We start from the raw sequence: 121896 nt of genomic DNA, 5'->3' as shown, positions 1-121896 counted from the left end.
CTATCATGAATAAATAAATAAAATCATAAATAAATAAACAAACAAACAAACAAATAAATAATGGAATAAATCAGCATCTATGTTCACTATCACAGACTTTAGTTCCATTCAATGATGTGGCACATCCTGAAAAATTAGTCATCCACAAAAATGTTTCAAATATAGTAAAAATGTACATATGATAAAGGTAATTTATTATGCCAAATAATAAATGTAATTTATCTTGGCTGTGCTTCAGATATTTAGAATCAATAGCCTTCATCATGGGGCACCTGGGTTGCTTAGTCAGTTGAGCATTGATTTGATTTTGGCTCAGGTCATGATCTCAGGGTCATGAGATGGAGCCCCACTTTAGGCTCCATGCTCAGCAGGGAGTCTGCTTAAGATTCTCTCTCTCCCTCTGCTCCTCCCCCTGTGCTGTCTCTTACACCCTCCCTCACTATCTAAAGATAAATAAATCTTTAAAAAAAAATAGTCTTTGTCAAGGCACAAAGTAGGGAGACGTGAGCACAGCTGTCCCTAGGAATGGGCAAGGTATGTACAATCACTGATGAGGTATCCATACAGACAAAGGATTTAAAACTGCTCAGTCTTGCTACAAAAACTGAACAGAGTTAAAAGGAAATGCTGTGGCCTCCCCCTACTAATCACTACTGGATCAAGTCCACAATCTTACTTCATCATAAAGAAAATACAATTGAAAAGATCCCCAAAGGAAATCACAATTTGTGAAAATGAAACAAAGTACTTCACTATTCCCAAATTTTGGTTGTATCTCCTGGGCTAGAAGCATTTTGTAGACAAAGGAGTGTTTCACAAAATTCAAATGTCATTCAGATGAAGGGAAAGACATTTTCCACAGAGACTTAAAAATTTCAAACTTTCAAATCGTTCTTACAGCATAAACATTATGTAACAATAGTGTGGATTCTGGGGATCCTTCAGCAGCAAATGCTGATTTAAAGGGCATGGGATCTCTTTAGCTTGATCTGGATTGTTCTTACAGAGTTACACAGAAAGATTTCACTTTATCCCATAGCTTAGTTAAAATGCCTTTTTCTTTCTTTCTTTTTTTTTTTTTTTGCTCAAGAATAGTTCCAAGTTGAGTAGCATATAAATCTACATCATAATCTATCTCTTCAGCCATCTCTATGAGAGACTTGTCATCTTCCAACATTGAATAAACTCCTAGAACACTGCCCTCCTGTGATCTTGTGCAATTTATGTTCATTTCTTTTTTTTTTTTTATGTTCATTTCTATTTGTGAGATAGCTTCATGGAAAGTAAGCAATTGTAGAGAAATCTCTGCTTCACTTTTTTCACAAGGAAGTTTTACACCATCTCTCTAATGGGAACTGCCCATTCCCCCTTCTGCCTCTAAGTCCTCAATCTGATTTGGTGAGCCATGCATTATTAGATGAACATCCCAGCAGCACAAATTCTTTCACACAATTACATATTTTAATGTATCAAGAGTATTTTCACAGGATGCCATCACTGGAGAGTTTGTAACTGCCATGCAGGCAACAGAATGTTCACCCATGAATGAATCTCTCAAGACCTAAGTGAGTTTACTTGCTTGGAAAGGAGTAGGAGGTTTATTTTTACCTAAAGCTCTAATGTAGTCCTTCAGTGCTTAAAAGGCTTTTTACTAATTTCAGTACCTTCAAAGCCTCTTTTGCCTGTCTGCACTGGAAGACCAGCTCCGCTTCCATTTCCAGGAAAATGAATGAGAGACAATTTACTGTATAGTTTTCTTTTCCTTCTAAGAATGATTTGAAACACTGCATGGCTCCAAGATAAATGTGCACTGGCAGATGTTTGACTGGATGTTCTGCAACTGTTGCCTATGTCAGTGAGTTTCAGTACATCTTCAACACATTTGATCTCCTGTTCCCTTAATCCCACTGCTTGACTCTGCTGTTTTCCATCTTCTGGCACTCTTCATTTTGCTTTCCTGTTCATCAAGTCAAATACATTTCCACTATAAATTTCCAAAACAGCTGCATATACTTGAAGTTCTAACTTCTTATAGTTTGACTGCTTTGGCATTAAAAAAAAAAAATCTCAAGCTGCTAATGCATGAATTCCTTTAGAACAATTTTGGTTCTTTCCTGAGAAGTCACTTCCCATTGTTTGAGTTTTTCCACTTTCAGCAAGGAAGATAGCCATTCTCCTCTCAAATACAATTTCTACTAGTGAGCTAACTGTAATCCTGTAAACCATTTCATTTAGGAGCTGAGTCATCAAAAGCAAAATCAAAACCCAATGTTTGGTTTTCTAGGCACTTTATTGACACAAAACTAAGAGTAGGTTTATATACCATCACAATATTTGTATTAGGGATCATGATTGCATGATCTTTCATTTGAGTTTCTTTTTTTACTGAATGGTCATTTTTCTTATACAAATACATATCCTATGTTCATTAATAGGATCTTCTGTTGTCAATGGCCTACAATCCCTTTAGAGTCTCTGCATACAGAATTTTATAATTTGGGTTTGTAGCATTAACATCAGGCGCACTTAAGTTTTTTATGTTGTAGTCTTTTTTTTTTCTTTCCCTTTCTTTCTCTTCTTTTGTTTTTGTTTTGTTTTTGTAATTTTTCTACCTTTTTTACACAGCAAGAATTTCTATGTGCATTAGGTTTTGAAGATGAAGACTGTCCAGGAAGTTGACTATGTCATACACATGCAGAACCAACCACTCTGCTATCTATTGGAGGAAGGTCATTCTTAACAGAATCCAGTCTGTTGATTCTTTACAGTTTTGTTTACTTTGGCTGAGGATACTGGAGGTAGAAGTGTTTCTGGACTGGATTCAATTTCTTCATCAGGAGCAGAGTCAAGGTTGAGTGAAAAGTTGCTCTTCAGGTCAATATTTCTGTCCTTTGTATCTCCATTTTCTATCCATTCAACAGTAATTCTTTCAATATTTTCAATTAAAAATGTTACTATTGTTGATATATTTCACTAATTTGGGCTTTGAAATTGTTATCATTTCTTATCTCTCTCCATATGTTTTCTCCTTTACAATAAAAAGTACTTCCAAGCCTGGTTGGATGTCACTCTATATCCCAAACAAGTGGCATTAAACATTTTCCCCCAAAGGAACCATCTCTTGCTAGATCTCCACATAAATCCTGATATGCATGTGGCTGAAGTTGGCCATTAACAGCACCACTGAAGTGGAGTGGGGGATAGTTGTGACTGTCTACATGTGAGTAGAGCCCTCAGGGCATGTATAAATGCCAGTGCTGGGCAGTCAGGCACCAGGAGAGAGGGAGGGACCATACTCAATTCCTGAGAGCCAACTCTGGGGACACATATTCCTGTTCATGTAAGTAAATTTAAAAAGCTTCTTCATAAAATTAATGAGATATATAAATGGCCAAAGAGAGAAAATTATCCCAGACAATACCCACAAATACAGCCAGAGGACATGATGGGCAAATTCTCCAGAAGACAAAGTTGTTTTTAATAAAATGAAGTCTTCATTTTTTATTTTGGTAAATTATCAAGTTGAAAAATTTTGAACTTAATCCAGTGTAAAAAGTCAATATCATACAACTTTATCATAAAACATTGAGGAGTAAAACTGCTGAGTTGACAGATTATATTCTCAATCTTTTAAATTCATTAAATCCTAAAATTCTTTAATTTTATATTCAGTCCTCAAGCTATCCATCATAAATCTGTATACCCTGTACAAAGATGAGAAATCAAAAACTATAAAAGTACACACTCTCCCAACTCAAGATAACTACATTAATATTAAGTGTTACTGATTAAATACATTTGGGTATTTTGTTGATTTGAGATTAACAACTTAAAATGTAAGTTTTAAAACCTCAATCTGTTAATTTCTTATAAATTGTTAAATATTATGCTCTATTTTTTTTTTTACATTTTTGCCCTTCATTCACCCTTGCCCTATCAAAAGAAGGGGGAGGGAAAGGAAAATAAATGTTCTGGGAATAAAATCTGGTAAACTGCAACTGAAAACCCATAGGTTTCATTTGAACAAGATTTCACCAGTTACTTGCTACATCGTATGGGCAGGTTACTTAATTTCTGTGACTGTTAGTATTTTTTTGTTTTGTTTTGTTTTGTTTATTTAAGAAGTTGATAAATTGATATGACTATGCCTTCAGAGTTTTAGGATGGCTAAAACTAATGCATGTAAAATAAACAAGATAATGAGTACATTTGGTACTGATTCAATATTTAGCATTAATAAAATTATTTTAAAATGTTACTGCAACATACTGGTTATTTTCTGTAGTCATTAATTATAATCATGATGAGAATCAAAAGTCAAATATTAGAGCCTAGATAATATAGATGAAGCAAAATGAATAACATGGCTAAAAGTACAGTATTCTTTGTAGAACTATAGTATATATAAATATATGTCCATTTCTTGCCTAACTGGTGTCAATAATGTGAATTTGCACACGAACATAGGGATTTTAGAATTAAGGAGCTTATATTAGTAATGTAAAAAGCAAAACATCTTTTAAGTTAGGCTCAAAGTTATTTGGACAATGTATTATCACTTGTCCTAACACCTCAACCATGTTCAGCTTTTCTCTGGACTCTACTAAAGACCAGTTTCCCTGATCTAAAACCTTCTTCTCACAATATATATCAAATCTTAGTTAGGGAAGCGTAAAAAGTGATAGTAAAATTTGGAAATGTTCAAAAAACAAATGCTGAAAAAAAATTCTTTCAGCTGTAGACCTAGATGTTGTGAACGAAATAAGATCAATTTCATTTTTGATCTAACCAGATTTATGTTATTTTATGTTGAAACAATCTTCAGGTTCCTATAATTGTCATTCCCTATAGAGTTATGCTCCCGTCATGGCCAAATAAACTCTCATTGGACCAACACTCCAGCAGATAGTAACTATAAACTCATCAAAACATATGCAATTTCCTTAAGGCAGGGGAGAAAGACAGAAGCAAGCAGATATTTCATGAAAGTTGATACACAGAGGAAGGGAATGACATGGGGTCAAATTATTTATGACTCATCCAGAGAAGCCTCAAGCTTTCACTATTCAGTGTGGTTAAAATTTAACAAGAACCCTGCAGTCCTACTGACCTGAGGGAACATAGGATGGTATTCAGTGTAAATGCAGCCACTTAAAGTAACAGAAATACCACAAGGAAAGGTGAGAGGAGATCCCTAAATTTCTTGTTCAATCTCTGCCCAAATCTTTGGCTAATCTCTGAACCATCATGCATAGGGAAAACTCTAAGCAGGCTAAAAGTGAAAATGAAGTTTTATAGTTCAAGTTCAGCCAACTTATAGGTCTTTGAAAATAAATTTTAAAATATAGTCATCCCAGGGTCACAAAATCATCTGTGGTTTCTAAAAAATACCCTTGCAATGTTCAAGGAAACAGTCTAAAATTAGTTGATATCTACAGAAATAGAATGACATAATTAATTCAAAAAAGAAATAATAAATAAAAGATAACACTGTGTGACCTAGATGTTGAAATTTGCAGACAAGGATAATAAAGGAGCTATTATAACTATGTTTAAAGATATAAAGGAAAGTATAGGCATACCTTGAAGATATTGTATATTTGGTTCCAGACCATCCAATAAAGAAAATAACACAACAAAGTGAGTCAAATGATTTTTTTTTTGTTTGTTTCCCAGGGCATATAAAAGTTATGTTTATATCAGTCTATTAAGTGAACAATAGCATTATGTTTGAAAAACAATGAACATACCTTAATTAAAAACTACTTCCTGTTAGAAAAAGGTTAACCATCATCTGAGTTTTCAAAGTCATAATCATTGATCACAGATCACCATAACAAATATAATAATGAAAAAGTTTAAAATATTGTGAGAAGGGATCTCTGGGTGGTTCAGCAGTTAAGCATCTGCCTTCAGCTCAGGTTTTGATCCTGGAATCCCTGGATTGAGTCCCACATCAGGCTCCCTTCATGGAGCCTGCTTCTCCCTCTGATTGTGTCTCTGCCTCTCTCTCTGTGTGTCTCTCATAAATAGATAAATAAAATCTTAAAAAATATATATTGTGAGAATTACTATTTTAGAGACATGCAGATAGGCAAAAACATAAATATGTAAAAATAAATGAATACATACACAAAATATATGGTATGTTATATAATATATAGTTATATTACATAGTATATTAAATAATATAGATAATGAGAAATATAAATCAGAGAAGAAAATATGGAATGCCTCATATAGGATTATGATTTAAACACAATACGGAAATTCATTGAGAAATATTTGATTCATGTGGGTAAAGAAAAAAAGTATTTGAGCAAAGGAAAATCAAGTGAAAAGGTTCTAAGACAGGCACATGTTCTGTCTTTTGAGGAATAGTAAGAAAGAACCATTAGAAAAGATGAGGGCAACGTAGGAAAGTTTACAGATATGGGGGTGGGAAGATGACCTCAAGGTTTCAACCTGAACAACTGGTAGGAAGTTGACATTTGCTAAAATGAAATCTCAAAAAGAAAAAAAAAATGGGGCGAAATAGCGGAGTTTAAACTCAGAGCTGTTAAGTCTGAGATTCTTATATGTGTAAGTAGAGATTTAGAATAAGCAGATGGACATCTGAGGTTGGAATGCAAAGAAGATTCCCAGGCTAGAGAAGGAATGTGGGGGCAGCCCCGGTGGCGCAGCGGTTTGGCACCGCCTGCAGCCTGGGGTGCGATCCTGGAGACCGGGAATCGAGTCCCACATCAGGCTCCCTGCATGGAGCCTGCTTCTTTCTCCCTCTGCCTGTGTCTCTGCCTCTCTCTCTCTTTGCGTCTATGAATAAATAAATAAAATCTTTAAAAAAAAAAAAAAAGAGAAGGAATGTGGAAGTTACTTCCACAGGAGAATGAGTGATGATGAAGAGTAGAATAGGTCCAAGCAATGAGCACTGGGATTTGAAAATTAAAATGCTATCTAAATGACAATACATCTGAATACTTAAATGAAAAAGGACAAAGTCTTGCAAAACACAAATTATCAAAATTAACACGAGGAGAAACTATCTGAAAAAAATATACAAAAATGTGCATAACAATACTATTCATGTAATTCGCACACTGAAACAATCCATATGCTATTCCACATTCAGTATAGTCACTTAATGCAATATCATAAAGCAATGAAAATGAGCAAAATCATGCAAAATGCAACAGCTTATATAGATTCCACAGCCATTAGTTAAGAAGAGCACAAATTCACAACACATTACTCCATTTTAAGAGCATTCATGTGCAAGTCAAAACTAACCTATTATAGATACTAGAATATTTGTTTCCTATATGGGCTGATAAAGGTGAGGAATGCCCTACACTATGATCTTGGTTTGATTATTTGAGTATTTTTTTTTAAGTTTTATTGAGCTATTACCAGAATCTTTTTAAACTAATCATTCATCAAGCTGTACAGTTTTAATTTTGTCTACTTTTTATGCTAAACTTTAAAAACATTCTGTTTTTTAGTTATTAGAATATAAAAAAATAAATAAGCAGAACTAACCAGAAATATATCTAAAGTAGTGTATTAAAAGACTAACCCTATTTGTCATAAAAATATTTTATAAATCTACCTTTATTTAATAGGGTTTACACTAGTATGATACTGGTGCTAAGAGAAAGACAGAACATGGGTATTGAATGGAACTGTAAGTATTAATAGGTGAGATGGGAAGGTAAAATATACAATCTGAACATAGCAAAGGCCCTAAAGAGACAAATCCAGAAGCAACTGACATAATAAGTTTCACTACCTATACTTTAAAAGTGCCTGAATAAACAAATTCAAACACTATAGACACATTGGGAAAATATTTGCAAAATATAGGATAGATATCTATATTTTTACAAATCAATAAGAGTATTAACTGCCCAATAGAAAAATATTTAAATAATACAGTCCACAGCAAAATACAAATACCTTTTGAATATAAGATGCTCGTTCTAACCCATAATTAGACTGTATATTTCTTCTAGTTTTGTTTGTGATAAGAGTATATTTTACACATAATTTGAGAAAATATTAATAAAATATCTATAAAAACACAATTTTATTTTAGTAAGATTTATAACAAATCTTGCCATGCTTTGAAACGTTTTTCATTAAAATTTGCAATTCTAATGTACAATCACTGGAAGTAGCAGTCTCTATTTCACCCTATGAAAATTCAAGTCATTGCCTTCAACTTTTTAAATTGAAACCAAGAGTAAGATATTTTATATTGCAAAACCACACACATAAAGACACAGTCATTCACTAACAATATTTATGCCTACTATTTATGATGTATGTAGAAGTATTACGGCCTGTTCTATCCTATCCTATCCTATCTTATCCTGCTTTATAATTTCTAAAAGCTAGTTTCAAGGCATTAAATTGATGTCATCAGACTATGACCCACTGTTTTAAAACCACTATTCCAACAGGTGCCAAATGAGCATATATTTATTTTCAATAGATTAACATGAATTTTGCTATATAGTAAGGATAGTACTTATGACCATTTAATTTGAAAGCCTAATATAGCAAAGTACTGCTGTGATCAAGAGATCCTAACAGGAGAATCCGTTTAACACTCAAACTTTTGTGCCAATCAGTACATAATTGTTGACTTTGATTGCAGTTCTGTGATGTGAGTACTTTCTAAAAATTGTGTGCATTACTTATCTTTTTGAAAGAGATAACATTTTTAAGAATTATGCCACTCTGAGGAAAAGGGAAAAAAATTGTCGCTTCAAGTGTATGCGACTCTTGTAAGAAAGGATGATATTTTCATCATTTTAATGGCCCAAATAAGTGAACTTGTAAAACTTTTTCAGAATCCTATCATGAAAAAAAAAAAAAAAAAAGAATCCTATCATGGATTTTCACAGGGTAATCTATCAATTTAAATAAAAGGAGTATTAAGTATTATTTGCTCTCAGTTTGTAAGCAAAAGAATAGTGCCAGTTTTTCTCTTTCAAAATAACACAAAGTAAACTTTCCACTCCTCTTCCTGTCTTCAAAAGGATATAAGTAATGACTTCTCATTGTACACCTGAACATTACAATTTTCCTTATACTTTTAACAGTGTTATGCCATTTTCAAAGGTGTCATGGTTCAAAGTTTATAGCTTTTTCCTCTTTGTCATTTCTTATTTTCTGTTACTCCAAGAAATAATACGTTATTCTGAGTATAGATTGGGAATTGTCTCCCTCCCCTTTCAGCTAAAATCTAATTTCAGTCGTATATTGCCAAAATTACTATGAAAACATTAATTCATTATTGAATTAATTTATTTCATATCATTAAAAGAACAGTGGGTATAGTCTTCAATTGAGCTTAAAGATTAAAAGGAATTATGAATGAAGCTCTAACCTTTTTCATATTCAGATGAAACCGGGAAAGGTAATTTGTAAAGGCTATTGTGAGGGGAGGGGTTATTCTGGGTTTGTGAAAGTCGATTTCTGTTTTATGATTGTTGTGAAAATAAGACTCTTAAATGTTTTATAAAAACTTTTTAATTCTAATAAGGTCTTTGCTTATATTAAAATCATCATAAAAGCTAAGGCTTGGTAACAAAATGGATAGGTTTCATGAAGATACAACTTTTTGAATGTATAAAATTCTGTATTTTGTTTTTGATTATTTGCCCTATTTTTATAGATTTGAAAAATATCAAACCTATAGAAGAGTTACAGTAAAAGTCCTATTCTAATGACACTCATTTACCCTTTACTAGGAATCACCAATTGTTAACATTTGACAAATTTGTTTTTCTCTTTTGCTAAATACTCAACAGTAAATCACTGACATGCTGGTACTCACTCCTAAATATTTCATCCAGTTGCCTTTAAGATCAAGGATATGCTCTTACATAACCACAAGCTCATTTTCACACCAAGAATCCACTTGGATTCAATAATAGTATATGAAATGTAATCCACATTTAAATTCCAATTGTTTATAAAATTAGCTCCCAGTCTTATTCTAATACAAGATTCCACCAGGAATTATACATTGTGTTTGGTTGCATGTATCTTCAGTCTTTAATTCTCATGACTTTCTTGTCTTTTATAACATTGATAACTTCAGAAGAGCCCAGGCCACTTGTATAAAACGTTCCACATTCTAAATCATTTTGTTATCTCATGATCATACTTAGATTAAACATTTTAAAAACAACTTAAACCATATCACAAGGAATGTATACATTCCTTGGCATTATATGGGGAGATATAAGTTCAGTTTTTATGGTTAATTGGAATGTTAGCTGATTAATCTGGCTTGATGCTTTCCAGCTATATGAATACCTGCTTCCCAGTTGCTATTCCCACAATGGCTCAGTGTCTGTTTCTGGATACTTGCCTAAAACATTTTTTTTACATTAGTGTCTGTAAATTGATAATTTGTTAATTATATCATTTTTTCTATATTTACTTACACTCTTCAGTAAAGACAGTTACATTCTAGGCAGTTCTGTGAATGAAGACTGTCCTTGAAGTGTTAGATAAAATTTGTTTGCATCACTTAATCTTATATTCTTAATCTTATATTCTTTTATCATTTTTTAAGTCTTTGGTGATGAGCAGTAGGATCGGAAGCTGACTGCTAGCTACCTGCAATGTGATGAGATGCACAATATATCCTTTGAGCTTTCTGTTCCTCTCATCAATATCAGGGGCTGTGGGTCAGTCCCTTTCAGATTTAAACTCTGCTCCCTTGTGTGCAGCTCTCTGATCCAAACAAACGTTATGTTTTTAATTTATAGATTTATGTAACATTATTATATTTATATGTAAGTGCACATTTTTTTGGCTTCAAAGGTTGCTTTTAGTGTGTGAAATCAAATGCCAAACTTTCCAGCTTTTAAAAAAGGGAAAATGGTGGGTGGATTTTCTAAAGCCAAGGAAAAACTTGAAGCTACCATTAAAGAATTAATCTCATCACTTTTTCTAAAACATAACCAGCTATAGGCTGTTTATTTATTTATTTTTTACTTACAAAATAGAAAGATCAAGCATGAGGACTATATATCCAACTGCCATCTGATTATGTGACAATAAAATATTAATTCTAATTTTTATTTTAAAAATATTAACTTCCCAGAAAGAATTCAGCATTCTTTAAGGTTCCCAGAAAAGTTGTGAGATCCTGGAAAGTTTCTGGAATAATTATACTAGGAGTCCACAGTGAGTGGTGGCCATAATGGGACTTAAGATGAGACTTAAGAAGAAGGAATTCCAATGTCTGCAGTGGGTGGTGGCCATCAGGCAGGATTTACCTTTGAGGTACATAAACCATGGGAGGTCTTGAGGAAATAAATTAAGACAAGAAATTTAGAATGATTGACCCATGGCACATCAAAATCTAAGTAGAATAAAGTCACACTATTAAAAGCTATCAAGTCTTCCATATTATAAAGAATACTTCTCATGAAAGGACTAATAGATCTATTGTTAACGGAAGCCAAAGCCATATAATTGGTGGGCATGAATCAAACGCTTAAAAGTTGTTAGAGCAGGAGCCACCTAACCTTAGACTCTTGTGTTAGGATAAATTGATCACAGAATGGGTTAAATTGATATAGGTCACCTATCAACCTCAAGAAAATTTCCATGCAACAAAGCATACGTTAAAGCACCACAAAATCCTCAACCTTCTTAGGCATTAATTTGGCTATGAGAGACCCGAGGCCTGGCTAAAAAAACGAATGGTATTTTGTACTGTAATGTTTATAAATTTTCCTCTATTTTTGGACTTTATGTTTTTTTTTCTAATATTTGCTATAACAAACAATGCCCCTACAGATGCTTAAAATTACTTTTCAGAACAAATTATGCTATACACACTTTAAACCAGGAATGGTAATGCTATAGTTTAAATCTTCAATTCTGTTTTTTTTCATTATTTTGCTTAAAATGTTATATTATATACTATGATTTATATTTTATCAGATTATCTATGGATTGCTCCTGGATTTTTTTTAATGTATTTCAATCCCATGTTATTTGCTACATACAAATGCAAAAATGTTTTCTTTTCTTTGTAGATGCATTCTTAATCATATAAAATAACTCCTTTTCCTGTTTAATGCTTTGGATCTCAATTCTTTTTATATGATAACAAAATAATAATCTCTTCTTTCTTTTTACATTTGCCACTATATATTTTATCCTTTCCTTATTGCTATTGCTAGCCCTTTCTTTATTCCATTTTGTTTAATGAGTATTGTTTAAAATAAAAAAGTTTAACCCATATTTATTCATTTCTATTACAAGAATGCACCTACCTGATGTATGTTTTGTTTTGTTTTGTTTTTTAGAGAGAGCTCTTGAGCAGGGAAGGAGAGGCAGGTGAGGGAAAAAGAGAATGTTAAGCAGGCTCCATGCCCAGCATGTAGAGCCTGACATGAGGCTCAATCTCAGGACCCTGAGATCACGACCTGAGCTGAAATCAAGAGTCAGACACTCAACCAACTTAGCCACCCAGGTGGCCCCATATATAGCCTTTTGATAGTATATTTTAAGCTGCTGTTTCTTTCTTTTTCCTCCTCCTCCTTTCCCTTTTTTCTTTCCCTTTCTCCTGTACCTCCTCCTCCTTTTTTCTCTTCCTCCTCCTCCTTATTTCTTTTATACTTCTTCCATCTTTTATTTTTCTTTTCTTAAATTGTCCAAAATGTCATGCTCACAAGAAACTTAAAACAAACAAACAAAAAAAACCTCTTAATCATTGTTATTTACTGTGTCCAGAAATGATTTGGACTCCAAACAGAAGAAAAGTGAGAAAAAAAAATATTTTTACAACATTTAATTGCTTTCTGAATGGGTAATTGGCAGGTCCAATATTTCCATTCTGACCTGTGTTCTCTTTGTATATGATTAAATCCACTCATGTGACCTGGAGTGACGAGAAATAGTACTAAGAAAAGTCTTATGGTCTGGTTCCAGCATCCACAATGTCTCAGAAAGATATATATATATATTTTTTTCTGATATATATATATATCAGATATATGGCATTATATATGTATAATATTTATATGACATGACATATATATGTATTATATACATAATATATCATATACATTATATATTTATATTATATACATTATTATATATTATTATATACATTATATCATATACATATATGTATATATGTATATATATTATATACATTATATACATTATTATATACATTATATATATGACATGACATATATGTGTATATATATATTATATATGTATATATAAGAATGCACCAATTTTGAAGTTAAACTTGTTTGGAGATTTAGGATGCCATCAGAAGCTATCTCCTTTATTGTAAAAGTAGAGGGAGTTCAGAAAAAAAAAAGCTAAATGACATGGTAAAATTAGATATTAACAACCATTAGGCAACCATTTCTGCAACAGGTTCTTTACTTTCTCATATGCTGTATAATGAGATGATTTTGTAATCCTCCTTATAAAAGAAGAATGGAACAATCCATTTTATGCATAACAGCTACTTTCTCTACTTATTAGTACTCTATATATTTAGAAATATATTCACAATCAGGTTACTTGTAAGAATCAGCCAGTAGATTACTCAAGTACTCAATAACAAGAGCAGGAGATGAAATACATTTGTTCTCTGCCATTTAAAACAAATTTTAACTCACTGCTCACATGAAAATTGTAGTCATGTCTTCTGGGATCCAGTGCATTACTAAATGGAGCTTCATTTGCTTTGACTTTAAAAATACAGAAAATAATGAATATGTGCTCACTAGAATAAATGTCTCAAGTTCTACTACTACCTGAAGAATAATATAAAGACTATATCATTTAGATTAAGGCTAGGTGCTCCTGGGTGGCTTAGTCAGTTAAGTGTCCAACTCCTGATTTTGACTCAGGTCATGAACTCGGGGTTGTGGGATGGAGCCCTACTTCTGGCTCCACACTCAGCATGGAGTTTACGTGGGATTCTCTCTCTCTGCCTAAAATAAAATAAATTAAGGTTAGAAAATCTAATAAAGACTATTATTGACTCACAAAAGATTGTATTTGTAATATATCTGCATTGTAATAAACTTGTTGGATAAAGATAAAAAATGAAATGCAAAATTAACACCACAAAAAGGAACTGAAGCTCATTTAGAAGCTTAATTCAGAGTAATGCATTCAAAAAACTGCATTAAAATATCAGCTTTGATATTAACTGTGACACTGAATGACTTACCACTTTTTCTCACCTATGTTAAAAATAATTTTGAAGATAATGGTCCTGTTAGATGAAATAATGTGGATTGGCAAGCATGTAGTAAGTCCTCAATGACTATCATATGCAAAATTATTTTTGCTTTTAAATCAAAACAATTAGATTTCTTGAAATGGTGAGCTACTCTGGCAAATTTGAAATATTTAAATTTTCAGTTATTTTTAAAAAGATTTATTTATTTATTTGAGAGAGAGAGAGAGAGTACAGTGAGGTGAGGAGCAGAGGGAAAGGCATACTCCCTACTGAGCAAGGAACCTGATGTGGGGCTTGATCCCAGAACTCCAGGATCATGACCTGAGCCTCAGGCATATGCTTAACCACTCCAGCACCCCAATTTTCAGAAGTGTTTTGATATGAAGCATTTTAGAATATATTTATTTCATTATATTAATACTAGCTTAAGAAATTAGATATAATCATTTATTTAAACAGTTAAATGGGGCAGCCCGGTGGCTCAGTGGTTTAATGCCGCCTTCAGCCCAGGGCGTGATCCCACTTCAGGCTCCCTGCATGGAGCCTGCTTCTCCCTCTGCCTGTGTCTTTGCCTCTCTCTCTCTGTGTCTCTCATGAGTAAATACATAAAATCTTTTAAAAAAACAGTTAAGTGTTATGGTTTAAAAATGTTATTTTTAAAGATGGAATTTGATGGTTGTCATGTTTATTTTTTTTTTGCCATTTTCTATTTATTTATTTATTTATTTATTTATTTATTTATTATTTTTTTAATAATAAATTTATTTTTTATTGGTGTTCAATTCACCAACATACAGAATAACACCCAGTGCTCATCCCGTCAAGTGCCCCCCTCAGTGTCTGTCACCCATTCACCACCACCCCCCCTTCCACCACCCCTAGTTCGTTTCCCAGAGTTAGGAGTCTTTATGTTCTGTCTCCCTTTCTTAATTTCCCACACATTTCTTGTCATGTTAAAAACAAAGTATAAGAATTTAACTGTGATATACCTTATTTAAATTTTTTACCTCTTATTTTTAAGGTAACTACATTTTATCCTATATTAAATAAAATTACTTGCTGTTTTACAAGCAGTAAGTTTTGTTTACTTTTGGCATCGTGTTACACTTTAATTAAGAACATTTCCAGGGGATCACAACGCCAAAATTTTGCTAATTAAAAGAAAAAGCACAGTAAGCTGTTTTATTAGAAATGTGAGTGATACTATTAAGAGCAGATAATGATTTAGGAAAGTGAACTTAGAACAGGGTGAACTTTAGTGCAGAGTACACACACACACACACACACACACACAAACTAGTACACACCAATCAATTAAAATGGGACAGATTATCTTATAATTGCTAAATATTTTTACATAGATATGGAAGGTGAAGTTTTATTATGTTTCATATTCTAAAGCCCCACATTTCAAAACTGAAGATTGTGTTTTACCAAAAATGAGATTTATATCACATAATAGAAAGTTCAATGAATGTTTGCACATGTGCATGGGTACATGAGGTTGGAGGGGCAGAGAGAAGAATGTATGAATAAATATACACTTATAATAGTATAGGTAGAAAAAATATAATACTATAGGTAGAGAAATTACTGTGGCATTATTTTTTAAAGAAATGAACCCCCAAACCAAAAATTAGCAATGTAACAGGTTAACTAGGTTATGATAAATTTATACAAAGAATTATTATGCAGTCATTAAATACACCCAAGATATATTATTAAGAGGGGGGGAAAATATGGAATCATTTGTATTATACATTGGTATTTTTAATATTCATATAAAATGTTAGAATCCTTTCAGGATCTGAGTAAGCAGTTTTGAGGGTCACTTGGTAAGCCAGGCATGAATACTCTGCAAGAATAAGTGTTTCTATTTTAGGCTGTAGCAATTATTACAGTAGAGGCATATATAAATGCTTGATTTCTTTTTGGAGCATAACATATATAACACCATTAACAGTGGGAACTTGGAAGTAAGACTGTAATATTTATTGTTATTAGTGTTTGAATTTTTAAAACTTACTTAACTATTAGTAGATAATTTAGGTTTTTAAATAATAGACCTTATGATACAATATTTATGTGCATCACTAATTCATACGTTTTAGTCTCTCCTAGAGAGACATTTTAATATATGCTTGAAATGTACCCACCTTTTTGAAAAAGGCTAATATCAATCAAGAATGAAAAATTTCTTTCATAGCAACTTTCAAATATATAATGCAGCATTATTAGCCACTATTCTCTACATTTCACAATTCAAATCATATTTTACACCTGAAACTAATAGGAAAGTCAATTACATTTGAATAAAAATTTAAAGTCAATTACTATATTTTTCTAAAGTATCCTTTGTTACATAAATGCAAGTTAATTTCTTCTTCTTATAATTATTTCATCACAATAAAGGAGATGAATATGAGGAAATTATGTGGTTCTATAAATTCATAGCTGAAATTTTTTTGGAAATATTTTATTTATTTATTCATGAGAGACACAGAGAGAGAGAGAGGCAGAGACATAGGCAGAGGGAGAAGCAGGCTCTCTACGGGGAGTCTGATGTGGGACTTGATCCCAGAACCTGGGATCACAAACTGAGCCAAAGGCAAGTGCTCAACAACTGAGCCATAGTGGAACTTTTTTTATAGAAGTCATTATTGCCTGCATTGAATTATCTCTATCACAGAAAGCATCCCTAATCAGATTTAAAGACAGCTTGATGGTACCATGATAGGATTCAAAATACTCCCTAGCACTTAAATAATTCTGAAATAGTTGTGAAAACATGCTAACACAAAAGGATTCATTTCTAACATTTGTTGCTACATAAGTCAGTATCAGTTTAATAGGCTTTGGCATGGTGAAGCCCAGACTAACAGATTTACATCAGCTTTTTGTAAGATATTCAAAAGTGGTTTTCATTCTTACTGAAAAGAAGAGCAGAAAAAATTGTTAATACACATATATATTGTGGTATAGGACTAGACTCAAAATGCTCTAAATAAACAGAAATATCTATACCAATCAAAAACTTTCTACAATATGAACAGAAATTTAATATAGGTTAAAATGATTCCTAGAAACTCACTGAAATGCATATAGATGTATTTTTTATAGAAACACACATGTTTATAGAAACATAAATGTCATAGAATCAGTGAGGTAATAGAAACATTATGAGAAATTAAAAGCAAGGTGATATAGTAGGTGAATTTATTCATTTGCAAATTGAGCACCTGCTATGTGCAAGGCACTAGATGAAGCTACAGGCATCAGGTAGGTCTGTGAAAGGACAGATCACTGGGAACAATTGCATATCAGACTATATGCTATCAAATTCTGATACTGAATATAGATGTGTGTGTGTCTCTGTGTGTGTGCATGTGTGTAGGAAACAGGTAAATAACTATCATGGACAAGATCTCAAAATATAATTTCTTTTTCTTTAAGATTTTATTTATTTATTCATGAGAGACACAGAAAGAGAGAGGCAGAGACATAGGCAGAGAGAGAGAAGCAGGCTCCATGCAGGGAGCCCGATGTGGGACTCTATCCTAGAACTCCGGGATCATGCCCTGAGCCTAAAGCAGATGCTCAACCACTGAGCTACCCAGGCATCCCTCAAAATGTAATTTCTTAAAGTCAGAAGTCCATATCCACAATTGCAGAATTGGATTTTACCCACTGTCAATAATTGTAAAGGGTCTGAAAGTTCACCCAGCTTGCATGCTACAAGTCGGCCTGCCAGAGTTCCATGGATATTAGCAAAGGTCACAAGTTTTCTGGGTCAGAAATAAAGGACTCTGTACTCATGGCACAGCAAGCGACTTGAGCATTATGTGAATGTTGGTTCTCTTTGTCCCTCGTATCCCATGACGGTGATGAAAAGGAAGGCTCAGGTGGAGGTGCTGCACGTATAGTGGGTTTGCATTCTGGCCAAGGGGACTTGAACTTAGGAAACCCCAATATTTTAGGGAGCCACTAGTAAATCTGCTCAATCTTTGCCTCAGAGGAAAGACATTATCTTTACTATCTTGGACAGCAAACAATTCTGAATTTTGCTCCAGAGGTGGCACTATCTCTATCTTCCAGTATGGCTTGCTGTACAAATATCTATGAGAAAATAATGTAGGACAGAACCTCTTATCCTTTTCTTTGGGAGATGTGCAAAAGGTGAGAGGCCCTTGGAGAATTGTCTCTTGGATAATCTTCTGACAACATAGAAATGTTGGCCTTTTGAAAGAAGTTTTAAATTATTTCAGGATTAAAATATGATTCCATTTAAACTTCCTCAATATTAGATTTGTCTGACATTTAATGACTTAGATAATTCTTGATTATCTATAAAAGGAATTGTTTTTATTTAACTTTTGACTTTAACAAATTCATTTCTCAAGAATCTGTTGAATTGATGACCTGCTAAACAGTATACTATTAGTCTCCACTCAATAAGGATCCAATTCTTAGGTTAATTCTAATAAGTTTATCTTGAAAAAAATTTTTTTTGCAATGACACATGTAACATACAAGTATTGGATAGCTTTTGCTCCAGTTAAAGTATGAAATTATAATAAATAATAATTTGACTATAGAATTTTATTGATACTATTCCAATATTTATTCTATCAAGGGAAACAAAAAGCAGAAATGCATTCTAAAATATATGAAAATATTTAAAAGTTTAACCTTTGCCACCCTGGGTAGTGGTATATTGAAATGTGTGAATACTCAGACCATAAATGTCTACTTTTAAATATGTTTATGATTTTTTACCTGTGTTAGAAATGTGAGGTTATATTACAATATTTAAATGAAATAGAAAATCACCTAGTAAATACTGAATTTGAAAATGCTAGGATGTGATATTTCTTACTTTTTCTTTGATTTACTCTCCAGGAAAATAAACATGATAACCTTTGAAAATTAATAGCAAGCATTTGGCTCTTTTTATAAATCTTATATTCTTCTTTCTTCTTCCATCCCTTATTCTCTCATGATAACTGCTCAGATTTACATAAACTGGTTGCCAAAATATTCTTTTTTCACCTAATTAAACTTTGCATTTTCCCAGGAAAACTGGTAGAATATATTTTAGTAAAAGGAAGTTCACATCAGACAAAATAAGTTCTAAAAGTGAAGTAGTTGCTTTTTGGATAAGGGTAATTGGATGAGATCGGGGGTGGGGGGAGTCAATAAATTTCCAATGGAATATTCCAGAAAATAAGCAAGAAGAAATATATACTATGCAATTTGTGAGTATCTCCTGGTTGAATCTAGATGAACATATTTAATTTTAAGATGTTATATAAGGTTGATATTTAAAATATTGTTTATCTTTTTTTAGGGCACCTGGGTGGCTCAGTTGATTAAGGGACTGACTCTTGATTTCAGCTCAGGTCATGATCTCAAGGTTGCAAGATCTAGCTTCACACTGGGCATGGTGCCTGCTTAAGATTCTCTCTCTCCTTCTCCCTCTGTCCTTACCCCACCCCCCATGAAAAATAAAATAAAATACAGCTTTCCTTTTTATATATTTAAGGAAAATAGTACTTTATCCCTTTCTGAAAACAATGCAGATTAGTGATGGCAGTCAAACTACACAAAAGAATGACATTACAGTAAACAGTATAATCACAGACTTTGTTCCTGAAATAACCTGTCATCCATAATATTTCACTTTTTCTATAGTCTTTTTGTGTCTAACCATTATTATGCTCTTCTAGTCCTTTCCTCTACTACTTCAGACTTAGGAACCACCTGCTGGGATCTCTGGGTTTTCAATTTTGTCCACTCTAATTTCTCGACTTCATCTAAGCATTTTTAAAATGGCTCAACAACTCCTCACTTGAATTTCAATGATTTCCCCAGAAATCATTTGAGATTTCCTTAAAGAAACAGAAGAGCCTTCAAGGTCTGCTATATGGCTCTGAGATGCTGACACCATTTAAAACCATGTAGTCACAGAAAATGATAACCTTACTGTTAAACTTCTCTTTATCTGTAAGAAGGAATGGAACAGAATGACGGATTACAGGCTTTGTGTGCACATGGAATTCAAGGACAGTTTGGCTATTAAAATAGATATGTTAGGATTATCAAATCATTTAAACAATGAGCCTAAAATTTTAAGCTCTGAAAAGTAACATGGAGCCTGATGGGAGCCTCAGTCTCATCACCTCCAGATCATGACCTGAGCCAAAACCAAGAGTCCTATGCCTAACCAACTAAGCCACTCATGTGCCCCAATACTTTTTCTTAACTATAAAAATTAAAATCAGGATGCCTGGGTGGCTGAGTCATTTAAGTGTCTGACGCTTGGTTTTGGCTCAGGTCATGCTCTCATGGGTCCTGCGATATCAAGCTGCTTCCTCTGCCTACCCAACTACCCTATGTCAGCAGGAAGTCGGCTTGAAGATTCTCTCCCTCTGCACCTCCCTCTACTCTGCTGTCTCTATCTTTAAAAAAAAGTCTCTTTGTTCTCTGTGGTAAAAGCTTAGTTTATAAGGTTATCAGAGAGTAGGTTTGGAATGTAGTATGTTTCAATAGTAGAAGAAAACATAAGCATAAAGATTAACTTTCAAGGTGAAAATAGTTATATTTTGTACCTAGCCTTCATATGTAAATGGAAGAGCATGTAATACTCATAGATAACTCAAAGTAAATTTTCTTTTTCTTTCTTCTTTCTCTCTTTCTTCCTTTTTCTCTTTCTTTCTTTCTTCTTTCCTTCAGATAGCTCAAAGTAAATTTTATTTTTCTCTTTCTTCTTTCTTTTTCTCTTTCTTCCTTTTTCTCTTTCTTTCTTCTTTCCTTCTTTTGCTTTCTTGCTTTCTTTCCTACTTTATTTTCCTTCCTTCCTTCCTTCCTTCCTTCCTTCCTTCCTTCCTTCCTTCCTTCCTTCCTTCCTTCCTTCCTTCTGTTATTAAACTGAACAAGATTCTTAAAGTTTCAGAGATGGCACACAAGAATAGTTTTCTTAGAATCACCTCAATCTCACTATGGGAAGCTACATACAAACTTTCTGTATTTTAATTTATGACACCCAAATGCAAACTATTTAAAGCAATATTCTTTTTTAACTTTTCTAAAATGGTTATTTATCTTACTAGATTTAAGTATTACAAGATATGGTTTACAGGTCATTTTTTTAATTCGTATACAACAAAATGAAAGTAAATATATTAGAAAAAAGCCATTAAAAATCTAGAAGAACACATAAAAAAATAATGTTGAGGAGTAGCTGGGAGTTAGCTAAGCATACAGCTTTTGATTTCAGCTCAAGTCGTGACCTCAGTGTCATGACATCAAGCCCCATATCAGGCTCCACATTAGCATGGGGTCTGCTGGTCTCCCTCTCCTTCTGCTCCTCCCTTGATTCTCTCTCTCTTTTTCTCTCATAAATAAATAAATAAATAAATAAATAAATAAATAAATAAATATCTTTTTTTTTAAAAGGAATAATGTGGAAATACATGATGAGCAAGAAAGAGTTCCTTGACATATTTCTTCATCCAAATAATCTGAGTTTTATTTTTAGCTTCCCATATTTTATGATCTCATAATTAAAATGGATTAATATTTGTTTACTGAGCGTTTGTGATTTAGTCACTGTGTATAGTAGAAAATGAGCAGGGCAAATATCCTAACTACAAGAACTCTGTGATCAGGCAGGAACCATGAATACATATGAAGGTGTGAATAATGTACATAATAAAAAGCAGAATATCATTTGTTATATTAATTACAAGATAAAGATAAACTTAAATTACCTAATGTCAATGAGTCAGGTAACATATCTTAGTAATAGGGTGAATATAAATTAAAATAATGTCATGTTTATCAAATGCCATGAAAGTATTTGTGTTTACCATCTTAGGAACTTTTAAAACAATCATTCCAAACAATAAAAACATTATATGCCTAAATCTATTACTTGGCAAAAGTGTTAAAAGAGCCTAAATGTAGAACAATAGCAGAAATAGAATAACTCTTATAATTCAACTCAATGAAATATAATGCTGCTTTAAAAGACAGAAGTAAATATGACTTCAATTTAATTAAATAGCAATAAAACTATTTTGGAATTAAGAACGTGGAATATTATCATAAAAACATAGTTTAGCAAGAAAATAATGGAAAACAATAAACATCATTACCAATTAACTATGGGAAAGGAACTGAGGTCTGCTGGAAGGGAGATGGGTAGGGGAATTTGGTACCTGGGTGACGGGCATCATGTGATGTGTTGAGCACTGGGTTTTATATGCAAATGATAAATTATTGAACTCTACATCTGGAACTAATAATGTTCTATATGTTGGCTAATTGAATTTAAAAAATAAAATAAAATAAAATAAAATAAAATAATAAAATAAATAAAATAAAATAAAATAAAATAAAATAAAATAAAATAAAATAAAATAAAATAAATATATAACATGAGGGGTGCCTGATTGGGCACCATGACTTAAGCATCTGAGTCTTTTTTTTTTAATATTTTATTTATTTATTCATGACAGACAGAGAGAGGGAGAGAGAGGCAGAGACACAGGCAGAGGGAGAAGCAGGCTCCACACAAGGAGCCTGATGTGGGACTCAATCCCAGGACCCCGGAATCATGCCCTGAGCGAAAGGCAAATGCTCAACCACTGAGCCACTCAGGCATTGCAAGCATCTGACTCTTGATTTCAGTCCAGGTCATGATCTCAGGGTGGAGAGATCTAGCCCTACTCTGTGCTCAGCAGGAAATCTTCTTGAGATTCTCTCCCTTCCCCACCCTCTTCTCCTCCCCTCACTTGCACACACTGTCTCTCTCTCTCTAAATAAATAAATCAATAAGTCTTTAAAATAAATACATAAAATATATAACAGAATTATTTTCCTTATTATCTGAATATGTTGTTTCATTTTTCCTTTTCAGTAAATAGAAAAAAAAATTTTGGCTGTCTCCCTAATCTTTTTCTTTTATAAGATCAAAAATTCCTGAATTGCCAATTATTTGGGCAGTTGCCCTAAGAATAATAACTGGTACTTGTTTAACATACATTTGTTGATTGAGAGATTCCTTGTTGTTGAATAAATACATTCAATTTTTGGTCATAATATCTCTCAAATATATAAACTTTAGTCACTTAACTTTTTCTGTATCTGTATAGTCATACTTAATTTTTCTATATCTTTGTGTCATTGTGAATCAGCAAATCAGTATTATTCTCTCCTACATTATTACAAGGGAGAAATCTTGGAAATATACTTCCCAGAATCTCTTGTCAGTGGGATTCTGGGTTATATTATACCAATGAGAGGTACTCACATAAGATTGAAAGTCCTAGGTGAAGGAGAAGCCACTAATTTCCTGTGGCAGTGGTAGGCAACACAAAATTTGTATGAACTCCCAAGCTCCTATATGAGTGAATTACTCAATTTGGTACTGCAGAAAGAGGAACTCATTAGAACTGGTTTTGTGTAATTTCCATAGCCTCCTAATCAAAAAGAATATATTCCCCTGTCTCATGCCCTCCAAGCTCTTTTGACAATTCTCTAAGCATACCTAATTTTCTATTATGATCTTTTTCTATGAAAATACATAGGGTGTTTGGAAATAGAGTTATTTACTGTAATAATGGAATATGATTAAACTCTGGTAACAATTTATATCGACATCAATAACTGTATCTCTCTCTGTCTACCCACAATTGTATCTATACATAACTTGCTGTCCAGGAAAAGGATTTATTCAGAAATGTAAAAAACAAATGCTAGAATTGTCTTTTAACAATAATTTCTATGAAATCAAAAAGCCTAAATCGTGTGACCAAAGGTTATTCTAAAATATCTAAGTTGGCAAACTGTTAGAGTACACATATTTTTCCAGTGGCATGCAAAGAGGTATTTAGAGATACATTTTAAATAATTTCTAAAATGTTAAATTAAAAATAAAATATTAATTTTAGTGTATTTCACTCATCCTATTTATAATAAAAGAAAGAGGTAGTATATCATAAAAGTAATATTTCAATATTCATGTTATTTTCTCATTTCATTTGGAAAATTTTTATTTTTTATTTTATTTTATTTTATTTATTTATGATAGGCACACAGTGAGAGAGAGAGAGAGGCAGAGACATAGGCAGAGGGAGAAGCAGGCTCCATGCACCGGGAGCCCGATGTGGGATTCGATCCCGGGTCTCCAGGATCGCGCCCTGGACCAAAGGCAGGCGCTAAACCGCTGCGCCACCCAGGGATCCCGGAAAATTTTTAATTTATCATTATGTTTACACTTTTAAATTATGGAATCCAGGGACCCCTGGGTGGCGCAGCGGTTTGGCGCCTGCCTTTGGCCCAGGGCGCGATCCTGGAGTCCCAGGATCGAGTCCCACGTCGGGCTCTCGGCATGGAGCCTGCTTCTCCCTCCTCCTGTGTCTCTGCCTCTCTCTCTCTCTCTCTCTCTCTCTCTGTCTACCATAAATAAACAAACAAATAAATAAATAAATCTTTAAAAAAATTATGGAATCCAGTAACCGTATTCACTGCATATGAAGATACTATCTATGATTATCATTTGAAATACCATATTGATAGTTCTGGTCCCCAGGCCTTTTGATTGGAATTTGGTGTAGTCCTTGAGAAATAACAGTTTGTTGACATAAGCAAAAATTTCCAGAATAAAAATCACAAATCTCTTAAACCTCCAACAGTTTTAGGAGAATGTAAGATATTGGGATAAATATCAAATTTGCATAAAAACATACTTTTAAAAGCCTTAAAGGAGATAATTATTTTCACTTAATTATTATTAATCGTTTGTGCAGTTCTAGACAGCTAATATTTATAGTCTCCCAGATCAGACTATCACTGTGTGTCTAAGGACAAAATTACATTACACTTGAGCCCTGTAGAGAATTGGCTGCTCCTGGTTCTTTATTCTTCCTTTTACTCTTATCTATACTTTTCACTTCAACTGACTTATAATTTCTCTCCTTAAAACCCCCTTTGTGTTCCCATAGTAAATTATATAACTCAAATCATTTACCGTAATCTCTCATTGCCACAATATACTAAATGGCTTTACATTGTGAGTATCTTTTAAGGACATACATATGATGATGCCATTTCCCTATATGAACCATTCAAAAACTTACTCTTTCTTCTCAACAAGCGTCCAATCCCTTACTATGATTGATAGACCCTTTTCTGTTCAGGTACCCACTTGGCCACCAAACCATATATTTTGGTAGCCGATCCTTTCTGTTCCAGAGTTAATCATAATTTCTTCAATATGTGAAATTATCTCCAGAACAACTCCAGAATTTCACCAAATAGAGGGAAAATAGAGGAGATTGGAACTTAGCTGGGTGAGGTTCTTGGAGTTATTAAGAGGGCAGTAGCCGCCATTACTGTCTCTATTTGGCAGCCAGTTCCAATTGCAATTGCTTGGAAAAAACAGAACAGAGATTTTTCCAAAATGGTGATATTTACAGGATGTATCTGCAGAAGTGATCATTGACTACTGAGAGAAAGCACAGCTCTTCCCTCCACAAAGGAAGGACCTACTTAACAAAAATCTCTTAGTCTTCAGGCACATATGCTGCTTGTGGAAAATCTTTAAGATTGAGGTGGCTACTGGTGCTTTTGCTTTTCCATAACACCAAACACTCTTTGCCCATTTGATAATACTTATTGCGTTGTATCATAATGATTTTTCAAAGTGTATTTACATTACAGAAATAATATATGAATATTTTTGTTCTAATAGATTGAAACAATGTCTTTAAGACAACAAAATGTTTCTTCTTTAAATGTAATCTCTTGCCTCTCAATTGTCATTTATATCACTGCTAATAGAGCATTTATGTAGAGAAGTATTAGTTACTTTTCAACTCAATCTGTTTTTATGTATTTTGGGTTTGGGGCTTCTGAATAATAACTTTTGAAAAAAGATTTTTTTTCTGTAACAAGTTTGAAGACTAAGGAACAAGGGAAAGTATAGGAGACTACATCATTAAATATCTGATGCTTTAGTAAATAACTGATAAATGGCAGAGTCATTCAGAGTAGAGAACAGATAAATTTATAAAGAAATTTGTTATAGAGCCTTCTGTTGAACTAAATGTCCTTCTATATGATATATTTTAAAAGATTTTCAATTGGTTGCATTTGTATCTTTGGGGTAAATCCCCAACAGTGCAATTGCTGGGTCGTAGGGCAGGTATATTTTTAACTGTTTGAGGAACCTCCACACAGTTTTCCACAGTGGCTGCACCAGTTCACATTCCCACCAACAGTGTAAGAGGGTTCCCTTTTCTCCACATCCTCTCCAACATTTGTTGTTTCCTGCTGAGTGAAGTAAGTCAGTCGGAGAAGGACAAACATTATATGTTCTCATTCATTTGGGGAATATAAATAATAGTGAAAGGGAAAATAAGGGAAGGGAGAAGAAATGTGTGGGAAATATCAGAAAGGGAGACAGAACATAAAGACTGCTAACTCTGGGAAACGAACTAGGGGTGGTAGAAGGGGAGGAGGGCGGGGGGTGGGAGTGAATGGGTGACGGGCACTGGGTGTTATTCTGTATGTTAGTAAATTGAACACCAATAAAAAAAAAAAAAAAAAAGAAAAAAAAAGATTTTCAATTGGTTTGTCTTATACTAAATCATTAAATGTGTGTATATTTAGACCAATAGTCACTAATTTTATGACAACTTATTAGTTTGTCTTACTTTTTATAGCTGTGGAATTTTATTGATTCTGGAATTATTTAGTTCATCTTCTTCTATACCAGTATCTCAACTCTGCAGTTTTACTTGATTTGACCCAACTATTTCAGTGAGTTTGTTAGCTTCCAAAGTGTCTGTGATCTTGCAGCTGTGGTCTCCCCAAGGAACTTGGAAGACTCTCTACAAGTAGTATAGGGCTTGGCCTCCCTCAAGGATTTCCTTGGATCTTCCAAAGAGGGCTCCTCATCCTCCAGATCTCAGGATGCAAGAATGTGGCATGGCTTCTTGAATTATTCAATTGTCGATTTCTATATCTTGACACACTCTGCATGCTTTCACAACCTAATATTTCAGACTAAAGAAATATTGTAAATGTACTAAGGTTGACTCTCCATTGTACTTTTGTCCTTATAAGTATCTCTAATAAACAAGTCCAGTAGTTGCAAGATATAAGATCAACCTATAAAAATTAGTTGTATTTCAATATACAGCAATGAATAATCCAAAAATAAAACTAAGCAAATCATTCAGTTACAACAGCATAAACAAATAAAATACATAGGAATCAATTAAATGTTCACATATTGGAAGATGTAATATTGTTAAGATGGCAATACATTCCAGATTGATCTATGAATTCAACACAATCTTTAACAAAACCCAATCTAGATTTTTAGCAGAAATTGGTAAACTCATTCTAAAATTTATGTGGAAATACAAGGGACATAAATTTGCTAAAACAGTCTTGAAAAATAGGAATGAAGTTGGAATATTCATAATTCTTTAGTTTAAAACTTACTACAAAGTGTTCCAGATTGTATATGGTATAGGCATTATATTTAGAATCTAGAAATAAACCTTTACATTTATGAACAATTGATTTTTGACAAGGATGCCAAGATAATTTGATAAGAGAAAGAACAGTTTTTTTTTTTTTTTTTTTTTTTTAGTGGGTTTGGGACAACTAATTCAAAAGAATGAAGTTTGATCCCTACCTTAACCATGTACAAAAATCAACTCAAAATAGGTAGTATCTGTACCTTATTCCATTATGACCACACAGTTGTTAAACGACCGCTGGGAGGTACTGTCCTAGCATTATGAAAGCCATGACATATGAAATCTATCTGGCATATAGGACTGCACCAACCAAAGGACTCCATACTTCCTATGTTTCCTAGTTTCATTTTACTCAGGAAGGCTGGTACTCCACCAAGAGTACAAATACTGCCAAAAATTTTATAGAATTTTAGAGGAAACAGAAGTGTCTCAAACTTGAAAAGGGAGCTGGACAGAACTTTGTTGTGTGATTAAAATTATCAGCCACTTTTGTAAAGTATTAAACATCTTTTTTTTTTTTAAGATTTTATTTATTTACTTGAGAGAAAGAGAGCACAACTGGGGGAGGGCAGAGGGAAAAGGAGAAGCAGGCTCCCCACTGAGCAGAGAGCCTGAGGCAGGGCTCAATCCCAGGATGCCAGGATCATAACCTGAACTGAAGGCAGATACGTAACCAACTAATCCACTCAGATGCCCCAAGTATTAAACATCTTTAAAAAAATTTTGAGGGGATCCCTGGGTGCCGCAGCCGTTTAGTGCCTGCCTTTGGCCCAGGGCGCGATCCTGGAGACCAGGGATCAAATCCCACGTCAGGCTCCCGGTGCATGGAGCCTGCTTCTCCCTCTGCCTATGTCTCTGCCTCCCTCTCTCTCTCTCTCTCTGTGACTATCATAAATAAAAATTAAAAAAAATTACCTTAAAAAATCTTGATCAGCATTACAATACATTTTAATGATAAGAAGATCCCCTTCCAAGAAGTCATATTTTACCTATCCAACTGATAATAATATTATCATTTAAATATTTTAAAATGCAAGGGCTTTAACCAACCTTATGAGTTGTGATCTACCCTTAACCTAGCTTCCTCTAATGTTAGCGTCCTATATAACCATAGTATTTATCTGTTTTATTTTGATGGGTAATGTTAGTGGAGAATTTATGGCTTCTAAAATAATCATCCATTTCTTTAAAGGTTTTATGTTCTTATTTGAAAGAGAGAGAGAGAGTGCTTGTAGGAGCAGGGAGGAAGGGAAAAGAGAGAGGGAGAAGCAGACTCCCTGCTGAGCAGGGAGCCTGCCACAGGGCTCAGTCCCAAAACCATGGGATCATGACCTCAGCCCAAGGCAGATGCTTAACCAACTGAGCCACTCAGGTGCCCAACAGCCTTTATTTTTTCACTCAATGATTATTTATCCAATGCTTCAATAATTCCATTCACTAGATATGAAAATAGAGAGTAACCCAAAGTGAAATAAATCAGTCAGAGAAAGAAAAATACTATATGATTCCACTCATACAAGAAGTTAAGAAAAAAAACAAATTGACAAAGTACAAAGGAGACAAACCAAAAACAGACTTCTAAATATAGAGAACAAGCTGGTGGTTACCAGAGGGAGACATGAGTAAAAGTGTGGGGGGGGGGGGATGAATAAAATAGGTGAAGGGAATTAAAAGTACACTTATCATGATGAGCATTGAGTAATGTATAAAATTGTTGAATCACTATATAGTACACCTAAAACTAATATAACACTATATGTTAACTATACTGGAATTAAAAATTTAAAGAAAATAAATAAAAAATAAATGCAAATTTTTAAAAAGTTAAAAAAATACAGAGTACCCCAAAGAGGTAGTGCCAGATGCTCTTCTAGGTGCTGGGGATAGCACGATAAATAAAATAGACAAAATATCTGCAATTGTGGAGATTACCCTTTGGACTGAGAGACAAAAGGTAAGACAAATAAATTATATGGTATAACTTATTAAACTGAGGAGAATAGTCAAAATTAAAGCAGAGAAGGGAATTGGATAGTGCCTGGTAAGAGAAGTTGCAATTTTAAATAATGTGGTCAGGGGAAGATCTCTCTGATGGTGAATTTGAGCAAAAATATGGAAGAGTTTCATACTTAAGCCTTGCAAATACCCTGAAAGGCACTTTCATTTTTTTTAAATTTTTTTATTTATTTATGATAGTCACAGAGAGAGAGAGAGAGGCAGAGACACAGGCAGAGGGAGAAGCAGGCTCCATGCACCGGGAGCCCGATGTGGGATTCGATCCCGGGTCTCCAGGATCGCGCCCTGGGCCAAAGGCAGGCGCCAAACCACTGCACCACCCAGGGATCCCTGAAAGGCACTTTCAAAGAAGAAGGAGCAGCAGGAATGAAGACCCTTGTGCAAGAGCATGGGAATACAACTTAGGTGTCAGGGAGTAGTTTTACAGGAGCAAATGATTAGGGCAGGCACATTGATCAGGCTCCTACCTTTTTACCTTTGAGCCTATTGTTCCTTCTGCCTAGAACACTATTCCTCCAGATATATGCTGAAGTTTTTAATCTCTCTCAAATCTGTGCTCAAATCTCACCTTCTCTATGAGACTTACTCTAACCATCTACAGTAATACTACAGCCTGGTTGGGCCTCTCTCCACTATGAATGATCTGGCATTCTGGATCCCCCTTACTCTGATCTACTTAAAAATTAAAATTTTAATTTCTATTTTAAGTCACATTTCTCATTTATTGTGTGTTTCCTTACTTAAATGTAAGCTTATGATGGCAGGCATCACTTTTGTTTGCTTAGTGATAGATGCCAAGTATCCAAAGAATATCTACCACATGAAAATATTTGATGACTAAATAAATGACTGAATGTAGCATGAATAAATATTTGTTGAAGAAATAAGTAAATGATTGGATGGCTTTAAGCAAAGGAATGATATAATAACTTGGATGTATTGTTTAAAATAGCCTGTGGGAAAGTAACTGGGGATACAGGGAAATGAGGTATGAATGCAGGGAAGAGATATTTGTAGCTTGTATCAACCTGAGAGCTTTAGACACAGCGATGAGGTGCTTAGCATCTGCATATATTTTTGCTAATAGATTGGATGTAATTTATAAAACAAAGAGAAAATTTGAATATCATGTCAAAAATTTTAGTCGAAACATCTAGAGAGACAGCATTTCATCTGACTGAAATGAATGGGTGGAACAGATTTAGGTGGCAGATACAATTAGGAGTTCCATACTAAATGTGAGCACCAAGAGAACAAGAAATCCAAGGAAGGATTGGGCCCTGGGCACTCCAATATCCAGAAATGAGGGGATTGAGGAAAGACCAAAGGAGATTAAGTAGAAATAACCACTTAGGTAAGAGGAAAAAATCAGATATGTGTGAAATCCTGAAAACTAAGGGTAGGAGTGATCAGTTTCATCAATTGTTATTGAGGAGTCAAGTAATATGATATTTTTTAATGCATATTTAATATTGATGGAGTAACATGGAGGTATTGGTAAGCATGACAAAGCATGGGACCTCCCTCCACTCCCAACATACACACATCATCCAATTTCTTTCCTTGTGTCATATAACCACTGCTATATTGATCTCATGAATATTTCTTTCCCTCCCTTTATAAAATGGTATTGGACTTAACATCTTAAACTTTCATTGTTTGACCTTTGGCCAGTGAATTTCCACAATATTGTTACAGATTGCTTACTTTTGATTTGAAACAGTCACAACACAAATATACAGGCAATATGAATCAACAAAACTCATTTTTCTGCCTGTTTCTGAAACACCTTAGCTGTATAGCATTGATCAGAGCCTCTCTGAGTTTCAGTGTCTTTTTACACAAAATAAGGAAAATAGATTAGATATTTAGGGATTACCATTTTCTCTTAACCTGAAAGGAGATCCCTGGACATCAAGTGCCCTGTGGCTCAAGTACCGATGTGGTCATTGATTGTACAGAAGGAGTAAAGAATTCAAAAAGAGTGCATGAAACTATATGAGATAAATTTCGCCTTAAGTCAGCCATGGGCACAAGTCCCCATTTCCTTGAGCTGTCTGAAGAAGTTTACAACTCCATACAAGCATTGGAGCTTAATTTCACCATAAGAGCTCACAAATTTTATGATAGTGCATTTTGTTACTACTAAAATCTCATTAAGATCTGCAGTTACCTAATTGAAGTATAAAATGATGTGCAATGTTAATGAAATGACAATGACACTCAAATCCCATTGTGAAGATTTAGAGCAGTAACAAGTTTTGAAGATTCTAAAATTTTATACCACTATGTATGATAGGCCCTTCATTTCATCAATAAATGTTTATTATCTCAATAAAATCAACTTAAATTATTTGGGGTAACAGAACTATATTATAATATAGGTAACAGATGATAATTAACCCATATGTATTATCTTGGTATAAGTGGTTATATCAATTAAACTGATATTTTATATTTATGCATAGTCCAATTTTGTTGAAAATACTGATTTAAAGTTAATGAAATACCCTCCCAAATTTAATTTAGACCTTTTAGTAGGAAAAATGATACAAAAAGTTTTCAAACCCATCAAATTAAGGATGAATCTAACAATTTTACTATATATTTTATGCCTTTCCTCGAATTAGTTATCTCACTCTAACATATAAATGGCCCTAAATGTGCATAAATCTTAGAAAGAAATAAATCACTTTCTGTTGTTTAGCCCAGAGTGTAATAAATTTATCCACAAGAGGTCTCAAATATCTGTTGATTAATAAGTAGAACCATTCAATCCTCAGGTCAAAAAATTCTAGGCATTTTAATTTCTCTTGTTAAAACACATTTTAACTAATGACATCAGAGACTAGAGGTGACCAAGGAGGCTATAGGGATGAACTTGTCCTTACCCAGACCAATAAATGTGGAGATCTTAGTATTTGTAGACCATAATCACGAGATTCTATTTTGATTTGTAAAGTATGTAAATGAAAATCAACATACAGTGTATTTAAGAAAAAAATTCATATATTTTAACTTAATATATATTACAGAATAGCATCTTCACTGTGACTTAATTAAGCATTTTTTATACCCTAATTGACAAAAACTTCATGACAGTCTTTATTAAAACCTCTCTATCCCTAAAATTATCTCAACAATGGTATGAATATCCTTTGGTGCACTGCCTCAAAGTCTATTAAAGAGGAATATCCATTGCTCAAAGAGATAGCAGGAAACTAAAGATTGCCTTCCTATGACATTCCAGCTGAATAGACATTAACAAGTTGTCAAACTTTCTTATTTTTCTCACCTATAAAGTTGTAATTATTAATTTATTCAAATGTTAATTTTGTGAATATCACATAATGGCCATTATTCTAGACTGTGAAACAGTTGTGAAGTGATAGATATAGACAGGACAGATGAGGTACTTGGTTTTATAAAATTTCAATTCTAATGCAGGTGAAACATGAGAAACATATGTAAGAAAATACCACCTACTGATAAGTCCTATGAAAAAAGAACTTCAGATGAATTGGTAATTAAAGTCTTCTTTGAAGGCATATAAATGAAGGGAAGGCTTGAAGATTTACAGTAAAAACATCTCCAAGGGGATAGCAATTGTAGAAATCCTGAAATAGAAAGCTCTATTTTATTTGATTAACACAATGGAGGATATTTGGGACAGGTAAAATGTGGTAGAAGATGAAGAAAGAGAGATAAGAAGCACAGCATGTAGGAACTTCAAGAAAAGTGAATAGCTCAAATTTTGTTTTAAAGCTTAAAAAAAAAAAAGCAGTTAAAAGCCACTAGAAACTTTTTCAAAACAATTAATAGACACACCTTGGGATTTACAGAAAAGTTTAGTGGGAAGTAGAGTTTTTCTCAACTCCCCCTGCCACCCACACAGTTTGCCTTATTATTAACATCTTGAATTAGTGTGCTCTATTTGTTGTAATTGATGAGCAAAAATCATTACATTATTATTAACAAGTTCCATAGTTTACATTAAGGTTCACTCTCTGTGTTGTATACTCTATATATTTTGATAAATGTATAATGGCATGTATCCGCCATTACAGTGTCATACAAAATAGTTTCATATGCCTAAATATCCCTTCCTCCTGCCCAGAGGAAATTTTTTTCATGTGAAAATTATTTTAAACAATAATAATACCTATATAAACTATCTGGAAATTGTCCTATTGCATAAATAATTTGAGAAACAATTTATTCAAGAAAATCTATGAAATCTGGGTAAGAGCAGCAAATCTGTGACATTTGACTCATAACTTTGTTCACTTTACACTCAATCCTCCCATGTCCCAGGTTGTAGTTACTGAAACTACTTCCAGTTGTTCTACTGTTAAGGGAATATGACCAAGAAGAAGACAGGGGCTTTCATTTTCTTCAAATCCTAGTCCAGTGGTACAATTTTGCTCATTAGAGGCAAGCCCAAGTATTCCTGTGTTGTGAAAGCACTTTTTCACTCAGGCACCACAAAGTGGATTGGGGCTCTCCATTTTAAACATTTATGTAAGAAAAGAATTTCATAACTTTAGGGTACTGAGGTAACAATATGTTAAATAAAACACAAGGGACCAGAAAACTAGTATGTTTAGGAAGCTTCCTAAATTTAATTCAAGGAATACTATAGAATTTGGAAAACTTTGGAGTTGTTGATAATTATTCTATGTGAGTTAAAAGTGTATCTAGAGATAATATCAAAAATATTTTAAATAGTTTGAAGATATACATTAATACACACATTTATATATGTGACAAATTAAAATATTCATTTTTATTTTTTATTTTTTTACAAATGAAATCTATGTCACTACCACTACTATCAAAATATGTAATAGTCCCGTGACTCCAAAGAACTCCCTTCAGCCCTTGTGTTGCTAATCTCCTAACTAACCCTAGACCCTGGGAGACACACATCTAATTTATGTCTCTATAATTTTGAATCTTCAGAATGTCATTAAATGGAATCATATAGTTATTTATTTTCTGTGACTAAGTGACTTCTTTCACTTAGCATAATACTTTTGAGATTCAAGCATATCACTGTATGTGTCAGTAGCTTATTCCTTTTAAGGACTGAGTAGAATTCTAATGTGTGAAGTATTAAGATTTATTCATTTATCATTTGTTGAACATTTAGGTTGTTTTTGTATTGGGGCCATTATTCATATAAAGGTACTATAAACATTTACAAATCTGCTTGTGTGTGCCTGCGGTTTTCCTTTTTTCTTTTTTAGTTAAGAATCTAGGAGATATACTGTCGGGATTTGGTGAGTAAATGTCTAACTTTATACTAAATGCCATTAAATATTTTCTGAAGTAGCTGCATTATAAAATAAATTATTCATTTGTAATATCTATGAATTAATTGTACATATTATGGAATTGCTTACACAGTTAAAATAGAGAGGGAAGAACACTTAGGGTTTTAGCAGAAGAAATGCCTTAAAGAACATATCTTCCATTGCCATGGTCACCTTTCTGCAGAGAAGAAATTGTAGGTTAGATTCAGTCACTTCATTTATTCGTAAGGCTTTCCTGTAAAATAAGCAAAATGGCCACAGCAACTTCAAGCTCATTTTTTTCTTCAGCCCCTACTCCAGATTTTTTCTTTTTTTTTTAGATTTTTTTTCTATTTTAGGCATTACCACACCCAACTTATGTTTTATAGCAGACACATACACATACACACACACACATGCATGTATATCTAACCTCTTTCATTTCCCAGAAGGTAGACTCTCCTTCACAGCCTAATGCAAATATTCCAGTTCAGAATTTGAAAACAAAAAAGAAAGTAAAGACCATAGAGGTAGAAGGAGGTCCACAAGGAAAAGCCACATGAAATTTTGCTAATCTGTATAATAAAGGAGAGGAAGGGAGAAACTCTGAGAAGTATCTAAGAGAATTCGGGAAGATGAGAAAAGAGAATATTTGAAGTATTTAGCAGGGCTATGACTTAAGAGTTCCAACAATGTTTTTGGCATGTGTGAGTAAAGACTGAAATTCCTTTTAAATTACTTTCTGGCTTCTGCACTATTTCTCTGAAGGTGACGCAACTTAAAACGGAATCACTGATCACTGGTTGGTGGCTTCAGTTAGATGACAGTTGTGAAAAAGAGATTTTTGTGAATATGTATGTGTGTAGGAGGGAGAACTTATTGGTGTGATGCTGTTAAACTCATTTTTTTACTTTTTAATTCTCTTTAAAGGTACCACACATCTATTACTATGGAGGCAGCAAAGCATCAGTCTTTGAGATCAGACAAGACTCAGTTAATATCTTCAGTTCATTAACTGTGTGACATTAGACTGGTTCTTTAACTCATTTCCCTCACCTTAAAATGTATTAATAAAAGATTAACTCTCAGATCTCCTTTAGCTTTTAAATGAAATAATGCAATGACATGCTTACTAAATTTCTGGGATATAATAAAAGTAAAGCAATAATACTTATGATTGGGTGTTGATTAAGTTTATGAAAGAAAATAGGAACAACAGACCTGGAAGGCTGAGTCAGTTGAGCATCTGACTCTTGGTTTCAGCTCAGGTCATGATCCCAGGGTCACTAGATCAAACCCTGTATCAGGCACACTCAGCATAGAGTCTGCTTGAGTTTCTCTCTCTCTCTGCCCTTCCCCCCACTCATATGCTCTCTCTAAATAAATAGATAAAATCTTCTATTTATTTTTTAAAGATTTTATTTATTTATTCATGACAGATATAGCGAAAGAGAAGCAGAGACACAGGCAGAGGGAGAAGCAGGCTCCATGCAGGGAACCAGACATGGGACGCAATCCCAGGACCCCAGAATAACACCCTGAGCTGAAGGCAGACACTCAACCACTGAGCCACCCAAGCGCCCCGATAGAATATTTTAAATAAAAGAAAATAATAACACCAAAAAGAATAACACAGTGGGGGAGGCAAAAGGGTTGAAGAGGGAAAACTTCCTGAAAGATATGCTTAATGGATGTCTAAAAAATGCATTTGGAATAGGTCAATGATTGGTGGAATGCATTCACAGAAACTTTTCACAACACTATTTCTATAGTGAATGTTTAATATCTATGATGCCAAAAATATTTCAAGGGGATAACTACTTTCATGAAGTTTCTGTCTTCCACATGTCAGTTCTTTCCCATTTAAAGTATACATCTTTTGGAATTCCTGGGTGGCTCAATGGTTGAGCACCTGCCTTTGGCTCAGCGTGTGATCCCAGATCTGGGGACTGAGTCCCATATTGGCCTGCTTCTCCCTCTATGTCTCTACCTCTCTCTCTGTGTGTCTCTCATGAATAAATAAATAAATTTAAAAAAATTTTAAATAAACATCTTTCGTTCTCAAGAAATACTAATGCTTTTCATAATTTAATGAATGATTAATGTAGCTAAATATTCTTTACAATTTATGGTTAGAAGAAATATCTAAATAAAAGACCAGAATATTTTTTTATTTTAGCGTTTTTGCCAACTTTCTATATAAATTTTACCGATCCTCCTTAAAACATTTTTTCAGTATGTTTAATGTAAATTATTTATTACAAAATGATATAAATAATTAAAATGTATAATCTAGCTACTGCCTTGTTATGTTTGGCATCTTGTATGACTACATAAAAGAAAATGATTAAATAGGGCTCATGTAGGTGACTGTTTACCGCTTGGTACATATGCATTTACTTCTTTGCTTCAGATTTTTTATTAGTTATCTGACAAAAAAATAAACAAGAATCATATGTTCAGTAATAAGACTGAAATAGTATTTTGACTAATCCTTTTTCTGAAAACAACTAAAATACTGGATTACATATATTTTAACAGCTGCTTACAATATCAAATTATAGCTAAGAGAGGAAGAAATAATTGTACAAATATCTAATGTAAAGCAGGAGTCTAGGAAGTAAGGAGAGTATTAAACTTTTTTAACCTGAGAATATTTTCAGAACCTAGAAATCACTAGCTTGAGTGCTCAGTAAAAAAAAAGACAAACCAAAGGTGCTTAAATAGGAAGTACAAAGGAGTGCACTCTCTGGTCAAGGGCCATCTGACAGCCAATATGCCATAGAGCCAAATGACTGCAGGGAACATTATCTAGGTGCTAAGAAAAACAGAGAAAAAAATGCTATGAAATTATAACCCCTACTCACTCCTCATAAGAACTTGCCACCCATGTTGCCATTCCCTGGGTATTTAAAAACCTTAGTCATAAATGTAATAAAGTTTTCTAGATGAGTAATCCTGTCATTCTACACTGAAGGTATGCATGTCTATGCTAAATGAATTTCCTATTGTGTACCTAGGTGAATTTTCATAACTATTGTTATGAGGAAAGCAAAAAGTTCAATAAGCATATTTAACAAAGCATTATGGTTGGCACCAAACAATAGATATGACTAATCAACCAGACAAATATTTTAGATATTTTAAAAATAATCAAATAACCATAATATAAACATGATCACTATATTTAAAGAAATACAATATAATACAATATAATACATTAACAGGAAATTGGAAACACTGGAAATCATCAGATCTTAAAGAGAAACTAAATTAATACAACTTCTAGAAATGAAAATATAATCACATGTAGAAAATCATGGGGCAGCTCGGGTGGCTCAGCGGTTCAGCACTGCCTTCACCTCAGGTGTGATCCTGGAGACCCAGGATCAAATCCCACATCAGGCTCCCTGCATGGAGCCTGCTTCTCCCTCTGCCTGTGTCTCTGCCTCTCTCTCTGTCTCTCATGAATAAATAAATAAATAAATAAATAAATAAATAAATAAATAAATCTTAAAAAATAACAAGTATAAAATTATGAACTAAATTTAAATTTTAAAACCTTTACTTAAAGATATAAAGATCAGAAAATTCTGAAGAGAGAAAGAACTGGAGAATTGGTCAAAATAAATTATGTAGACTGCAGCACAGAGGGGCAAGGAAGCAGGAGTTTTGTGAACTAAGGACTATGGAGAAAGGAGATTAAACACCTGACATATGCCTAACAGGAATTCTGGAAAAGTAAAAGGACAAAACAGAATCTGTGAAGACACCTAGTTATATATTCATGAAAACCAGTGAATTCCAGGCAAGGATGAAAAAAATTCTACCTCTAGAAGCATGTAGTGAAACTGCAAAAAGATTAGATACAAAAAAAGAAACCTCTGAAAGTATCCAGAAGGAAAAAAGACAAAAATACCCCCAAAAGGAGTGACAATTCAACTGTCAGAATGGAAGGTAAAGCCCGGGGTCAGTGGAGCCATACCTAAATTATAACATGGTGTATCTCTACTAGCTGAGGAATTAGGTATAAATAAATTTTACCACACAATCCAAAACAATAAGCTGGTGACTCTTACAGGTTGAATTGTGTTGCTCAAAAAGAATACAACATCATTTTCACATATGGTTGTTGCGAACTTCATTAGGAAAGATGTGGTCACAGTGTAATAGAGTGGACACCAATGTGACAGGTGCCCTGATAAAATGACCATGTGAAGATACAGAGACACAGGAAATTACCAAAGCAAAGGCAGAGAATAGAGCTAATGCAACTGCAAACCAAGAAATTCCAAAGTTTGCCAGCAAATCACCAGAAACTAGGAAGAGGCAAGGGAAGATTCTCCTACAATTTTCAGAGGGAGCTTACTCCTTCTCACTCCATGATATTGGACTTCCAGTCTCCAGAGGCATGAAACAATGAATTTCTGTTGTTTTGAGCCATTTAGTTGGTGACACTTTGTAGAGCTGCCCGAGGAAACAAATATAGTAACTTAGAGAAATAAGATATTGAGTACAGCTCTATTATAAGAGATTTGTTATTATTAAATGACTGTTATTAAATGGAATTGCTGTTTCTTCACTAATGATATTAGGAAAAGCTGTTACTGTGGAGGCTACAAATGATGGTATGAATATCAGTTTAATGAGTCTCATGAATTAGTAACAGCCATATTAAACAAAAGATGACACTAATATTTCCAAAAATTAACAAAAGAATTGGATTATATTAGAATGATTTGATCAATAATTTACACTAATAACTTCTATGACTGAATTAGTAGTTTTATATATATATATATATATAACCACAAATATATATATAAAACTACTAATATATATATTAGTAAGTTATGGTGCTAAATTACTATTTACATTACTAAAACTGAGTATTTCAGTGTCATTTATTTATAAATATCTTTATGTTGTTTTTATCTTTATGTTGTTTTATCGTCTTAAAATATTTTGAATATCATTCTTTTTTTCTTTTAATAAATTTATTTTTTTATTGGTGTTCAATTTACCAACATACAGAATAACACCCAGTGCTCATCCTGTCAAGTGCCCCCCCAGTTATGTATTATGAAAATATATGTCACAACTTAAATTTAGAACAAATATTGCTTGTAGAAATGACTATAAAAAGAGAAAACATTAATAATATTATAACTATTAAAGAAATTGAGGGGCACCTGGGTGGCTCAGTTGCCTTTGGCTCAGGTCATGATCTTAGTGTGCTGGAATCTAGCCCCATATCCTGCTCCCTGCTCAGCAGGGAGTCAGCTTGCCCCTTTCCTTGCTGCGCTTCCTTCTTGTGCTCTCTCTATTTATATCAAATAAATAAAATCTTAATAAAAATACAAAGAAAGGAAGAAAGAAGAAAGAAAAGAGAGAAAGAAAGAAGAGAAAGAAAGAAAAAAGAAATTGAAGTCAATAGTCATTTGAAGAGGTTTTTTTTTTCCTTCTAGATAGTTTTAGTGATTTTTCTTTGTATCTTAACATTTTTTTGCAGTTTCACTATATGCTTCTAGGGGTAGAATTTTTTTTTTCAATCTTGCCTGAGGCTCATTGGGTTCCATGAATGTGTGATTAGGTCTTCAGTTGACAATTGAATTATATAGTCAATATTCAAGAAATTGAATAGTCATAAAGAGGGATTTTAGGGTAAATTTAACATAATTCAAATAAGAAATAATTCTAAACTTATAGAAACTTTTCTAAATAATAGAAAATTGGGGTAAAGATACTCTCAGATAAACATAAACTTGACACCAAAACCCAACAAGATCAGCATGAGAAAGGAAAATTAGATGCCGATTTCAATCTTGGAGATGTACTGGGTATAGATGGAAAATCATAGACACAGAATCATTCAGCCAAATTCAGCAATACATACAAATGATAATGTATCATGTCTAGGTTTGTTTTTTTCTCCCAGAAATTCAAGTTTGGTTGGAAAGTTAATAAGATTAATTCAACACATAAGCCAAAAAAGGAAGAAATCGCATCATTTCTCTAGAATTAGAAAAAGCATTCTATAATATTTAGTATTTATTTATTATAAAAACCTGCAGTGAAATAGGAATAGAAAGTGAGTTGCTTGGGATGCCTGGATGGCTCAGTGGTTGAGCGTCTGCCTTAGGCTCAGGGTGTGATCCCGGGGTCCCAGGATTGAGTCCCACATCGGGCTCCTTGCATGGATCCTGCTTCTCATTCTGCCTGTGTGTCTGCCTCTCTCTCTCTGTCTCTCATGAATAAATAAATTTTAAAAAAAATAAAGTGAGTTGCCTAACTTGAAAACTAAAACCCCAGAACATGATAAACACCAGAGTTAATAATGAAATACTGAAGTATTTCTCTCTCCATTTGGATGGAAGATAGAGATGCACATCTGTTCATTTGCTTTTGGGTGCTTGCAACTCTATAAAATACATTTCGCTTTTACTAGGTGAATCACTATTAGATTTTATCCTACATTCTTACCAATATCCTTTACTCTAAATCTAGTAGTGATTTTATAAGTTTCTTAAAGATTTTCTTGTTTGTTTCTTAAAGATTTTCAACACAAAAATATCTTCTGTGATAAACACAGTTTTAATTCTTCCATTCTAATCTCTATGTTTTTTATCCTCACCTTACAGCACTAGCTAATACTCCTAAACAAATTATTTAATAGAAGTGACAATATTAGGCCCTCTCTCCTTCGCAATCACAAAGGGGAAATATTCAGTATTTTACCATTATCTACAATTTTAGCTGTTTTTTGTTTGTTTTTAAAGAGGTACTTTTTTAGATTGCAGAGGTTCTTTACAACTCCTACTTTGCTGAAAAATTTTATTGTGAATGAAGTGTGAATTTTACCATATGATTTTTGTCAAATCTTTGTGATGAGCGATTGTTTTTTTTTCTCTTTAACTTTGTTAACGTGGAAAATTACATTGATTGAATTTTTGATCATTATGCAATCTTGATTTCTTGAATTCAATTCCAATGGTCATTATATATTTTTCATCCCATGTTTTGCTATATTCTACTTGCCAATATTTTGCCAAGGATTTTTTGAGACTATATTTCTAAGGAAAATTGGTCTATAAGATTCTTGCCTTGTAATGACTTAGGTTTTAATATTAAATATATTCTGGTCTATAAATATTATTAAGAAGTGCCTCTTCTCCTGCAGAGTAGACCCTATTGGCCACATGTTGAAGATTCCCCCAACATGGATGTGCTCAGCTTTATGCAAAAGGAAGTGAGACTTGAGGAAACAATGGGACATAGTAGAAATGAACAATCACAGGTTTTATAATTAGATAATTATAAAAATCATAGTACCAGTATCTACCTGTTCTCTCATCTTGGTTGATGATTCTGAAACACTCTCCAGTAGATTTTCTGCATACATGTATCCTCCTCAGTGTCTGCTTTCTGGGGAACATAATCTGTGACAGGAAACGAGCATAAGTATCTTCACGTATCTTAGAGGTTGTGGAAGAGAAGTCTAGTGGTTTCTGTTGTTTATGTGAAGAAACACAAAGGTTGTGAAGGAACAGGAGTCAGAGACATTTCAAAATCAGCGGGATAATCAATCCAGGAAAAAGACTGAAACTACTGGCAGAGCTGAACCGTTCTCAGTGGTGGAGGTGAAATTGAACACGATTCCAAGGAAGGCCATTCACCATCTTTGTAGAAACAGTTACTTCACCAGAGGCTACCAGGCAAGCAGACAGAGCCATGTGAGTCCTGGAATTCTTCCTCAACACTGACTGACTAGCCATGAAAAGAGACTTCTGTTCCTTATATCCCCTTTCAGAGCCCAAGAGCAAAGAACCCAAGATCTTAGTGGGGGCAAGGGGCATCTCTCCCAGTTCATACCACCTATTTACCAACTTATTATAAGTGGAGATGACCTGTGCTCTAGTCTCTGAGTAAAGCTCAAGATTGGAAATTTTAATAGAAAAGTCTGAGTTCTAAGTATGAAAACTATACCATTGTAGTAATCGAGAGTAACTGAAATCTTATGGAATTTGTCAAAAATGGTGTGATGAAGGATCCCAGCATGTACTGAAAAGTAGGGGCTCAACCAAGACATTATTGAGGGACAGTGTTAAGGAAATATTTTTATATTTATTTTAAAAAATCACTGGGAAGGGGTTTGTCCTTTGTGTCCTAAGAATGCTTAGTGAAAACTGGCATTTTTTCTTCCATAAACATTTCACTAGCAAAAGCATCCATATGTGGAAATCTGTGTAAGAATTTTTTTATTTACTAATTCAGTCTTTTGTTAGGTATAAAACTATTAAGACTATTCAACTTTTCCATTTATTTTTTTGTTTTCATTAATCTATGTTTTCCTTAGAGATTTTTTTCTTTCACTTAATTATTGCTGTAAGTTACGTGGTATTCTCATTTTATCCTTTCACATATAGTGATATACCAAGTTTAATTCTTAATACTGTCATTTCCTTTCTCCCTTTTTTCTCCTTCACATTTTTATAGAGTTTCTCAATTTTTTTATCTTTTCAAATAACTAACTTTCCACTGTGGTAGTTTTCTCTATGGCTGCTGTTATAGAATCAATCATTTATATTTCTTGTGTAAAAGAATATTTTTACAATGTTCACATATGACTGATGACATTTTACTTAGATCATTACAACCTATGCAAAAATTATAGATTTACTAAAGCAGATATTGCAAATTTTTAATTAAAATTCTATCTTCTGATTAAAAACATAAATAAATAAAATAAAATAAAAATAAAATTCTATCTTCTGTAACAGGTGCTAGCAAACTATAGCCTAAGGACCAAATATAGCTTGCCCCATATTTTTTTAAATAAACTTCCATTAAAACACAGCTTTGTTGGGCAGCCTGGGTGGCTCAGTGGTTTAGCACCACCTTCAGCCCAGGGCCTGATCCTGCAGACCCGGAATCGAGTCCCAGGTTGGGCTCCCTGCATGGAGCCTGCTTCTCCCTCTGCCTGTGTCTCTGCCTCTCTCTGCTTCTCTCTCTCTCTCTCTCTCTCCCTCTTGAATAAATAAATAAAATCTTAAAAAAAACACAGCCTTGTTTATATGCCATAATCGATTAATCAAATATAACTAATGAAAGAGATGCCAGAAAGCTTCTCTTGGGTTATATATCGTGTCCTTTTCTCTCTACACAATTTATTTTCATTCATGATATTCATATTGTGTCCCTGAACATACTTAAGTCTAATACTTTATTATACCATGATTAGCTATGTGCTAGGGCTAGAGTAATTAATTCACTGTATTTCTTCACATATTTCTTCACATTTTGCTTATATTTGAGTGACAATATTAGGAATCTTTTTTTTTTTTTTTTTTTGGTGTATGAAGTACCCCAAAGGTATAGAGACCAGAGGAACTGACATTTCCTGAGAAGGTAATTTGAGGCTCTGTGAAGTTGATGTTTGATGAATAGGGTTTCCCAGCTAGATAAGGAAGATGCAGGAGCAAAGGCATGGCATGAAGCAAGAGCAACAGCATGACTGCAAACATGCTAAAGCTCAGCCTACTGTATGCTTCATCTTGCTTCCTACATTGTCACAGACCATTGCATACATAATCCTTTATACCCCACATCATCCAGTTTTACTGGATACAAAATTTTACTACTCTATGTTCACCTGCCCCATCTTCTGTTTAATAAGTACTGGAACCTTCTTTTTAAAGAAAAAAAAATGCCTCATTTTATTTTAATCCATTCTGTGATTTAATTTTTTAACTCCTCTTAAAAGGCGGAAGTAAAGCTATTCAGTTACCAAGAAAATTCAAATTCCTTTCCTTGAGTGGACTACCATCCACATGCTTTTGTGCAGCAAATCTCTCATGACCTGGGAACCACTTCCAGGCATTGAAGTACTTCTGGGATCAAAAGACTCCCTGCCTCCAAAACTCCAAATGCTTCTCTCTTCTTCAGAGTACTTCTGGAATGGGTCACAGATCTACTGCTCTGAATCCCCATAGAGATAGTTAATAACTTCTGTCATTTCCAAAAATTTGATCTCAGAAAGCCCAGATTCACTTAGAACTTTAGTTTCTTGAATTCAGGGCAAAAGGTAGCATCAGCCTTGCCTCTTTCCAAAAGTAAGCAGATGCTCCTAGAGATTGACCATCCACCACAGCATAGCTACTCCTCAGCCTGGGTCAGCAATCTTGGTTTCTGAAGCACCCTACTGAATACCACCATGTCAGCCAGGGTAAGATGAAGTCCATGTTGGTGACAGTGATGGACAGCACAGCCATGGTGTGTCTCTCAGACAGCTGCAGCTGCTGCCACAGAACTATTAAGTTCCCAGTTGTTGCTTTATTGTGATTATTTTTTTCTCTTTAGTTCAGTTTCAGAAACTGACATTTTAACTATGCCTCTCATCCAAGCACATTGAATAGAATTATAATTTAAGCTATTTCTTTAAATAAAGCATTGAATAAAAAAAAACCAACAACACTTAAACATCACTTAAGGAGTCAAATCATAAGCTGGTAATTTTAAATACGATTTATGGCTATATTCGAGTTCTCATTTTTGTCCAAGAGAGAAATGGGCATCGTACGTGGCTACATGGTTTGATTGCAAAGATTAACTAATGTTTGTTATCTGTGGTAATTCATACTTTTCACAGCAGTCCTTTCCAAATCGTAATTCCAGAAAAAATTGTTATCTAATAATAAGCATATTAATTGGCATTCTGTTTAATGAATGGATTAATGGGTAGCATTATGTAGCTAAGTAAGGATAAAGGATTCTCATACTTTATCATCTATTTTTGATCACATACACTGCTATTTTGTTTATTACAGCATCTGAAAAGTCCTCAAGACTATTAATTTTGTTCAACTCAACAGTTGCTAAGCTCATGTGATCTTGGAAATCATTTTGACTTTCCAAAGTCCTTTTTGACTTCAAAAAACAAAGTTGGGAAGCTCAACTCTACTACTTTTTACTATCCACATCCCACAGAGTCTGTGGCTTTTAAGAAAAACTTCTATTTTCTCTTACCTATGAAATTTATTTTTCCTGTTTCCACAATTCTTAACTCTTGAAATTTTTCTTTTCATGCACTATTATTTTGTAAAGCACCATCTTGTTACTTATCAAAAGTAGCTTACTTGGAGCCTATAATTTTTTAAATTATATAGAATAAGATACAGTTGCTTTCAATTTTTGTGTTTAACAAATTTTAATGCAATATTTCACTGCTCTCTAGCCAATTGCTGATATATAAATAATTGTATTTGGATGAGGGACATAGCAGTTTTTGGCTTAACTCCACTTTGTGTTGTTGTTGTTTTTGGTAGATAATCTTATTTAGGTAAAAGATATGTAGTAACATTATGTTACTACACTTCTGTTCAGGCATAGTGGAATGTTCAAACTTCAAAAGCAATCTGCCTCTTTAGTAGATGCCAGATATGATTCAGTCCTGTAGCTCTTTAATTGTGTCTACTAGTGTTCACTTATAGTAGTGTTGTGTACTGCTCCTTTTCTTCTCTTTTTGGCTGGGTACAGTGTACTTTATTGATGATATATGACAAGGGAGGGCTCCCCAAGCCCTTCAATGTGTTGAGGGATAATGAGTTGGGGCAAAGACTCTTCAGCAGCTAAGGGTCTCTGTCTTCTTCTTGCTCTCGCTGTGGCTGGTAGTCCAGGGGTTTCTTTCTCCTGGCCATGCAGACAGTAAGGTTCACCACCCAGTTGCTGCAGCCAAATTCATTGTCATAACAATGACATTTCCTAATGAGCTTGACAAAGAGGTCATTGAGGGCAATGCAGCCCCAGCATCAAAGATGGGAGAGTGGGTGTCACTTTGAAGTCACATGATGCAACATGGTCCTCAGTGCAGCCCAGGATGCCTTTCAGAGGGCCCTCAGATACCTGCTTTACCATTTTCTTGATGTCATCTTATTTGGTAGCTTTCTCTGGGTGGTAGGTCAGATCCAAGACTGACACTTTGGGGGCAGAGGGAGAATACTAAAGGCATGACAGTGAGCTTCTCATTCAGCTCAGAGATGACCTTGCTTATAGTCTTGGCAGTGCCAGTAGAAGCAGGGATGATGTTCTGGACTGTCCCAGGGCCATCATGCTACACTTTCTAGAGGGGCTGTCCATGGTCTTCTAGGTGGCAGTGATGGCATGGACAGTCATCATGAGCCTCTCCAAGATGCTCAGTTGTCATGGATGACCTTGGCCAGAAGGACCAAGCAGTTGGTGGTGCAGTAGACATTGCTGACAATCTTGAAGGTATTGTCATACTTTTCATGGTTCACATACATCACAAACATGGGGGAATCAGCAAAAGGGGCAGAGATAATGACTCCCTTGGCCCCACCTTTCAAGTAAGCTCCAGCCTTCTCCATAGTGGTGAAGATTTCAGTGGATTCCACCACATACTCATTTGATATTGGCAGGATCCCACTTCTGGAGGATGGAGATGGGCTTTCCATTAATGACAGGTTTCTTGTTCTCAGCCTTGACTATGCCATGGAATTTGCTGTGGGTGGAATCATACTGGAACATGTAGACCATGTACATGAGGTCAAACAAGTGTCATTGATGGCAAAAATTTCCGCTTGGCCAGAGTTAAAACCAGCCCTGGTGACCAGGCACTGAATATGGCCAAATTCATTTACTTTTACCTTCTCCATTGTGTCTCAGGGATACAGCTAGTACTGTACCAGAAGTTGCAGTTGTCTGTCGAAGGGGGAGAAGCAGACAGCCTGGTCTTTTTCTTCTTATCTCTGTGTTTATTTTCTTTCACTTATCTTTCATAGTTATCAAAATTATGTTCACTAACTTCCACAGATTGCTTTAAACCTCTGTTGATTTTTTTTATCGTGCAAGAGTTTGTTCGCTTGTTATAATTCTACTTATTTATTTATGCTTTTATTGACTATAGTTTTGGAGTCATATCCCTGAAATCACTGTGGAGACCAATGCCATAAAGCTTTTATCCAATGTACGTGTAAAAAAAATTCATTCTTTTGCATGTGGATATCTAGTTTTCCCAACAGCATTTGTTGGAGAGATGATACTTTCCTCATTTTGTATTCTTGGCCTCCTTGTTGAAAATCAGTTGACCTGAGATGCCTGGGTGGCTCAGTGGTTTAGCGCCTGCTTTCAACGCAGGACATGATCCTGGAGAACCAGTATCGAGTCCTACATCTGGCTCCCTGCATGGACCCTGCTTCTGCCTCTGCCTGTCTCTCTGCCTCTCTCTCTCTCTCTGTGTGTGTCTCTCATGAATAAATAATTTTTAAAGTGTTTGTACAATTGCCATTTATTAAAAAGAAAAAAAAGAAAATCAGTTGACCAAATAAATGTGAGTAGATTTCTAGGCTCTCAATTCAGTTCCACTGATCTATATGTCTATATTTATGCTAGCAACATACTGTTTTACTTACTGTAGCTTTGTAATATATTCTGAAATCAAGAAATGTGATGCCTCCAGCTTTGGTCTTATTTCTCAAGATGGTTTTGAGTATTTGAGGTCTTCTGTGGTTCTGTATACATTTTAGGATCGTTTTCACTACTTCTTTCCAAAACACTAGTGGGTTTTGATAATATTGCATTGAATCTGTAGGTTGCTTTGGGTAGTATGGACATTTTAACAATATTAAATCTCCTAATCCACAAACATGGCATGTCTTTCCATTTGTTTGTGTCTTCTATAATTTCTTCCATCAGTGTTTTGTAGTTTTCAGCATACAAGTTTTTCATGTCCTTGGTGAAAACACTTGTAAATCATATACCTGATAAGGGGTTAATATCAGAAATATATAAGAAACTACTATTACTCAATAACAAAAAATTAATTTATTAACCAATTTAAAAATGGACAAAGGAACTGAATAGGCATTTCTCCAAAGAAGGCATACAAATAATCAAAAGGTATATGAAAAGATGCTCAACATCAATAATCAACAGGGAAATGGAAATAAAAACTATAATAAGACATCACCTCATACCTGTTAGGATGACTATTTTTTTTTAAAGCTAAATATAACAAGTGTCGGTGAGAAGGTGGAGAATTGAAAATGTTTCACACTGTTGATAAGAATGAAAAACGGTGTAGTAACTATGAAAAATCATATGAAGTGTTCTCAAAAAATTATACATAATACTACCATATGATCAGCAATCTCACTTCAAAGCATTCATCCAAAAGAACTGAAACTATATCTTAAAGAGATATCTGGATAACCATGTTCATTGCAGCATTATTCACTATAGCCATAATGTGGAAAAACATATTTCCATCAACAGATGAATGCATGAAGAAAATGCGGCATATATACACATATGATGGAATATTATTCAGCCTTTAAAAAGAGGAAATTCTACCATTTGTGACAACCCAGATGAACCTGGAGGACATCATGCTATGTGAAATAAGCCAATCACAGAAAGACAAATACTGTATGATTCCACTTACATGAAGCATATAAAATAGTCAAACTCAAAGTTGCAAAAAATATAATAACAGTTGCCAGGGTCTGCGGGGTGAGTGAAGTGGTCAGTTTTTATTCAATGGTATACAGTTTTAGTTTATGCATAAAATATAAGTTCTAGAGATCTGTTATATAACAGAGTGTCCATAATTAGCAATATGGTATTGTGCACTTCAAAATTTAAGAGAGTAAGTCTCACATTAAGTATTTAAAAAGAAAGATCTTGAGGGGGGGGCACACAGAAAACTTTGGAAGATGTTGGATAGATCTGTTACCTTGATTGCGGTAATGGTAGCATATATATTAACATATGTACAAAACCATAAAATTGTACACATCAAATATATGCAGTTCTTTATAAACTATACTTCAATAAGCTGTTTAAAAATGAGAAAGAGCAAAGATGCCTACGCTCACTTATCTCACTTATATTTGGCCTTACAATGAATCAGGTAAAAGAAATAATAAGCATCAAAATTGTTTTGTTTTGCAACTGATATGATTGCTTACATAGAAAATCCTAGGGAGTCTACAAAACAACTTTGTGTAGTAATACAGCACTTTTGAAATATTAGTAGATACAAAAATCAATTATAATTTTATATACTGGCAATAAAAATTGCAAAATGAAAGTTAAAACAGTTCCAATATAATAGTATCAAACCCCAAAACATTCATAAAATCCTGTACACTAAAAACAACAAAATATTACTGATAAAATTAAAGACTCAAATAAATTGTGAGATATACAAATTTTATGAATCAGAAAATTCAATTTTATTATTATTTCAATCCACCTTAAACTGATTTCTACATTCAGTGCAATCACAATCTCAATGCCAGCAGGCATATTTGCAGAAACAGTCAAACTGATCTTAAAATTTATATGGAAATTCAACGGACTTATAATATTCAAAATCATCCTGAAAAAGAAGAGGATTTACATTACTTAATTTCAAGATCTAATATAATCATGTGGAGTAACCAGAACTTTTCAGATATTCATGGTGAGTACACAATATGGTACAACCACTGTGGGAAAATGTTTCATACTTTTATATAAAACTAACTATTCACCCTTCCTAAAGCACAGAAATTCTACACCAGGATATTTACTCAAAAGAAGTAAAAACTTGTCTACTAGAAGACATGGTTTTAGGAGATTAATCACAATATTGAAAAACTAGAATTGCCCACATGGATATAACTAAGTGAATGGTTAAATAAATTATGATATATTCATGCAATGAAATTTTATTCAGCAATAAAATATAGAATATTATTGATTTATGCAATATAGGATGAATTTCAAAAGTACTATGCTGAGCAAAAAACGCTAGACACTAAAGGCTCCACACTGTATAATCCATTCATATAAATTTCCAGAGCAGATAACACTAATATATGGTAGAAAAAATCAGAATGGTGGTTGTTCCATGATGTTAGGAGTAGAGATTGACAAGAAAGAGGCAAGAGAAGATTTTCTGGGATGTGGTTTATATTGTATATCTTTTTTTAAAAGATAGTATTTATTTATTCATGAGAGGTAGAGACATAGACAGAGGGAAAAGCAGGCTCCTTACAGGGACCCCAATGTGGGACTTGATCCCAGAACCCTGGGATCATGACCAGAGCTGAAGGCAGATGCTCAACCACAGAGCCACCCAGGTGCTTCTGTATTGTACATCTTAAAAGTATTTTTTATAGGGTGCCTGGGTGGCTCAGTCAGTTAAGTGTCTTGATTGTTGATTTCAGCCCAGTTCATAATCTCAGGCTCAAGAGATCAAGCCCTGTATCTGGATCCATGCTGAGCATGGAGTCTGCTTAAGATTCTCTCTCTCTCTGCCCCAACCAAGTTGCACATTTTCTCTCTCTCTCTCTCTCTCTCTCTCTCAAAAAAAAAGTTTTTTTTTTATTACATAGGTATATGCACTTGTCAAGTGTCACCAAATTATTTAATATACTAAAATACTTTTATATACTAATTTCATTGTATGTCATTGCAAGTCAATTTTAACTCAAAGGAAAAAAACCTGTGAACAAATATTAAATTCTAGTTAATGGTACTCATGGTGAAGTTATTTAAGAAAATGTGTACTGATACCTGAACCATTTGAAATTCATTAAAAAATAAGATGGTTTGATAGATGAATAAAGGAATAATTAATGGATAGATAAATGATAAAGCAAAATAAAATAATAATGATGATAGTATTTAGGTGGTGGATATATGCTGTATATGGATGTTAACTATAAAACTTTTTTCAACGTTTCTTAATGTTATATGTTTTCATAGTAAAATGTTGCAAAAAGTATAACCTGACTTGAACAATATATTATATGCTTAACATGTTTAAAATAAAACGAGACCTACAGTTAAGTTTAAAATCCTTAGGAAGAAAATACAAGACATATTATCTATAATAATTAGAGATTTTCTAAACAATCCATAAAAGTGGAAATCATAGGAGAAAATATTAATACATTTAATTTTAAAAATGCTTGAGGCACCTGGGTGGCTCAGTCAGTTAAGCAGTTGTCTCTTGATTTCAGCTTTCTGGGTCCTGGAATCGAGCCCCATGGTGGACTACCCACTCAGCAGGGAGTCTACTTGAGGATTCTCTCTCTCCATCCCCCTTTGCCCCTTTCCCTGTTTATGTACTCCCTCTCTCTCAAATAAATCTTTAAAAAAATAAAAAAAGATAATTTGCTGAGAAAGTATTATAAAGAACGTAAAGCATCAATCTACAAAGAAGAAAATATTTAACTAATATAATAGATATTCAAAATTCATAAGTTCATAAGTAAATCAAATATCAATATGAAGAAAATACCCCAAAAGAAAAAATAGATAAAATAAGATCAATTATTTAACAGAAGAGGGAATAGAAATAGAAAATAATTCTTTTTTTTTTTAAGATTTTATTTATTTACATCAGAGAAAGAGAGAAAGTATAGGAGAGAGCGCACAAGAAGGGGGGAAGGGCACAGGGAGAGGGAGGAGTAGACTCCTTATTGAGCAAGGAGCCCAATGCGGGACTTGATTCCAGGCCCCTGGATCTTGACCTGGGCAAAAGGCAGATACTTAGCCTACTGAGCCATCCAGGCACCCTGGACAGTTCAGTTTTAAAAAGAAGTTGCAGAATACAATACATACTGTCTTGTAACATTATAATAAAGTTCAGTCAAAAAGAATTAACATTTTAAAAGTGAAGAGAAAGATACAAAGGTAGAGGCTAAGGGAGAAGCATATAGGAGGTATCTTCAGGTGTTATTAGTTTTTTACTTCTTAACTGAGTATATATATATATATATATATATATATTTTTTAAAGATTTTATTTATTTATTCATCACACACACACACACACACACACACACACACACACACACACACTCCATGCAGGGAGCCTGATGTGGGACTTGATCTTGGGTCTCCTGGATCAGGCCCTGGGCTGAAGACGGCGCTAAACCACTGAGCCACCCGGGCTGCCCCTTAATTGAGTATATTTTGTAATTGAATTTATCCTTATGCTTCATAATGTACTCAGATATCACATTTATTCTTTTGTATGAATCGTATATAACACGAATATGGCACAAACACTCCAGTGCTTATCTACCTTAGTACCTCTTTTTCTAAAATGGGGATGTTGATTATTTGAGACCTTAACTAATTCAGAGGAATACTGATTTCAACAGGAAGTAGATGTCATTAAGTCTGTTATCTAGAAATTCAGGTTTTAGAGTCAAATACACTTGAGTTTGAATATTTAAATTTAGATTTCCTAACTGTGGGACCAGAGCGAATTACTTAAGATATTTGATCCTCATTTTTCTGATTTCTTCACTGACCTCCCAAAGATGTTATTTAAGAGTTAAGTGAATAATTTCATATAAAGCACTGAGCTTTCTGATTGGCACCTAGTAGGTACTCAGTAAGTAAACATTCTATATGACCAGTATTGCAAGCAGTGTAATTATTACCTTTAATGACCACGAGATTGGGACTTTCTACTACTAGTACAAACTAGAAGAGTGACTTACATTGAATGACTTTGAAAGGCTCACAGTTTGTGATATTTTCTAGGTGGGCAAAATGTAAAAGTAAAGCAGTTTAACAAAAATGTTAATTTATTAGCAAAGGTAGCAACATATCCTCAACTGTTATTTAATCAATGTGTGATCATTAGTTCTTCTTGACATTTTCTTTCTTTCTTTCATTTTCTTTCTACTGTTATTAACCTAACTTCTTACAACTAAAGCATTTAAAAGAGCTAGGATAAAATGAAAATTAAGTACTGTAATTAATTTGTGTTTGGTTACCAATTTTTAGAAAATAATATTACATCTTATAAATTGAATGCAATATACATTATTTAACGTCCAGTTAAATACTTAAACAATTTTCATTAAATTGTCCATCAGCATTCTCCGCTTGCATTTTCTTTGTTATTTGAATTTTATACCAACAATATACTTACTTGCAAGATTGTTTTTATGGATCTTTATACTTGAAAATATTCAATATCCTATATTATGCTAATTGCATTATGTAATTAAAAAGTAGACTTACTTTTTGTTCCTACTTCCTTTTTAAAACAAATTTATTAACGTATAAGGCATAGCCTACATATTATACAATTCACCCATTTTAAGTGGAAAAATCAATAGCTTTTTAATAAATTTAAAGACCTAAGCTACCATCATTACAATACAGTTTTAAAACCTATCAACCCAAAATATCCCTTATGACCTTTTGCAATCAGTGCTCATTCCTATCTTCAGTACTGGCAACCATTAATCTACTTTTCTTTATAGGTTTTCTTACAGATTTACTTTTCTTAGACATTTCCAATAAAACAGAATCATATAATATGAAGTCTTTTGTGCCTGGGTTCTTTCACTTAGCATAATGCCTTGAGGCTTATTCTTATAGCAACTATCAGTAGTTTCTTCCTTTCTATTGTTGAAGAATATATCATTATTTGAATATTTTATATTTTATTTTTTTAATTCTCCAGGTGATAGGCATTTGGACTGTTTCCAGTTTGGCACTATTAAAAATAATGCTACTACAAACATTTGCTCACAAGTTTTTGTCAGGATATAAGTTTTATCCTTTAGGGTAGATACCCAGAAGTAGAATTGTCAGGTCATGAGTTAAATTGATAATTATATAAGAAAGAATACACAATTGTGCTGTTTTGCATTACTACCATCAATGTAATAATTATTGAAAGAGTCTAATTAAATTTTTTTTCAATCCAGTTGATTCTCCTCCATCTTTTCAATCTTGTGAATAACAAAAAATAGTAAGAATAACATTCCTCCCTTATCCCATTATTTTATATTACATTTGGAAACCCTGAAGGTTTCCTTTTTACTTCAAATACTAATTTTAGTGGCCTACAGTTTTCTTGGTTTTTTTTTATATAAGTGTTAACCCACTAGGATGTACACTCCATGTAGAACAGGTCACATGTCTGTTTGATCACTATGGTACACTTAGGCCAAAGTCTGGCACAAAGGCACTCAAGAGAGTTATTGAACATACATAAGAAAAACTCATTTGTTTAAGTGTGTTATTCTTCTCTTGTATCATGTCAGTCTTAGAATTTACCTATAGGGTATATTTCCTATGCACTCCTCAGTTAAATGCAAGGTTTAGGTAGTGAGAGATGAACTTAGCTATGGACCACTAAAGGTCAGATTTTACCATCATTTGACAAAATATGTCAAATAGCACAGGTTGTCTCTTCCCTATCAATGTTCATTCTGATTATCACCTTCTTGAAAAGTGCTGGCAAACTATTTTATTCATTTTTATAATAATATGCCTTTGAATGTGTGCTTTTTCATATAATAGTACATTTTCCCTATTTTACTGAGGCATTATATCATGTATTATCTATTTACAGCCAGTTTTAAATATATCCCTCCATTTTTGTGTATCACTAGGTATCTAAAAATTTCCTTGGCTATAGCAATCACTTCATTTAGCAGGAGAAAATAAAAGGAAGCATCATTCTATCCTTTGCTTCATTTTATCCTTTGCTTCATTTTTAGAAAATATTTTATTTATTTATTCATGAGAGACATAGAGACAGAGGCAGAGACATAGGCAGAGAGAGAAGCAGGCCCCATGCAGGGAGCCCAATGTGGGACTCAATCTCAGGACTCCAGGATCACACGGTGGGCTGAAGGCAGATGCGCTGAACCGCTAAGCTACCCAGGTGTCCCATCTAAACTTTACTTCAATAGAAGTTTTATGTACTAAACTTAGAAAAACCTAATTAAGGCATTGATAAATAAAATTTCTACCTGAACAAAGAATTTATTAATAGCATATGAAGATTGCTAGGTTACAGAGTTAGATTTCTGCTTCTTAGGTGATTGTTTTTGCTGTGCCTATACTGCCCCTCGATATAATGGCAGCTTTACTGTAGAAAAATTCAGAGACTTTTTCATGCTTCGGTGCTCGATAAGTATTAGGATATAAAATGGCCCTTTGAAACTTTGAAGCATTACATTTTAAAAGCCATCATGTTGTATAATATATTAAGAGGAATAAAATTATCCATGAAGGGGAAATGTTAAATTAGGGAACAATATCACAGATTATCCATAAATTTGGATATGCTTTACTCAGGATAAAATATATCTCTTTTTTTGTCCACATTCTGCAATATCCAAGACATGATTAAGAGTGGTACATGTATTCTGACCACATTCTGATTTTACCTGAACAACAGTATATTTTGACATCTTTTGTTATACAACAATGGTTATACTTTAGGACTAAATAAACATTTTAAACAATGCCAAAATATCAATAAAGTTTTAAAGCAAAGCCTTTTATTAATTGGCTAAATAAATTGGAGGCAAATGGAAATTTTATATGTACTTATGGTAAACATAGAGTGTGCCACATATACTTTGCACTTAAACATATGCAATAAGCCTAAATCACACTGTGAGCCCACTTAATACATGTTTTGTACTTTTTTGTTTTGTACTTTTTAGAAACGAAGTATATCAGTGGGGATGTGCATGGGGGCTATAATGTATCTACTGTACATTTGTTGCCTTAGAGGATCAGCCATTTTATTTGAGAGGGTAAGGAAGCAACAGAGAGAAGAACCTACTTCAATGTCCATATCTTCAGTCCTGCCCCAGATGATAAGTATTCATCCTGCCCGTGTTTAACTCAGGTGTGAAAAACTAACGTGCTTTAATGAAATATGAGAAGTGATACGTGTCACTTCTTGTTAGAAATTTTAAGAAACATAATCTGATTGACTATTACTCCTTTGCTCTCTTCTTAGAAAACTATATCCTGCGGCCCCAAACTATTTCACCATTCTGGACAATGGGTAGCAGACACACAGTGTGGGAAAGGGACATACTTCTGGTTTTGAAGACCACTGAGATTTTATTTTTCTTATTTGTTAAAAGATTTATGTATTTGAGAAAGAGGAGAGAGAATATGAGCAGGGGGAGGGGCAGAGAGGGAAAGAGAGGAAGAAAGAATCTTAAGTAGACTCCATACTGAGTGTGAAGCCCATGAGCAGCTTGATCTCTTGACCTGACCTGAAAATGCTAAACCTACTGAGGCACCCAGGTGCCCCAATGAGAAAACCACTAAGATTTTATAATTCTTACTGCAAAACAACTAGAGACATCCAAACAAATGCAATTAATGTGAAATATATAAATAATCATTATCAGTACTTTATGTTTTATAACTTTTTTAAATGTCAAAAGAAACATGTTTATAGCAATAGATTAAAGCAACATAGATAAGCCTATGTTTTACCCTAAGATAAATGTGATTATTTCTTTTCTTTATCCCCAATTTACTCAAAAGCAAACTCAGAATTCTTCTTTCCAAATAGATGATATATAAATACAACTATGTGCATATACACAGGGTATTTATTTACCCAACATTATACCATATTCTTTATGTTGAGCTTTTCCCTATTTCTGTGTTTAAAGGTATATATATGATTTATGAAATATTCACAGGTCTCACCTTTGGGTCTTCCTATCAAGAACATAAGCACATTTCTATGAAATGTGAATTCATATTTATCTGGGCAATCATGTATACATAGATTCATATTTAAATATATTGGAATACATGCAGACTTTCCGATAAAATTGCACATATTTTGCAATCTCCAAAGATCAGAATGTCATCATATATTTAATAAAATGACAGAATAATTTTCTTATAGGGGAGCCCGTGTGGCTCAGTTGGTTGATCGAAACTTTTGGTTTCGGCTCAGGTTAGGATCTCGAGGTCATGAGGTTGAGCCCTGTGTTGGACTCTGCACCCAGCTCAGAGTCTGTTTGTCTCTCTCCCTCTGCTCCTCCTCCTACTTGCCCCCTCCTCTCTTTTTTCCCTAAAATAAATAAATAAAATATTTTAAAGAAAGAATGATTTTCTTTTTTTTAATTTTTATTTATTTATGAGAGAGAGAGAGAGAGAGAGAGAGACAAGGCAGAGGGAGAAGCAGGCTCCATGCACTGGGAGCCCAACGTGGGATTGGGTTCCGGGTCTCCAGGATCGCGCCCTGAGCCAAAGGCAGGCGCTAAACCACTGCACCACCCAGGGATCCCTTTTTAATTTTTTTTTTATTTTTATTGAAAGAATGATTTTCTTATCATCTTTGGGTGGCATTTTCTTCTTAAATTATAATTTTATTCCTTCTATAAAATTATGAGTAAGAACTACAGAGAATATGAAGCATGTACTCTTCCCTACCATTGTTTAGCAAAAAGTATACAAAAGTGTTGAAATTTGAAATAAGTTGCATTTCAAAAGAAAAATAAAGGATGGAGTAGAAAGCAAAAGATAATTTTTATACTGACTAAAAATTATACCCTTTTACAGAAAACATTTCAGTTGAAACTGTCACATAGAGAAAAATTCACCAGCAATGCAAAGCAGAGAGATCTAGATTAAAAATAACTTCTATTCATTTATCTTAGAGAAAGTGAGAGTGTTAAGAGAATGGGATGAGTTATTGAGAGCACCAATTAAAAAGCTCAAGTCAAATCCAGAAACTGGATTACAATGGCTTGGCATGGAAGATAAAGGAAAGCCTTTAAAAACAAACAGGAATATAATAATAAAGATGAAATTCTAAAATTACATGAATCAAACACTTTAAAAACATGATATATTAAGCAATATTACAGCTTGTTTGCAATCAGAATGTACAAATGCCCACAATTAATAAAACTATTAAGACTATTTAAAGGCTGATCTTTAAGTCACTCCAGAAACAAACTCACAACTGAAAAGGGAAGGCCTTATTATTTAGAAGATGAATCCAAATGCATATTTACTTAATTCCCATTAACTTTGTTTTGAAGCAAAATCATTTTTTTCATTTTAGCAGTAAAATGATCATTAGAAGGATAGAAACATATTTATTCCTGTATTTGAGGGATGCCATTATTCATTTGTAAAAGCTCAAAAATAATGTCCAAAGGAGAGATAACAACTGAACTGCATGTTTATTTTCCTGTCAGCAAATATTGATATTAATTTTGTGGGATCTTCTAGAATTACTCTAAATGATGACAATTCTGGCTTAGAAATTTCAAATCACAGCAACAGACATATGTAAATTAGTTGATAAACTACCTGCCATATACATATTACATAGACAGTAAATGAGAGGTATTTTTTACAACTACTTAAATTATCAAACACTTTAGAGTCACGCACAGGTATAAATAAGAAAGAACACTGGAAAAGGAAGAGCAAGTAACTCTTTGTGGGGTTTTCAGTTAAACAAGTTTGCTTTCACTACCTCTATAATAAACTCACTAGTTCAAAGCACTGCCCCATCATCACCACCCTAGGTGTCTATCTTTGGCTGAGGAGTAATAGGATTTCAAGAACACTCAAGGAACTAACATTGTAGTTGCAGGCTTCATCCTAAGACGGCCAAGATACCATCACAGCATCATAAAAAAATTGGTGGCTCCAAAAAATGAATATACTTGAGTATGGCAGTACAGAAGACACTGAAGTTGAAGACGATAGTGATTAGGAAGGCTCTAGACATACGTGGGAAACTCAGAGCCTCTGCTGGATCAAAGAAATCAAAGAAGTATCTCAGATGCAGAAGCTTCTAGGATCTAATTAGTACATTCTACAGCAATGGAAAAGATATGTCATCTACTTCATCTTTTCACTGCCAAATCCTCAGTTCCCTTCTATCTATGCTGCTTGATAGAATTCACACAGAACACAAGTCCTTTGGGTCCTCATTGAAGTGCTCCCATTTCCACTTCTTGGCCAGTGGTGTGGCTCTTTTAGAATCATCAGCTTGTCATGACAAATATCTTTCCTCTAAGTCCAATACAAGTTCTGAGATTGAAGATAGATAGTTCTGAGAATTCTAAGATAGACTAGATTCCAAATGGGCTCTGTCTAGAAATAAGCAAAGCTTCTAAAAGAAATTATTGTCTTACCTACAAGATATGAGAAAAGTTTCTCCAATTTGCCAAACATGCTCCATACTTTTTTCTCTGGTGTGCTTCTTCATTCTTGTCTTTGGATAGCCCTTTTCCAAAATAAGCATGATTAAATTCCCAGTTAACCTTCAATATTGTGTTTATCCTGATTTCAACAATGAGTTGCTCTTTTTAAAATTTTGTACTTTCTTTCCTAAGTCTGATATTGCTTCACTCTATCAAGTTTTATTTTGATTATTGTGGATTCTGTGTGCATCAATCAACTCTGAAATTTTTATGGAAAATCTATCTCATAACTTTACATTTCTTTTCCATATAATTCTTTAGTGCTAGAAAATCACATGGTGACAGAGTAACTATTCAGTAAACATCTCTTTGGGTGGTAGTGGGAGAGGGTGTGACAACCTTACTTCTAATAAAATAGATGTTTCTGATTAACTTAGTGTACCTTCTGTCTTAGGTAGTTAGCTCTGTAATTCTGTTCCAGGCTTGAATCCTACTCTGGCTACTTTAACTCTGGCCTTTGTCACATGATATGAGCCATCTTCTCAGACTCCAGCCTGACCTTGAGTAACACCTAAACCAGCTGTCTACACGGCTTGTATCTGGCCTGCCTTTGATCGACCCCCAGCTACTTACATGTCATGCCTTACAATATCTCCTTTCTACACCTGTCATCCTCTCTGGCTGTGCCAAGAATTTGCAGCATGATTTTCCCACCAGTTTCCAAAATGTGTGATAAGTTATGACCTGATATATTAATCCACTTTTCTTTTGATTAAATTGCCTCAGCTCATTTAATGTTCTTCATAGTTCACAATTTCTAATTGTGAACAGAATTTCCAATTATTTTTCTTTTTTCCTAAAAGATCTGGTATAGTGACGGCTTTGTGTGATCCAACTTGTCAACTTAAAATTAAGTGAGATCAGAGATCATATGGTGTTCAGCAACTAGAATGCTTCATTTAACATTCTTATATTTTATATTTTCCAAATCATTAATCTGGCTTAAAATTAGGTTCCTGATTCTTCCCACCTGCCTCATACAGCCTTCAGTATCCAATCACACTCTACCAAATATATATAGCAGTTGCTCTGTTAGGGTTTATGGAATTGACTGAATTGATATATTTATCTTTTTGTAGAACTATACACAGTAATGATGAAGAGTTCATGCTCTGCTTATAAACTATGTGGTGTGATCCCTTACCAGCAATTTATTTTTTGTAACTTTATTTTTTTATATGAGTGTAGTTGACTCATAGTGCTACATTAGTTTCTGGTCTACACCATGCAATATAGTGCTTCAACATCACTCTATGTTATGCTATTCTCACCACAAGTCTATCTGTCACCATCCAGGACTATTACAATATTATCGACTATTCCCTATACTGTATATTTCATCTCTGTGACTTGTTCATTTCATAACCAGAAGCCTGTATCTCTCACTCCCCTTCACCTATTTGGCCCAACCTCCCAGCCTCCTCTTTCTTCTGGTAACCATCAGTTTGTTCTCTGAACTTGTATAAGCCTGCTTCTGCTTTTTGTTTGTTTATTCATTTGCTTTGTTTTTTTAGATTCCAGAAGTAAATGAAATCATATAGTATTTGCCATCCCACTCTTACTTAAACTCTGTACGCTAGTTTATCAACTGAAAACTGGGCATAAAACTAATAATACCATCTGCCACAAGGAGTTGTTGTATGTATTAGAATGAATTTTTATTCACATTTGCTGGAGAGGGAGGAGGTCAATGTTGTATGTAGAGAGACTAGTTAGTGTAGATTACTATTATCTAGACTAGATAAGTATTGATTGTATGTGTAAAAATTAATGGTAGATGTGAGAAGCAGGTGAACACAGGACATAATTTGAAGGTAGAGCCAACAGGATTTTCTGAGGGAGCAGATGAGGGGATGTGATAAAAAGATAAGGATGAGAATGATACTAAGTTTTTGGCCTGAACATTTGGAGTACAGTGTTTTCATTTATCAAGATAAAGAAGACTGTGACAGTTTAGATAAAAGAGGGAAAAGGGATGTGCTGGCAAATAATAGGACTTTAGTGTTAATATGTTAAGTTTGAGATATATTTTGGCCAATAATCTGGTTACCTAACAGTATGGTAACATCTCCAGGACAACAAAAATTTCAATAAACCCTGAAGAAAGGCATTGTTAAATTCATACTTTCTGTTTAATGTTTATCAATGAGCTTCAGAGAGATGTCCTAAGAAGAATGATGTTCAAGTTTAAATCCAGAGTTTCAATGAAGTCTAGAATATTAACTTTTTGCCTCTTTGACTATAATATCTTGATGTTTAGTAATTTAGTAATTGTGAGAAACATCACATGGCCTTACCCAATTGTTATGAAATATTTTTCTTCAATTCCACATACTTGCGGTTCCTATCAAATTGATCTCATGTTTATTACAACCAATATATAATTTTCATGATTTACATTTTCCATTTAAATCCGTGTTTATGAGGTATATTAGCCTGTGGTTCTCTTTTTTAATGGAGTCTATTTGGTTTTTGTATCAGGGTAATGCTGGCCTCAGAATGAATTTGGAAGTTTCCTTCTTTTTCTATTTTTTGGAATAATTTGAAATGAATAGGTATTAATTCCTCTTTAAATGTTTGGTAGAAGTTGCCTGTTTAGGCATCTGGGCCAGGACTTCTGTTTTTTGGCAGTTTTTTGGTTACTGGTTCAATTTCTTTGCTGGTTATCAGTCTGCTCAAGTTTTCTATTTCTTCCTTTTTCAGTTTTGGTAGTTTATATGTGTCTGGAATTTATCCATTTCTTCCAGGTTGTCCACTTCGTTGGCATATAGTTTTTCATAATATTCTCTTATAATTGTTTGTATTTCTGCGGGGTTGGTTATTTTTCATCTTTCATTTGTGATTTTTTTTTAATTTGAGTCTTTCTCTTTTCATTTTGATAAGTCTCAGGCTAGAGTTTTATAAATTTTATTATTTTTAACAAAGAACCAGCTCCTGGTTTCATTGATATTCTGTTGGGTTTTTAGATTATTTATTTCTGCTCTAATCTTTAGTATTTCCTTTCTTTTCCTGACAGTAGGCTTTGTTTGTTGTTCTTTTTCTAGCTGCTCTAGGTAAGGATAGGTTCTTTATTTGAGATTTTATTTGCCTTTATTGCTATGTATTTCCCTCTTAGGACTATTTTTGCTGCATCTGAAAGGTTTTGGGCCATTGTGTTTTTATTTTCATGTATTTTTTTTTTTTAATTTCTTCTTGGATCTTCTGGCTGACTCACTCATTGTTTAGTAGCATGTTGTTTAGCCTCTAGTACTCGTGGTCTTTCCGAATTTTTTCTTATAATTGACTTCTGTTTTCATAGCATTGTGGTCAGAAAAGGTGCATGGTATGATTCCAGTCTTTTTGTACTTGTTGAGGGCTGATTTGTGACCTAGTATGTGATCTATTCTGGAGAATGTCCCATGTGCACTTGAAAAGGTGTATTCTGTTGTTGTTTTAGGATAGGATGTTCTGAATATATCTCTTAAATCCATCTGGCCCAGTGAGTCATTTAAGGACATTGTTTCTTTGTTGATCTTCTGTTTACATGATCTATCCATTGCTGTAAGTGGGGTGTAAAAGCCCACTAAAATTATTGTATTATTTTCAATTAATTCTTAGTAGTTGTTTTATATATTTGGGTTCTCTTATTTTGGGTGCATATTTAAAATTGTTATACCTTCTTGTTCGACTGTCCCCATTATTGTGAGATAGAGCCCTTTTTTGTCTCTTGTTACAATCTCTGTTTTAAAGTCTAGTTTGTCAAGTATTGCTACTCCAGCTTTCTTTTGAAAGTACTACTCACTTTCAATCTGTAGGTGTCTTTAGGTCTAAAAGGAGTCAATTGTAGCATATAAATGGGTCCTCTTTTTTAATCCATTCTGACACCCCATGTCTTTTGAACATTAGTCCATTTACATTCAAAGTAATTATTGATAGAAATGTATTTAGTGCCTTTTTATTACTTGTTTTATCTTTGTTTCTGGAGATTTCTCTTTTCCTTTCTTGGCTTTGACACTTTTGGTATCTCTTTTGCAAAGTATTCGCTATATTTCTTGCAGGGATGGTTTAGTGGTCATGAACTCCTTCAGTTTTTGTTTGTGTAGTAAACTCTTGATGTCTCCTATTCTAAATGATAGCTTTGCTGGATAGAGTACTCTTAGCTGGAGAAGAATAGCACTTTGAATATATCATGCTACTCTCTTCTGGTTTGCCTTGGGTCCTACTTTAATATCTTATCATGTTAATATTAATTTCCAGTTTTTAATAGGCATTTGATCCCTTTAAGTAATCTTTTTTTCCTCTCATATATTTTCTGTTTAATTCTTAAAAAGGGAAAACAAAATTTTGTATTGCTTCCTGATCAAGTTAATTCTATATAGCCAATAAACTGTGTGTTTAGTTTTAAATTAATTTAAAATAAGTAGAACATAATGCATTTTCCATGCACTAAAAACATGAGTAATAAAAATCATAAAAGGACAATTTTTTTTGTATTGGAAGAAAATTTTTGGTAAGGGTTTTGCTACTTGTGATGGATTTTTTTAAAATTGAATTATCTTCTGAGGAAGTAAAATTCATATTATATAGATAGAAGTGATGGGAAGATCTTATCCTTATTTAGGTTTCATAGGCCCTAAATCTAAGTGGTAGAAAAGAACTTAAGAAAGAGAAAATGCTAATGAAGTCATAATTTTAGTAATGAGAAATCCTCAGTATCAAGTTTATAGTGACAATTTCCATCAAAATATTTATTTTGTGTTGCCTCTGACTCAATTTAAGAGCTCACTCTCCTAGATATCAACAAACATATGTACAATTCTGCAGCCAACGTCAGACACCTCAGGCAAAGTAAAGCAGAGATATTGGGGCAAATCCACTGAAGAACAATTTAAATGATTAAAGAGACTGATGTGTACTCAGGTAGAAAACTTTAAAAAAATTTTAAAAAGAGTCTGGCCTGGCCAAAAATGAGAAGAAAACAGAATCATTGAACTCTAGAACTAGAAGAACTTCCTAGCTTTCTTATCCAGTTCCACCACTTGAGAGACAAGGAGATAGTCTCACCAGAGTTATGTAATCTGCCCAAAGCCAATTAGTCAGTGAAGAGTACAAGTAGATACTTAAAAATTAGGTTAATATCCATAAATAGGCATCTTGTGCAATAAACTATGTTAAGATACAGAACTAAAACTAAGAAGGAGGAGGCAGGCTTGTGGAAAAAGTCTTTCAAAAATATATTAAAGCATTAAATATTAGCTGAGTAATAGACCCAAATTTCTAAAGAATAAGCATTTTTAAATTATAAAGCTTAAACCACAAAATTGAGGGTCAGAAAAGAGGCCCATAGTAATAGATTTAACGATTCACACACAGACTCTCTCTCTCTCTCTCTCGCTCTCTCTCTCTCTCTCTCTCTCTCTATATATATATATATATATATATATCTCTCAAAACAAACTCCTAGTGAGAACACAGACTATTTTAAAATAAAGGCATGCCTATTATTATGTAGGGTATAAAGAAATCTACCTTGATAATGTACACTTAGAAAAATTACAATGGTGATTAACTCCATTTCTACCCATCTCAGTCTTTATCTTGAAGTAGGGATGGACTACCCACCTCCCCTACCTATTTCTTCCCAGAAGAATTTAAGAATCTTACATACTTTTTTTAATCTCTATGTTCACAATTAATTGTGTAGTATATAGTATTGAGTACAGTTTAATAAATATTTTGTAATGGGAAATATGAGTCTAATGTTCAAGATAGACAGTATGACTTTTATTCACATTTGCAGGAAATTAAGGATTGTGTCAACACAGACCTGTAACTCCAGAGATGGAGGTGTATATCTTGGTCAGAGCTAGGACACAGAGATGGAAAATAGACCCAGCATATATAGCAATTTTCTGAAGAAAAGTTTAAAAAGTTGCAGAAAAGAATGTATCACTGGGGTGCTTGGGTGATTCAGGTGGTTAAGCATCTGGCTCGTGATTTTGGCTCAGGTCACAATCTCCGGGTCCTGTGAAAATTGTGCCCCAAGTCAGGCTCTCCACTGGTCATGGAGCCTGCTTGATTCTCTCAATCTCTTTTTCTCTCTCTTTCTTTCTCTCTCTCTCTCCTGTCTCCCACCCCTGTCCTCTCTCTCTCTCTGTCTCCCACTCTAAAAAAATAAATAAATAAAAATAATGTATCACTATTTCTAGAAGCTGCATCTGAATAACTGAGATACATTTTGTTACTTTATTAAAAGCAAATGATGAATATTGGCTATAAAGGGATATATTAGTTATAACCCTATGATCACTTTAAAATCTGACAGTGGCATTAGTAATAGAAAGGCAGGATTTTTATTTGCTCCCATTTTTTTACATATAGAGTTATAAGTAGACAGTGTAAGTTTGGCTCTAACCATATATGAAAAGATGGTAGCCAGGGATGTCTCTACACAAATATATGTATATATCAAATGTGTGACATATAACACATTCAGTTTTTATTTTAAATATCTTGCATCCTTCTCCTATTTTTCTCCTTCCAAATTATACATTGCTGTAGGAATGTATTATTTCTATTCAAAATATATATATTAAACAGCATAGGGGCAAACAATTTCCAAAATTTCATAAGATCAATGAGGTGATGCCAGATTTTAAGCTTTTGAAAATTAAGTGCAGATCTTTTTAGCATATTTCTATTTCCAATATCAATATGGATACAATGTTCAATCATTTCATGTTCAACTCTCAAAACTTTTCAATACAAACTCCTTATAAAGCTTTCATTTGGTAAAAATTTGAAAGTTAGACATGGTATATTATATATTACCTAATTATATTTTAATATACTACTTGGGCCTGATTTGAAAACATGCAGTATAGATGACTAGGTGTGATTTGAGATAGATTTTAAAAATGTAAGTTGTTCCTATGGTAGCTATTTTCTTCATTCTTGTCTTTGATAAACTTAAAATATTAAGTAGACCAATATGGAGGCAACTTATTAATGTGGAATTTAATAACTGAAAAACAGGAATTTAATAACTGAGTGAACTTTCTTGTTTGTTTTTTTTAATTACTTCTTAAGCAATTATAGTTAGTAAAAATGAATTCATTTGAATGAATTTATATAAATGAATTTATTTTTTCAAGAATCATTCTTGGCTGCTAGAAACATCGGGGTGCAGGTGTCCCGGCGTTTCATTGTCCAACGAAAGATGAATGGATAAAGAAGATGTGGTTTATGTATACAATGGAATATTACTCAGCTATTAGAAATGACAAATACCCACCATTTGCTTCAACGTGGATGGAACTGGAGGGTATTATGCTGAGTGAAGTAAGTCAGTCGGAGAAGGACAAACATTATATGTTCTCATTCATTTGGGGAATATAAATAATAGTGAAAGGGATAATAAGGGAAGGGAGAAGAAATGGGTGGGAAATATCAGAAAGGGAGACAGAACGTAAAGACTGCTAACTCTGGGAAACGAACTAGGGGTGGTAGAAGGGGAGGAGGGCGGGGGGTGGGAGTGAATGGGTGACGGGCACTGGGTGTTATTCTGTATGTTAGTAAATTGAACACCAATAAAAAAAAATAATAAAAATAAATAAATAAATAAATAAAATAGCAGGGGAGAGTGAAAAAAAAAAGAATCATTCTTGGATAAAATATATCTCTTCTTACGTTATTCATCACACATAAGAATTGTAATTTAAATTTGTAAATCAGCTTTCCATTATTAGTTTTGTCTGGTCAGGTTTTGACTATCATATGAAATAGATGAAAAATACTTTATCTCTCTCTCTACTTCTATATGTCTGTGTATACATATGAACATGTATACTCACATAGATAGATTATAGATAGATAGGCCTCTCTAATTATGTGCACTTAAGTAAATTTCTTTGTTCTTGTGGTGGTTTATCTGAAGAACTATTTGCAAATGTTCTAATGAATCCTTTCTTTGCATATTCAATACTGATTTCTGCTCTAAGATGCTCTGCTGTCTCTCTAAGCCATGAAGTTTACCTCTGTATCTGTGCTGACATATTTTTCAGACTTACTTCGGTTGGACCTAATTTAGTTCTGTCTCTGTAGCATTGTGATCCTTTCTTGAGGTTTGGACTTTCTGAGATATTGACTAAAATCTAGAATAGCTACCAAACTTCAGCCTGGGTCAGAACTGTAGTGTTACCCCAACACTGTGACCTTGCAAAACTCCATTTCATTCTTAGCTTTCTAGCAGCTGTTCTTACCCTATACATGTAGAGCTTAGGAATTTTCCAAGGATCCAAAGAATATTTTGATGCAACTTTTGCATTATTTTGTAATGTTCCTTTCTAATGCCTGTCCCCCAAATTCCAGTTGCCTTAGTAGTTCTGAATTCTCATCTCTGTTTCCATTGTCCAGAAAAATTGTCATTGTCTCTTTGGGCCTTATTTTCCTACACTGATATGTTTGAAAAATGTCGGGGATCCCTGGGTGGTTCAGCGGTTTAGCACCTGCCTTCAGCCCAGGGCATGATCCTGGAGTCCCGGGACCGAGTCCCACTTCGGGCTCCCTGCATGGAGCCTGCTTCTCCCTCTGCCTGTGTCTCTGCCTCTCTCTCTCTCTCTCTCTTTTTCTCTGTGTGTGTGTGTGTGTGTCTCATGAATGAATAAATAAAAATCTTTTTTAAAAAATGTCCTAAGTGGGAAACCCAGGATGAATCTAAGGTCCATGCTCCAAAACAATTGTTTTATATATTTCATTCAGGTCTTATTGATACTTAACATAGGAAACTATGTATAATATCAGCAATTCGATCATGGCCATAACTTCCAGTAGCAAATAGAATAGTAATTCTTTTACATATTATTTTAGAAGGCATATTTTTAAATGATACATTATTAATTTAAAAAGGACCTAATTAGGTGCTTTTTTCTGATACCTTATATTACTTGTGATTCTCAACTTTATTGATACATTAGAATCACCTTATCTTAGTCTATTCAAAATGCTACATTATGACATCATAGACTGGTTAGCCTATGAACAACAGAAACTTATTTCTTACAGTTTTGAAGTTTCCAAGATCAAGACACTAGCAACTTCAGTGTCTAATGAGGACCTGCTTCTTGATTCACAGTTGGCTGTCTTTTCTTAGGGTCCCTTTTATAAGGTTAGGAGTCTCATTTATAAGGGCTCTACCCTCATGATCTAAATAAGCACCTCCAAATGTGCCCACCTTCAAATACGGTCACACTAGGAATTGAGTTTCAACATATGAATTTGTGTGGGGCAAGGATGGGAGGTGGGTAGAGGTACAAATCATTCTCTCTATAATATACCTGATTAGTTTATTTAAAAAACTGGATGCTTCTATAACACCTTAGACTAATTAAAATCTATTTATGGAATAGGATTTAAACACAATTATTTTTCAAATCTCTACAGATATTTTTAATGTTTATCCAGTATTGAAAACCACTTTTATAAATGAAGTGTGTGGATTAGCTTAGCAAATTCACAAAATAACCTCTGAAATACTACCGTAGAATTTCTGTGAGGAAGGAAAAAAAAGGGCCTGTAAGTGTAAATAAGAGTACTGATGAAAATCAAACAAATACATCGTTTGAGCAGGTTCCCATTTTCAAAAACATTCTAACAGGGCAGCCCAGGTGGTTCAGCGATTTAGCGCTGCCTTTGGCCCACGGCATGATCCTGGAAACCCAGGATCAAGTCCCACGTTCGGCTCCCTGCATGGAGCCTGCTTCTCCCTCTGCCTGTGTCTCTGCCTCTCTCTCTCTTTGTGTCTCTCATGAGTGGGTGGATAAAATCTTAAAAAAAAAATTCTAACAAAGAACTTTTGTACTGAAGGAGCAACATAAGAGCATGCTTCAACAGTTGCCATTTTCTGAAGAGACATGAAAAAAAGAGTAGTGACGCAGGAGTGGTAAAACAGCAGTTTTGAAAAGGAGGCAAGGTGTAAAGGGAGATAGATGTAGAAGTATCAAACAAAATCTGGGTTTGGGGTTAAGTCTGAGTGCAAGGTGGACACATATGCATGAAATAATATGCTTCCTTATTGGTGGTGATTTTACAAAAATTAAAAGAGTAATATCTTATGTGATACTAAGTCTAATAACATATCATCAATATAGATAGACTTCTTAAACTTCCTCCTGATTTATAGCTGAATTTAAACCATCTGTATAAGCAGCATCCTAAAAAGGGTATCCTTTTTTTTTTTTTTTTTTTTTTTAACAATGACAATAAGATCCTTATTACACTGCTGGAGTAATTCCAATAGTTAATAGTTAAACTATTCTATGACTATTATCTAAAATATCCCAAATAAATACATAAGAAACTTTTCTTCTATATATAATTTATTGCAGTCTTTGCTAGAGTAAATGGTTTACAAGAGCATATGTTGATATATAGTCAATGGAAAGTAATCGTGTTCAATTTTGATTCAACACATCTTCTAGCTGACTCAGTAATTCAAATGCAAAATTCTCAACTCAGGAAAGGCTTGGGCATTCACTACACACCCTGAAGGACTTTATGTCTAGACCATCGAATAAAAAATATGGATTACAGGAATCTATGCCCAGTCACTTGTTCTGCTTTAAGAGAAAAAATTTGAATAATCTTTCTATAACAAATAATACTAATATGCATATGGCAAATTATTAAGAAAATATTTCTGAAACCAATTTACTCAAGAAATTAAAATGAGAAATGAGAAACTGTTAAAAAAAAAAGGCTAAAGCAATTAAGAAAAATACTGAGAAAAATATAAAGTTTCTTTGAGTTTTTGTGAACATTTTTAACATTTATTGAGGACTCTTGCCCAAATCTGTCCATATCCTAATGGTTACACACTTTCTAACTCGACTACTCCTTCCAGTACATTAGAGGGGGGGATAATTTCATAATCTCCAAATCCACAACAATAAAACAATGTTGGAAACTGCCATAGAACACAAGTGAAAAAAAATATTTTCTAAGAACCACAGGACTATAAATTTAGGAAAGTCACAAAAAAATTCTAAATGAATCAAACTTATCAAATTATATACATTAAATGTATAGCACTTTTTAAAAAAAATCTTACTCATAACTCTTTTAAGTGGTTTTATTTATTTTTTTTAGATTTTATTTATTTATTTTTTTCCTAGAGACAGAGAGAGAGAGAGAGAGAGAGAGAGGCAGAGACACAGGTAGAGGGAGAAGCAGGCTCCACGCAGGGAGCCTGACGTGGGACTCGATTCCAGGTCTCCAGGATCACGACCCCCGCCAAAGGCGGCGCTAAACCGCTGGGCCACAGGGGGCTGCCCCATTTGAGTGGTTTTAAAAAAGAATTATGCCAAAAAAAATCATGATTTTTGGCTTAATCCTGAGTTAAGAATATTAAGAATTTTCCCACAATGCATATGCCCTCCTAGATACAATAGATGATTTTATACACAATTTAAAATCCAATACATTATGAATTTATGATTCAGAAGTACCTTTAAATATTTTTAAGCAGTAGAAACACACATGATAGTTACAAGTAAAAATAATACCGGCAAAGTGTTCTATATTATTATCCCAGAGACACATCATAGAGGTCTCAGGTTATTAAGAAAACATCAAAAATGTTTTGTATATTAAGGGTATGTTTTTGGGAGTGGGAAAGAATAATAGCTTTCCCTTTGGTTTAAAATACTCAACAGCCTGAAGTCATGAACCTAAGAAGGTGTAGTAGTCTCTGGAGGAATTAGAATTGCAGAGAAATCCAGCATGGAAGCACACCTATACTTTCCACTCCACCCCCATCCCCCACCCCAAACCCTATGCCAGGCGAGGCTCAGGTTCCCACTTTAAAAGAAATTAAGGTCACTTTTATTTCAGAAGGGTAAAGGTTTGGTAGTACGAATGACTTTTTCTTCTTATTAAGTAGAATGAATGGTAATTTTTGAAATGCTCTTCCAATTTTAAACCTAAGAGCCCCTGCATCTCAACCCATGAAGCCACAGTCCCCAGTGGAGGCTGGAGGGTAACATTTGCAATGCACTAGCCTGTATCCCTGTAAGCAGGAAGCATGGAGGGTGTGAGCAGCCTACAGTCCAGCCATCAGTGTCACCACGGAGTTGATTGTAGTTCTCTTTGTACCATTGATTATAATCACAGTTGTGTCCCTTTCCCTCCAATTGAAAGCTCGTTGAAGGCTTTTCATTAAGACCTTATTCCTGCGAATACATTTGGGGCACAGCTTATTGTCCTCCAGCTGTGGGGGTGGAAAGTTACAAGCGGGGAGCAAGAAGATGGTGCATACTCTCCCCCGCTTTTGAGGCACCCAGGCTTGTCCTGCATGAAATTGCAGGTGAACCCAGCCTTCTGTGTCTGTAGGCATACTTCTCCCATGGACCACACACCACTTGACACCGTGGGCCTTCTGTGGCTATGCCACTGTCTCCATCTTCCCAGCCCTGGCTGCAATTCTGGATCAGGAGGCAAACACGGCATCTGGGGCCAAAGTTGTTACAATAGTATTGACCCCCTCCAGGAGAGCATCAGACCCTCAGGGGGGGTAGCCACTTCAGAAGGGTAGGTTCCATCAGAAAGTATCTTTGTTCCAGCACTTTCCAGAGACATTTCCCCCTTGTCCATCATCAATCTTCTTTGTGTTTGTGTGAGAATCTTGGCGTCCTCTGCGGTGACAGGAATGTTCTTCTGATCTGGGTAAGCATATTCGCAGATTCGCTTATATACTCTAATTTCTGGCCTTTGGTGCTCAGCTTGAGTTCTTGGCACCAGGCCCGCAGGATGTCTCAGTGAAGCAAGTTGGGTGGTGGCAGTTTCGAATGTAATGGAGGAACTGGGATTTTCTTCTGAATACTTACTCTTGTACTCTTGCCTTGTGCTGTCTTTTCCAAACAGGAAGCTTTACCTTCTTTCATAGATCGTTTCCATTTGGTCCCACTTGCTGAGGTTCCTGGTAACTTTGGTTCACCAGAAACCTGCTGTTTCTCTTTGGTTTCTTCTGATACAGGTTAGGATTGGCCAGCCAGATAGTCTTTTCCCCATTTCGTGGAGTTCTTTTTGCCTTTGCATCCTCCATATCCAAGGTTGACAAAAAGTCTCAGTTTCTTTGAGTTTTAAGACTTCTTTGCAAATCATGCTGAAATATGATATGAAAAAAACTACATATCTTCACTGACCTTGATGTGTCTAGATTGACATTTTCGATTTTCACTTATTTTTCAGATTAAATAAGCCTTACCAATCAGAATCAGCTAAGTATATTTTACATATGTCAAGATATATTTTAAAGAAAGGACTAACTATGTACTTTACACTTTTTATGACTTGGTAATGAAAGCCCAAATCCTTGCTATTTACTTACTAATCCTCAATTCTGTAACCAAATTAAATGCAGATCTTTATCATTTAGGCCACTCAAAATATATTCTTGGCAACATTAGCTGTAATTCTGCTACTGCTATAGTACAGAGATTAAAAGTTAGAAATGCTTCTCCTCAAGATTCTTACCCTCTGACATGAGGAACAGAGATTAGCTAATCAATTATAGTAGGAAAATAAATGCTATAATGCAAGTATTCACAACAGGCTCTGGGAATAAATAACAGAGAAAAAAACATGAAGATCAAGGAAGTTTAGAGGCTCTGAAATATATTGCTGGAGTTAAAGGATTCATAAACAATAGGCAAGAAGTATTTGAGGACAAAAAGAACAGTATATAATCAAATTATGTAGGCATGAGATAGTATGCACCATTCATTGAATTGTAAATTGTACATTAGGGTTTTAGTGGCCCTTCATGAGTGAAAAACATTAGTTGGAGAGGTATACAAGGCTCAAGTCTTAAATAGGTGCATACTATATTAAGGACTTTTATATGTACACTATATATAATGGAGAGTTTTTGAAAAATTTTGAATAGATACATTAAAATTATGAAATTTGTATTTAGACATATTTATTGCAAACAATTTTGGTTTCAACTCTGATACATAAACACCTTGAATGTTTTCCCTGCCATCCTTCAAACAAACAAAATGGACAAACTATAAATTAATGATTTTCATGTACTTATCAGAGATTTGAGGTTGCAGTACAAAGTGCAGCTTAAAAACTAGAGAGAAAGAGGGCATTTGAGTGATTCAGTGGTTGAGGATCTGCCTTTGACTCAGGGTATAATCCCTAAATCCTGGTATAGAGTCCTGCATCAGGCTCCCCCCAGGGAGCCTGCTTCTCCCTCTGCCTATGTCTCTGCCTCTCTCTCTGTCTCTCTCATAAATAAATAAATAAAATCTTAAAAAAAAAAAAAACTGGAGAAAGAGCCATTGTCCAAAAATTTAGATGGTGATTTTGATAATTTCTGGAGGCTTAATTTGTGTTAGAATAAACAAGAGACTTCTTAGTGATAAAGCCCTACTCTTCAAAAGAAAAGTTTTACCAGAGCTGCATTCTCCTATGTGGGAGAGAAATTCCTCAACCCCAGCTATTTCTGGGCTTCCTGTCTCACCTAAGAGGGTGAGATACTTGAGATACTTGAGAAGTCACAGCCCTGGGACAAATGACCATTAAGAGACTATAATTTAAACAGAAGAATACAGTATGCTCCCCCACTACCAACACACATTACCACATCAACAGGAATCCAGGATAGTAATTGGTTTATAGATGAAAGAGCTGTGAGATTGAGACTCCATTTAATTTTAAGTGTTAGTGATCTATGTATACCAACTAAAGGTATATATCATTAGTGTAGATAAAGAGCAATTATACTTTATCAACAAGAAACTCACTTTATGTATAAAGACACAGAGAAGTTAAAAGTAAAGGGATAGAATAAATACATAGAACAAACTGATGGTTGCCAGAGGTAAGAATGGGGGATTCGACAAAATGGGTGAAGAAGAATGGGAGGTGCAGTTATGGAATAAATAATTCATGAGAATAAAAGACACAGCATAAGAAATATACTCAATGGCCTTGTAATAGAACTGTGTGGTGACGGATGGGAGCTATAGCATAGCATAGCTTAATCTGTAGACTTGATCAGTAGGTTGTACACCTGAAACTAATGTATCATTGTGTGTCAACTAGACTTTAATTAAAAAAAAAAAATGGATCCCTGGGTGGCGCAGCGGTTTGGCGCCTGTCTTTGGCCCAGGGCACGATCCTGGAGACCCGGCATCGAATCCCACGTCGGGCTCCCGGTGCATGGAGCCTGCTTCTCCATCTGCCTGTCTCTGCCTCTCTCTCTCTCTCTCTGTGACTATCATAAATAAATAAAAATAAAAATAAAAAACTAACAACAAAGTAAAAAGATAGAGAATGTGATACCTTTCATATGCTAACACTACAGAAGAGGGTGGGTGTATTTATATTAATTTCAGACTATACAGACTTTAGAATAAGGAAACTTATCACGAATTAAGAGGAGCATTACATCATGATAAAGGGGTCAATTCTCCAAGGATACATAACAATCCTTAGCATGCATTCACTTAAAACAGTAAGGATATGTAAGGATAAAAGGAATAGAATTAAAACCAGAAAATAGCCAGATCTATAATTATAGTTAGAAACTTCAAAACTCATCTTTAGGTAACTGATATAGGTTAAGCAGGCAGAAAATTGATGATATAGTTGACTTAGCCAGTACTATAACTCAATCTGATTGACATATATAGAATATTTCATGAAATAACAGCAGAATGCACAGTTTTCCTGTGGTTCATATTGATTCTTTAAATGTGGTCCCAACTCCTTTCAATCTCAGCTCAATGTGAGGAGAGTCTCCTGTTAGATATACCCAGACACACATTTGCTGGGCCATGGGTTTTCATTCTTGTCCTTACCTGGAGAAGCCATAAAAACCAAAGTTAAAATTACCTTTATTAGCAAAATTTTTAGGTCAATAGTCATTTCCTGCTTACCTTAACTTTCTGGGTTCCTGCAATCACTTCAGATTTGTCTTGGCATTTCCTTATTATCTTGTCAGTTATCCAATATTTTTTAACATTCTTATAATACTTTAACCAACACTTTAAGTTATTTTCACAGGAAGATTGGCCCAATGTGCAGAAAGCAATGGAATTAAAAAGAGGAAACAAAAATGAAAATCAATGAAATAAAAAACTGGTTCGTTAAAAAATCAATAAAACTGACAAATCTTTAGCCAAGCTAACACAGGAGGAAAAAAAAAAAAAGAGGATACAAATTAACAATAACAAGAATGAAACTGTGGTCATCACTATTGATCCCATGGACATTAATGGGATATTGCAAGAATACTATGAATAAACTGTATCCTACAAATTTGAAAACTTAGATGGAATGGAACAATTCCTTAAAATATGTATCTCTGTGGAAAAAATATAGATGATATATAAGAGTTTTGAGACTAAACTAGGAGAAAAAAAATGTGGATATTTTTGCTCAATCTAGGTGAGAGATAAGATCTGATAAGGCATTTGCTGAAGGATAAGTAGAAATTAAGCAAAAGAAAGGATTGAGGAAGTTTTGAAGAAGGAATCATTTATTCCAATGACTTTATACTTCAGCAGTTCTCATTTGCTCACTCCCTTGATTATACCCATTGACTCCAAAATCTCAATTTTAAGCAAATGTCTCTGACTACCAACTCCTATTTTCCCAGCTAATTTTCTCATAAATTGACTTTTACAATTTTTTGATTTCCTAATCTAGACTTAAATCTCTAGCTAGGAAGAAACTTTTAGTAACATTTGTTCCAGGGTTTGATACCCATTTTGTCATTCATACAGTCAATATGTTTTTTCTTAATGTCCATTTAAAATTATTGCTGGCATCCATGAGCAATTCCATTTCTACCAAGGGGCATCTGTGCACTGCTTTCATTGTTCTAATTCTACATGCAAGTGAGAATATACTACAAACCTTCATTGTGTTATATATCTTAGCCTAATATAAATACACTAATCCCTCATATTTTTGAAAGATTAGTAAACAAGTGGCATATTGAAAATTATTTGTCTCATGTATTTCATTGCTTATTTTTTTATAAGCAAAAAATTAAGAGAAGCTGATCAGTAGTCATAACAATTCATTCGAGTAAGTTTTATCTCTGGTTATTAAAATAAATAAAAATAGAGGATACAAAGGAAGACTTTCTTTCATAAATTATTTTCAACTCCAAACCAGGTATTAGCATTTTTTAAAAAGATGCCTTTATGATAAATTAAAAATATATAATTCAATACTAATTTCAAGTTAATATTCAAATCCCTTGGAGGTAATTAATTTCAGAAATAAATAAGTAGGAAATACTATTATATTGTCACATAAAAAATATTATTTGAAAAAAGTACTGAGATGAAGTGGCCCACTAAATTGTAATTCAGTACTAACTATTTGATTTGTACCAATATTTTCCTTACACATCCCTCATGGCATCCCACTCTATCCTCAACATAAAAGGATTAGAATAGAAATGTTCTTTTTTATACTATACCTCCTATTTTGTAGTCTTAGATTATGATCTCTGCATAAGTGGAAAATTATCTATTAAAAACATGATGAGAACAGATAAAATGAATTTAAGAAGGATATTGAACAATTGACCTCCCTTTCATGAATGTTTTGAGAACTCTTTTTTTTGTTTATTTTTGTTTTGTTTTGTTTTGTTTGTTTTGAGAACTCTTAAAAAAAAAATAAGCTCTGATTTTTATACTAGTTGTATTTCTGAGGGTTCCCTCCAGGTGATTTAGTGCACAAATAAAAGTATCCAAAGGGTTTTTCCCACTTTCCCAATTTTATGCTAATAGAAAAAATAAAATTAATACATTAAAATGGTAAATAGACCTTCAAATCTTTTAAAGCAACATGCTTTTGTAAAATAGGAATCTAACTTTCTCTGTCATACATCTTGGCTGGATTTGGGGGCATATACCTTTATTCATGCAATAATATTTTAATATTAATATTTTACTAGACAAAGTAATATAATTATCTTGTTTTATGTGTATACTTTAATATTAAACATTTAGGGAAAATTCTGTTAGGTTTTTATATTTCTTAATTGATAAACTTCAACTCTTTATATCAAGAATAGATTTGTTGAAGTCTAATTCAGAATTTTTTTTTACTGTGTTTATCATATTTCACTTCAAGCAGCTTTATATACAAATTTGTGAATCTACCGATACTTTCATCCACTACAGTAATCCTTTGGCAATTCAAGATTTAATGTGTATAATCTGATTCATTCTGAAGAAATATGACTTGCTCCTACATAGCAATCTTACAATTTACAATTCAAATACTATTCTAATATTCTAGTATTGGTTAATATAATCAAATAGACGACATTTGTGTCATCATGGTATTCACAAATGTGGGTATTATCATTTTGTGCTGTATCTCTCTCAAATGTCAAAATGTACTATTTATCCAAATGCCTGCTGGGTGGTTTGCTGTCACCTTAAAATGAAAAAATGCACTTGTCTCATTCCAAATCTGTTATCTTTTATGATCTTGTTTATTGTTAATAGCAACATAAATTTCCTAAATTGCAGTTTTATTCATTCTTCTCCCTCACACTGTATTAAATCAGTCACTAAGTCCTATAGAAGCCTGCTTCAAAGTATCATAACAATTGCCTCTTCCTGAGATTTCCTGTGACTTGATTTTCTTATCCCAAGTCTTACTTGTATTGTTAACTAAAAATCTCTTCCTAGATGTACTGTTTCTCCAACCACAGTGGAATTTACTGTATCCTGAACTATATTCAAAACTGACCATAAAATGAAAAAGGGGCCATGTGCCAGGGAAAGTGATAGAGTCTAGAAGTTGAAAAAGACACACATCTGGTTTCTCTTAGAACCTCCAAAAGAGAACACAGCCCTTCCAACACCTTGAATTTTGCCCCATGAGACCTCTGTCAGATTCCTTACCTATAGAATTGTGTGATAACAAATTTGTATTGTCAAGGTATCCGATTTCATAAAATGTTATTTAAAGATGTTAAGGGTATGACACACAAATCTCCTCAATCAAACCAGAAAACATCTCAGAAACTTAAAAAGCATTGTCCTTCAGTTATCTTAGCAAAAGGCAAAAAATGTTGATTAACTTATCTAGGAAAGATTTGTTAAGGAGCTTCTGGTCTAATTAGTGAACACTATGACATACACAGGAGATCCAAAAGACTTGAGAATTTTATACCAGCAGAGACATTGCCAGCTTGGATCGAAAGAGAAAGATAAATCTCAGATCCTGAAAATTTTACAGACAGCAAACGGGCTGATAAAAATACTCAGCGGCAAACGTGCTTCCTTTTAGGAAAAAGGAATGATAACTTTTTTGCAATTGTAGAACTGAAACCCCATTTCCTGCCTGTCATTTGAGGTCCAATTCCAGCTTGCAGAAGCCACCTGTGTTCCTTAGCTATGGCCTCTTTTCAACTTCAAAGCCAACAATTTATGGGTGAGTCGTTTTCACCTGTAGAACGTCTCCCTTTCCTTCTTTTGTCTTCTCTCTCTCACTCAGGAAAATTTCTTCACTTTTGAAACTTGTGTTACTAGATGAGGCTCACTTGGATAATCTAGGATAATCTCCCATCTCAGGATTTATATCCTTAATCACATCTACAAAGTTCATTTTCTCCATGTAAGGTATCATATTCACAGGTTCCAAAAATTAGGGTGTAGGCATCTTTGGAGGGGCATTATTATTCCTACATAGTCTACTCTTGGGTCCCCAAACATTCGTGTCTAACCTAAATGCAAAATATAGCCACCCTATTCCCAGGTGTCTAAAAAATCTCAATCCATTAGAAGATAAACTCAAAGTCCAAAATCACATCCAAATATCTAACACGAAAGTACCAGTTCTCGTTATCTAAATCTTATAGATGAGATATTGGTGAGACTATGGGTGTAATCCACATTGGTGCACAAAACCTTTCCATTTGTAAACATGTGAAACTTAAAAACAAGTTCTGTGTTCCCTGAATACAATGATGGGGCAGGCCTACTATAACATTTGCAGATATTCCGGTTCTAACGGGGAGAATATTAGAAGGAAAAAGGAGTCATTACTCCTAAGCAATTTTGAAATCCTGACAGGCAAACACCATTAGTTTTCAAGGCTTAAGAATCATACTGTTTGTTTCCTTGTTCTGCCCTTTCAGCTAATAGCTCTGCTCTACTTTCGGAGCTTTGTCCTCAGAGTTATCATTGTTCTGCCAACAATCTGAATGAGCGAGGAAACAGGATGCCTTAGAATCTGTAGGGAAAAAAAATGTAGCCTTCTCAGCACCTTGGTTTTAACCTTTTATCAAACTTCTGATCTAATACATTTTTGTTGTTTTAAGGCACAAAGTTAGTAGCAAAATGGTACCTTAGCAATAGAAAAACTATTACACTGACAATATCAGATAATTCCAATACAACCTTGTACAATTTTTTAATTTCTATTTCAGTAGCACACCATTAAGATTCTTCATAACTTTCCAGGATGATAGATATTGTATGTTGTGTTCAATTTGTAATGATGCATAACAGGTTACTACAAATTTAGTGGTTTAAAAAATAACCATTTTTGGTCATTTCTGTAGAACAGAAGTTTGAGAGAGATGGGATTGGCTTCCCTATTAAGGATTTTCGGGGCTGAAGTCAGATGTTGGCTGGATATTGACAACTGGAGGCTTGATTAAAGAATAATCTGTTTCCAGGCTTGTTCAGATTGTTAGCAGAATTCAGTTCCTTGCAGTTTATAAGTCTGAGGTCCTTATCTTTTTGCAGAATATCAGCCAGTTGTTGCTCTCTGATGCTAGAATTCACCCATCCTTCACTAACATAGGGCCTTCTCCATGTTCAAATCCAGAAATGGAGTTCTTTTTCATTGAGTCTCTCTCACTTAGTCTCTTCCACTAGAAAGAGCCCTACTACTTTTTAAGGTCTCAACTGATTAGTGTAGGCCCACTGAGGAAATCGCTCTAGTTTTAAGTCACTTAAATTGGGAACTTATTTTTATCTCAAATTCCTTCATAGAAACAGCTAGATTAATGTGTTTCTGAATGACTGAAACAAGATATATGTACTACAGGGGACAGGAATCTTGGGATTATTTTAGAATTCTGTGTATCCTCAGAAAAATCTAGAAAGGTAAATTTTCAAAAATGTTTTAGTTTCTCTCATAGTAATTGCTCTTCTGTTTAAGTTTCAGATTTCCAGAGATGAGCCTATAACAGGGGTTCTTTATGTTTGTTGCAAGGGTCTCAAGTATCATCCATATAAAATTATGTAAAATTTTCATATTTATGATAAAAGTGAATATCCATTCACTATATTGCACATAAAATTTTGAGTATATGCTGACAAGTTATAAGTTCTAAATGTCATTTGCACTTAACAAATGAGAAACACTTAGGCTCTGCCGATTTAAATGGCAGAAGAATCAGGCAAAAATAGCTCTGTGATGGATATAAGTGATAGATATAGATGCACAATTATTGGTCTCTAAAATCTCATTTCTCCTGAAGACGAGTGACTCTGAACAATTTAATAAAAATTTAGGTTGATAACGTTTTGTTCTTGCTCTGCCCTCCATGCAGATAAAGGTGTGTAACCACAAGAATAAACAACCAGAGAGTCCGTGTGTTTGTCAGAGGCTCTTTGGTCTTCTAACAGATATTGCAGGCAGCAATAATGATGTCAGCATTTTGACCTGGCACAGGAGACAATTTTCATCCACATGTGTTAGCCTGACAGAACCTGGCTATCTGGAAGAAGATTTTCCTCATGAAAGCAGTTTTAAAATGGCTCCACATAATATGCAGACCCTGAAAAAAATTCCTCTGGGCTAAATAGTGTTTTAATCTGTTGACAGCATTTTAATTTTCTCTTTCTGAAGAACCTCTAAAGGAGGCCCTGTGGAGAGAGAAAGCAGGTCAAGAGGAAATTAAAAGTGAAGATCTTGCTTTCTCACAACTAGGATAAATCTGTTAATTAAGCCAACCCAGTAAAATGTAGGCAATTTTTAATTTACAAACTGCTGAAAGCTTGCTATCAAATAAATTGATTAGCAGTACTCATAATCAAAAGCTCTGGATTAGTAGTTAATTTGTGGAATCAATTAATAGGAGCATTTATCAAATAGTATTGCCTCCAGAGAATAACAAATTCATGCCCTGTGTTCCTGGAGATAAGAAACCCTGGACTCTGGGATGTGCAATGATTCCTGAGGATACAACTCTTATGTGAGTTTGTTCTTTCCTTGATTTCTTTTTTAAAGAAATGTGTTTTTGAATATACACATTTAAATTTTTCTTTTTATAAGCATAATAATGGATGATGTGCAAAGTTATTTATAGCTAGAATATTTTTCATATTAATTTAAAAGTATTCTGTTGGACTGTTTGTCCTGGATATTTATAACTAGTTCATTGATGGCTGGATAAATATTCTTCCAAATTAATAAAATTATAAGTGGCTCAAACCTCAATTATCTGCGGTTAATTTGCAAATGAAATAGATTCTTCGAATTTAGGATTTGGGTTTTCCCAAGGCTTATTTTTTCTGAACATAAAAGTTTTATCCAAATAGTTAAACTATGTAATGTACTATCCTAGTTTTTAGGACTTTCAAAATAAATATTGGGTATGTTAATGAAGGGCTGCTTTTTGATATATTTATTAAAGGAATTTCCTTAAGGCAAACTATTTCATATTTCATTCCATCTAGTACATATACTTAAAAAGATTTTTTGAAGATATTTTGTAAATCAGTAATTTCCTTAAATCAGATTATCATGCCAACTAAGTCCACATTGTGGCAATTGATTATACATTAAGAGAGAAGATAGAGCCCTATTACTAGATCTATTAGGAAAATATATTTAAATTAATAATTAACCTTTATTTTGGGATCCCTGCGTGGCGCAGTGGTTTGGCGCCTGCCTTTGGCCCAGGGCGTGATCCTGGAGACCCAGGATCAAATCCCACATCGGGCTCCTGGTGCATGGAGCCTGCTTCTCCCTCTGCCTGTGTCTCTGCCTCTCTCTCTCTCTCTGTGACTATCATAAATAAATAAAAATTAAAAAAAAATAATTAACCTTTATTTTTAAAGTTTCAGAATTAATTTGTTTAATTTATACTCTTTTCTAAAATGAAAATATATCACCTCAGTATATTTTTCATTATTAAGTTTTTTTCTACAAAGATAGAAGCAGTACATGGTAGAAGGATCAGTTATACATTATTATTCTTGGGCTAACATTTTAAAAACATTTTTTAGTGTATTATGAAGCAACTTAAGCAATATATTTCTGTCTAAAGCCAACTTTCATTACAAATATAATTTCATAGTATCATGTCGGAAAGTTCTCATCACAATTCTAGTTTTCTTTATTGTGTACATAAATATCCAGCAGGATTGCAAAAGTGTGATTGTTTGATAAGAAAGAAGAGTCTTCCAAAAACTTGACTCTTTAGTCATGTTAGAAATTGGCAGAGGGACAGGAAAGTATCTTTCCAAATGAGGCACTTTGAGACTGAAAAACAAAGTAATCCCCCTGCATACCATTTAGGCAGACTTTTATTCAGGGTAATTTACTGATGGGATTGAGCAGAAAACAAGCCAAGTGCTACACAGCTATTCTCCACCCAATCTCAACCTTAATTCATAGCTTTATAGAGTGAGGGGCTTTGTGGTGAGGTCTAAGGCTAGTTATCTAAGGTGGCACCATCTGTGCACCAGAGGATCTCTGCTGGTTATCTAAAGTGGAACCTTCTGTGTGCCACTGTAGGAAAGATCAGAATAATCCTTTCTGCATTTTGTCAGGGTTGACATTAGCCTCCATGAGGCCTTGAACACTAGCCCCAAGGGAGGTTGTTGCATAGGCATGAACAAAATGGAGAGGCAAAGATGGAATCAGTGTTGTCAGGAGTCCTACAAGTCATCAAGTCATCAGGTCATTCTGCCTAAACAATCTTTGGTTTCATATTCAAACATGATGATGGTTCAAAATGACCAATAAGAAAGTTGGAACAGTAGAACTCGATTACCCAGGGTCAGGATCTGCTAATTTTTAGAGAAAGTTATATTAACAGAGACCTCTCTATTCTATTTCCACGTTATATAGATCATATGAACTTTCTTAATTTAAATGAAAATATTTATTAAAAATTGAGTATTGATTTTTACTCCCAACTAAGCTAGAGACACAGGGACTGACTTTACTCTCCTACCTGAAACAAATGAACAAACCTGCAAAATATATAAAAGAGTATAGTTTTTTTTTAAGATTTATTTATTTATTTATTCATGATAGAGAGCGAGAGAGAGGCAGAGACACAGGCAGAGGGAGAAGCAGGCTCCATGCCAGGAGCCCAACGCAGTACTCTATTCCAGGACTCCAGGATCGCGCCCTGGGCCAAAGGCAGGCGCCAAACCACTGAGCCACCCAGGGATCCCCAAGAGTATAGTTTTTAAGCCTATGCACATCAGGGAATTAAAGATAGTGATACTTAAGAGACAGGAAGCATGAAGTGAACCCTATGATTACACTAGTTTACTGCCTAAAGAAAATTTCCAACTGGGACAAAGACAGGAGAACCTAAGAAGAGATATGAGTTGACCAGCTAATGCTGAGTGTGCTGAGAACCCAAAAAGGCTAGAGTTCAGGGGATCCCTGGGTGGCTCAGCGGTTTGGCGCCTGCCTTTGGCCCAGGGCGCGATCCTGGAGTCCTGGATCGAGTCCCCTGTCAGGGTCCCGGCATGGAGCCTGCTTCTCCCTCTGCCTGTGTCTCTGCCTCTCTCTCACTCTCTATGTCTATCATGAATAAAAGAAAGAAAGAAAGAAAGAAAGAAAGAAAGAAAGAAAGAAAGAAAGAAAGAAAGAAAGAAAGAAAGAAAGAAAATAAAAGAAAGAAAGAAAAAGGCTAGAGTTCACAGCGTAGAGTAATAAAGACTAAGCTGCACAGATAGAATCTGCAGAGGGGCCTCCTAGAGACTTTAGCTGAGTACTAATACATATATGGATTTGAAGAAACTACCACCCAAGGAAAGAACCACTCATAATCATTTAAAAGAAAAGGCTGCAGAGCTTACATGGAGCCAGAAATAATAACACTTCACACAAGTCAAATTGGAAAGGCTTACAAAGCATTGGGTAGAGTATTCAGAAGGGTTGTGCCTTAGTAATAAGGAAAATTAGTACTCAACTACATGCTGTTCTTATTTCACCTCACAATACTTAAAAACAAGACCGGAAAGGGCCAAACCATTTTCAAGTAAATTAACTTGCATGCTAGAATAAAGTTTAGGTGTATTTATTAGAGTAAAAATAATCTACCATCAATAAGTTTTCTATTGCCCAGAATTTAATTAAAAATTACCAAGAACGCACTTAGTGCTTATTACATCAAGTGCCCTCCCTAATGACCTCCACCCAATTACCCCATACCTCCACCTACTTTCCCTCCAACAATCCTGTTCATTCCCTACAGTTAAGAGTCTCTTATGGTTTGCTTCCCTCTCTGTTTTTGTTGTATTTTATTTTTCCTTCTCTTCCTCTATTTTAATCTGTTTGGATTCTTAAATTCCACATAAGAGTAAAATCATATGGTATTTTTCTCAAACTGACTTATTTCACTTAGCGTAATACACTCTAATTCCATCCACATCATTGCAAACAGCAAGATTTCATTCTGGTTGATGGCCAAGTAGTACTCCATTGTATCTATATATCACGTGTTTTTTATCCATTCATGCATTGATGGACATCAGGACTCTTTCCATATTTTGGCTATTTCAGACGTTGCTAATAAACATTGGGGGGCATATGCCCCTTCAAATCAGTAATTTTGTGCCTTTGGGTAAATACCTGGTAGTGAGATTGCTCAATTGTAGCATAGTTCTATTTTTACATTTTGAGGAATCTTCATTCTGTTTTCCAGAATGGCTGCTCTGGTTTGCATTCTTGCTAAGAGTGTAACAGGATATTATATGCAATTAATGAGTCACTGAATTCTACCCCTTAAAATAATAATATAGTATCTGTTAACTCTGAATTTAAGTAAAATAAAAATAGAAAATGAAAAGGAAACCATTTTTAGTGTTCTACAATAATATGCTTTAGGTAGGTAACTATCACTATCTCTACTATTTTCTTCACTTACATTTGTTAATTTTGCATTTAAAAACATAATGTGGCATAATAGAAAAAGCATGGGAAAATACTTCCAAAATACTTGTTCAAATCTCAAAAATAAATGTCACAATGTTTATGATCTTTATGAAAGGTTGAATAACTTGTGTATCAGTCTCTGCAATTGCAAAATTCGAGCTAAATATTTGCCCCTTTAATTTGTTAAGATGACAAGACACTGCACCTGTTACATATTATGCACAATATAGATTATTTTATTATCATCAAAAAATTATTTGGAACTCTAATTATCAAGAAAATGCAAACCATAGTGAGGAGAAGAACCAATCAATTGGAATAGATTCAGGAGTTACACAAATGATGAGATTAGTAGGCAAAGACACATGAATAATTATTATAAATGCATGTTATATGTTTAAGAAGCTAGTGGAAAAATGTTAAAACTAAAGAGAAAAACAGAAGATATTTTTTAAAAGGACCCAAATCCAACTTCCAGTGATAAAAACTGAAAGAAAAAAAATTTTTAGATGTACCAACAGCAAGTAAAATATTGTAGAAAAAACAAAAAGTTTAATGAATCTAAACACATATGAATAGGCACTCCCAAGACAAAATATAGAGAAAAAATGTAGCTCTATTCTAAGTAAATAGAGCATCAGTGAGCTGTGTGACAATATCAAGTAGTCTAATGTATATGTAATAGGACTCCCTTAAAAGGGGGCAAGGAAAAAAAAAGTGCGATAATAAAAAATATGTGAAAAACCTATGGCAAATGTTTTTCCTCAAATTTTGTTAAAAACTATAAAGCCACAAATAAAGAAGCTCAACAAACCCCAAGTACAAGCAACATGAAGGGAACTACATAAGGTACATCACAAGCAAAATGCCTAAAATCAGAGAAAAAGATGTTATGTTAATAGAAGTTGAAGAAAAAATTATATTACATTCAGAGAACATAGATATGGGTGACAACAGTGTTTTGTGAGGAAAATAAAAAGGTAAATAAAAGATATTGGAGCAACATCTTTAAAAAACAGATAAATCTCTCAATAATTTTATTAAATGAGGAAATACTTTTCAAAATAAAGATAAAATAAATACTTCTTACACATAGAAATGCTGAAGAAATTTAACACTAGCAGACCTGTATTATTATTTTTAATGTTTATCAAAGAGCTTTAGGCTGCAAAAAAATGATATTATGTTGATGGTATGAACAGTGATTATCAGATTAGATGAAAAAGCAAAACCCAAATATATGCTGCATGTTACAATGCTCCATTAAATAGAAACAAATAGGTTAATTTAAAATCAGAAGTTGTGAAGTGACTGAGATGTTACTATATTTGCAACGCTATATGCCAAGTAGATGAAAGATGATTGATGATAGATGATGATAGATAGATGATAGATAGATAATAGATGATACTGACAGAAACTGCAGTTATCTGAGTCAGAGAACAGAGATTTACCAAGTTGATCCCCCATGCCTAGTACTGTGAAGGTGACATGATGAGACCCAGAGGAATAATCTTACCTGTATAGTGAACTTAACTATAGGAAATAATAGATAATTCAAATATGAATCTGGTATAGAAGGGCAACTGTTCACACCTGCCCCTCCTTATAAAACAAAAGAAGCCTTTCTCCATAATATAAACAAAATCTGGAACAGAAAGGGAAGGCTCCAGGGTTCTTAACCTTTGTAATTTAAATAAATTTCTCTAAGCGGAAGTTAAGACAATCATCTTTTAAGTTTCCAATACAGAGTTTTATACCTTTTTGAAATATAAGCACAGGGGGAGATATGTCCCAATATCCCTATGGTAGTTATCTTCAAAATTTGTCCCTTAACCCAAGAACCTGGAAGGTAAACTTTTACCCATAGGGGAGACAAGGAGAGGGTGTATGTGTGTGTTCTTGTGCATGACTGTGTGTTTTAGGGGTGGGTGAGTTTCTTTGTTTTTTAATCTTCTGAATGGGAGCAAGTGTCTCTACCATGAAGAAAGCAACACACACTGTGTTATCAATAATCAGTGATCAAAAGATATCTAGAATGACTGCTTTAGTATTATACAAAATAATTTCAGAACAAAAATATTTATTAATGATACAGAGAGGCATTTCCTAATGATAGAGGGATCATTTCATCTGAAAGATATCATAATCCTAAACATTTAACCAATAACAGAATATCCTCAGAATGCACAAAGCAAAAACTGATAGAACTGGAGGGAGAAATAGATGAAACTATGATTATAGTCAGAGATTTCAACACCAGCTTGATAACTGATAGGGAAAAAAAAAAACAGAAAATTAAGAATATAGGAGATTTGAACCATACTTTTAATTTGCCTAACTTAATCCCACTTTTCTTTTCCTAAAACAGAATACATAAGCTTTTTAAGTAGGGATTGGACTTTCATCAAGGCATACACCATGTTATGCCACTAGCAAAGACTCAATAATTTCAAAGCATTCAAATTATACAAAACATTTTCCTAAGCAAAACTAGGGCTAATAATAAAATTGATAATGGAAAGATCTCTGGAGCTACTCCATATTTTGGAAGCAGCACATTTCTAAATAGACATAGAAATTAAAATTAAAAAGTACTTTTTACTGAATGAAAATGACCACAACATAGCAAAATTTGTAAGATTCATCTGTAGCTGAATAGCACTATAATGTCCATATTGGTAGAAAATCCCTTAAAAGAAACAGACCAGCAAAGCTCACTCAGGAAGAGACAGGCAGCTTGAATAACACTAAATTTATTAAAATTGATTCTGTGGTTAAAAAATTTCCCAAAATGAAAAATCAAGGCCCAGATAACTTCACTGGGGAATTTCTTCACATTGTTAAGAGTGAATTATCTGTCCTCCCAGCTAAGAACAAAAATCTCTGCTAGTGCACTTTCAAAGGAATCTTTTCACTAAGATTTCTCTATTTTATGCATCATGAATGCTCCTATTTTCTAGGTCATTCATTCTTCATAGCACACATATACTATTATTTATCTCTACTTTATTTTTTGAATATTTATTTATTTATTTGAGAGAGAACAACAGCAAGGAGAAGGGTAGACAGAGAGGGAGAGGGAGAATCCCAAGCAGACTCCCCACTGAAGGTGAAGCCTGATGTGGGGCTCCATCCCAGAAACCTGAGGTCATGACCTGAGCCAAGATCAAGAGTCAGACACTTAACTGACTGAGCCACCCAGGTGCCCCTGTTTATCTCTACTTTAAATACAAATCTTCACATCCTCTTCTCCTGAAGGTCTACTGCTTTCCTGCCGTTCACAAAAAACCTCCTTGAAAACGTCTGTACCAGTACTACACAATAGAACTTTATGTGATGATGGAAATCAAGGAGTAAGACTCCATCTCATTTCTACAGATTGAACATAGAAAAAAGTCTGATAATATAAAATGCTGGTGACAACATGGCATAACTTGAATATTTTTAACATGTTGGTAGCTATGTAAATCCATACAATGCTTTGGAGAAAGTGAAGAGTAGCATTTAGCCGATGTGCTATCTTCCTTGGCTTCACCTTTATAGTATATGTAAGCCTGGCTCTCAGCTGCCAACGTCTCTATGTTTTTATCTGAGAGTGTTTTCTCTGTTCACACTTAACCCCAGGTGTGCATAGCATGCATGTAAGGCAGGCCAGAGTGCTAGGAATTAATGGCTCTAGGAATAGCCCTCAGCCAATGACAGGGGAGTTAATGTACAAATACTCCAGCTTGCTCACACTTAAGGCTGGATATATGTGAGGTCCAACCACATTCTACACCCGTTATTATAGCTTCTCTGCAGAATTAAGCACCAGTTTCCCACAATGGTAACTTGCCTAAAAATTCAACCCTTACTAGCTGCCTTCTTTTTCTTATTTCAATTCTTTCTGGGATTACTTCCCAGATAAACTACTTGCAATTGATTCCTTATCTCAGTGTCTGCTTTTCAGAGACACATATTATGATAGGCTTTTTCAAGTAAATATGAAGATGTGCATATCTATAAATCAGAAACTCCATCCCTAGGAATTCATGTTAGAAGAACTACTGCATATGTGCAACAGGATACATCTACAAAAATATCCTTGGTATCCCTCTTTGTTTTAGCAAATAACTGTTCACAAAAAAAGGTAACAAATTACTACCTTCATACAGTGTAATGCTACCCTCCAGTAAAAATAAATGGATTAGGGATGCCTGGTTGGCTCAGCAGTTGAGCGTCTGCCTTTGGCTCAGGGTGTGATCCCGGGACCGGGTTCAAGTCCCACATCAGGCTCCTTGCAGGACGACTGCTTCTGTCTCTGCCTCTCTCTCTCTCTCTCTCTCTGATGAATAAATAAATAAAATATTTTAAAAAATAAATAAATGGATTATAAATGTAAGTACCATCAAGTAAAAATCTCAAAATGTTCAGAGGAAAAAAAGTATTTTAAAGAATAAATGCATTATGATTCTTTTTTTATGAGGTGACAAATATGCACATAAAAAAGTGGTTAGAAGTACTAACATGATAATACTATAATATTACTGTGTATAGTAATATAATAATACTATAAGGAAAAACAAAAGAAAAAATATGTGAAGTTTAGGATAATGGCTATTTCTGAAGAAGGAGGGAAGTAGACTGGACATAAAGCATCTTCAAAGATGATGATAAGGGGATCTCTGGGTGGCTTAGCGGTTTGGCTCCTGCCTTCAGCCTAGAGCATGATCCTGGAGTCTTGGGATGGAGTCCCGCGTCGGGCTCCTTGCATGGAGCCTCCTTCTCCTTCTGCCTCTCTCTCTCTATGTCGCTCATGAATAAATACACAAAATCTTTAAAAAAGAAAGAAGAAAAGAAAAACAAAAATGATGATAATAGTCTTTTAAACTGGATCGTAAGTATAGCTGTTCATTACTCTTTTTAAAATACAAATTTTATAAGTAATATTTTGTGTCGACTTAATATTGAGATTAGAAAACTTAAAAAAAAATTATGATTAGAAAGGTAGTTTCTCCATTCACAAAATTATTACATATAAGATTAAAATTCATATATTTGGTTCTATATTATGTAGGATCAGTGAAAAATGAGTTTTCTGTGAATGTTGGCAAATGTTTTGATGTCAGTTCTATGTTACAGGAAGATTTTCTCATTTCCTAATTAGTGAAAGATAAATAACTGCATCTGAGTTTGGGCTTGACATCTGGAATTAGAGGTGACTCTTGAACAACACAGGTTTGAACTGCATGGGTCCACTTACATGTAGATTTTTTTTTTGGTAAATACAGTACTGTAAATGTATTTTCTCTTCCTTAGGATCTTCTTAATAATATTCTTTTTCTATTAGCTTATTTTATTGTAAAAATATATCATATGATACAGATAACATGCAAAATATGTTAATTGGCTTTGTTATCAGTAAGGCTTCCAGTCAAAAGTATGCTGTTAATACTTAATTTAAGCCTTTTGAGAGTCAGAAGTTATATGCGAATTTTTAACTGTGCAGGGATTGACACCTCTGACCCCCAAATTGTTCAAGACTCAACTGGATTTACATTTTCACAACAGCATGATGAGTATTGACTCACATGTTCACTCATGGAAAATGTTCTTCAGGAACATACTTAGAATGAATAATATACAAAATATAAAGGTGCTGAAAGACTACAGAAGTATCAAGCACACAAGAGAGTTAATTAAATGAACCCTGGTGAAGAACTTCATGGACTAAGAAAAAGGATCACAATGCCATGTATCTAGGAGATTTAATGGGTAAATACATATTTTCTTTATGTAAAGTCTTGATTTTTTGCTGAAGCATCTTAGAAGTTTCTGTCCAGCAATGATTTGTCTTTGTGTGAACAGTTCAGTAAATGCACATAGTATATTCGCTGCCTATGGAGTGCTCAGTGATGCAGCACCAACTGCTGTGCTATTTTTTTTTCCTACTGCTGTAGAAAGGAGATGGTATTTTCCCCATTCTTTAGTTTGTCCTTTTCACACTTCTTGTGTTTTGCTGATTTTCAAGTCATTTTTATCTATAAAACAAAAACAAAACAAAATAATGCCTTTACTCTTAAACTTATGGTTGCATTGAAACTTAAATAAAACAATAGGTGCTAAATGTTTTGTAAATAGTAAAACACTATACACACAACCAAACATTTGAGAAGTATCTTGCTGATTCTTGTTGAGGGTAATGTGAAAGGATGTTTGTCTTCTCTGGGCTTAGTTCTCTACCAATAGGGAAATGAATAGAAAACAATTTCTCACACTTACAAACAAAATGGTTTTCTTACCATTTTCTTACCGTTTCTTCTTTTTAATCTGACATTTGTAAGCTCAACACCTCAAGAACAGAATACTGTGAATATTTGTTGATGGATGTTGCTATTGATAATTTGCTCATACATCAGTCACTCGAGACTCCTAACATCACACCTCCTGTCTTACTTCATCTTGTCGAAATATGGTAAGCCCATATTTGAGATGCCTTCCCATCCAAGCCCAGAGGTAGGCACATGACATAACCTAATGAATATTTTTCCTAATACTCCTTTTGTAGAGTCAAATAATGCAATAATTGGAGGAAGCAGTTTGAAAATTAACAGTTGTTTAAATTTCTCAAGATACTCCTCTTCCTGTGCCAAATCTGCCTCAGTTGACTCCATAGTTTTTGCCCATTCTCTGAAGTTTCACTCTAATAGCTCAAGTTTTAAAAGAACAGTGTTTTGTTTTGTTTTTTTAAGTGAACATATCAAAGATTACTTTAGTTGGTAATTTTTATCTTATTTTTTCACTTAATTTTTTTCTTTTCACTATATTGAGATAAAATTGACATATAGTACTGTATAAGGTCTGCAACCTGACATTTTGATATATGTATCAATTGTGAAATTATACCACAATAGGATTAGTTAATACATCCATCACCTCACATAATTACAATTTGGTATATGTATACACTTAAAATCTACCCTCTTGGCAACTTTCAAGTATTTAATTGTTAACTAGAGTCACCAGGCCATACATTGGATCCCCAGAATTTATTCATCTAATAACTAGAAATGTGTACATTTTACCAACATTATCCCATTTTCCCACTCTCTGCCTCAGAAAGCCACCATCCTACTCTGTTTATGTTAAAAAAATCCATATATAAATGAGATGATCCAGTATTTCTTTTTTCTGTCTGACTTATTTCACTTAGCAAAATGCCTTTAATTTCCATTCATAATGTTGCAAATGGCAGGATTTCCTTCTTTTTTATAGCTGAGTAATATACCACATCTTCTTTAACCATTCATCCATAGAAGATACTTAGGCTGTTTCTGTGCTTCGACCATTTTGAATTATGCTACAATTAACATGGGGGGAAAACACGTCTTCAAAATTCTGATGCCATTTCCTTTGGCTAAATACCCAGAAGCAGAATTGGGATATCAGGTAAGAGTTCTTTTTCTAGTTTTTTGTGGAACCTCCATATTGTTTTCCATAATGGCTGAACAATTTATATGCCCACCAACAGTGAATAAGGTTATCTTTTCCTCACATCCTCATCAAACTTATGTCTTCTCTTTTTGTGATAACCCTTCTAACAAGTATGAGCTAAGAGCTCATTGGGGCTTTGATTTGCATTTCTTTGATGATTAGTGATATGGAGTATCTTTTCATGCACCTGTAGACCACTTATGTTTTCTCTGGAAAAAAAAATGTCTATTCGAGTAATCTGCCCATGTTTTATTTGGATTGCTTGATTTCTGCTATTAAGTTGTATGAGTTCCTTATATATTTTGATTATTACCCCCATCAGATACATGGTTTGAAAACATTTTATCTCATTACATAAGTTGCCTTCTCATCCTGCTGATTATTTATTTTGCTGAGTAGAATATTTTTATTAGATGTATTTATTTACTTTTGCTGTTGTGACTTGTGTATTTGGTGTCACAACTGAAATCATTGCCATGACCAACGTCAAATAGTTTTTCTCCGTTTCTTTTAGGAGTCTTAAAATTTCAGGCCTTAGATTTAAGTCTTTAATCTATCTCAAATTAAATTTTGTAAAACAGCAATTCTATTTCTTTTGATGTGAATATCCAGTCTTCCCAGACCCATTTATTAAAGAGACTATCCTTTTCCCATTGTGTGTTCTTAACTCCCTTTTTCAAATATTAACTGAATAAATATAGAGGGTTTATTTCCAGGCTCTTGATTCTATTCTATTGGTCAATGCGTTTGTTTCTATGCCAGTGCCATACTGTTTAATTACTATAGCTTTGTATTATATTTTGAAATCAGGAAATATTACACATCCTACTTAGTTATTCTTTCTCAAAATTATTCTGGCTGTCCAAGGTCTTTTGTTCCATACAAATTTTAGAACTGTTTTTTTTTCTATTTCTGTGAAAAAAGTCATTGGAATTTAGATAAGGATTATATGAGTTTATATATGGTTTTTGGTAGTTAACACATTTTAGCAATATTAATTCTTTCAATTGATTAACATGGGATACCTTTTCATTTGTTTGTGCCTTCTTTAATTTCTTTCACCAAAATCTCATAGTTTTCGCCATGTAGATCTTTGACTTCTTTGATAAACTTATTCTGAAGTGTCTTGTTATTTTTGATGCTATTGTGAATGAGATAGTTTTCTTTATTTCTTTTTCAGATGTTTCATTGCTGGTATACAGAAGCACTGTATGTTTCTTGATTTTTACACCTTGTAATTTCACTGAATTGCTGATTGGTTTCACAGTTTTTGGTTGAGCCTATAGGATTTTTTACTATATAAGATCACATCATCTGCAAATAATGACAATTTTACTTCTTGCTTTCTGATTTGGGTGGCTTTTATTTCTTTATCTTGCCTGATTACTCAGTACTAAGCTGAATAAGAGTGATGAGTGGGTAACTTTTTCTTGTTCTCGATCTAAAAGAAAAACCTTAAGACTTTCACTGATGAGTATATTATCCATAGGTTTGTTTTACACAGCCTTTATTATGTTGAAGTAAGTTCCTTTCTATATCTGATTTGTTGAAGGATTTTTGCATAAAAAGAATTCTATTTTGTCAAATGCTTTTCCTGAGTCTGTTAAGATGATTTGTATGATTTTTATCTTTCATTCTAGGAATGTAGTATATTACATTTGCATATGTTGAATCATAGTGGCTTTCCAAGGATAAATACCACTTGACCTGGTATATGATCCTTTTAATGTGCTGTAGAATTCAGTTTGCTAATATTTTGCTGAGAATTTTTGCATCTATATTCATCAGGGCTATTGTTCTGTAGTTTACTTTTATTATAGTGCTTTTTTTTTTAATCTGGCTCTAGTGTTAGGATAATGCTCATTTATAAAATGAAATTGAAGTGTTTTCTCATCTTCAACTTTTTAGAATAATTTATGAATAACTCTGTTAATTCTTCACATTTTTGGTAGAATTCGCCAGTGAAAAACCATCTGGTCCTGGGTTTTAACTTGTTTTAAGGGTTTTTATTCTAATTTTTTCTCCTTATTCATTTTGGTCTGTTCTCATTTTCTATTTCTCCTTGACTCAGTCTTGGTAGGTTATGTAGGTTTCTAGAAATTTGTCCATTCCTTGTATGTTATCCAACTTATTGGCACATATTTGTTCAGAGTAGTTTCTTATGATCCTTTGTCTTTCTGTTAGTTGTAATATCTCTTCTTTTATTTATGATGCTTTTTTTGAGTCTTCCCCTTTTCTTTGTTAGCTTGGCTAAAGGTTGGTCCATTTTATTTATTTTTTCAAAAAACAGATCCAAGCTTTCTCAATCTTTTCTATTGCTTTTTTTTTTTTTTTTCTGGTCTCTCTTTCACTTATTTCTCATCTGATCTTTGTTATTTCCTTCCTTCTGCTAAATTAGTTTGTCTTTTTCTCTAGTTCCTTAATGAACTACTTTCTACTTCTCTAGTTCCTTGAGATTTTTTTCTTAATGTAAGCGTTTATTGCTATAAACTTCCCTATTAGAATACTTTTGTGCATTCCATAAGTTTTGGTATGCTATGTTTCTGCTCATTTGTTTCAAGATATGTTTGGATTTCCCTTTTGATTTCTTCTTTGACCCCCAGGTTATTTAACACTGCATTTAATTTCTACATATTTATGAATTTTTCATGTTTCCTCCTGTTATTTGATTTCTAGTTTCATATCACTGTGGTCAGAAAAGATACTTGGTGTGATTTCAATGTTCTTAAATTTGTTAAGACATGAGTTGTTACCTAACATATGATATATCCTGGAGAAGTTCCATGTGTGCTTCAGAAAAATATGTGTTTTGCTACTTTGGTATGTAATATTTTATTTTCATCCAATAGGTCTAAAGTATTGTTCATAGAGGTGCCTGGCTGGCTCATCAGTGGAGCGTGTGACTCTTGATCTTGGGGTTGTGAGTTCAAGCCCCATGCTGGGTGTAGAGCTTACTAAAAAAAAATAAAATATAATTCAAGTCCTATATTTTCTTACTGGTTTTCTGCCTGGATGATCAATCTATTGTTGAAAAAGGAGTATTGAAACCCCTTCTATTATTGTTCTATTTTTCCCTTCTGATCTCTGAGTATTTCTGCAATATAGTTAGGTGCTCCAATGTTAGGTACATATATTTATTTATGATTATCAGGTCATCTTGATGAATTAACCCCTTTATTATTATATAATGGCCTTCTTTATCTCTTATTATAGCTTTTAATTAAAGGCTGTTTTGTCTAAGTTTAGACACCCCTGCTCTCTTTTGGTTTTTATTTGCGCGTTGTGTCTTTTTCCATCCATTCACATTGAGCCTTAGTTGAAGGGAGCTCCCGCAGGCAGCATGGAGTGGAGTCTTGTTTTTGCTTTGTTTTTTTTAAATCCATTCAGCCATTCTATATCTTTTCATGGGATAATTTAATCATTTACATTTAGAGCAATTTTTGATAGTAAGGACTTACTAATGCCATCTTATTAATTGTTTTCTGGCTGTTTTGTAATTCACTTATTCCTTTCTTTTTCTCTTCCTGACTTCCTTTGTGAACTGATGATAGTAGTTTTTGATTCCCTTCTCTTTGTCTTTTGTATCTACTGCATGGTTTTGCTTTGTGGTTACCAAGAAGTGAAAAGAGTAGTTTTAAGTGATTACTAACACAACAATGACCCTAAGTAGGAGCAATGAAAGAAAAGATTGTCTAAAAATCTTTTAGACAGATTGAAACTGAATTGAAGATATAGAAAAACAAGTTAACAACTTTGGTTGATTATGATTTTGAGTGCTGCAGTATCCTCACTTTTACAGTTTGTTCAAAAGGCCTTAGAGAGTAATGTAAGATGCTCAGGTTTAGATTTTAAATAGATGCTGTATACACACAATTTTCAAGTGTTTCCTACATACTGTTTTCTCTGGAGAAATTTATCTAAAAAAAATTCTTTTTTATCTGGAATACTTAAGAAACATTAAAGTGCACACTGACAAAACTAATAAGCCACTCACTACTCATACAAATCTATTGCGTGGACAGTCAGGATATCAGATAGTATAAAATTGTTTTATGGGGGATTTATCTTACTAAAGATGAAAGTTTATGCAGCAGTTCTAAAATTATTTATGAAAAATGAATTTATGTGTCACTTTGTGTCTGCCAACATTTCCTTCCTGTTTTAACAACCACAGTGCAATCAAAATGACCCAAAAATGCCCAGAAAAATATTCATTAAAATTGATTTTTCTGTCCAGTTACATTGCTAGTGAAAATGTATGAAATACATATATTTTATTTAGAGGGTCAGTTTTCTTTTCCTATAATGGAATGTCCTTAATAATATGTTTTTTACTAAGATAATGTCTCTAAAATGGGACAAGGCAAAAAGTTCTGATTTTTTAGAGAAATTGAGAAAAATCTTTTTCACAGATAAAGAGAAATGCATGGAGTTTCTGTTTGTGAGTTCTGATCTTTCAAGTGATGTGGAATATATTTCTATAACCAATAATTGCCTGTTTCTCTTTATTTTCAATAAGGCCAAAAGTAAAGGTAGTCAGGTGACAAACAATGGTAGTAGAAGTAGAGAGGGAGACTAAATGACACTCCACTTGTCATCACATGGAAACTGAAATATGGAGAAGGAAGAGCGAGAGGGAAAAGGACAATGGAAACTAACTCAACCTATGTGAATTAATAGGAATAATAATTTCATATTCTTAAAACTATGTGACTCAGAAAGAGGCAGCTTTTTTAATTCTCATTTTATTTGTGATGCCCTCAATCAGAATCATAAAGCTATCATAAAATCACTAACTGCAAACTCAACTCAGCAATTCATTTATGTGTATGGTCTGTGAATTCCTAGAAGTTATCCTAGTTGGAGAGATTTAGCTTCTTTCTGATTTTCACTGCTATTTACCCACCCTGAAGCAAACACAAACATTTCATAGTAACTGTGCTGTATAGTGTTTTGCTATATGTTAAGAAATATGCACATAAAATTGGCCCTATTACTGGACTGAACTATTTCTGTATCTCATATAAATTGGTTCTCATGGAGGAGCTGCCTGAGTAAAATGGACTATAAGTGAGGGCTGCAATCTAGTAAAAAGGGAAACTGGGAGTCCATTTAAGAATAGGAAGTATTCCTTTAACAACAGAATTTGATGTACCTGATAATAGTTTTCAAGAAAACAAACTGCTAAAACATCTGTCCCCAGTATTATAAAAGAATAACTTCCAACTGATCTATCATGAAATTCAGTTACAGAAGACATTATGCCAGGATCATTGTTTTTGTTATTCTAATTTTGAATTTATTTTTTTTTTTTACTTACACACACTATTGTATTTGATGCAGGACAGTCTGTTACAAAACTAAAAATCATGAGGTGATGCTATAGTTCACCAGCATCTTCAGCTTTATTCCATAGGATGTTTGTTTAGTTTTACCCTCTGGCAGTTTTCTCTGGCAAAAAGCTTTCAAGAATGTGTGTCAGCCACAGAGCACAATAGGAAAAGCCAACATGGTGGTTTAGAGAATTAACAAGAGCAGCTATCTTCCTTGACAGATTGCTCTGTTTAATTATAGCTGTTGGGGATTGAATCAGCTGCTTGAACAACAGGGAAAATCAGAGGGTCATTAGGATGGTCTATTAATTTTCTTTCATGAGTAGTGGCATATCCATGATCTGCACATGCAGCTTAGCAGAACACTTTCCAAATCACTGGCCCTTGAAACCTCAATGATAGTTTTTAAAACCCCTGTGGTAACTCAAGGGATAAGAAAACTGCAGTGATTGTGGATGCAAACTATAGTAAAATTCATCAGATAGATAATTTTCTGTTTCAAAATTGATCTGAAATATTTTTAGAAAAATAAAAATAAAATAAATTCAATATGTCACCTTCTTCAGCTTAAACTATTACTTATTCCTGCAAGTAACTAAAGGGAACATTATATGCATTCCTTGGCTCATTTTTTTTTCATTGGAAGAAAATACATTTCTTATAAGTATTAAAATAAGTGTTCTCACCAAAAAAAGGAAAAAAATCCCTCACTTTCTGCCTTTCAGGTGGGACGCAAAAAAATAAAAACTCAAAACATCTATTGCATGTCATGAAAATCACTGGAATTGGAGCTGAAAAGATATTTATTTGGTGGCAATGTAGACTCCTAAGGAATGGCCTAAAATAACAAAACAACAATTTATGCAAACTTTAAGAGCATCCTCCAGGACATCCTTAAGTATTGTAGCAAGCTATAAGAACATCCTTCAGGGCTATCTCAGCACCCTCAGGATGCTGTAAATATTTCCAAGTCCTACACACCAATATGGGAAAGGAACTGGAACCGGAGTTGACAATTTTACAACTAACACATTGTCCTGAAAGCTCTCAGATCTTGAAATTCCCAGGAATCACAATTCTTAGTATCTTAGTAGGAGCAAAGATCACTTTTATGCAGATTGCCTTCAGTATATACAACTCTCTTTGCAGATGCCAGAATTGGATAATTAGCTTTACTAGAATCCGGCATTGAGAGGAGAGGTGTATATCAATTTAAGAGGACTTTCTAATCTATGCGTCTGACTGTAGAAAAGAAAATGCAATCCCTATAATTAATCCCTGTGTGTTTCTCAGGAATAGAAGAGCAGATAAGTACTAACCTAGTACAAGTAAAAGAAGAAATCAAGAACAATGGCACCACTGTAGTGGTCTCATTTTGTGATCTCATTTCTTCTGGTACATGAAGAAAAGGCAGAGCTCAAAAATGATCTAGATTCTTAGAATTTAATCTGTGAATTAAGCACTACAACGTTCTCTAATAAAATCATACCAAATATAGTTAAGGTTTCTTAAAGCATAATACATATTTTATTGTAACTGAACTGACCTTGCATAAAACAATCTCAAGGAAACCTTCTACACCTTTCTTTTCAAAACAGATTTAACTTATTATTTATATCCCAAATATAAATGATGAATTCCTCCTTGTTGAAAACATCTCTACAGTGAATTTTAATTACATCGCTTCCTTTTTTTCTTTTTATAGAGTCACATCTAAGATTATTTCTCTTCATAAATGGGTTAACCCTTGATGAGCTAGAAGTAATATAAAAAGCCAGTCATTAATTCTAAGCACATCTGCTCTAAGAAGTGTAGATGTTGAACACATGTTTATGTGCGCGCTTATGTACTTATGCAACTCCATTATGGGAAGTTATAGGCATACATCATTTTGTTTTGCTTTGCAGATACTGAGGGGTTTTGTTTTGTTTTGTGTTTTGTCTTTTGTTTTGTTTTGTTTACAAATTGAAGGTTTGTAGCAATCCTGCACAAAGCAAGTCTATCGGTGCCGTTTTTTCAAACACCATTTTCTCGCTTTGTGTCTCTGAGTCACACTTCTATAATTCTTGCAATATTTCAACTTATTTCATTGTTATTATATTTATTATAGATACCTATTATTAGTGGTCTTTGATATTACTATTGTAATTGCATCAAAACCACACCTATATAAGATAGCACATTCAATTTATAAATATTGTGTATGTTCTGAGTATTCCACTGACCAGCTGTTCCCCATCTCTCTTCCTCCCTCAGGCCTCTCTATTCCTTGAGACATAATGGCCTAGTGTCAAAATTAGGCCAATTAATAACCTTAGTATGGACTCTGAAGTAAAGGGAAGGGTTATACACCTCTCACATTTTTTTTTAAGATTTTACTTATTTATTCATGAGAGACACAGAGAGAGAGAGGCAGAGACATAGACGCAGGGCGAAGGGGCTCCCTGTAAGGACTCCAATGCAGGGCTGAATCCCAGGACTCTGGGATCATAACCTGAGCCAAAAGCAGATACTCAGATACTAAGCCACCTAGGTACTCCTCACACCTCTCATTTTATTTATTTTTTTTCTTTTTTTTTCTTTTTTATTGGTGTTCAATTTACTAACATACAGAATAACCCCCAGTGCCCGTCACCCATTCACTCCCACCCCCCGCCCTCCTCCCCTTCCAACACCCCTAGTTCGTTCATTTTAAATCAAAAGCTAAATCAAAAGCTAGAAGTGATTAAGCTTAGGAAGGAAGGAATTTTAAAAGCTACGATAGGCTGAAGCTAAGACTTCTGTGCCAGTTAGTCAAGATGTAAATGCAAAAGAAAAATTATTAAAGGAAATTAAAAGTGCTACTCCAGTGAAGACAGGAATAAGAAAGCAAAACGACCTAATTATTGATATGGGGAAAATTTTAGTGATCTGGATAGAAGATCAAACCAGCCACAACATTCCCTTAAGCCAAACCCAGGTCCAGAACATGGCTTTAAATCTTTTTAATTTTATGAAGGCTGAAAGAGGTGAGGAAGCTGCAGAAGAAAAGTTTGAAGCTAGCAGAGATTTGTTCATAAGATTTAAGGAAAGAAAAAAAGCCTCATAACATAAAAGTGAAAGTGCTGATATAGAAGCTGCAGCAAATTTTACAGAAGATCTAGCTAAGATAATCAATGAAAATGGCTACATTCAATAACAGGTATTCAATGTAGATGAAATAGCTTTCTATTGCAGGAAGATTTCATCTAAAACTTTCATAGCTAGAGAGGAAAAGCCAATGCCTGGCTTCAAAGCCTCAAAAATCAAGCTGACTCTTTTGTTAGGGGGTAATGCAACTGATGTCTTGAAGTTGAAACCAATGCTTTCTGAAAATCTTAAGGCCTTTAAGAATTATGCTAAATTGGACTTGTTGGATGACAGAAATCAGATATGCCCAGAAAAAATATTTCTTTCAAAATATTAATGCTCATTGACAATGTTACCCAAGAGCTCTGCAGGAGATGTACAATGAGATTAATGTTTTCATGCCTGCTGGCACAACATTCATCCGCAGCCCATGAATCAAGAAGTAACTTCAACTTTCAAGTCTTATTATTTAAGAAATACATTTGTAAGATAAAGCTACCATACATAGTGATTCTTCTGATGATCTGGGCAAAGGGAATCCAAAACTTTCTGGAAAGGCTTCTTCATTCTACATACCATTAACAACACTTGTTATTCAGGGAAGAGGTCAAAATATCAATATTAAAAGGAATTTGGAAGAAGTTGATTCCAACCTTCATAGTTGACTTTGAGGGGCTCAAGACTTCAGTGGAGGAAGTAACTGCAGATGTGGTAGAAATAGCAAGAGAAAGAGAAATAGAAGGAGGGGCCTGAAGATGGGACTGAATTGCTGCTATCTCATGATAAAAATTGAGCAGATGAGGAGTTGCTTCTTATGGATGAGCAAAAAAAGTGTTCTCTTGTGATGGAATCTATTCCTGGTAAAGATCTTACGAAGATTGTTGAAATGACAACAAAGGCTTTAGGTTATGACATGAAGCTAGTGATAAAGCAGTGTCAGGGTTTCAAAGGATTGACTCCAGTTTTAAAGAATGTTTTAGTGTGGGTAAAATGCTATCAACCAGCATTGCACACTACAGAAAAATCATTCAAGAAAGGAAGAGTAAATGCAGCAGACTTTGCTGTTGCCTTATTTGAAGAAATTACCACAGTCATCCTAAACTCCAGCAACCACCATGCTAATCAGTCAGCAGCCATCAATACCAAAGCAAAACCCTCCATGAGCTAAAATATAACAATGACTGAAAGCTACAATAATGGTTAGCAGTTTTTAGTGATAAAGTATTCTTTAATTAACATATGTACATTGCTTTTTTAGGCATAATTTTTATTGCACACTTAATTGACTACAGCATGGGGTAAACATGACTTTTATATTCCTTCACTGGGAAAAAAATTCATTTGATTTGCCTTATTATGATACATTTTTTTGCAGTTGGTCTTGAATTGAACCTTCAATATCTCTGAGGGATGCCTGTACTATATTTGTCTAAGACATTAATAAGGAGAGTGCTATCTGAGAGATACTAATGAGGATGATACGTCATTCAAGTCAGAAATCAAATCCCGAAAGGCATCTGGAACACAATGAATAAACAATCAGAAGTATTTAGCTGAAAGATCTCCATGACTCAAAGAAGCAAATTGTCATTTCAGAGGAAATAAGACCTAATATTATGAGTGAGTGGGATTCACCTCTGCAATTAGCTTCTATGCCTTCTCTAAGACCGTGCAAATAAGTACAATGTCATAAAAGTGCATTGATCATAGAGCATAAAGGAAAAAATAAGTCATTAGATGAACATATACATTTAAAGCAGATCAAATCTTGGATAACCATTGGAGTCTGACTACTGATGTTTGCTAAACAGTATTTCTTTTATATTTTTAATTTAATAAATGAAGCTCTTGTACACTGATATATTTGCAAAGCAGATAGTTGGAAGTAAGAAAACAAGTGTTCCAATGATATAGCTAATGTTACTTTCTTCATATCTCAGAGAATTAGAACAATTTTAAAGACCACTTCTCCCATATAGATTATTAAATAGGTAGAAAAATGGATTTCTTAGGCACTTTTTTAAAAAAATAATGACCCTAGAGAAACCCTTCAGCTAATTCACCATGAGCCTTTTTTATGAATAATCCATTTGTTTGAGGCAAGTTTTATATAAAATGGCTTAAATCACTCTAACTACAATTTGAATATTTAAATCTTCATCAAAGGATTATCTTTATTGATTGACTTTTTAATGGAACCTAATTTTTATTGCAGTTTTTATTTCACAGCAAACTGGAATGGATAATACAGAAAATTTCCAAATATCCCCTTTTCCCACATTTGCACAGCTTTCCCCACTGTCAACATCTCCCACCAGAGTGGTTCATTTGCTACAATTGATGAACCTATAGTGACACATTATCACTCAAAGTCCTTAATTTACATCAGGGTTCACTCTTAGCGTTGTACATTCTGTGTACAATATGTACAATAGCATGTATCCACCATTATAGTGGCACATCCACTGGTTTCACTGCCCTCCACTCCCCTCTAACCTGCATAGTCATCCTTCCCTTCTCCCAAACCCTGACACTACTGATTTTTTTACTGTCTTCATAGTTTTCCCTGTTTCAGGATGTCATGTAATTAGAATTCTACCGTCCTTTGTGGATCGGCTTCATTCACTTAGTAATATGTATTTAAGTTTTCTCCATATCTTTTCATGTCTTGGTATCTCATTTCTTTTTAGCATTGAATGATGTTCCATTGATGTACCACAGCTTATTCATCCATTTCATCTACTGAAGAACATGTTAGTTGCCTCCAAGATTTGACAATCATTTTTTTAAAGATTTTATTTATTTGAGAGAGAGAGAGAGAGAGAGAGAGTAAGTGAGCACGAGCAGAGGTGATGAGCAGAGGGAGAGGGAGAAGCAGATTCCCCACTAAGCAGGGACCCTGATCCGGAGCTCCGTCCTGGGACCCCAAGATCATGACCAGAGCTGACAGCAGATGTTTAACCAACTGAGCCACCCAGGCACCCCAAGATTTGACAATTATTAATCACGTTGCTATGAACACATATGTACAGCTACTTGTGTGAACATAAATTTCCAAATCTTTTGTGCAAATACCAAGAAGAGCAATTGCTACATCATATGGTAAATATGCTTAATTTTGTGAGAAACCATCACACTGTTCATTGTTGCTTTAATTTGCAATTTCCTAATGCATGAGGTTGAACATCTTTTCATATGCTTATATGCCATCTGTATATCTTTGGGTGAGGTATCTCTTTGGTTTTTTGCCCATTTTTTAATCAGGTTGTTTGTTTTCTTACTGTTGAGATGTTTTCTTATTTTTTTTTTTTTAAGTAGACCTACACAAAATGTGAGGCTTGAACTCACAACCCCTAGATCAAGAGTTGCATGCTCTACCAAATAAGCCAGCCATACACCCATTATTATTGAGTCTTAAGAGTTCTTTGTTTATTTTGGTTAATAGTCTCTTGCTGATATTTATCTAACAATTGGTTTTGTTTCCTGAAGTATATTTTCTCATATCTGTTTCATTTATGACAATGATTTTTTAATCTACATTTTTCAAAGAGTGTAGATTACAGGAAAAAATACACAAAAATACACCTTCAAGAATGTATCACATGTTAACTTTGTATTTGCCCTAGATTCTTTGACATTCATATATAAAATGTGTTTTTACCATAACAAGAGTTTTAAACTGGTATTCTACTATATAATTTAGCAAATAGTATTGTAGACATCATTCAACTTTCAAGACAGATTTTATATACACCCTTTTGAAGGTCATTGTGGCAAATTTAGTTAGGGTTTGGAGGATAAAACAAAAATTTCACTACCTCACTACTTCTTAAAAGCTGTATTTTAATATGGCAGTATAAGGTATTAAGGTATAAAAGTGACAAAGCTAGGGATTAAATATGATTTTAAAATGTAAGCATAAGGGCAGCCCCAGGTGGCTCAGTGGTTTAGCGCTGCCTTCAGCCCAGGGCTTGATCCTGGAGACCCGGGGTCAAGTCCCACGTCAGGATCCCTGCATGGAGCCTGCTCCTCCTTCTGCCTGTGTCTCTGCCTCTCTTTCTCTGTGTCTCTCATGAATAAATAAATAAAATATTAAAAAAATAAAGTACACTGAACATTTAAAAAAATGTAAGCATAAGGTGCCATGCAAATTATACCCAATGTTAAAATTCAATGACATCATGCCACTCCAAATTTTTCACTACTCAACTTTGTCTTAGTAGTTTTATGAATTCTTCCTATTGTTCTCCACTTAGAATTGAAATGCTCTATAGTTATTAGTCCTTGGTGCTAATCTATCCTCAAGCCCATTCACTTTCTTGATGAACTAATTCATTATCATACTATGAAATGCCATCTATAGACCAATGACTACAACATATTTTCCATCTCATACTATATTTTCAATACTTCATTCCATAGTTCATTTAATAATATCTTCATTTTTCCAACTTATAGTCCAAAAAATTGTCATTCATTTTTCTTTTCTGCTCACACCTCATACATTAGGAAATTCTATTGGCTCTGTCTTTAAAATACTCCATGTAGAATGTAACAACGCCTTACCTATCCTTCTCTTATCCTTCTCCAAGCAACATTATCCTTATTTGTCTGGATTACTGAAGTAATCTTCTTACAGCTCCTCCTATGTTTGCCCTTTCTTTCATACTTTCTATGAAACACAGCAGCTGAATTGATGATTTTTAAATAGAATTCAATTTATCTCACTCTTCTCAAAATTTATTTTACTGAGCAGAAAAGTCAAATTTCTAATGGCCTTAGGTGGCCCCCAATTACTCTCTAAACTCATATTTTACTACTTTCCCTCTTGATCACTCCACTTCATTTAAAATGGCATTGTTGTTGTCCTCCTTTTAACACATCAGAAATATTCCATCCTTAGAAGGGTCTGTACTATTTCAACTGGATTTTTGTATTTTTATTGTCTGCCTTTTTCCATTGAAATGTAAACTCTACAAAGAGAGTGACATTTTTTTTTTGTTTTGTTTTTTGTTCACTATTCTATCCTAGAGACCTAGTTGAGTACCTGGATATATTAGCTTCTTTATAAGTATTTGCTAAACAAATGAAATATAAGAAAATTTAAAATTGACTGTATCCTCACCTCTGGGGATTAGAATTGCAGGTACAAATATAAATTTCTTTAAATTATATTTTGTTAATACACCTCCATGCAAACACATTGAAATTATTTTTAGTGTGTAATGAACTAGTTACCATTATAAACCACTCAGTAACCACTCAATTGAGTCAAAACTGGTCCTGTGTATAGCAGAGTCTGTGCTGACTGAATAAAGTAGCAAATATGCACAATATGAAAAATAGTAAAATGGAACCAAGTTAACTGATAGGTAAGGCATTAATCTCTATAACTATAAAATTATTACAAATAAAATATGGTACAGGCAGGGCAATATATTTTCATTGCAGAAATACAAACACACTTTTCCATTCAAATACATATATTAATATATTTTTAAACAACCCTCCAGGAAGCAGTGTTGAGACAAAGACAGAAGGGATCATATAAAGAGGGTGCTATTTTATAAAAGAGAATAGTAAGATGTGAGTGCTTATAAATCAGATCATCTACCTAGGGTATATCTTATGATCTCTGTCTCCAAACCAAAGCTAAAAGTGTCTTATTATAAAATTGTACATGAGAGTATAAATTTTTATATGATATATGAAAACCCATTACAGTAATTTTTCCTTGTTAACAGAACCTTAATATTGTTTTGTGTCATCTAGCCATATTCCCCAGGGAATGAATTTTGATTAGCTCAAGCTAAACTGATAAATCCATTCCCTTGACACGGCTAGTAATGCTCATGAAAAACCATGTTGGACAATTAGAGAAGATAGTAATTCTATTGGAATCTTCTGATAAATTTCTCTCACTCTAAAAGTAGCTGTGGAATTTTTGCTGTAATAATTCATTTTAATTTAAATAAAAGTTTAATTAATACGTACATACAAAATGTTCACAATTCATGAGCGCGTAGTAGATTGAATCTTCATAAGGAGAACAAACCCAAGTATTACCATGCATATAAAAAAAATTAGAACATTACTAGTGTTCTAGAAGTCATTTTTCTGTCTCATTACAGTTGCTACTATATAGAAACTAAACTTTAACACTCTATTAGTCTTTATTATGCTGGACTTTATATAAGTAGATCTATACAATAAATTTCTTTGTGTTTGTCTTCTTTTGATTACCACTGTTTGTGAGATTTATCCATGTTGTAAAACATAACAATAGTTTTGGGTTTTCATTTGTTTTGGTTGGTTAGTTTGGTTTTTGTTTGTTTGCTTCATTCTCATAGTTGTATTTTATCTGTCATTATACAACAATTAATTTATCCAGTCCATTGTTGACAGGTTTTAGTTATTATGAATAAAGTAGCTAACAATACTATTTAAACATGACCTCTAAAACAAGCATGAATAGGTTTTCTATTTTCACATTTCCCTATCATTCTCCATGTCTTACTAAAATTTGGTATCTTTAATATATTCCAATATTGGCCATTTTGGTAGCTGTACAGAGTTTAATTTAATTTTTTTCAAAAAAGTTAATATTGAATACCTTTTCTTTTTTCTTTTTCTTTTTCTTTTTGGCCATTGGGATATATCCTTTTGTATAGTGCCTAGTTCTTTATATGCTCCTTAAAATTAATTTATTAGAGATACATATCAATTTCTATATTTATATGTGATATATAAATATTTATAGGAAATATATATGTAAATATATGCATATTGCAAATACTTTACTGACAGTGTAGTTTAGTTTCATTTAGATTAAGAATTTTAATAGTCATGAAGTTAGCTCATAATGCCTTTTCTTATCTTCTACTGTCACTGTACTGTCTTTCGCATTTGGATCTACCAGCTACTTGGAATTGATTTATGCATATGGCGTGAGGTAATGGTCCAAGTAAATATGCAAGTCATTCAGCAAAATTACTGAAAAATTGATTTTTCAGTACTTCCTATGTACATCCTATTGTATTGCAGCGTTTTCTTTGTTATAAGTGATCTATCATGTGACTGTGTGTTGTTTCTAGAATGATTATTCTTTATTTTTAAGATTTTATTTATTTATTCATGAGAGACACAGAGAGAGAGGGAGAGAAAAAGAGAGAGGTAGAGACACAGGCAGAGGGAGAAGCAGGCTCCACGCAGGGACATCCTGGGACTCCAGGATGAGACTCCATCCTGGGACTCCAAGATCACGCCCTAAGCCAAAGGCAGACACTCAACTGCTGAGCCATCTAGGCATCCCTGGATTGATTATTCTAACAATTTGTCTGTTATCTGTCCTTCATGATACAATCTTAATTATTTTAGCTCTTTAATATATTTTATTCTGCAGTTTTATTTTTTGTATTCAAGATTATCTTGGATATTCTAACTTAGTTTGAATTTCTACATAAATTTTAATTTTAAAAATTTTATCACCAAAAAATAATCCTTGATATTTTAATATAGAAATGCATAAATTTTATAGATTAAAATAGACAATTAGGCATATCTTAATATTGATTGTTCCAACATAAATATGACATATCATTCCAGTACTCTCCAGGAGAAAACTTATAATAATTAATTAAGTGTGATGTTTTGCTAGAGATGTTTGTAATCAGGTTTAAAAAGTTTGTGTTCCTAGTTTGCTGAATTTTTATCATAAATGGATATCCTGCATTTATTGTGGATATCATTCAATTTTTCTTATATTCTGTTAACATAATGAACATAAACCTTGTATTTCCAAAATAATTGTATTATATTACCATATATATGTATATGTATTATATTACCATATATATATATATATATATATATATATATATATATATATATATTGCTTTCATCTGCTAATATTTTGCTTGGAATTTTGCATTTAAATATATCAGAGAAACTGGCATACATTTTGTTTTCATGTAAAAATCTTTATCAGGTTTTGGTACCAAGTTTATTCAGCCCACATAAAATTAAACACAAGGATTTTTTCCTTTTTCACTTTCTGGAAAAAAAATGTTTGAAATTGGTGTTATGTTTTCTTTACATTTTTGGGATCCAGCTGTGAAGATGTAAGGACTTGGAATTAAATTTTTTTGGAAATTTTTAAACATGAATTCAACTTATGTGGGAGATTTTTTTCAACAAACTTATCAACTTTACTTGAATTTAAAAAGTAATTGGCATGCTGTCCATGCCATTATCTTTAGGATCTATGATGCTTTTTTGTCTAATAATGTTATTGGAAATTGGTGCTTTTGTTAGCTTGATTCCTCTTACAAGCAGACACCAAGAGAGGGTTAACAAATTCTACACTGAAATATAATGACATGTTAATCATATCAATAATATTTAGTATGTAGACTTTTAACAGTAAAGTACTGACAATCTAATTTTAATTTATTTTGATATCTATAGGTAATATTCTTAGAGACATTAAATTTCTTCCAATGACCAATAAAACACATATTTTCCCAGCCACTCACAGTTACTGGCAGATGCCAACTCCTGCAGAAGAAAATTATACCTCTCTCCATAACACACAGCAGGACTTCTTTCTCAGAATGTAGACAATTTATCATAAAACAAATCTTTCAAGACATCATCAAGCAGAAATCCACCAGAATTCTGATGCATCTATCATGAGTCAATGACTAATGTAGTAACACCCTTCTTAGTTTTTATATTCTAGTCTACAATAATCCTTAGAATGATTTGGTCTTTCTTGCATTGTATCCAATATTTGTATCCTCCCCATCCTAGCTAAATCTTCTCTTGTGTCTTGCAGAATTTTTGCTACAATTTTTTTTAACTGTCCTTTCTGCAGTACCTATGAATTTTATTTCTATCTGTGAGCGCCAAGTGTCAACTGGCTTTCACTAACACCATTTACTTAGTGCTCTTTCAAGTGTGATCAGTGCATTCTTTCATATCTCATATACATCCAGGTCTTGACATTACTGCCATTCCAATTATATTGATGTGTCCTCCACCTCTATTGAGATTCATGGTCATACAATTACATTCTCCTTCTTATGTCTGTCACTTATTTAGATCCTTGTCACTTTTCCTCATTATTTAACTTGAACTCACATACTCTTCCTTCCCACAATTTTATTTGCTACCATCCTAAATCTGTTCAAATTTCACACTGATCATCTATTCAATTCAAATCCCTTGTCCCTTTGACCACTTTGTCCTTAGTGAAGTTACCCTTTCTTGTAGTTTGGCCTTTATCAGTATTCAAAACTTGTCACCCACAAAATCTCTAATCAAAACATTCCACTCTCTCGAAAATATCTCTTATTCTTTAAACTATGAAGGCATTGCTTAAACCATTTAAGGTTTTTTCTCACTCAAAAACAAAAACAAATCTTAAGTCCTGAAAAAATCTCATTCTCTCAGAAATTATACTTGGACAGCTTTTACTACAGTCCTTTCTCTACATAGAAGTCTTTTTTCTGGACCTCAGTTGTTGGCTTCAGGCTTTTTTTTTTTTTTTTTTTTTCAAGGATTCAGTGATGTGTTATCAAAGATTCTGGTTCTTTCCATCTCTTGCTCAGCCATCCATGGTGTGGCTTCCCCTTCAGGCCGGTTGCAAGATAGCTACAACTTTCAGGCATTACATCCTGAATAACAGGAGACAAAGAAAGACCATTTTTACCTGCACTCTCTTTAAGGAATCCATCATCACTTTTTTATTTGGATTATTTCAAGTACCTACTAACTAGTGTCTATCTATATGATGCTGTCTTCTCTGTAGAATAATTATGCATAGAACAACTAGATTAAATTGCTCACATGTAGATATTTCCATTTCACTCACTTGTTTGCAGTGCTTAAATGCCTTTTCAGCACACTTTCCAAATTCTTAAAAAGTCTAAACATACTTTTAAACATACCTCTTGCCAAACACCCCAGTTTCATTGTGAAACAACCTTCTTCTTGCTTACCAGCCTCGTGACACTTTTCTGTTTAAGTTATTTGCAAACACTTATTTCATTACCTTCTTACATGCTAGCCTTTATTGCTGAAATATTTTCTCCTACTTCGTGATATTCTCTTTTTAACAAGGCCAACCTTTTCTTTTCAGTTTTCAGGAAATGACTCCAGGACATGTCATGTCATTCTTCACTATACATTCTGCCTTTCTTTTGAGGCGCTTATCACAAATATAAGTGCATAAAGGTTTGTCTAATTCCAACCCTTACAATTTTGATCTCCCTTCATAAATCCTAAATTTCTTGAGGGTAAATGTCATCTGTCTTTCTTGCTCTGTCTCAGAAAATAGCTGCATGTGGTACATATTAAAACACACATACATATACGGACATACACATATGGTGAAATAGAGATAAAAGTAGTTAAAAATAATTTATATTTCCTATAAAAATTAAAAGATAATTTTTATTTCTTCCATATTCATTTTCTGTTTACAACATTTCTCACACTCTTTCCACTTTTTCAGTAATTTGGCTCCTCTTTCACATACAAATGAATGGGCAACCGATAACACTAACTTTGTTTCCTGTTTCCAGAGGCAAGATTATTTGTTTTAACATCTGTTCTTCATTATTTTCCCCTTTGGCATCAGAAATCATATTTTTATAAACCAACTAAAGATAATGTATAATTTTCTCCAGCTACATTTAGTATTTATGTGTAAGGTAGAAGTGATAAAACTTGAATCAATCGGGGATAAAGTTTTTCTTAGCAAAATAATGGAAGACTAGAGAGTTAAGGAGAATAAGTTGTTATAAAAACAGCCATTGAATTGATAATATGCTTAGCCTTTTGTAGATATGGAAGAAAAATAACCCATTCATACAGTACAGGGGCTAGTAAAAAGGTATAATTGGAATGAAGACAAGAATGATAGATATAATGAAATGGAAAGAAGAATAGGTTTAGAAATGGATTTTAGGGTTGAAAAAATTCTGAATGATAACAGGATCTATTATTCTATCAGTTATGTAGGCAAGAAGGAAGTAGAGTTAAATATATATATAATTCATTTATAATACACATAAAATTATATTAAATATAATATACAAAATATACACTGACTATATATAATTGAATGTGTGTGTGAAAACATAAAATGGGACAGACTTAGAGCATGAAAAAGATGCCAATCCTTAAAATATAATTTTGGATTGACCAATTTGACTAATTGGGGGCATTAGAACTTTATTTTTTAGTTTTCTTCTATAATTGCCAAAGTTTTATCTGTCTATGGAAAAAAAACTCTCTAGAAATGTCTATTTTCCCTTGCTAAAACAAAAAGTATCATTTTGGGGTTTTGGGAATTTGCACTCTAGAATCCTACTTTTAAATTGCAATGCTCTCCCTCTACAGTTACATATTTTTCTGGGACTTATCAAGAGTGAGTTGGTATGTCTAGGTGGAATAGTATTACACTATAATTAATTGTCATTGTATTGATCCTATTGTGTTCTAATGTGAGCTATCACTATAGCAGAAGACAAAACTGGCAGAATATTTTGTGTATAAAGACATCAGTATGCAAAAGTATGAGTTACATTATATGATTAAATTAATACTTGTGGCTGGAAATATTTGCCTCATAACAAAGAGATTCCATTTAATTATCATGTACTCATCACATTCATCAAATGTCTGAAATTATCTTTTGTGGAAGTACTTTCAACTACAATGCCAAAATACCAGATGATTTGCGAATAGCAACAGGATAAATGGAACATCTTCAACCACTAGGTTCTAAGGTGAATAGGATGTGGGAAAATGCATTCTTCACTTCAGAGGGCTGCAGTGAAAAAGAGACTCAGCATACAGCCAGGATTCAGTTGACCCAAAAGTGAAGGAAACTTTCAGAAAGGAAATTGAGGGCACATGTTGCCTTTATGATGAAAGATTATGCACTTCAGAGATTAGAGTGAAAATATTTGGGCTAATAGAAAATGAAATTTAATAGAACCACATTAGATTATGTATAAAACAATATGGTGATGTGTCCTTGTGATATGAATGATCTGGGAAACTAGGACTTCTGATCATCACAAAAGTGAACAGAAATGTAAGGAACCTTACTTTTAGATCTCTATAAAAGCTGTTATTCAGTAAAAATGAGAGAAATTCTCAGGTTTCATAAAAGTTGAGGTTCCAGATCACCTCTTGAGAAGGACTACTGTCCTTAAAATCCCATTCTTTAAATATTTAGGCATAAAGATTGAGCTCAAATTAAATACATTCCTCACTTTTAAACAAAAACCTGAAATGATTTTGATAAATAGACCCTGATTTTAAGTCAAATCATGTATCTCTCATTCTTTCTCCTCTTTCATACATACTTACACACATGTGTGCACACACAGTGGGCATGCACACAGTCTTACAACTTTACTTTTGCTCATACATAGTCATAAATATTTCCTTCAGTGGAATAGAAAGGTTACAAATTTTGCTCATGCATATTCACATATGCTTCCTTAATTGGAATAGATAGGGTTAGATATATTGTGCTTATGAGAAGGGATTTAATTGTGGTGAGAGAGTCTATAGGATCTAGAGAACTAGACTACCTATGTTCAAATGTTGTGACCCACTACTTGATAGCTACATAATCAGTGCCTGTGGACAACCTTTCAATGACTGAGTTTTTTCTTTTACAAGATAATGATGACATTTCCAACATGTAGTGTTGTTGTTAAGATTAAATGAGATAAAATATATAAAGAGATAAAGGAGATAAAAAAGCATCTCAAGCAGTATCTTGCATATGTTGATGTTCAATAAATATTAGCTCTTGTCTTTGTTGTTCTTATACTGAAAAAGGTTTAAATCTGTTCTCATTGATATTTTCAGTTATGTGGAGGGAAGCTGTATAAAAATTAGAGTGACTAAAGATTTACAAAAGTTATTTAGCCTATTTTCAGCTTACTTTCTTCAGCCATATAAGGAATTGAGATAGATGATTTCTTTCAGTTCTCAGATCCTACTATTCCATCACTAAGTTTTTATCCTCTGGTAAAATAAAGAAGTGTTATTAGACATATTACTAATTTATTATTCAGGATATTAATATCATCATTCAAAAAAAAACTAAAGGAAAATATATGCACATACCCATGCATGTCTTTTCCAGAATCATGTAGCTAACTATTTCAATGATCACTTTTCTTTTATACCAAATTAATAAATCCCATAGTATTGTAATAAGTTGTAAATTGAGAGGAAATATAGTGTTTATTAATGCATTCACCAGACATGTGAATACCTTACTTTTATAACTTGCATGTTAAGCAAGTCCTGAAGCATGCCTTACACTGGTCCAAATCTTTCATAATCAATTGAGGTGAAGCAGGTTAATATTTTCCTAATATTATTTTGGATTCCTTCTCTCCACCTATTTACTAACAACCATTAATAAATTAATTTTCACTTGCTCTTTATATATAATATAAATATAATATATATAATATATATAATATTTATATATAATAAGTAAACATCCATTTTCATTTGTCAGTATGTTGAATGCTATTGTCCTTAAGCTATGCCTCTGGCTGATTTTTTTAAATATTTTTTTAAAACAATCTTTTTTTTTTAAACATAATCTTGACAATATTTTTACTTTCTTGTAAATATCTTAGGTATTCACTTATTAAAAATTAATGAGTAAATATATATATGTATATATTTATGCACATATATACATATATAATTTTATGTATAATTTTTGCACACATATATACATATCATTTTATGGGTGCATCCCTGCTAAGTCTTATCTAATAGTTATCAAGGGATTTTTTTTTAAAGATTTTATTCATCCATTCATGAAAGACACAGAAAGGAGACAGAGACACAGGCAGAGGGAGAAGCAGGTTTCATCAGGGAGCCCAATGTGGGACTTGATCCTGGGTCTCCAGGATCATGCTCTGGGCAGACGGCAGGCACTAAACTGCTGAGCCACCCGGGCTGCCCTCAAGGGATTTTTGACACACATCTCTTAATAATAAATTACCACTGTATAACACAATGAAACAAATTAATTATGCATAAGTTCACACTATCTCTTATATGGTAAGCCAGTTTTCCAGTTCTCCTATAGCAGTGCTTCCCAAACTTTTATACATCATGGCACATGGAGAAAATGACTAAGAGAATCTAACCCTGGATTGAACTGTAAGAACTGTCTACATGTGGAATGACATTAAAATTCCTTTCATATTTTATATATCAAATAATTTTTAAAGATATTATCTTATTATTTATTCATTAGAGACAGAGAGAGAGAGAGAGGCAAAGACACAGGCAGAAGGAGAAGCAGGCTCTGACATGGGACTCGATCCAGGGACTCCAGGATCATGCCCTGGGCTGAAGGCAGGTGCTAAACCGCTGAGCCACCCAGGGATCCCCTATATTAAATAATTTTAAAAAATAAACATATTGTTGGAATGGTTGAATATGGGCCATCAATGTAAACATAAACCTTTTACATTTGGTTTTATATTTGAAATGGTTATGTTCGATGCTTACCTAGATTTTTAAGTGATTATATCTCCAGATTCTTACTGGTGACTACCTTCAAGGAACTCCACATAAACAGATGGAATAAATTAACATTTAATATTTGCCACTGTCCAAAAAAATAAAAGGAAAAATTATATATAAAAATATATAATTTCTTTTTACTATTCAGTTAGAAATATTAAATATTAGTAGCATGTTTAGACTTTGAAAGCCACAAAAGTATTTTATATCAAGTTCCTAAAATTAATAATAGTGACCTAACTTAAGGAATGAACATGTATTTGTAGATGTATCTCTACTTAGGTACTTAGTACGTTTAAGTCTCCCCTCAAGCCCATTGACAATCGGTTGGATAGTGCACCATGGTTTTTACGTTTTTAGGACCTGGAATATCCTCACTGGTAACAGTAAAGACTCCTTGCCCATGAGAAGCAAGATTCCATCTATAGCTGGTTGACGAGGTAGGTGTTCAATTCATAGACCCTCCTTGACCATGTATCAAAGTGGTGGGCACTGGTTTGTTGCTCCCTATATTTGTTGCCTACAGGTAATGTGTGTAGCAAATTCTTCTTGGGCTTCCTTCTATGAAGTTTCTGATAAACCTAGAAGAAATTTGCTGAGGTCTGTAGTTACTCTTGAAGAGAGGCAACCCTCTCTTCAAAAAGGTAACCTATTTGTGGTATTTTAGTAGGGAAGCTCTGATTCACAGTATAGATATTTCTCTACCTCATGTCTATTACAAGTAAATCATGGAAGAGAAGATAACTTATATGAAATAAATGATTATTCCACTTACACTTTGTTAATAGACCATATGCACTCTGAACTGTTTGTCAATTTGAACAGAATAGTCTTAGGATAGAAAGCTTTCTTATCCTACCAATTTTCAATATTAAATAAGTATTTGAGTCTTTGCATACTATATGCTAAGCCCTAGGCTAGTCACTGGAATTAAAATGGTAAACAAAATCATGATAGTGATGTATCTACAAGGTGTTTTCTAGCTTATTTATAGTATGTGACCACTAGAATATCATAAAGCTGAAGTTGCATACAAAATTAAACTCTTAATCTCATTGAATGGCAGTAGAACCAACTAAATTAAATAATACAGAGATAATCTGGCAAGCTGATATATGACATTATATTAATCACAGCACAAATATTTTCTTCACAAAGCAGGGAATACTATTTTTTATTTGGTTAAAATGTTGTGTGGAAGGATAAAACATTGCAAGACAATTCAATTCACATATGAATCACCAAGAATTAATATCAGACTCCACAAGTTAAAGAGTAAAGTTCCCAATGAGATTGCTCTCACACCAGATGCTAGATGCCAACCACATGCACTTCTTACCAACTGGTAGCAAATCCCAGAAGTTCCCACAACCTTTTAGGTTCTATAATTCATTAGAACAACTCCAGAATGCAGGAAAGTGCTTTATTTAATTACAATTTTATTATAAAGGATAAAATCAGGACTAGTCAAATGAAGAGACCCAAAAAGCAGATTTAGGAAAGTCCTGAACACAAAGCTTCCGTGTTCTTTCCCTGTGTAATCAGGGAATAATATCCTCTTGGCACATTGTTGTGTTTACCCTCAGGAGGTTCCACCAAGCTTCAGCATCCAGAATTTGTATTAAGCTTTCATTACCCATGTAAGGTTGACTGCATCACGGACCTGGTGTTTGAATTCAAATTCTAGCCTACACTGTCTCTCTCCAGAGATGGGGAGGTCATACTGTTATTACATAGCTCAATGTCTCAACATTCTAATTAAACTGTTGGTCTTGGGATCCCTGGGTGGCGCAGCGGTTTGGCGCCTGCCTTTGGCCCAGGGCGCGATCCTGGAGACCCGGGATCGAGTCCCACATCGGGCTCCCGGTGCATGGAGCCTGCTTCTCCCTCTGCCTGTGTCTCTGCCTCTCTCTCTCTCTCTGTGACTATCATGAATAAATAAATAAAAAATCTTAAAAAAAAATAAAATAAACTGTTGGTCTTTTTTAAAGATTTTATTTATTTATTTATTTATTTATTTATTTATTTATTTATGAGAGACACAGAGATAGAAAGGCAGAGACAAAGGCAGAGGGAGAAGCAGGATCCATGCAGAGAGCCCAATATGGGACTCGATCCCAGGACCCTGGGATCACGCCCTGAGCTGATGGCAGATGCTCCACCACTGATGCTCAACCATCTCTTTGGCATAACTATCAAAAAGCCAACCAAGAGTCATCTCATAGCATAAATTTGTAGGCCTAGGAGTAACAGAGGAATTCCAATCACTCAGGAAGGTCCAAGGGTTTGAGGTTGTTTCTCCCCAGGAACCAAGATAAAGACTGGAAAGATTCTTTGTTATACCACATGAACTTTGGCCGTATGTAAGTGAAACAAAACTCCTTCCTTCCAATCATAAATCCAACCCAACATATTCACCCATTCTGTATAAAAAGCTTTTGTGTCTATAAAATAGCATGTACCACATGGTATAGGTAGAGAACTATTACAACATTTTTCCTCCTGTGAGCCAGATAAGAACACAGGAGGTGTTATAAAGGGATATATGTCAGGGGTATATGTCAGGGGTGAGGTATGTCAGGGGTGCAATGATTAGGAGAAGAACATGGCAGATTCCATAAGGAGCTCAGTGCTGAGAAATTTCTGGGGAAAATAAAGACTGTTTTCTGTGACCAAGTCCACTTTTTTTTTTCCAACTAGCTAAGGAAGAACGAAATAAGTTGGTTGAGTCTACTTCAGCCCACAGAAGACTACAGAATTAGAGAGGCTTCCCTCTGATGCCTGGGTAGAAAACTGACAACCTGGTTGTGTCGGTTTGCTCCAATAAGGATAACACAGCTAGGATACAGATAAAATTAGATTCATCACATGATTACATTTTAATAGTACTATTTTCTGAGAAACATCTGTCTCCTTTATGTATAAGTATGGTACTTAAATATAGATAGGATAAGAATCACTAGACTTGTATTTTCCAATGCTTTAGTGGTGATCACAATTTTTCATATCTAACAGAACTTGATATATCTTCTAATGACTATTATGATAGGAAGGAAATGATCCAGGACTTTCCACTTGAGTCTTCCTGTCCTGATGGCTCTTACTCCATGGTTCAGGGAGACAGGGTGAGTACTCTGCCACTTATTGTAAATCTATATGCATTGTGCTTGTCACTGAGGACGAAACTCAGTAATGGGATGAACAGGATGTATTCATAATCTCTTCTACATTATGAAACCAATATGAGGCAAGCTTGGATTAAAACTATACTTATTATTTAAATTCCATAAGCCTCCTCTCTGTTAAATACATCACCATGGCATTCATAATCTCTCTTACCATCCTCTAAACTTTATTTCTCTTACATCACTGCATAGTTACTCTGAAAAAGACCATAGTTCCCTTGAATATGAGTAAGAGGAACATTTACAGAATGCAGATATATTGTTATGAAGGCCATGTCTCAAGTGTAACTGGCTTCCCCTTCACTCAGAGAGATTTTTATATCTTAAGGAGTTGATGGTTTCCTATACTGCATTCCTAGTCCAAGTTAGAATCAGTAAATTGATTGTAATGGGATTATCTCCAACCTTTACTTCCAGATGATAGAAGGTGAATGCTCTTTTCCGTGTTATTGCAGATCCTTTCAAGGATGCTTGTACTCCCTTCTACGGTGTATTTTGTAACAGTTTAGTAAAGAACATTTTTCTTTGAGTTTTCCAGGGAATAGAGTTAATTGAGGATAGAGATACTTATGGTAAACCCAGTGTAACATTCCCATGTAAATCCATTCTTCAGCTTGTACTTCATATTTTGTCATATCATAGTAGGACAAGTAGAAAATGATAATATTGTTACACTGGGTCTCTAGCCAGCCCAAATATCACCTTCACTCCCATTATTTAGCCTGAGGGGATCAATATATTGTACACCTGGATTTTAACAGAAGCAGACTTGTGTTTTACACTAAAACAAAATCAAATAATTCAATAACCTCAAATTAATTCATATGACACCACCATATGTGTAAATTTGACTAATCAACAAAGCAAATAATTAGACCCATCTTATTAGCTAGGTTAATTCAGAGTCTCAGATATTAATAAATATTTATAAATTAAGTTATAATGTATTGATATTAATAAATTCAGTCTCAATTAGCACATGGTCCATCCTCTTTTGGCTGGTAAACAGTACATTTCTATACATATTCTTCAGTGTCAGAGTGATTTAAGTTAGCAGAACCTGAGTTTTCCTCCTTCTAAGTGAGTACACCTTATAGTTTTTTGCTAGGGCAAGCAAGCATCTGACTCCAATTATAAATTGGGAGGTAATGGTATGTGTTAGCAGTGAGGCATACAGAAAGTCGTTATCTTTTTACAAAGTTACTGACTTAGGTGTGGTTGTATGATTTTCCAGCAAGAAAGGACTAACATCTTCAGACAGGTGAGGAAGAGTCACTTCATCACTAATGGGGGACCAAGAGAGTCATGGAATATGAGGTGTCTAGAACAATCTCCATTTTTCTAAATATCATGATTTCAGTTCTTTGAGTTTCAGTATTTCTTATTCACTTCCCTCCTTTCACATAAGGAAACAGAAGAAGCTGGAAATTAAGTTTCATGTGTGAAAGAAGCAAACTCTCCTTTTGATTTTAGTTCCAGTAATGAGTTTTATTCAGAATAATTAAAAACAAAACAAAATAAAACTTCCTTGCTCTGTGACCACAGTAAGCTAAGAAATTAAAACTCTGAATCTAGTAATTTCCTTATGTAACTTGTTCAATGCAGGCAGCAGTACAAAAACTTCTGCAAAGGCCATTTTCAATTCACCAATATGATACAGTAGAGAAGAAGTAGACACAATAAGCACTGATCAGCTGTGAGACAGCTCCAGCATATCATTGATTCCCAAAACTACTCAATTCTACTAGCAAGACCAGAGAGCCATGATCAAGAACTTGAGAATCAGGACAGTGCTATCAAAGCCACAAATCCCAAGAGTTCAAAGCCTCTGCCCTAAAAAAAATGTAAGCAAGATGCTTGCTTTATGTGCAACTTCTCTCTCTCTTTAGAACACTAGC

The 121896-nt window shown here is 33.9% G+C and overlaps 2 pseudogenes; both read right to left on the bottom strand.

The window, feature by feature from the left end:
* Positions 1 to 1000: 1000 nt before the first annotated feature.
* On the bottom strand, positions 1001 to 63827 carry LOC144319918 (kinesin-like protein KIF2A pseudogene; annotated as a pseudogene).
* An 8399-nt stretch (positions 63828 to 72226) lies between these two features.
* On the bottom strand, positions 72227 to 73067 carry LOC144319917 (developmental pluripotency-associated protein 4 pseudogene; annotated as a pseudogene).
* Positions 73068 to 121896: the final 48829 nt, after the last annotated feature.

This window comes from Canis aureus, chromosome 9 (assembly GCF_053574225.1).
Source record: "Canis aureus isolate CA01 chromosome 9, VMU_Caureus_v.1.0, whole genome shotgun sequence".
NCBI lineage: Eukaryota > Metazoa > Chordata > Mammalia > Carnivora > Canidae > Canis > Canis aureus.
This window is presented reverse-complemented; position numbering and strand designations above follow the sequence as displayed.